Source organism: Cupressus sempervirens, chromosome 5 (assembly GCF_028749045.1).
Source record: "Cupressus sempervirens isolate cs-2001-9-10 chromosome 5, ASM2874904v1, whole genome shotgun sequence".
In the NCBI taxonomy this organism is placed as follows: Eukaryota; Viridiplantae; Streptophyta; class Pinopsida; order Cupressales; family Cupressaceae; genus Cupressus; species Cupressus sempervirens.
Genome location: NC_143122.1, coordinates 1,008,075,189 through 1,008,219,367, shown reverse-complemented (window position 1 = coordinate 1,008,219,367; position 144,179 = coordinate 1,008,075,189). Strand labels below are relative to the sequence as shown.

At 34.5% G+C, this 144,179-nt stretch overlaps 1 protein-coding gene across 1 annotated transcript; it reads left to right on the top strand.

Annotated features, from left to right (window-relative positions):
- The first annotated feature begins 79,286 nt into the window (after nt 1–79,286).
- On the top strand, nt 79,287–126,786 carry LOC149559346 (cysteine-tryptophan domain-containing zinc finger protein 5-like). Its single transcript, XM_089828396.1, has 12 exons — nt 79,287–79,593; nt 112,535–112,607; nt 113,904–114,037; nt 114,176–114,526; nt 114,640–115,979; nt 116,174–116,634; nt 119,204–119,314; nt 119,423–120,126; nt 120,267–120,430; nt 121,426–121,586; nt 126,260–126,417; nt 126,598–126,786. Exons 1-12 carry the CDS (start codon nt 79,411–79,413, stop codon nt 126,784–126,786), a joined length of 4,029 nt encoding a protein of 1,342 aa, XP_089684522.1. The 5' UTR covers nt 79,287–79,410.
- The last annotated feature ends 17,393 nt before the right edge of the window (nt 126,787–144,179 follow it).

Sequence of the window (144,179 nt, the reverse complement as noted above, 5' to 3'; positions counted from 1 at the left end):
TGAATCCTGTAAGATTGGAAACATGTGTCTCTTTCTTCAAAATATATCTAACCACAAATATTATCTTCTAAATTATCTCTATATGTGACAATGAGTAAAGTTGAATCAATGCCAACTTGTGCCTTATCTCTATATATTTATTCATGAGCTCATCTAACCTCTTTTGATTGAATGTTACGTCACAATAAGAGGATGAGCTTGAACTTGTGTTCTTGCCCAATGTAATAGCATTAGCTCTTATATCCACATTCAATAGCTCTAATGAGAGTGTAGTATCTGTTGTAAAGAAATATATGTCACACAATTTTAAATATAAAGAATTGATGGTCTTTGAAATTGTTTCCAACTGTGTAATATATGTAGAAAGCTCGACTTGTCTCTATACAAGTTCCTGCGAAACTTTTTGTAACACTATATGCTCCATTCTTCTCTTAGACCATTGTCATAACTTCACATTTGTCTCTATGTCATCTACCTAAATTCAGTCAACTACATACACTAGCTGATCCAAAATTGTATACTGATTGTTCACATCTGTAATTCTAAATGCATTTGTTAAAATATCTTTTATAGTATGAAGTACTTGTCTTCTCTTCTGCTCACTTCATAGCTATTCTTTTTTTCCTTACGGCTCAACAAGATTTGCAATTCTTTCATTTTCTCTAGTGTAAGATTATTCAAATCATATGTACTTAATGTAATTACCTCATTGAGTTTCACTAACTCATAATATTCCTCATCTGCATGAGTCACATCATAAGATCTGGATGGTGTATCACTTGGCAATGATAGTAGCAACTGCTTCTCCTTTTCACTTGATCTCACCTTTGGTTGCAAAACTGGTGTAGATATCACATGTTATATAGGTATCACTTATGTTCGTTCTCTAGCCTTTGCACTTGACAGTTGAATAAGAGCTTGAGCCTCTTGCTCTTTTTGTTTTATTTCATCTTCTATTGATTGAATGCAATAATCTTTCTCAAAGTTTACAATCTTTTGCAAAATTGGAATATAAGTTGGTGGCGTATATACAATTAATGCCTTACCAAGTTGTTCGCCACTTGGATCCTCTACAATTGATGTGATATTAACATCATCAATCCTCTTGACTTCAAGTTTATAATATGGTATTGGGGAAGGGGTCTTACATCCTCGCCCCTTGCATATTCCCTAACGTAAGATTATTCAAATCATATGTACTTAATGTAATTACCTCATTAAGTTTCACATTTGTCTCTATGTCATCTACTTGAATTCGGTCAACTACATACACTAGTTGATCCAAAATTGAATATTGATTGTTCACATCTGTGATTCCAAATGCATTTGTAAAAATATCTTTTATAGTATAAAGTACTTGTCTTCTCTTCTGCTCCCTTCATAACAATTCTTTTTTTCCTTACGGCTCAACAAGATTTGCAATTCTTGCATTTTCTCTAGTGTAAGATTATTCAAATCATATGTACTTAATGTAATTACCTCATTAAGTTTCACTAATTCATAATCTTCCTCATCTATATGAGTCACATCCTAAGATCTGGATGGTGTATCACTTGGTAGTGATAGTTGCAATTGCTTCTCCTTTTCACTTGATCTCACCTTTGGCTACAACACTGGTGTAGATATCACCTGTTGTATAGGTGTCACTTGTGTTCATTCTCTAGCCTTTGCACTAAAAATATCTTTTATAGTATGAAGTACCTAACTTCTCTCTTGCTCCCGTCATAGCTATTCTTTTTTTCCCTTATGGCTCAACAAGATTTGCAATTCTTGCATTTTCTCTTAGCGTAAGATTATTCAAATCATATGTACTTAATGTAATTACCTCATTAAGTTTCACTAACTCATAATCTTCCTCATCCGCATGAGTCACATCCTAATATCTAGATGGTGTATCACTTAGCAGTGGTAGTTGCAATTGCTTCTCCTTTTCACTTAATCTTACCTTTGGTTGCAGCACTGGTGTAGATATCACCTGTTGTATAGGTATCACTTGTGTTTGTTCTCTAGCCTTTGCACTCGATAGTTGAATAAGAGCTTGAGCATCTTGCCCTTTTTGTTTTATTCCATCTTCTATCGATTGAATGAAAGAATATTTCTCAAAGTTTGCAATCTTTTTCAAAATTGGAATATAAGTTGGTGGCATATATACAATTAATGGCTTACCAAGTTGCTCGATACTTGGATCCTCTACAACTAATGTGACATTAACATCATCAGTCTTCTTTACCTCAAGCTTTGGATATTCAACTATTTGTAGAAAAATTGGGTTAGTACAGAGTTTTCTTGAGTCTATCTTTAAACTTTGAATCTCTTCTTTTATCAGTATGTTTGGATTAGGTGGAGGGGTGTTAGTGTCATCTTCAATTGTTACAGAGTCTTTCTATTCATACTCACTGACAAGTTGTTGAATCTCCCCCATCAGCTTGACTATTTCTTGCTTGTATTCATCTTTGAATTGAATAGCATCTCAACCTTCCCTCACCTCCACAGATGGAGTAAACACTCCAAATGCTTCTTTCCATTCTCTAATGTTGTCCTACTCAACTTTATGAGCTTTATTCTTCAAAACTTTGTATGTCTTATCCCTTGGCATAAAATTCTTAACAAAATCTTTAAGGGCTATAGACATGTGTGTCCTCCCTAAATCTGGCATTACTTGCGCCAATGTTGTTTCTCTTATTTTCTTCTCAGTGGATAATGGCCATTTCCACTTAGCATCCACTCTTTTGTACAATCCCACTAGATAACCAATTCCTAATTCCAGGGGTGTGTGGTTGAACTTGATCATCATATCAATCATTGTGCCTTCAAGCTTAACTTGAGCATCATTATTCAAACAATCATATTAAATATCTTTGAAACCCAAGATGCTTTAAGATTCTACTAGTTTTACACATACCTGATCCACAGTCATTGGAGGGATTATGTTCACTACTTGAAGTTTGGTAGTCTCATCAAACTCAATATTTTCTTCATCTTCCTCCTCTTGTGCAACGATAAGAAAGAGTTTTACATGGAAGGGAGAGTTGGGAGTCATGTATCTCACATAGACCCTTTAGAATAAGGTGATAAGACTCACTCTTCATGGGGACTCTTTGTGAAAGTCGCCCATGAGTCCCCCTTGACCATATGAGCTGGTTTGACCATGCACTAGATTATAGGCAAGGTGGTATAGTCTTGGTTACATGAAGATAAGAGTCCATGGGACTAAGTCTTATGAAAAGAAGTGTCCATAGGAGTAAGTCACATGAAGACACATACCCTTCCTTGACCCCTTAAAAATAGGACTTGTGGGTGATGATAAATAGGGTTAGTTAATAATTAATTTAAGTTAATTATTGGAGCAAAGGGTGATGTCTCACATGACTAGGATAGATGAGGTGGGCTAGATTACTTAGTCAAAAGGTAAATATGTAATTAGTAATTGATTAAATCACTTAAATAAGACTAATTGGGAGACTTAAGAATAAGATGAATAGACTAAATGAATTAACCAAATAAATTAAATAATTTATTTAGCCAATACAGGAAATAAGCATTAATTAAATAATAAATATTTAATTAATTTACTAAGCCAGTTTTAAGTATGAACATTTTGCCTCTCCTTGAAATGATGTGCTTGTCACATTGTTTCAAATAATTTCTAGTGTGCACCTTGTTTCCTTGTTTCCCCTGCACTAGTCAAGAAGATCTTGAGCATGCCCCCTTGAGAGATTGATCAGCAAGTTATGATTTTTGGGCTTTAAATTTTATTTTGAGCATGCTCTTTCATGTTCCTGTCTTGATTAGGCATTTTTCCCAACTTCTATTCCGAACTCAGCTCCAACCCAAACCTTCCAATTTGCTCAAATAATGTTGTCAATAGTTGAGGGGGCGCACAACATCAGTAGAGTGCTTCAGCAACCCCACAATCCAACTTTCAGATAGACATAAGTTTTCAGTGTAAGCTTTATCCTCTATTCCTCTATTCAAATATTCTGAAATTATGTCAAATAATTTGATTTGTATTACAAGTATATCACTGTACTGGTGATAAAAAATGTTCGTCTTGCATGAGGTTCGCAGCTGGTTCCCACCTAAGGAGATTGCACAATGTTTCCAAACTGTCTGTTTTCACCGTACACATTACCGTGAAAAGTAGCTCTGCTGACCTGAGTTACTCTCAAACTCCAGGGCTCACAACTTCCTCCCTCCATCATGTGAGTAATTTTCCTATGCCTGCAACTACATCCAAGAGACATTTATTAACCTTCAAACTTATCACTTAGCCGCAACAATATTTTATCAACCTTTTGAAGAATATGCAGACTTAACAATTGCGAATTGACAGTATTGATTTCCCAAACTGCCAACTAGTAATTGCCCTATTTAAATCTTAATATATATTCCAAAATTACTGAAAGGGCCTCCCAGTTTTTCATTTTTGTGTAACAACAGCTTTGATTTAGTATAATTTCAAAGTAATTCTTAGAATTGAGAAATGACTTTCTGATATTGTTACTACCTCCTAGTGCTAGTACAACAGTCCGTAATCCACTACAGCCTTATACAATTAAGTTCTGCTATGTTTATGACTGTTGCAACACCCTCACAAAGAACACGAGCCTGTATAGTAGTTTCCAATCATGTACAACACCCCAGCTAGAAGTCCAATATGGTATGGCAATCCAACAAGTAGTTTTGGGCATGTAAAGAGGCCTTAGTTACACTGTGATGGCTTGAAATGCTCAACTCGCACAGCAGGTCAGACTTATTTGTTTCCACTTCAAACATCAAGCTCAAACTCTCAAATTGAAACTTTCCTGACAAACTACAATATTGAGAAATGAATTTCGTTGGGCAAATACGATATTTCCATAAGACTTATATAGCTCAATCAATACTTTTTTGCAGACTGTAATCTTCCTGAATCCCCATTCTATTCATAATCTTCATTCACACATTCTCTTAATTGTTTGCTATAACCTTTCTCACTTGCTCAGTCTCCCAGGTTGCTGAGTTTTATTATTTATGTTTCTAGCCAATTCTTAACTGTACTTCATACATTGCCTTAGCTGTTTTCTCAAGTTCGCCCATTGTTGGTTGTTTGATCAAACCGCATTTTATATTTTGGTGTAGTTGCTCACACTCTTCCTGTAAGCCTCTTCGATAACGTCCTCACCTTACTCTGGGTCCCACACTGCATACCAAAATGTTTACCAAATATTCCTACCCTTAGAGATGTTACGTTTCCATAATCATGCTGGTAAAGAGCCACAAATTCTCAATAACTCGTATACATGCTAAAGTTTCAATTTCTTAGAATCTATCTCTCACAAACCTGACTAATTTGTAATGGTGTGCGTTACTAAACTCTGTATCTGCTCGACACAGTTACAACAAACTTGAAATTGGGACAAAAACGGTGTAATGATCTCTGTTGCTTAAATCTTAACTCCTGACTTTTCGTCAAATAGTTGGCATGTAACTGGTGGATCTTTAGCATGAGTTAATTTACTATCACTTAGCTGCTCTCAAACTTGAATACCCGGGAATATTCACGTTAACAATGAAATGGAGACTTCAAAAATAAATATTACTAATGGTATAACAGCCCAAGGAGTAATATCGCTTATGGAGATAACAGCAATCAAAGTTCTGTATCTAATATTTCATTGGCAGAATACTAGTATGTGAGGGTTTACATAAACAAATATTATTGCACATATGATTTAGGGAAAATAGAACAGACCCGACTCCAAGGTGTTGCAGAATGACTAAGTTCGTTGATCAGACTACTTGAGCAGTTTAGCTTATTGTACAATTCTAATCTTAGACTTGAAAATTGAAAATGAGAACTAGGTTTTATAAACTCAATAACCTCACAGGATGGCAGGATGCACAGCTCTAATGCCACTAAAATATCTCGAACTGGATATTTACTAGACTTCTCATCAGAATAGCATTTAGATAGTAAAAAAATGAAAGCATATCATAAATAACTAGCAAGGTAAACCATAGGAAATAGTCTAACTAATAGTTGTCTAATTGTTTCCTCAAAATTGATATTTAGAACTTAAATCAAAGGCATATAAATTAAAAACAACAATAGAAAACCATTTGATTTTCCAATAAATATAAATGCGTCCTTTTTAGATTAATATTCAAGATTTCAAGCATGTAGAAATGTATTACAGACCCACAATGCTAAAACCAAAAAACTCTCATACAACTCCATAAACACATTATTGTATTATACAACAGCAATACAATAACCAGTCCAAAACTAAATCTTAAATACAGATTAACAGTCAGAATGGAATACTAGAATAAGAACCTTTAACTACAAATGAAACCCCTGAATTGATGTCTCCTGGACAATGGGTTTGCATCCACTGTCTGTTGGCACGAGGGGCTATGTCCTTATACTAGCTAAAAGCTGAAGCTTTCTGAATAACTCTCACAAGATAGAAAACTGAAACAGAATCATAAATTAAGCATGCCCAGCAATGAGCCTCTTTCCCTTTTTTATACACAAACTGAGACTCTTCGACTTACCGTTGGTTTTCGTCTTATTTTCCTGTGACTCTTCAACTTTCCTCTGGCTTTACGTCTTATCTCTCCTTGTCCTCTTTAGCCCACTTTGAATATTAAGTTGACCTTTTATAATTAAAGTCCACGCTTTCATAGTCAACTTTAATATTATATAGATGTGTCCTTTAATATTTCTAATGTCCCAAAAGGGGACATTACAGTGGTGAGTCCTTAGTCCTTTTTGGTCATGTTCTTTTGTTTTCTTACTGGCTCCTTTCGCCGTCATTGCTTGGTACTCCTGGTGCAGGCTGTTGCCGTGTTGTAGGTCTCCACTCCCTTAGACCCTAATGGTCTCTTGTTGGACATTAATAAATTTATCTATGTTATCTTATGCAAAATTCTATAATGCTATTCTCCTCATATGTTTGGATGTGGTCAAGGTGCATCCACATTGAATATTTGACTTTGTTTAACAAGTTTAATGCCTACCACATCTTCACAAATCCATTGAGCTAACATTATTTTATGACAAAATCATTATGATTGAATCATGATACAACTAAGAGAAGATGGAGAATAAAATTAAGAAAAAAACCTTGATAGAATGCTTGGTGAGGATGGCTATTTGAGACAACTAAACTATGACACCTTCTTATTTACAAAACATTAATTGTGTTGGCATGTTTTCTATTAGCTAGAATAGAAAGTTTCTATTCTTAGGATCGTTTTGTAAGGAAACATCGTTTCATTCTTTTGTATATATTGACCTCTCAGTCTCTGTTAATATCAAACAATTATTTTACCAATTACTTAATAATAATCAGGAGAAATATTGACTGTCTTGAATCACGCACACTACTAAAACAATATAGAACATAGCATTAAGTGACACTAGCTAATCCTTGTCAAACAATAGCAATGGGATTGAATTGAACTCCAAAACTGGAATTTTCTTGTAGTTTTATGATTATTCAATTATAGAATGTTTGTATCTCTCAGGAAAAAACAATGGCCATTCTATAAGTCTTCTGGAAGTGCAATCTTCACATATTGTGAAATTGATTGTATAAAGTTTGGTTGCCAAATTCACTTGTTTTGCATAATGATTGAAGACCTATTTGGCTTCCAGTCTAGGTCATGAAAGGTAGAGCTAAGGGAAAAGGTCATTTTCTAGGGCATTTCAAGCTAGATATCAATTCAAAAAATGAGACTCAATGGTTGAAATTCACAGAAGGTTTTTATTTTTTTCCATTGAACTTATAAATTCTTAAAAATTTGTATATCTAGGTTTAGACTATATTGACCTAGCTTCCAAGTAAATTCAAGTTTAGCAATCTCTACCAGGAGTAAGATTTACCAAATGAAAATCCATCCTTGAAGCTTGCTTTGAAGTCTTAAATTGTAGTTACCACAGTTTGTTCCTGAAATTTTCTCAAGTGACAGAAAATTGATTTAATATCTTTTGGTCACAAAATGCACTTTTTGTGTATGTGTTTGCAAGTTTCCCCATCAGAAAGAGGACTTGTAGCTCAGTGGTAGAGAACCCCAAATTGCGCATGGGAGGCCCTAGGTTCAGGTCCTTGCTGGTCCATGAAAAATAACATGGTTACAAAAAGCTCTGGTTACAAAAAGGACCGTTCACTTGGTTGTAGGGCACCCTAACATGCACATGAGAAGTCCTAGGGTCAATTACTAGTTGGTCTTTGAAAAGTAACATGTTAGTCCCCTTTTTCTATTAGCTATTATATATATGTGAGGTTACATAGTTTTAACAAAAAAATGTGTTTTTCAGAGTGAATGGACCAGCTAAACCTAAAAGCTTAAAAATTTAAGGACATTAAAGCTTCTTTGTAATGGAAGATTGCTTCAATGAGCTTTTCAAACTTGAAGTTCAGACTATTTTTGTTTCTACAGTATGTTAAAGGTCACTGAGGGTTTATATTTAATTATTCACTTCCTAATTCTTGACTACATTGCTTATAAAATATTCTCATTTGTTTTATAGGGATTGTGCTAAGGTGTATGAACGGAATGGAAAGTGGGCACCTGTTGCTCTAGCCTACCAATGCACAGGATTCGCATGCATGCATGTTGTGATGGCCAAGAATCTGTATTTAAGCAGACATAGACAAGAACTTAAATCAGCTGTTGTTATGCTTCCGACAGGTTAGTTTTTGTTTACACTTTTAAGAATTTAACATTGCATTCATTTGTAATTTTGTTGATTTAAAATTTTTTATTTGTAATTGCCATGGCTGAGAGGACCACATTGGGGATTTCTATGCTATGGAAGGGTGAACGCTTATTTGTTCTAGACATACTCTGTTATTGTGTCAGACGTTATCCATATTCAATGTTCTGCAACATAATAGAATTGACAGTCTAACCATAAAACATGAAGGTACAGGTGAAGGAAAGCATTGTCATCAAAATATAATTTCAGCTGATATACATTCATCTATAGGTATCTAATAAGAACTTCGTACTGTCTAGGTAGGGTTATTTAGTATTTTATATAGATTTTTTCATTCAAAATATATTTGAAGAGTTCAAGTTTTTAACACTTGTCTCCTGAAGCCCTTTTCTTAAGCTATCGTCAACCTAGGTTTTGGTTAAAAATCATTGATCTATAGTATAATAAGCGATCATTTCAGAGGGTTTAGTTGTAAGCATCTTCCATTCTTACACACTTGCCATACATATCAACTAAGGAATTTCCAACAAAGACATTTGTGTCCACCCTGGTTACTTTAATATAACCATGAAGACTCCTACCCATTTGCAGATCTCGATTGTTAGTCATTTCCTCGAGAAGAAAGAAAACATCAAAAAATAGAACTACATAAATGTTAAAATTAACAAAATTATGGAGTGCTATAGAAGTTCAAAAATGTAGATGTTTAAAAATAGAAAAAACTAGAAGTTCCAAAATAATGCCACTAAAAGAAAAGACATTATATCAGTATTTGATAGCCATCATTATTGTGTAAGCTGTTAAGTTTCAAATATTAGCCGCTGTAAATATCTGCTTGATTTTTTTGGATTTTGCTTGCGAGTTTAAGACCATCTGATAAACAGAATAGAAAGAGCTAATTTATATTGCAATAAATACAATACTTTGACAGCAAATATAAAGGAAATGCTTGCAATATTCACTTTTAAAATCAAGTTCAAATTGAAAGTACAATATAAAGACAAAAGTGAAGATATCCAGATGGATAAGTCTGATCATAAACACCAATACAACATACCCATTTGCTGGGAATGAACATAAATGACTGCAGTAATAATAATCAGCATGTATAAGCTCCATCAACCCTAGGTTCTTCACTAAAATGCTTCAAATGGTATGGTTGGGTCTAGATCTATCAAACAACAACTATGATCTTTAGTGAATGCAGGTATTGGCTCCTTAAACCCCAATGGTTGCTCTAGAATCTTCATGTTGACCCTCAAGAAGTGATATGGCTGGGTGGAAATGGTTTGGCCAGCAAGGAAGGAGTTACAACCAAAAAAATAGAAGTTTAATCCTTCTCAATCTTCTGCGAAGTTCTTAGCAAATTTGATATCCAATCAGCTTTGCAAATCTAAAAACCTAAATTCCAATACTACCCAAATGTGACCTTAAAATAAAATCATGAGATTATACTCCATATCGTATCTTTCAACAAGATGAAGAAAGTTGTGAACTAGGGTTTTTGGTCTGGCAAACCAACGACAAAGAAGTAATTTTCAATAAATAGAAGCAATATCAAAATCTTTTTTAACATCCCTGTAATATTCTCGTTCCTTGCGTAAGGATTTCTGCTCGTTTGACCAAATTACCAACTGATGGAGACGAATTGTAGTGGCCATATAATGCAAGAAGATGGTGTACAGTTTAAAACATGTATCACACTGAACTGGGAGGGGGAAAACAAAGGCCATACGGTATAATGGAGATGTTCGTACGATATCTTAGAGCTGACCATACGGATGGTATAGGGAAGGATGTATGGTATACAAAGGAAGGTTGTATGGTGGAGGTGTGGAGTCTGTACGATAGGAGTATGGAGATGTAGTCATACGGTGAAGGGGTGTGGAGCTGGCTGTGTTGTGCAAGGTTGTACGGTGTAGAGAGGAGGTCGTACAGTGCAGGAAGCAACTGTGCGGGATATGGAAAGAGGCTATGTGGTAATGTATGGTTTAGGCAAGGGTTATGGAAAGTGTATGGATGGTATAGTGTCGTGTGGGATGTAAGGTATTCCAAGTTGCGTCAATGATTTGGATTGTGCTCAGAGTTGGCGTATAAATGATTGCATTCGTCAGAGACACCAAACAATGCTAGTACAAGTATTGAAAACCAAATCATAGATTGATGCAGATATGAGTATTTGCAAATAAAGATAGTGCACATAGAGAAACAATATTAGCACTTCAGATTTGCCAAATACAATGATAGATAAAATGCCGCTCCGATTCGCCAGATCCAAGCAAAACCATACAAACAGAATAGGGTGAGGGCTGAATCCCACTTAATTTGGAAGAGCCGAGTAGAGAAGATCTTTCACTCTTGAAATGACGAACAACAAAGAAATCCCAACAGGAATTCGCTGTAGAGAAATAATAAACCAAATTGCATACCTACTACTACCTACATGTTGTGCTTAAATACTTGTCGGGGAAACCTTTCCAAGGGTGTACAAAGATAGCTGATGGCCACACCTACCTACAGACACAGTTAAATAAAAAATGGGTCCGAGATATAATAAATCAATCAGAAGCGCAAATACAAATATTATTAACTTGTGCCCCATATTAATAAATTAAAGTAACTAATTAAAGGTCCTTTTGTTATATTATTTAAATTTTTGGGACTAGTTAATTAATTAATTAAATTAAATTATTACATTCAAATTTTGGGACATGACAATCCCTAAATGAGAGTCCTATTCCTTCTTTTGTAGCTTTTCCGCTGCTTTTTCAAGAAAAGGAAACACTTTTTGCTTTTTTGCTATCTTTTTGAGAATATTTCTCATGCTTCTTCACTATTTTTCTTGGAATAGCTTTTCTTTTTCATTGTTTCAAAAAATAGCTTAATTTTTTCACTATTTTTTAGGAATATTTTGTTCGCTTTTATTTAATAAGAAGCACTTCCATTTCTAATCTCCCATTGTAGAAATAAATAATAAAGGACCATTCATTAAAATAAATCATCTTCAATTTAATGTTTGGCCTCTATAGTCCCTTCATTAAGTAAATAAATAAAAATAACGATAAATTTAATATATAATATTTAATTTAACTCCATTAACATATAATTTATCATCATTTAGTGTAAAATCCCTGGCCTATATCAAAGTTGGGATGATCATCAAAATTGGACCTACCATCAATACTAAAAATAGCAAGTATGCCAACTCTGTTGGAGCTGATAACTAACTTACTAAAAATAGTAGGCATGAGAGAGTTAACCCAAAAGGCTGTAGAAAGAAATGTTATGCTCATTCAAATGTCTAAATATGACATCCCACCTAATACTGCTTCCAATATTTCCTGATCCTAATCATTAGCGCTTGGGAATCGACTAAATAACCTAATGATGCCACCATGCTGAACTAGCTTAGGAAGGGGACATTACAACCACCTAGAAAATGCAGGTGGGAACTAGGATGGGAATGCCATTATTTAGAAGCATGATACTATGCCGTTCAAAGGTTAGGAATATTAATAATTATCAGTCAATCGATAATAGTTTACTGGACAAACATCTTATTCCTGATCATTAGTTTAGTTGGTGATCATTTTAGAGCATTTAAACAATCGTGTGTTTGGATGGTTACATCTAGTCATTCCATTGAGAACGAAGAAAATAATAAATATCAAAAAGTAAAACCAATTAAATGTTTAAATGATCAAAAAGTATGGAGTTCTATACAACCTAAAAAAATTAAAATTAAAAATAGAAAAAACTATAACTACTGATGAAAATTTCACTGAAAGCAAAGACATATTATATTGGTATTTGATAGTCATCATTATAATGCAAGCTGTTAAATTTTTAATAATAGCCACCTAGAAAAAGCTGATGAGAACCAGGATGAGAATGCCCTTATTAAAAAACATGATAAGGTGCCACTCACTGATTGGCAATATTAGAATCAATCAATAAAACTTCAGTGGAAAAACATCTTAGTCCTTTTTATTGTTTCTCTCCTTAATAATACCTTGCTAGGAGCTGAGAATATTTTATACTAGAAAAATTTGTACAATTAAATGCAAAACGTAAAAACAACCTCAAGTCCTATTGTATTTCTTTAGTGCTTTTAGCCCCTGCCAACAAAATATCGACAATTAGGAAGATAACCAATGTGATTTATACATAAAAGAATAAGAAACTTCTGTAGGAAGCTCTTGATTTCTAAGAGAGATTTGAAGAAACTTCATCTGAAGTCTCTTGACTTCTGGAGACATATTACTATGATACGGAGAAATTTCTTATGCTCCCATCCGTGTAACTCCCTCAGTTATGCCAACTATTTAACTACCCAAGTTTCCCAACAACAAATTCTAACTAATTAAAGAAGATACTGCAAAACTAGATTTTCGGTGAATTTTGTGGATTTTAGGCATCATAATTCTTGATTTGTCCATTATATGGTTGAAATTCCAAACTTTTTGTATGACAATTCTAAGATTAGTCTATCAACATGACAATACTAAGAAGATGAAATATCTGTGGTGAAAAAGGCTATCAATCTGAACTTTCATAATCTTGATGGACTGCTCAGTTTTGTAATCCCTCTCATGGAATCTGTATCTTTATGTTGACATCTATTATGGCTTCAACAACAATTTTTGCAGAAATAAGGAGGTAATAAAGATTATGGATCAATATGCATGCAATTATTTCTACCATTTACTTACATGAATAGGTTGTGTATGAGTTACGACAAGTGTAAATTATGTAAATTACTATTTTATCTTGCTTGAAGAATCAGAAATCTGCAAGTAGGTAGGATTTGAACTGTGAACGAAAAATGCATGTATCCTGAAGCTGTTTGTAAGAGATTTCATGTGATGTTCTTGATATAAAATATAAACATTACTTTTGAATTCCTTCCTGGATCTTCAGGTCAACTTCATATGAAGTGTTTTAGGAGTCTTATCATTTATGGAATGTACTGCAAATTCTGAAATATTTTCAATCAATATACATTTGACTACTAATTTTCATTCTCTCCTCTAAGGGGTATTTACATACTTCGAAAGACATCGATGGATTCAATTTGACTCATAATTCGTAGCTCTAGATTGTGACACTTTTTTTTTTGATACAGGTGCAAACATGCCCGAGTTACCCAATAATTCATGGCTGGTTATTATTCCTTAGTCACTGGTGGTTGGATAAGGCGCATTTTTTGGCTCTTCAAAGCATTTTAGTTTTTATATTATTCATGATTTGGTTAATAAATTGGGCATCATTTTGCATTGCAGGTCTTGTTTTAATGTCTCTGTTCTACAAGATTTCTTGCCAGTTTTATTTTAAGCCAATCTACAAATGCTAATATAGCTAACAGATTCACTTACAAATAAATATGAATATTAGGACACCTGGCAATTGATATTTTTGGTAAAATAAAATTATTTAACTGTACTTCCATGAGAGAACTCTGTAAGATCGGGATGGACATGAACAAGGTATCAGAGTTATGCAAAAATGCAAGTTTATACAATTTGTATTTTTCTCAAGTGTAAAATACTAGATAATATGTACTGATGCAATTTTGGTGACTGACTATTTTGTGAAGCTTTTCGCAGAAACTTACATACAATAAAAAAAAATTATAATATGAAGGAAAAAAACATTTTTGCAGTTTATTACCAGTTATCCATCTTTTGTTTGTCTGGGAATATCTGTTCCCCAGTTGCACTTTTTCTTGTTGGTAACTTAGCAAACACATATTAAAAGAGAAATTTATCCATCGGGTTCCAATTGTGGAGTGATAGATTAAGCTTTACAGATTGCTACTTTGCAAAATAAAACTGTATCTTAATTAAATACCATGTTTTCTTTTGGGGCCCTATCTTTGAAATTGTGAGGGTTTGTTTACAGGGTCCACATCTCATACATATCTTTGAAAGGACACTGCTTTAACTAGTGCGCTATCGTCAATGGATATTGCTGTAATTGCAGTTCATCCTGAGCAGATCCTTCTTGCCACCTCCAACTTCACTTTTGGGCCTAGCAGTTACATAATCTCCAATCTGTGCTCCAACTTGAATGCTTATTCTACCTGTTTTCTCCTCTTGCCAGGCATCTACTACAGCTCTCCTCCATCTCCCTTCCGCATCCATTTGGTGTGCTCTAGGTTAAAAACTTATACTTCAATGTACTCCAATAGTGCATCTACGTATTCCCCTCTCTCTTATATGCATTACTCAAGCATGCTTCACTGACATCATCTACAAGACTATTGCTCTTTATCAATTGATTAGGGATCCTCATTTTAGCATGCTTCCTAGTGCTAAGATGTTACTTAGGGAGATATGAAGGTTTTTGAACTTTTATATCCAATGTGAGAACCAAACAGCTCTAGCAAAAACTGTAGAAACATCTAGATTATCACTTATATTGCTGACAATGTTAAGTTGCATTGCCCCTATGTTTTGTCACGGCGGCATGTTGGTGTTTTGTTGAATGTAACCATTTGTATGAAAAGTTTGTAAACAATTGTCATGGAGGAAACCCGTAGGACTTTACAAATTAGATAGATCCTAAAGTAGTAATTTTTCTATAACAAGGACCAATCATATTGTTTACAATTATCAAGGTGATCTTACTGAAAGAAGCTCAATTTTTCTTTGTTTAAAGACAAATTGTGATGTAGACTGGAACATGATTTTAGAAGGCTCGGCAAGCACCAACTGTGTTCGTTTCAATTATCAAGGCCAATTTATTGAAACGGGCTCATTTTTTCTTTGTTTAGAGACAACGAAGCAAGATGGATGGTGATTAGAAGCGGATTATTTGTTTTGAATTTGAACAAAATGTTTTGACAAAAAATGTAAAGTATGATAAAGGAGGCATTAGGCTTTTGGAACCCCTTCATAGCTTTCATCCTCAAGTATTATATACTTAAAAATGCTATAGAGCTTTTGACCAATGTGGTACTGATCAATCCTCTTTCTTTGCCTTGGTTAACAAATTGGTGGACACAAAGGATAGCTTGAACTCTATCCTCAAGCTTTCATAGTGCCTTCCCTCTCCTCTCTCCTCAATTGAACTTGATAGGAATGTTGTGGATTTCTAACATTATTTTCCTTGCAAGGTTATAATCTCATTTTATATTTGCATATATTTTTGTTTCATGTGGTATTTAATAATGCTCATACACGTACATTTCTCGCATGATTACTTTAAACTTTGGTTACATGATTCTTTGCAGACCAATTGGAATTATTTCGTCTACATCCCCACATGTTCAACATTTTCATGCGCGTAAGCATAGGGAAGGCTTGTTTCTTAAGGCATAACCAAAGCTTTCTTCCTTGGGGTTTTAGTCATACTTTTACATAGACTTCTTTGTTGTAGGTCTTCTAAAGTATTGGTTTGATGGTTTTTTTTTTTTGGATTATCTAACTTTTAAGATTGTGTATAATGACTCTTTGTGAACCCTTTGGTAGGAATTGTGATCCCATTTTAAAGGGGATGCCTAATCTCTAAATCTCATCGAGATCATCTCGAACATGTCGAGTTTTAGAGACATTCCCGTGGAATGGTTTCTAATGTTTTGTTTGTGTTGGAGTCGACAGTGCCATTTAAGTTTCTTCCTAGCCTATAACTCTAGACATTAAAAAATTGTGGTCCAATGAACCAATAATTTGCATTATAAGGGGGATGAAAATGTTCTTCGCAAAAAAATCTAATGAGTGCAAATGAGAATGTGGATTCAACCTCACACACGGAAAACACTAATGTCTTGCAATGTGTCATCACATCAATATAATCAAACCAAGTAGCTTACCTCATTACAAAGACAAAGTGAAAAATTGAAAAAAAGTAGAAAAATTTTAATCAATCAATAGAAGGCATCGAAGGGTGGAGGACTCAAATAAGTACTAATTATGGGTATTTTGCAGTAGACTGCTTTGGAAAGATAAAATAATCAATGAAAATTGGAGAGAACAATTTTTTTTTTGGAATAACAACATAAGGTTATCCCCTAATAATGATGATAGGAGGAGGATTGATAGTCAAAATCACGGGCCACAACAAAAGCATTTTTTTGGTATTAATTTTTTTTTTTCTAATTTTTTGTGTGAATGTGTCTTCAAATTATAATTTGTCGAAGATATTTTGAAATGGAAAAGTCTCATTATATCAAATCGAATCACACACACTAAAGGGATTTGAATTTCTTTAAGGTCGATCAGTGTGCTAAGAGAGCCTTAGCATGATAACAATTCAAGTACAAAGTACAAAGATAATGCAAAGTCAATAAATGGAAATTTATTGTCAATCAGTGTATTCTACAATGAATATAGGTAATGAAGGTAAATCTTTAGTTTGTATATATATTTTGGTTAGTAGATGTATTAAAATTACAAAATATGAGGATTATTGTACACTAATACGATAGACTAAGGGTACTCTTTTAGATCTAATGCAAGATCATGGACTATTCATATACAACAAATTCTTTTGTTTTCTTCTTTGTTGAAGAAAATGAGTTTTCTTGTAGATTTGAACTGTCTATGTACTCCTGAATTTCTCGACCCTTGAATGATATGCTTATTGACTGAAATTTCCATCTTGCAAGTTGCAATCAAAATATGGATAATTATTATGTTTTTTAAATATAGAAATGACAAACAATATTATTCAATTATGTTTATTGTTTTAACAAATCTGAATATGATTGAATGATCAATCTCCAAGAGGATTTCACTAATTGATTTCAGTGTTCCTCTAGGTCCAATCGGATCTCATATAAGTATATGTTATTTTGATTGGAAGGGACATGCCTTTTGGATTAGTGTCATTTCACTTCTCAAACTAGTCCTAGACTACTTTTGGGGTTTACACATTGACTTGCAATTACAAACTGTGTGTTGATACCATAATCAATGATCTATACAGGTAATGATATTAGACTCGATTTGATTGGAATCTCTGCACTACTAATCATGGCTTGATTGGAATTATATGTGGAAAATGAAATAATAATCTGTAAGATTAAATGCACATCACCATTATACTTGGAACCGTTTATATATGATATTTTGATTTGGTGTATGAATGATAGCCAATTTCAAATATTAGATCAATACGATGATATAACTCCAAGAATTTAGATATGTGTGTGTATCGATATACACAATTTATATTGATATATATACATACATATATATTTATATCGTATTATTGATTAATATCATTCATATTTCTAACTGAAGCTATCATTTTTCAACACTCCCTCTTAGCTAGGGAAGATACAAGTTTAACAAGTATACAACTATATCACCTTACTCATGATATCAAAAGATATGGTATGTTTATGTAATATCCCTTTACTGATTTTTTATGATATTTCCAGCCTCAAATCAGAACTTTAAAATCAAACAACCAATATTACAAAGATCTGCCAATTTCCCAATAAAACTCAAATCGGGTATGTCCAAATTAGTGCCAAAAACTTCACAACTTCACAAATTATTAATAAATTTGAAAATGGAAATTTTTACAGAAATTTCAGCAGCATAACAGCCTAAAAAATGAAATTTTCAGATTTGTATAGCCTTTACACAACAGCTCACAAATGTAGGGCAAAACTATGCTCAATCGGGCTCCCGAAATTAACACAAAAATGCCCGAAAACACCACAAAACACTCATAAACTATCTCAGAAGTTTAATCATGACCCAATACATATATTCAGCTCTATTTTAACATCATAAAGTCTGAAATACAGCAGCAAACCAAACTGATATGAAACACTCAACTGAAAACTCAAACTCAAACCAAAAAAACAACCCCGAAAACACCCAAATCGGCACTATTCAGCACAAAGGCAAACTCTGTATGAGCATGCACATGGAATGGCTTCAAACTCCTGTCCTTAGCCTTCCTGGAAACTTACAAACTCTCATTCTTGGGTCTCCTTCTCCACAGGTTTGGCAGCCTCTGAAGAACAACAAGAAAATTAGCAAGAATCAAGATGTAGAATGAGCCCAAAATGCCTCCAAACTCCTTTTAAAGAGGGCATAACCCTAACTCACGTCCAAAAGGGGTTAATAAAATATAATTTAATAATAATTTTTATTTATTAGTCCATTGGTTTCCAAAGATTAACCCCTTTTTTCGAAATTTCACCTTTTTGGAGCTTGCCTGCCTTAACAAAGTTTATTTATTTTTTAATTATTTGAATAGGGGACATGACAAGTCCTCTCCTCCCAAATATTTCTTGTCCTCAAGCAATTAAGGTTGGAATTCTCAAGAATATTTTCTCCTTCCCAAGTTGCATCCTCTAGTGGTAATCCTTTCCATTTGACCAAATGCTCTATGATGCTCCTATTTCTCAACCTTTTCTCTCTTGTATCCAAAATCTCTTCTGGTATCAAAACTAATTTCCCTTCATCATCAAGAGGTGGTAATTCTGTAGATACTATGGTTTGCTGGCCTAGAACCTTCTTTAAGCAAGATACATGAAAAATATTATGTATTTTGCTGTTTGGTGGGAGCTCCAATTCATAAGCTACCTCTCCTACCTTCTTGATGATTTTATAAGGCCCATAGAACCTTGGCTTGAGTTTCTCTGCCCCACTTCTCTTCAAGGTGCTTTGCTTATATGGATGCAACCTAACAAATACCAAATCTCCCACCTCAAAAGATCTTTCAATCCTTTTCCTGTCAGCATATATCTTTTGTTGATTTTGTGCATGTTGTAGATTATCCTTGAGGGACCTTATTATGTCTTGGCTTTGCTTGATGAAATCACTTGCTGCGGGTACTCTGCTATCAGAAAGTATTAGATCAACAAAGGAAAGGGCATCATAACCATAAAGAGCACGAAAAGGAGGCATACCAATAGACATGTGATGAGATGTATTGTAACAATACTCCCCTAGGTGTAACCATTTCACCCAAGCATGTTGTTGATTTGAAACATAGTTCCTCAAATATCTTTCTATCCATTTATTAACTATCTCTGTTTGTCTATCTGTTTGAGGGTGATAGCTAGTACTGGGAGTGAGTTCAGTTCCTGCCAAATGAAAGAGCTCCTTCCAAAAAGAGCTGAGGAATCTACTGTCCCGGTCACTAACAATGTTTCTAGGCAAACCATGTAATCTAAAAATTTCCTTGAAGAACAATTCGGCCACTTGTGATGCCTTGAAATCAGATGTGATAGGAAAGAAATGTGCATACTTAGTTAGTCTATCTACCACCACATATATGCAATCCTTACCTTGAACCTTGGGCAACCCAGTGATGAAATCCATGGAAATAGTTTCCCATTTTTGTTCGGGAATAGGAAGTGGCTGCAACAACCCTGCAGGAAAATTTTGCTCACTCTTGCTTTGTTGGCATACCATACATTCCTTAATGTGTTTAAAGACATCCTCCTTCATACCCTTCCATGAAAACCGCTCTCAAATTTTCCTATATGTCTTGAAGTATCCCTGGTGTCCAGCCAAAGGTGTGTCATGAAAGGCCCTCAATATCCTCTCCTTAGTTTTTGACCCTGGCACTAAGAAGATCCTGTTCTTGTAATAAATCAATTCATCAACAACCTTGTACCTGTTATCATCCACTAACTTATCCAAAATCTTGGTGGCAAATGAATCTTTAGCATACTCTAAAATTATGGAGACTTTCCAATCAGCAGAGATAGATGATAAGGAACACAAAGTGGGCTTTCTTGAGAGAGCATCAACAACCACATTATTCTTTCCTTTCATGTATTCAATATCAAAATCATAAGCTTGCAATTTGCTTACCCATTTTTGTTGACGATCATTCAAATCCCTTTGGTTCAAGAAGAACCTGAGGCTATTATGGTCTGTCTTTACAATGAATCTCCCACATACCAAATATTGTCTAAACTTATGAAGTGCACGCATGATTGCCAACATTTCTTTATCATAGATGGAGTACCCTTTCTCTGATTGATTTAATTTTCGACTCTCAAATGCTATTGGATGTCCCCTTTGAGTTAGGACAGCCCCTATACCTTCTCCCGAAGCATCACATTCAACAACAAAAGGTAAAGAGAAATTTGGAATTGCAAGCACAGGGCATGAACTCATTACCTCCTTAAGCTTATCAAATATTTTTTGTGCCTCTTCTATCCAAACAAAAGCTCCTTTCTTTGTCAAATCAGTCAAGGGGGCAGCAAGCTGAGAAAATCCCTTGGAAAATCTCCTATAGTAGCTACACAACCCGAAGAAACCTCTCAACTGTGTAAGATTAGTGGGTGGAGGCCAATCCAAAATTGCCTGGATTTTTTGTTGATCAACCTGTACTCCTTTAGAGCTTATAATATGTCCCAAATATAGGATCTCTGTCAAACCAAACTCACATTTAGATAGCTTAGCATAGAAGGATTGCTGCTCCAAGATTCCCAAAACAGTGTCTATGTGCTTTAGATACTCTTCCCATGTTTTACTGTATATCAAGATATCATCAAAAAATACCAAAACAAATTTTCTAAGATGCTGACTGAATACCTTATTCATACAAGATTGGAATGTTGCAGGTGCATTAGTGAGTCCAAATGGCATAACAAGAAATTCAAAGTGCCCATAGTGACATCTGAAAGCAGTCTTTTCCACATCTTCACTCCTCATTCGGATTTGATGGTAGCCTGATCTTAAGTCAATTTTTGAGAAGTATACAACACCATGTAACTCATCAATGAGTTCATCTATGTGTGGTATGGGATACCTATTTTTTATGGTCTTCTTGTTTAGAGCCCTGTAGTCTATACACATTCTCATTGTACCATCCTTTTTCTTGACAAGTACCACAGATGATGCAAATGGACTAGAGCTAGGCCTTATGAATCCCATGTCCAGGAGTTCTTTAATAGTTTTTTCAATTTCTTCCTTATAACCTCTTGGATGGCGGTATGGGGTTGTTATAATTGGTTTGGCACCCTGTTCTAACTCTATAACATGCTCAAAACCTCTATCTGGTGGTAATCCTGGAGGCAAATCATTGAAAACTATACTATGCTTATCAAGAATATTTTGAATTTCAAAATAGAAATTACCTTGATTCTTTGGAGAGCTTGTTGGTTGGATTATGACTCCTGCTGCCCATGTTACTTGTCCTCTTCGAAAAGTCCTCTCCATCCTCTTTGCAGAGACCGCCTTAGGTGCTCCATTCGATAACCCTCTCAATATGACTTCTTTCCCATTGGAATGAAATTTAAACTCCATAGTTTGATGGTTCATGTAATAGCCTCCGATAGAGTGCAACCATTGAACACCCAATACAAGATCTGTCTCCCCAATACCAACCACATAGAAGTCATCACATAACTCATAATCTCCTAAGGTCATCTTGAGTTGTTTCACCACCCGTGTGCAAGGCATAGTGAATCCATCAGCTACAGTAACATTGAATCCCTCAAAATCTTCTGCTTTAAGCCCTCTTTTCATGACAAATCCCTCATCAATAAAATTGTGAGTTGCCCTACTATCAAGAAGAACAGTCAACCTTTGCCCTGCTAGTACCCCTCGAATTCGAAAGGGATGGTATCTTGGGACTCCTGATAATGCTGCTAAAGTGCCATCCTTGCTGATTTCTTTTACTTTCTCTTCTTCTACCTCCTCCTTAGTATCATGAAATTCCTCATGCTCATCTGAATCAGATTCTGAAGCAACTTCAATATAGTGCACTTGACCTTTCCCCAAACATCTGTGTCCTAGAACCCATGGTTCTCTACAAGTAAAACAAAGCTTTTTCCTTCGTAATTCACTCCTAGTCTCTTCATCTACCTTTTTTTTGCCACATTTGTCACATCTTTTGGTGGTAGTGTTGGGAAAGTCTTTTTCTGAAAATTTCCCTTATGTTGCCAAAGATTTGGGGGTTTTTGATTAGTGATTGATTTCATAGGCACGCAAGTTTCAAGTTGCAAGCTTCTTTTGATAGCTTTCTGTAAGGTTGAGGGTGAGAAAGCCTTAACCAAACCCTTAACAGAATCTTCTAAACCATCAAGAAAAAGATAAACGATCCTCTTTTCACTCATATCAGGTACCATAACAGCCACTTTTTGAAATTCTTCTATATACTCATTAACTGATTTGGTTTGCTTCAACTTTGACAATTCTTTAAAGTACTCTTCATCATCCTTGAGGTCAAATCTATCTATCAGCCTTTGACTGAAATCTTCAAATGTAGTTACCTGATCATGACCTTGAGTAGTCATTCCATGATACCACCAATTATAGGCTGCATCTTCCAAGTGTAGACTTGCAAATTGAATAGCATCACTCTCTTTCATGGGGTTAAGTGTGAAGAAAGTTTGTAATTTTTGTAGCCATGCTCTAGCTGAAATTTTATTTGTTCGATCAAAAGTAGGTGCTGTAAACTTGCTTATTTTATTTTTGAGCTCTCTTCCACTTGTGTCATACTCCCTCCTGTTCTCTTTCTTGGGCATCAAAGCGTTCATCATATCCACATATTCTTTAAAAGGAATTGAACTACGAAAGTCATCATCTAAGCCATTGTAAGTAGCTCTTAATGTAATCAAATTACCTGTAACCTCTTCCACTGGATTAATGGCTGGATTTGGTACCGGTGGCTCATCTGCAGGCAAGAAAATAGATTTGGTTGATTTAGATGGTGTGGATCTCCCATTTCTCGGCTCCTCTGAAGTGCTCCCTTTCTCATTAATAGATGCAATTCCTTGTAATTTTTCTGTCAATATTCGCAAAGCCTCTCTAGTTTCCGCCAAACCATCCACTGTTTGCTTCTGAGTATTTTGGATGTCTTGGAAGAATTTCTTTGCCATCTCATCTAGATCAGCCATACTTTTTTCTTCCTTGGATTTTGTACTTTTGCTTTCAACTGGGGGTTTGATCAAAATTTCTTTATTCTTTTCTAATTGTAAATATATTTTTTCTCTTTCACTTAGTTGCATGCAATCATAAAAAAAGACATGCAAGATCTAGGTAGTTATCAAAACTTGACATGCAAGATCTGGGTAGTTGTTAAAACTGACATGCAACTTCTACAAACCCTCAGGCTGGCAAGATCACGGCTCTGATATCACTATAATGTCCCTTTACTGATTTTTTATGATATTTCCAGCCTCAAATCAGAACTTTAAAATCAAACAACCAATATTACAAAGATCTGCAATTTCCCAATAAAACCCAAATCGGGTATGTCCAAATTAGTGCCAAAAACTTCACAACTTCACAAATTATTAATAAATCTAAAAATGGACATTTTTACAGAAATATCAGCAGCATAACAGCCTAAAAAATGAAATTTCTAGATTTGTATAGCCTTTACACAACAGCTCACAAATGTAGGGCAAAACTATGCTCAATCGGGCTCCCGAAATTAACACAAAAATGCCCGAAAACACCACAAAACACTCATAAACTATCTCAGAAGTTTAATCACGACCCAATACATATATTCAACTCTATTTTAACATCATAAAGTCTGAAATACAGCAGCAAACCAAACTGATATGAAACACTCAACTGAAAACCCAAACTCAAACAAAAAAAACAACCCCGAAAACACCCAAATCGGCACTATTCAGCACAAAGGCAAACTCTGTATGAGCATGCACATGGAATGGCTTCAAACTCCCATCCTTAGCCTTCTTGGAAACCTACAAAATCCCATTCTTGGGTCTCCTTCTCCACAGGTTTGGCAGCCTCTGAAGAACAACAAGAAAATTAGCAAGAATCAAGATGTAGAATGAGCCCAAAATGCCTCCAAACCCCTTTTAAAGAGGGCATAACCCAAACTCACATCCAAGAGGGGTTAATAAAATATAATTTAATAATAATTTTTATTTATTAGTCCATTGGTTTCCAAAGATTAACCCCTTTTTCTGAAATTTCACCTTTTTGGAGCTTGCCTGCCTTAACAAAGTTTATTTATTTTTTAATTATTTGAATAGGGGACATGAAAGTTTATGAATATGAATGATTGCATTATACTATCTTTTCCATAAATCTATTCTAATGCATATTGTCCTATGCAGATATAAACTTTGGCACAATTTATGTTAGGAACTGATGTAAGATAAGTCATTAAATATACATTTCCTTACATACCTTTCTTGATCAGTTTGAGAGAGTGTGATCACCTTCTCCTTAGGATAGGGTAATATTAGCTTGATTTAATCCATTGCTTCCAACTTCTACCTTTTTCTTCCAAGTTTGATTCATCTCCTTCTTATTTTCTTCTACATCCACTTTTCCTTTTACCTTGACGTGTTCATTGTTTAGTGCTTGTGTTCGGGTTCTGCAATTCTTGCTCACATGTCCAACCTTTTGACAACTAAAACAAACTATGTTTCCATTCAACCATTTCTTTTAATTGCCTATGAAATGCCATGTATTGTTATCTCAATTGTAAGAGTTACCTTTCTTAGGTACTTTGTCTTGGTTCTTGGTTGTCTTGATAGAATTTGCCTGTGATCTACATTTGTGTGCTCTATGTCCATATTTTTGGCAATTATAACAATATCCCTTAAATCTAGGTGCAGTAGGTGTATTGTTAACTTTTGATCTACATTCATGTGTTTGATGACCTTGCTTCTTGCAATTGAAATAGTAACCAAAAAACTTAGGTTTAGGGTTTTGCATACCATTTTTGATTCTGCAAATGTTTGTTGTATGTCCAAGTTTACCACAATGATAACAAGTAGGTTTTCCTTTTGACTTTGCATTTCTTTTCTCTTGACTCTTGGATGATTCTCTTTCTTCAATAGATGAATTGTGCTTGGATGTTCTAAACCAAAAGTGTCACTAGATGACCTAGCTGATCTCATCAGTTCTTCAAAATATCTAATTGCTTTGCTAGGCTTGTTCATCCTTTCCACAAGTTCTTCTTCATATCTTAGCTCATTCCTCAATTGATCACTTTGTGATCTTAGATTTTCCATCCCTGTGTCTTTCTTACTTAGTTCTTGATTTTCAAGTATCAATTGATTCATCATATCTATCTGAGTGCTTGTAAGATTTTGTACATCAAATGACCTTTCTTCAAGTCTTATAACCATTTTTCTCTTTTCGTCTTCACCCATACCTTTGTCTTCTTCAACTTTCTTCCTTTTTTTAGTCACTTCACATAGCCTTACTGAGTGAATTCCATGTTCTATTTTCAGTCCTTTGGCTTCTTCATTTAGAGTATTATTATTTTCCAGTAGGTCTGCAATGACTGCATCACTTTCAGTGGAACATCCTATTGGAATAAGTATATGGGAAACAAGATACTGAGGGCGGGGGGGTGAATCGGGATCTTAAACTTTTAGCTTCAAAACCAATATATAAATTCACACCTAATTCATCTCACAAATCTACCATTAAAACTAAAATGTTGTAACATAAATGAAATAAATCACACCCATAAATAGTTCAACACATAACACATTGACTTGGTAACCCAAAAACACTTCAAGATAAAGGTAAAACTGGGGTGGGGATGAAACCCTCAAATATTCATTATTGCAACAATAAAGTTAAACTGTTAGGGTTACAATGTTTGATCATAAATATGATCTACACTATGATGGATTTGCCCTATTATAATCTTAAGAGACTATTAGGTCTCACCTTGTTAAAGGATTTTACACTCACAATGAAGTAAGGACTTCGTTAGGAGATTTACATAGGCCTATTGGGACCACTTTGTTAAGAGATTTACCTTGTCTCAATTAACAATAACTTATTCAACACCTAACCCTCAGTATGCTATGCAAGCTGATATTGGGTCTCCTTCTTGTTGTATCACTGATTTGATTCTCCTAATCTGGTAACTTTGTTCAGTCCTTCATTGCTCTGATTTATCTCTGTTTTCTCTACTCTCAGACCTTTCCTACTTCATATGATCACAATCTCTCTTTCATATGATTTGAGGGTTATAATCCTCCTTAAATAGGCATTCTGTGAAAGTTTTAGAGCTTGATCGACATTTTACACTTCACAATCTTTTGTTGTTTACATCCTTTTTTCTAATTGGTTAAATCAGTCACCTAGGGATCATTACTTTCTACAATGACATGTAATCAACATCTTAGCTGGCTCTTCAAATATTAAATATCATAGAAAATTCAGCCCAAATGGTATACATATGAGTTTGTGCCATTACAAACTCTCATATCAAAACTGAACTACTCGGCACTTGAATGCTCCAATGCTTGGTCATGCATAAACCTCTATGTTGTTACTCAGCTTCTATATAATTTTTTTCTTGGCTCTTGATAACTTATCACTATAGTCATTCTTCATTATATTTCTTGGTTCATATCTCTATTTAGTCTCTACTGAATTCTTGACAATGACTATTATGCTCGGTATAAGTGTTGTATGCTCGGCCTTTACTAGATAACTCAATCATAGTTATGACCTTTTAATCTTTCCTAGTAAATGACTAATTGTTTGGACACTAATTGGTAGCATAGTCTTAGAGATAAACAATTTCACCCTTTGACATTAGTGGCAAAAACTCTTTGTCATGAAATCATTTCGTTCAAAAAGATGTATACTCCCCTTGAGACCATAATGTGATCCTATAAAATATGATATATGATCTTTGATCTGCAAATTGACTCTCCTTGTCTTGTTCTCTCATATCCTCACATATCATCTCCATTTCCCCCTTATTTTTTTCATTGATGGAACTTGGAGCTATTTGGGTTAGCTGATACTTATCAAAGAATTATTAATGACTTGCCACAGTATTGGCATAGCCTTTGTTCCATGTCTCATGTACTTGTTCCAAAATTTGAAATTAAATTTCTAGCTCAACAACTAGATCAATGAATCCTGTAAGATTGGAAACATGTGTCTCTTTCTTCAAAATATCTCTAACCACAAATATTACCTTCTAAATTATCTCTATATGCAACAATGAGTAAAGTTGAATCAATGCCAACTTGTGCCTTATCTCTATATATTTATTCATGAGCTCATCTAACCTCTTTTGATTGAATGTTAGGTCACAATAAGAGGATGAGCTTGAACTTGTGTTCTTGCCCAATGTAATAACATTAGCTCTTACATCCACATTCAATAGCTCTAATGAGAGTGTAGTATCTGTTGTAAAGAAATATATATCACACAATTTTAAATATAAAGAATTGATGGTCTTTGAAATTGTTTCCAACTGTGTAATATATGTAGAAATCTTGACTTGTCTCTATACAAGTTCCTATGAAACTTTTTGTAACACTATATGCTCCATTCTTCTCTTAGACCATTGTAATAACTTCACATTTGTCTCTATGTCATCTACCTGAATTCAGTCAACTACATACACTAGTTGATCCAAAATTGTATATTGATTGTTCACATCTATAATTCTAAATGTATTTGTTAAAATATCTTTTATAGTATGAAGTACTTGTCTTCTCTTCTGCTCTCTTCATAGCTATTCTTTTTTTCCTTACGGCTCAACAAGATTTGCAATTCTTGCATTTTCTCTAGTGTAAGATTATTCAAATCATATGTACTTAATGTAATTACCTCATTAAGTTTCACTAACTCATAATCTTCCTCATCCACATGAGTCACATCGTAAGATCTGGATGGTGTATCACTTGGAAATGATAGTAGCAACTGCTTCTCCTTTTCACTTGATCTCACCTTTGGTTGCAACACTGGTGTAGATATCACCTGTTATATAGGTATCACTTGTGTTCGTTCTCTAGCCTTTGCACTTGACAGTTGAATAAGAGCTTGAGCCTCTTTCTCTTTTTGTTTTATTTCATCTTCTACCGATTGAATGCAATAATCTTTCTCAAAGTTTACAATCTTTTGCAAAATTGGAATATAAGTTGGTGGCATATATACAATTAATGCCTTACCAAGTTGTTCGGCACTTGGATCCTCTACAACTGATGTGACATTAACATCATCAATCCTCTTGACTTCAAGTTTATAATATGGTATTGGGGAAGGGGTCTTACATCCTCCCCCCTTGCATTTTCTCTAACGTAAGATTATTCAAATCATATGTACTTAATGTAATTACCTCATTAAGTTTCACATTTGTCTCTATGTCATCTACTTGAATTCGGTCAACTACATAGACTAGTTGATCCAAATTTGTATATTGATTGTTCACATCTGTCATTCCAAATGCATTTGTAAAAATATCTTTTATAGTATAAAGTACTTGTCTTCTCTTCTGCTCCCTTCATAACAATTCTTTTTTTCCTTACGGCTCAACAAGATTTGCAATTCTTGCATTTTCTCTAGTGTAAGATTATTCTAATCATATGTACTAAATGTAATTACCTCATTAAGTTTCACTCATTCATAATCTTCCTCATCTGCATGAGTCACATCCTAAGATCTGGATGGTGTATCACTTGGCAGTGATAGTTGCAATTACTTCTCCTTTTCACTTGATCTCACCTTTGGTTGCAGCACTTGTGTGGATATCACCTATTGTATAGGTATCACTTATGTTTGTTCTCTAGCCTTTGCACTCAACAGTTGAATAAGAGCTAGAGCCTCTTGCTCTTTTTTTTATTTCATCTTCTGTCGATTTAATGCAAGAACCTTTCTCAAAGTTTGAAATCTTTTGGAAAATTGGAATATAAGTTGGTGGCGTATATACAATTAACACCTTACCAAGTTTCTCAACACTTGGATCATCTACAACTGATGTGACATTAACATCATTACCTCATTAAGTTTCACATTTGTCTCTATGTCATCTACCTGAATTCGGTCAACTACATACACTAGTTGATCCAAAATTGTATACTGATCATTCACATCTGTGATTCCAAATGCATTTGTAAAAATATCTTTTATAGTATGAAGTACCCGTCTTCTCTTCTGCTCCCTTTGTAGCTATTCTTTTTTTCCTTACGGCTGAACAAGATTTGCAATTCTTACATTTTCTCTAGCGTGAGATTATTCAAATCATATGTACTTAATGTAATTACCTCATTAAGTTTCACTAACTCATAATCTTCCTCATCTACATGAGTCACATCCTAAGATCTGGATGGTGTATCACTTGGTAGTGATAGTTGCAATTGCTTCTCCTTTTCACTTGATATCACCTTTGGCTACAACACTGGTGTAGATATCACCTGTTGTATAGGTGTCACTTGTGTTCATTCTCTAGCCTTTGCACTTAAAATATCTTTTATAGTATTAAGTACCTAACTTCTCTCTTTCTCCCTTCATAGCTATTCTTTTTTTCCCTTATGGCTCAACAAGATTTGCAATTCTTGCATTTTCTCTAGTGTAAGATTATTCAAATCATATGTACTTAATGTAATTACCTCATTAAGTTTCACTAACTCGTAATCTTCCTCATCTGCATGAGTCACATCCTAATATCTAGATGGTGTATCACTTAGCAGTGGTAGTTGCAATTGCTTTGCCTTTTCACTTAATCTCACCTTTGGTTGCAGCATTGGTGTAGATATCACCTGTTGTATAGGTATCACTTGTGTTTGTTCTCTAGGCTTTGCACTCGATAGTTGAATAAGAGCTTGAGCATCTTTCCCTTTTTGTTTTATTCCATCTTCTATCGATTGAATGCAAGAATCTTTCTCAAAGTTTGTAATCTTTTTCAAAATTGGAATATAAGTTGGTGGCATATATACAATTAATGGCTTACCAAGTTGCTCGGTACTTGGATCCTCTACAACTAATGTGACATTAACATCATCAGTCTTCTTTACCTCAAGCTTTGGATATTCAACTATTTGTAGAAAAATTGGGTTAGTACAGAGTTTTCTTGAGTCTATCTTTAAACTTTGAATCTCTTCTGTTATCAGTATGTTTGGATTAGGTGGAGGGGTGTTAGTGTCTTCTTCAATTGTTACAGAGTCTTTCTATTCATACTCACTGACAAGTTGTTGGATCTCCCCTATTAGCTTGACTATTTCTTGCTTGTAGTCATCTTTGAATTCAATAGCATCTCAACCTTCCCTCACCTCCACAGGTGGAGTAAACACTCCAAATGCTTCTTTCCATTCTCTAATGTTGTCCTGCTCAACTTTATGAGCTTTATTCTTCAAAACTTTTTATGTCTTATCCCTTGGCATAAACTTCTTAATAAAATCTTTAAGGGCTATAAACATGTGTGTCCTCCCTAAATCTGGCATTACTTGCGCCAATGTTGTTTCTCTTATTTTCTTCTCAGTGGATAATGGCCATTTCCACTTAGCATCCACTCTTTTGTACAATCCCACTGGATAACCAATTTCTAATTCCAGGGGTGTACGGTTGAACTTGATCATCATATCAATCATTGTGCCTTCAAGCTTAACTTGAGCATCATTATTCAAAAAATAGGAATCTAAAAGACGTTTTACCATCAATACCATGCAACAATCATGGATATTTTTGTAACTGCTAAGAATAGGAATCTGAAAGATGCTTTACCATCAATACCATGCAGCAATCATGGATATTCTTGTAACTGCTAAGAATAGGAATCTGAAAGATGCTTTACCATCAATACCATGCAGCAATCATGGATATTCTTGTAACTGCTAAGAATAGGAATCTGAAAGATGTTTTACCATCAATACCATGCAGCAATCATGGGTATTCTTGTAACTGCCTATTATCTGTCACCAGTGTTTGATGGAATTCTCTTTAATTATTTAGCACAACTAAGAATTAAAACAACTATTCTAATTTTAAAATCCACACACCTAGTCCTAGGTGGCTATATCTGGAGAGCTCATCGAATTGCTACTCTAGGTATGCCACCACATGTAGGACATTATTGAAAATATTTAAATTTAAAACACACACAAAATGTAAAACATTACTTATCATATTTTTCACTCTGCTACTGCAGCATACTCCCCTGTAGAAAGAATCTTAAGTCCACTTGAGATGAGATCTTGAACGGATGAACCATACTTGTTGATTTGTTTCTCATCCATCCAAATAGCCTTTGTCACTGGTTTGTTCTTCCATTTGACTAAATACTAAGTGTATTGTCATCTGCGAGTCTTCTTTATTTTTGTATCTAGGATTTTCTCCAATTGAGGTGGTGTTTGTTTAGGTACTTGTTGCAGATCTTTTGTTACTGAATCTTCATGTACGGCTTGTGTTTCAGAACCTTTGTATCGTGTGAGATCACAAACATTGAATATGGGTGAAATACCAATGTCTGTAGGTAACTGAATTTTGTATGCATTATGTCCATATTTTTCTAGAATTTGAAAAGGACCAACCTTCTTAGGTAATAACTTTGTATTCTTCGTTTGGGGTAACCTTTCTTTCTTCAAATATGCCCATACTAAATCACCAACTTCGAATTGTACTTCTCTTCTTTTCTGATCAGCAACTTCTTTGTACTGCTGATTTGAATTTTGTAGCTGCAACTTGACTTGATCTTGGACCTCTTTAATAGCTTCAAAAAATTCTTCAGCATGTGAACTACTTGGAAAAGTATTTGGAAGTTCCCTCAACTTGAGAATTCCTCTTGGATGTGTACCATACACAATCTGAAATGGAGATTTCCCTGTACTTCTATTCACTGTATCATTGTATGAGAATTCAGCCTGAGCAAGTACGGAATCCCACTTTTCTCCATGTTGTTTTGTAAGGCACCTTAATAAGTTTCCCAAAGATCTGTTGACAACTTCTGTTTGGCCATCGGTTTGTGGGTGATATGCAAATGAAAAAGACAAATTTGTGCCAAGTTTCTTCCAAAGGGTCCTCCAAAAATGACCCACAAATCTGCCATCTCTATCTGAAACAATATTCAGTGGTAATCCATGAATTTGCACTATCTCCTTGAAGAATAAATCTACAATGTATGATGCATCTTTGGTGGATTTACATGGTAAGAAATGTGACATTTTACTGAACCTATCCACAACAACAAAAATGCTATCAAACCCCTTCTGAGTTCTTGGTAATCCCATAACAAAATCCATACTAATACTTTCCCATGGTCTTGAAGGAATAGGTAAGGGCTGATACAATCTTATGTTGGTACTTTTACCTTTACTTTTCTGACAAATGGTGCATTCTTCCACAAATTTCCTCACATCCTTTTGTAACTTTGGCGAAAAATAGTTTCTACGAACTAGCTCTAAGGTCTTATCTAGTCCAAAATGGCCAGATAATGCCCCACTATGTTTCTCCTGTATGATATTATCTCTCATTGAACACTTTGGGATGCAAAGTTGTCCTCCCTTGAACAATAATCCTTCTTGAAGCATAAAATCAGAATATTCACTATTGTACCTCTCATCCAAATTAATACATGCCTGATAGATGTCCTTGAAATCAGCATCATCAACATACATACCTTTTAGATTTGAAATGCCTGTAGTTTCCAACTGAATTTGTGACGTAGTTAAAGTTCTCCTGCTTAATGCATCAGCAACCTTATTTGTTACTCCCTTCTTGTGCTTAATAGAAAACGTGAATGCTTGCAATGTCTCTACCCATTTCATGTGCCTATGATTCAATTTCTCTTGACTGTTTATGAAACTAATTTCTTGGTTATCTGTGTATACAATGAATTCCTTGGGTAGCAAATAGTGTCTCCATTTCTTCAGGGTTTGAACAAGGGCATACATTTCCAAATCGTATGATGAATATCTCTGTTTGGCTTCATTGAGCTTCTCACTGAAAAAGGCTACAGGTTTGTCCTCTTGACTAAGAACACCTCCTATGGCTATGTTTCTTGCATCACATTCTATCTGAAAGACTTTATTAAAATCAGGAAATGCAAGGACTAGTTGTTGGGCCACTTTTTTCTTAAGAAGTTCAAAGGCTTTATTGGCTTCAGCTGTCCAAACAAATTTACACTTCTGCCCTCCTTTTATATTATTCAAAATAGGTGCACAAATCAAACTGAAATTTTTGATAAACTTTCTATAGAAAGTGGCTAACCCATGAAAACTTCTAACTGCTGCAATAGTTCTAGGAGTTGGCCATGAAAGAATTGCACTTACCTTATCTTGATCCATCTTGAGTGTTCCTTTTGAGATCACAAAGCCAAGGTATGTTAGTTCCTCTAGCATAAAACTACATTTCTCCATATTGATCATTAACTTTTCCTCTTGTAACCTTCTCAACACCAAATCTATGTGTTTCAGATGCTCCTCTTTTGTTTCGTTGAAAACCAAAATGTCATCTAGATACACTATCACAAACTTTCCTGTAAAATCTTTCAAAACTTCATTCATCAGCCTCATAAACGTACTAGGAGCGTTAGACAATCCAAATGGCATTACCTTCCATTCATATAATCCCTCATTTGTCTTAAATTTTGTTTTCCATTCATCTCCTGGCCTAATTCTTATATGATGATACCCACTTTTTAAATCAATCTTTGAAAAATATCTTGCTTTCCCTAAACAATCTAGTAAATCTTCTATTCTAGGCATTGGAAATTTGTACCTTATAGTGATCTTGTTTAGTGCTCTTGAATCTGTGCATAGTCTCCATGTTCCTTCTTTCTTTAGTGCTAGGACTGCAGGTACTGCGCATGGGCTTAAACTTTTACCAATCAACCCAGCCTTGAGAAACTCTTCAATTTTTCTTGCCATTTCTTCATTTTGTTGTGGTGTTAGCTTATATGCCGCCTTGTTGGGTAATGTTGATCCTAGTATGAGATCAATACAATGACTGATTTCTCGCACTGGTGGGAGACTTCTTGGTATTCCATCAGCTATAATTTCTTTGTACTTGTCCAAAATTGGTTCCACTTCTTTAGGAACCTTTTCCTTCTTCTTTTCTGTCACTTCCACCTTCAAGTTTGAAGACTCCATCTCTGAATTTTCTTCCTCAGTCTGATTTTTAGCATCATTCTGTAATTTATTTTTGAGTACAAGAACCAGTGCAAAGAGTGGACACTTCTTTCCTTTCACCTCTTTTAGAAATTCTTTCTTACCCATCACCATAACTTTGGCTTCTGTGGCTTTTGATTCTTCTTGACTTGTCTCAACTAAAGGTATCAATTCAATGACCTTTCCATTTTTTGTAATGGTATACGTATTCTTCACTCCATCGTGATGTGCCTTGAGATCATATTGCCATGGTCTGCCAAAAAGTAAATGGCATGCATCCATATTAACAATATCAAACAATAATCTATCTTTATAGGCTCCAATCTGAAATTCCACCCAAGCTTGCTCTTCTACTATAGTCTGTTGTCCTTTATTTAACCAAGATACTTTGTAAGGATACGGGTGTTGTATTCTCGGTAGCTTTAAATTTTCCACCATTTCAAGAGACACAAAATTTTCTGTAGAACCAGAGTCTACCAGTACCTTACAAACTTTTCCTCTAGATTTATAGGTAGTTCCAAAAATGGACTTCCTTTGTGGTGGTTCTTCTTTGACAGGCATTTTCAACAGTGTTCTTCTCATCATAAGTGCTTCCCCCTTTTCTGGATAACCATAACTTTCTGAATCTTCTTGTAAATCTGCTTCTTGTGCCAACTGTATTCTATTTTTTCCATGAGTACTAGAGCTTGCTTTTGCTGGACATTTGTGTTCCATATGACCTTCCTGATTACAGTTGTAGCATCTTATTGGTCCATTTGTCCTTCCTGGTGATCTTCCTCTAAAATTTGGCCTTCTACCTCTGAAACTTCCTCTGAAATTATCAAACTTGTTAACTTCATTATGCAGCTCTGTTTGTGGTTGAAAATTTGGACTTCTTCCTCTAAATGTACCTCTTCCTCTGAATGGTTGCCTTCCTCTGCCTCTGTTGTTATTTTCTTGTCTCCTTTTGATTTTCTCTTCCACCTTCAAAGCTAGCTGATAGCACTTAGCTACGGTGTTAGGACTCAGCAACTACAACTCTTCTTGTATGTTCATCCTCAAACCATTTAGGTATCTTGCTACCTTGATACTCTCAGGTTCTGCAAATTTTGACCTTAGACTTAACTTATGAAATTCTTCTGTATAAGTACAGACATCCATATCCCTTTGTCTTAGATTCTGCCTCTTCTGATGCAACTGTACCTCATAGTCTTCAGGGAGATACGTCTCTCTTATCATTGACACCAACTTCTTCCATGAACAAATCTTCCTTTTATCCTCTTTTACCATTTCTTCTTGCACAAAATTCCACCATGTAAGGGCTGCTCCCTTCATTCTATATTTAGCTAATTTAACTTGCTATGATTCTGAAACTTTCTCACATTCAAAATGATTCTCCAGAGCTTCAATCCATTCCAATACTAATTCAGCATCCATCTTTCCTGTAAACATCGGTAACTCAACAGATTTTCCTCCTAAAGCCTTTAAAGCTTTAAAAAATGGCTTCTCGTTCTCAGATATTTCATCTTCTTCACTGTTGGGTATGTCTTCCTCTTCTTCCATTTCTTCTTTCATTTCTTTCTTCTCAACTACATTTTGCATATATTCCAACTTACTGGCTAATTCTGCCACTATCCCCTTCAACTCTCTATTCTCTTTCTGGAGAAGTTCTTCTTGCTCCTCGACTTTCTTCGCTCACTCTGCATTGCTCACCATCTTGTTTGACCCTATTGAAGAATCTTGATCAGGGGCGTTCAACATATAACTTCACAACCTGCAACTCTCAAGCTCTGATACCAAAAATGATGCAGAGCCACACCTTGGAAAACTCAGGAGAAATCAGTCACTCAACTGAGTTGCTTCAAGGGGCATCTACAACCTTCAGGATCACACACTAAAATCAGATTTAAAACAACACTTTGAAAATAAAATCCCCCAAAATATCTAGAGTGCCAAAGTTAGAGTGGAGGATATAGAAGCTAGAGATTTAGTTAGTCAATATGATCAAGGAGAGAGACATGACACTAGAGAGACTTAGAGAGGGTAATCTTCTTTTAGATAACCTAGAGATGACTTATAACTTGAGTCCAAATGTTGACAACTTGAGGATGATATTGAGAACCAATAGAAAGATTACCTACTAGAAGGATGCATACTGCTAGACAATTCTCAGATATCAATGGATAGGGAGCTTTAAAGAGATATCTTATGTAGGCAAGCCATCAATGCATCCTCAAACACAAGGTGGGAGCAAGTTTTTAGTATCTTGACCCCTAAGACTAGATACATGTGCAAGTGATGCAGAGGAGACGGGACCATTTATTGTTGAAGTTGATGAAAGATCAACCCCATAGCTCCTAAGAATCACTTGCATGCAAACACATATCACAAAAAGAGAAGTAAAAAGTTATGGAGGTTGGAATTTCCAGATCTATAGAAGAGATATTATTGATGAGCAAAAAGAGAAATTGTTATTATCAAAAGTGAATGAATAATTTACAAAGAGATCAATCCTTATAAAAGGAGATCAAAACCCTAACAGGAATCTAACCTAGGTTGCATGATAATAATTAATAAAAGAATTAATTATTGTATGCCTAAAGTTTAGCTAAAGTAAACTAAAGATAATAAGTGAGTTAATAATTAAATCAATATGATTTAATTAATAAGAAAATACTTTATTACTGTAATAGCCCCCCCTTAAGATAAACTTAGGGAGTAGCTAAAAACCTAGAAACTACTACTGAAAGGAATACCCAAGCACAACCAAATCTTTGAAAACAGGAGAAATAGAGAAAACCACAAGAGAAAAACCCTACTCCAAAAAGAGATGGACGTAATTTTCTAGAAGATAGGAACAAAAGGATGATCATGAAAAACACCACTGAAGCATGAAGTTGCAAACACTACCAAACTGTTGATCTGAAGAACCTCCACTGTATAGAACATGATCAGGTAGAGAAGAATAAGTCTAAAGAGATGATTAATTGAAGATGGAAGGTATCTTCATGGCCTCCAAAAATAGGAAAGAAAGAATGTCTATATGGTAAATGATCCATCTCACTAAAATGCATAGGTATCCAGCCATTGCAATCGCCTAGTACATAGGATCAAATATTGAATACATAACTCACTCTAGTGAACCAAGAAAGCAATAGAACCAACATAACCCCCCTATAATGCTGAGAGGTAAGACATGAACACTGAAATTGAATGCAATATCTACTACTGAAAGAAGAACCAGGAACATTGAGAGTGCAAAAGAAGTACAAACACCTATACTAGCACATGTCATCGACACATCATGAGGCTAATGTCATGGAAAGAACACTCACTTGACAAAGGAAGATGGAAAATATGGCCAACATATAAACCCCCAAGGCACTTTATAATGTAGTGCGAGTACAACAAAATACAAAGATATGCAAGATCCCAAAATGCAATTGAGTGACTTTATTTTAGGGCATTTGCAAAAATACTACAAAAGGATGTCAACAAAGATCAAAAGAGACATAAGGTTGATACAAAAAATAGTACAACCCATGACAAATCATCTAAATCAACAAAATTGATCTTCAGACCTGAAACAACCAAGATATCCACCATAATGCAAAAATACAAAAGACTGAATAGAATCTTCCTAGAGCATAATCTAGATAAAAAAACCATGATCATTGGAAAGAGATCTCAAAGACCTTTCCAACAATATAAAAAATTCCCAAATCAAAGATCAGAGCTCAAGATATGTTTCCCAGAGTGCAAAATAGAACTTTTGGCTTTGACTACATAAATAGGAAACCAAACAGCATCAAAAGTACAAATAACCTACACCCTCGTGATAATCTTGGAAAGAGATTTCTAATGATATACGAGTTGTCAAAAAATACTTTGTATGACCAAGATATGGCCAAAAAACCACATACAACTTTTTAGGACAAAATAAATCATAGAAGAGATAGTTTGAAGGTCATCAAATTTTGGCTCCAAATTTTCTGACGTCACACCTAAGGATGTTAGACCTACTACGTCAGTACTTTTCTAATGTTAGCACTGTGCAATGTCCTTTGCACTTTTGAATATTTTTTGAAAATAAAAAAAAACAAATGCTTTTTTGAAACTTTGATTTATTTTTTATAAACATGCCTTATTTTTTTGATTTTTTTCAATAAAGTTGAAAAAAAAAATCAATTTAGTTTTTTTTGGAAAAAATAAATCATTGCATTAGGAAGTGTGTCCAAATTTTGAGAGCAAAAATATTTGTCTTATTAGTCAACTGTGTCCAAAATGAACAAATTTTACATGAAAATAGGGGTTTTTGGGCACTCTGAGCTCAACGGTGATGTCAGTTTGGGCTCAAAGTGACCTGAAAATTAGTGACCCCCTAGATTCAATACAAAATGTCTCTAAAAAAAATGAAACCCTCTAAAAGAAAAAACACATGTATGAAAGCCATGCCAAAACCTCTCATAAACATAATAGGGGCATGGACATCTAAAGCTCTGATACCATGTTGAAGTTGATGAAGGATCAACCCCATAGCTCCCAAGAATCACCCACATGCAAACACCTGTCAACAGAAAGAGAAGCAAAAAGCTATGGAGGTTGAAATTTCCAAATCCATAGATGAGACATTCTTGATGAGCAAAAAGAGAAATTGCTATTATCAAAAGTGAATGAATAATTTACAAAGAGATCAATCCTTATAAAAGGAGATCAAAAACCTAATAGGAATCTAACCTAGGTTGCATGATAATAATTAATTATTATATGCCTAAAGTTTAGCTTAAGTAAAATAGAGATAATAAGTGCATTAATAATTAAATCAATATGATTTAATTAATAAAAGAATACTTTATTACTCTAACATCTATTCCATCTCATAGACATAGGCATACTTACTCAAGTGTCAGTGAAGTATAACATGTTGTAGAAGATCTTGATATGTATCATGGACATTATTTATTGTGGACTCAAATAGACACTTTGTTATAGTTTTGATATCGTTAGTTATTAGACATTGGACTTCTTATTATTAATTATGCATGGACACTATATGATGGAAATTTAGATTTATGTGTTTTTATCTAATTATGACACAATATGATATGTGTGTGTGTGTGTACACATACATATATACATACACACATATATATACATACATATATGTATATGTGTGTATATATACACATATACATACATATATGTATATGTGTGTATATATACACATATACATACATATATATGTATGTATGTATATGTATATATATACATATACATATATATATGTATGTATGTATATATATACATATAGATATATATATTTGTATGTATGTATATATATGTATGTCTATGTATATATATACATACACATATACATATATATGTATGTATGTACATATACATCTATATATATGTATCTATATATATATATATGTATATGTATATATATATGTATATGTATATATATACATACATACATACATATATATGTATACGTATACATACATATATATATATGTATGTATGTACATACATATATATATACATACATACATACATATATATATGTATGTATATACACAACCCAAGCACAGAATGGACACAACAGGAAAAGGAAAATTGTATTAACTGTGAAAATAAACTAGTACATTCAGTACAGAGAAAATTGACTTTAAAACATGCCCTAAGGGCTTACAATAGCATAAATCTGGAGATAATTTCTCTTTTTTGTACCTCCTCTCAAACTCCACTCCAAACTGCCTTTTACAATGCCAGAAATCTCTTTAAATAGACCCCAGAGGATTAAGGACTAAGAATACATTCTAGAAAGTACTAGTTGGCATCCACCAACCAAATAGAAGGCTCTAGAAGCTGCATTAGAAGTCAACACAAATCCAGAAGAATCCAAAAATGGTAACCGAACTTCTGGGAGGCATAACTTGATCTCTGATCTCGGTCAGTGTCTTCACATCGAGCTCTACAGACTTCAAAACTGAAGACCCTCCACCTCTATTTCTCAGCAGCCATGTTTTAAGCATGTCCCAAGTTGAGTTCCAATTGCAGAAGATTCCAATAGCACTATTTTGGCTCTTCAATTACAACCAACATTAAAGCCCTTTAGAAAGCATTGATCGAACAAAATAGAAAGACACACCACTCTAGAGCGGCCTACGTGGAAAAAGATTGTGTACTTGAAATGACAATCAAAGGGGCAGAAAACTACAAAACAAATGTATGCGGTTAGCAAAAAGGTTATTCACCAACATCTAATACATAACTACAGCTAAATGAAACAAGGTGGACCCACCGCTAAAAGGAGGACAAACACCCCACATGGAGGAGGACCCACTATTCGAGAGTTTATAGAAGTCACCAGTAATAGAGAGTATAACAAACCAATACCTGAAGGTGGTCTATGGAAGGTGTAAAATAGTCAAAGGCAATATAAGGTGAAAGAAAGTTATGTCAGCCACACTGGAGTAAGAAGAAAAGTACAGGGAAAGAGAAGGGACTTATTTTTTGGACACTTATCAGTAATCTTAAAAGACAAAATCCAAGTCAGCACTGGGTCTTAAATATATATGACATGATATGACTAGACCACTAAGAAAATGAATATGATCAGGTTGAATATTTATTATGAAGATTTGTTTTATTTGGAGCTCACAAGATTAAATTATATCATCAAGGCTTGGATTAGTTAACGGATTTTGTTAATAGAATGCAATTATGCGTAAAAAATAAAATTAAATAAGGTTTGGAATCACAGGGGAGAACTACATATTTGAATATAACAAATGCTTTAAAATTGATATGCCTGGATATGATATCTCACAATAATATTCAACATCTGCAGAAATCATCATATATATAGAAATGGCGTGTGGAATTGATAGTAGGGTTGGGTATGAGAATACATAGGGACACATCAGTGAACTTTGAATCAATGTCTCAGTAATCCAATCACCTCTCTGTATAGTGATGGCTCATTAGCTCTGGAAACATAATAGAACACATATGCCTACCAAACAACACATTATTAAGATTAGGATAGAAGATCACATCAAATGGAGTGGGTGAATCATTGGTGAAAGAGGACTTCAAGAAAACTATCGAGACCTTGCTAAGCACAGATAAGGAACCAACAAAGGGTTAAAGCAAATTGATAGAAGCTACATAGAACAGTCTGGGAACTATATGTGTTTTTTCCGTAGGAGTTAATGTTCAAAAATGCAATCTGATTTGGAGCCAGAAGGACCAAATTGAATTTTGGAAGAAAGACAAATACTCAAAAGAAAGATGTGGATTACATTCACAAGGATGATGTGTGGATGTGTAGGGTGCCATTAGCATATTTCATTTTGCTCTTTATTTATCCATCTCTTTTATTTTTTAATAACATGATTGCACTAGTCCTTCAAGGCTGATAGAATTGGATAAAGATATGGAGACGAATAAAAGATTTAGGACACCATGATACAATCCTTATGTGGAGGAGATTGATGAGTTTGAAAAATTTTCAGATGCATGCTTTCTCGGCACAAAGTTACAGGAGATAATGTTGCGAGCAATAAGGAAAGTTGAAGTTGCATATTAACAGGCTTATCATGAATGCAAATCTTGTAGTATATTCAAAGGATTCGATTTAACACAAATACATTTGGTATGATAACCATCACCATAAATTAACTCAAGATACGTAGATGAGATACAATAGTGAAGTGGATCTGATGGGTCAATGATATAAAAGTGAGAATTTTACATTGTGGGGGAGAATAATAATCAATGTTACATTCCCACTTGAACCATCTTTATAAAGGAGACATTTCATTCTCAAATCTCTATGGACCCTCATGTGTAGATAAGTATTCTTATCTTTTACATTTATCTACTCATTGTAGTCTCTCTCCTATTTGTAATCCTATACATATCATAAGAGTTATTTTCTTTGATCTTTTCCTTTATGTTTGAGAATGTCTTGCAAGAAAAGATGGTTGGTACTTAACTTTAGCTACCAAATATTGTGCAAACTCAATCTCTTTATCCTCCTACTCCTGAGAGTGATTTGTGATCCTAATCTAATTTTCTACTTCCTGAAGGAAAAACTGAGCATCATTCAATGCCTCATGTGTTTCCTTGAGCTCTCTATTGAGTTCCTTAATATCATTCCTTTCTTTATTCAGCTGATCAACATGTGTTTCAACAACCTTAAGAATGTTATCCCTATCGAAAAGCAAATACAAATATTTCTATTTCATAGTTTCAAGGCCTGTATTGATCACTTGCAAATCAGAAACAAGCCATTCTTCTTCCACTCCCTTTTGAACCTTCCTATAGAGATCCTCAACCACCTTATGAGTGCTATCATAACGTACCAAAGATGCCACAACCATTTTTTTGTTAAGCTTTAGCTGGCTTCTAAATGCATGCATTTCATTATCATGTTGATACAACTCATCGTCTTGTAGCGTCATCTTCGATTGTTCCTTTGAATTTCTATCATGGGTGTAGGTAATATATGGTTCATCACACAAAAATTCCAATCTGTTATTACTATTAAGATAATATCTTATACTTTCTATTATAGTCAACTACTTGTCTGTAGTCTGTCTTTCAGTCTAGATAGGAATGTTTCCTATCCCGTCTCTTTTTTCTTCAGTCCAGATAGGAATGTTTCCTATCCTGTCTCTAGTTTTGTTTCTAATTCCATCTTCAGTCTACGTTGTTTCTTTTAGAAAGAACGTCCTTGTAATTCTTTATAAGGAACACATTTGTTCCTCTGTTTATCAATGAATCATCCAGAAATCCGTTAATCTACCAACTCTTCTTGAATCTTGTAACATGGTATCAGAGCAAGGCTAGGGTTTGGGATGCAAAGAATCTGCAACTCAGGACTGGAAATCGCAACATCAGTTTGCAAAACGTGCATTTTTTTCATGCTTTTTCTTGTGCCTTTGAGTCTCTACCAACTGCAATTCAATGCCCTATTTTTTGCATCTTTTCAGGGGATCGTTCCATCTGCAAATCGTATTTTATTTTTTCAAGCTCGAATCTGCAAAAATGCGACTTCAGCTTTCTCGCGTCTGTTATGCATCCCTTTAGTGACCTCTAATATTTTGCATGTCTGTTATTGCTTGCGTAATTTTTCTCTTGCTCATTTTTGACTGGAAATCGTGAGCCGTGTTTTGCAGTCTTTTTTCCCTATATCTGCAACAAAAATGTGTCTGTAACACCATTTTTTGGTTCGAAATCCTCATCTCTACTGCCCTATCAGTCCATCAGTCCCTATTCTGAAAAGAAAAGTCTGATTTTTCATAGAAAATTGACATTTTTCTACAAATTCGACCTTCAAAGTCGTCGACTAGGGTTTTGCTCGAAACCCTAGTTTTTTACCTTGAAAAAATATTTTGTTTGTAAATTCTTGGTGGGTTTTTCGAGAGCTCAACTAGGTTGTCGTCCTTTTTTTTTAGGTGCCTTGATTTTTGTGCCTCAATTTTCAAGCCAATGGATCCAAAAAATGACAGCAGATTCCTTCTAGGTTTTTGAGCTCTCTTCTGGGTCATTCTCTGATTCTTCTAGGTCTTTCGTATTTTTGCTTCAAAAAATGTACCTTCACAGATTTTCACAGTTTTTCATTGAAAAATGTGTCATGGCATCTCTGACAAATATTCTGCTCGAACATAATTCCAAATTCAATGGTCGCAATTATGGAACCTGGAAGCAGTGCATCATCGCAATCTTCGAATATCAAAACACCGATCAACTTGTTCTGGGTGTTACGCATCGTTCGACTTCTCCGGGTCTTGATCAAGATACATGGGATCTGAACAATCGAGAGGTAGTAATGCTTCTCAAACTATCCGTAGCTGATGACCAGATTTCTCAGATTCCATCTGGCAAGACAGCTGCCGAAATCTGGACACATCTAAAAGGTCTTCATGAGACTTCCAACAAGAGCAGAGCCTTCTTTTTAAAAAGCACTCTGTTTTCTATTGTCATGGATGAGCGCACCTCACTCCAGGCACACCTAAATCGGATTCAGGAAATTCGTGATCAGTTACTTGCCATCGATCGCAAGATGGAGGAAGAGGATATTGTGGTAATCACTCTTCGTAGTTTACCAAAATCCTATAAGAATTTTATCGAGACCCTCAACATCACATCTACTGGTGTTGATCTAAAGTTCACTGATCTCTGCACCCTGCTGGTTCAACAAGATCGGTGGAAACAATAGTTTGGTAGCAGCTCTAGTTCCACCTCCACTGAGCAAGCCTTTGCTGCAAAATCTTTTCAATAGAACATTGGCAACCATCAGTCTTCTCAACCTTCCCAGCATCAACCTTTTGCTCAATCCTTGGATGGCTCTATGAAGCAAAATGTATAGTATAATTACTGTCACAAGTTTGGCCATATGAAATTTGAGTGCCAGAAACGTTTGGCTGCTCAAGCAAGGAAAAATGCTTTCTAGCCAACAACACAAGTTGTCGAGCTTCTTGATCAAGGCGAAGCTGCATTTTTCGCTTTCTGAATCTATTTCTGTTTATTCTGGGTTTGTTGATTTTCTCCTCAAAAATCATTTCAAGTTGTCTGTAATACGCAAGGTTGCATGAGATTCTGGATTTTACCATTTTTTCCACAAAAATGAAGTTTTGTAATTGCAACCTATTTTGAGTCATAGCACTCTTCTGGCAAAGCTTCTTGGTTTCAACATTCTGTAGATCCAGGGAGGGTCTAAATTATCCCAGAATGTTCCGACATTCATACGTTGACCATTAAGGGAGGGTATTAAGATAATATCTTATACTTTCTATAATATTCAACTACTTTTCTGTAGTCCGTCTTTCAGTCTAGATAGGAATGTTTCCTATCCCATCTCTTTTTTCTTCAGTCCAGATAGGAATGTTTCCTATCCTGTCTCTAGTTTTGTTTCTAATTTCGTCTTCAGTCTACGTTGTTTCTTTTAGAAACAACGTGCTTGTAATTCTTGATAAGGAACACGTTTGTTCCTCTATTTATCAATGAATCATTCGAAAATTCGTTAATCTGCCAACTCTTCTTGAATCTTGTAACAATTACCTCGTGTGCAACCATCCTCATCCGCCTGTTTGTCAACACTAACCTCCAATTCACCAACATAAAAACTTGTACCCTGGGTAACATCTTCTACATGATTGTTGGAAGGTTGTAAATCAATGGTAGTTGATTTTTCTTCTTTTCCAAGAACCTCTATTCGCTGATCATGATTTTCTGGATATTCCTCATACACATTTTTGCCTTCGACCCTTGCAAGAAGATCTTGAACCACTTCCAAATACTTTATTTTTTCCCTACCTGTCTTATTTTGCTGCTCTAGATGAAAATCTACATAATCACTAAATAGTAAATCATTTTGAATTCAGGTAGGAAGTTCTTTATACTCTCCATAAATGTCGAGAATTTTTGCTATTGGATTCAGGATTTTGGGCTGACTGTTGTTTATTTTGAGCACGCTCTTTCATGTTCTTGTCTTGATTAGGCATTTTTCCCAACTTCTATTCTGGACTTAGCTCCAACCCAAACCTTCCAATTTTCTCAAATAATGTTGTCAACAGTTGAGGGGGCACACAACATCAGTAGAGTGCTTCAGCAACCCCACAATCCAACTTTCAGATAGACATAAGTTTTCAGTGTAAGCTTTATCCTCTATTCCTCTATTCAAATATTCTGAAATTATGTCAAATAATTTGATTTGTATTACAAGTATATCACTGTACTGGTGATAAAAAATGTTCATCTTGCATGAGGTTCGCAGCTGGTTCCCACCTAAGGAGATTGCACAATGTTTCCAAACTGTCTATTTTCACCGTACACATTACCGTGAAAAGTAGCTCTGCTGACCTGAGTTACTCTCAAACTCCAGGGCTCACAACTTCCTCCCTCCATCATGTGAGTAATTTTCCTATGCCTGCAACTACTTCCAAGAGACATTTATTAACCTTCAAACTTATCACTTAGCCACAACAATATTTTATCAACCTTTTGAAGAATATGCAGACTTAACAATTGCGAATTGACAATATTGATTTCCCAAACTGCCAACTAGTAATTGCCCTGTTTAAATCTTAATATATATTCCAAAATTACTGAAAGGGCCTCCCATTTTTCGTTTTTGTATAACAATAGCTTTGATTTAGTATAATTTCAAAGTTATGCTCAGAATTGAGAAATGACTTTCTGATATTGTTACTACCTCCTAATGCTAGTACAACAGTCCGTAATCCACTACAGCCTTATACAATTAAGTTCTGCTATGTTTATGACTACTGCAACACCCTCACAAAGAACACGAGCCTGTATAGTAGTTTCCAATCATGTACAACACCCCAGCTAGAAGTCCAATATGGTATGGCAATCCAACAAGTAGTTTTGGGCATGTAAAGCCATGCCAAACCTCTCATAAACATAATAGGGGCATGGACATCTAAAGCTCTGATACCATGTCGAAGTTGATGAAGGATCAACCCCACAGCTCCCAAGAATCACCCACATGCAAACACCTGTCAATAGAAAGAGAAGCTAAAAGCTATGGAGGTTGAAATTGCCAAATCTATATATGAGACATTCTTGATGAGCAAAAAGAGAAATTGCTATTATCAAAAGTGAATGAATAATTTACAAAGAGATCAATCCTTATAAAAGGAGATCAAAAACCTAATAGGAATCTAACCTAGGTTGCATAATAATAATTAATTATTATATGCCTAAAGTTTAGCTTAAGTAAAATAGAGATAATAAGTGCATTAATAATTAAATCAATATGATTTAATTAATAAAAAAATACTTTATTACTCTAACATCTATTCCATCTCATAGACATAGGCATACTTACTCAAGTGTCAGTGACATATAACATGTTGTAGAAGATCTTGATATGTATGATGGACATTATTTATTGTGGACTCAAATAGACACTTTGTTATAGTTTTGATATCATTAGTTATTAGACTTTGGACTTTTTATTATTAATTATGCTTGGACACTATATGATGGAAATTTAGATTTATGTGTTTTTATCTAATTATGACACAATATGATGTGTGTGTGTGTGTGTTTGTGTGTGTGTGTGTGTGTGTGTGTGTGTGTGTGCGCGCGCGCACATACATATATACATACACACATATATATACATACATATATGTATATATATGTATATGTGTGTATATATACACATATACATACATATATAGATATATATATATATATATGTTATGTATATATATGCATACATACATATATAGATATATATATATATATATATGTTATGTATATATATGCATACATACATACATATATATATATGTATGTATGCATATATATACATACATATATATATATGTGTGTGTGTGTGTGTGTGTGTGTGTATATGTATATATATACATACACATATACATATATATGTATGTATGTACATATACATCTATATATATGTATGCATATATATATATGTATATGTATATGTATATTTATATGTATATGTATATGTATATATATACATACATACATACATATATATATGTATGTATGTACATACATATACATACATACATACATACATACATATATACATGTATACACATACATATATATACATATACATACATACATACATATATATGTATGTGTATACACAACCCAAGCACAGAATGGACACAACAGGAAAAGGAAAATTGTATTAACTGTGAAAATAAACTAGTACATTCAGTATAGAGAAAATTGACTTCAAAACATGTCCTAAGGGCTTACAATAGCATAAATCTGGAGATAATTTCTCCTTTTCGTACCTCCTCTCAAACTCCACTCCAAACTGCCTTTTACAATGCCAGAAATCTCTTTAAATAGACCCCAGAGGGTTAAGGACTAGGAATACATTCTAGAAAATACTAGTTGCCATCCACCAACTTAATAGAAGGCTCTAGAAGCTGCATTAGAAGTCGATGCAAATCCAAAAGAATCCAGAAATGATAACCGAACTTTTGGGAGGCATAACTTTTGAATTGTAGCTCCGATTGACGAACCGTTTACATTTTTGAAAAGCTCTCGAAGCGCTCTATGGCCCTATGGATGAGCTTAGCTCCTCCCCCATTTTTTGGCCCTTTTTGAGGTCATTTAATGCCCCTAACCTAACTTTGAAGCATTCTTAGGAGGTCTCCAAAACTTGAAAAACTATGATAACTTTCAAACCGTGAGGCCTTTTGACCCGACTCTTTTTTTGGAATGCTCTAAATTACAATTACATTCATCTGGCCAATTTAAACCTCCTAGTTCACCAAAATGATGGGTCAATTTCATACTCCTATTTTTTTGGCATTTACACGTATCCCAAGATGTTCAAATACTCTATCTTAGAACACTAATAGTGGAACTGTGAGAGTTGGAACCTTTATTTGACCCAAATGGGTATCCAAAAATGAAAACACATGAAATAGAAACTAAGTCTAAGTACATTTTTCGGGTGACACAAGATTGCCCTTATACCTTTGGATGCTCCTGCATCAGACACCTAGGATAGATTGAAAAGTGACTCTGTCACTTTATGAATGGTAGAGGAAATTCCAAATGGGAAACCTCAGCTACTGAAATCCAAGTTGAGTCCTCGATCGGTTGTCCTTTCCACTTGACCAAATACTCTTCATATTGCCTATTTCTAGTACTCCTACACACACGATGATCTAGAATGTCTTTTATCTCCTTCTTAGAAGCAGGAATTGGACATGGCTCTAACACCAGCTCCTCATCTGCACCATCATCATGATACTCTGTTAAGTCTGCAATGTTGAAAATAGGAGAAATGTGAATACCATCTGGCAGCTCCACCTCATATGCATTTCCTGAGTCATGTTTCTTCAGAATTTTACAGGGGCCAAATTTTTTCATTTTCAGCTTGTTGTAAGTACCGGTTGGAAATCTTTCTTTTTTTAAGTGTACCATGACTAAATCCCCTACTTGGAATTCCTTATGTCTTCTCCTTTGATCAGCCCTAGCTGTATACTCTTGATTCATCTTGGTAATGTGTGCTTGAACCTCTTCATGTAGACGCTCGATATGTTTAGCAAATTCTTCATCTTCAGCACTTGTCCTCTCCCCTTGCTCTATCTTCCTCAATTCTGGTGCAGTCCTTGGGCTACTTCCATATACAATTTGGAATGGTGATTTTCCAGTACTCCTATTTATAGAGTTATTGTAAGCAAACTCTGTCTGTGGTAGAATCAAATCCCACCCCTTGGGCTTATCCCCAACTAAACATCTCAGCAAATAGCCCAGACTTCTGTTTATCACTTCTGTTTGGCCGTCAGTCTGCGGGTGATGTGTGGAAATGAATTTCTAGTGATAACCACTCTTGAGATCTATCTTTGTGAAGTACTGAGCTCCACTCAAGCAGTCCATAAGATCATCCATTCTTGGCAAAGGAAATCGGTACTTGATAGTTATCCTATTTATAGCTCGAGGGTTTGTACACATCCTCCACTCTCCATCCTTCTTTGGTGCGAGTACTAAAGGTACTGCACATGGACTTAGGCTCTCTCGAATCAAGTCCTTCCTCAATAGTTGTTGAACCTGTTTGTTTAGCTCCTCAGTTTCAGTAGGAGTCATCCTGTGAGCAACCTTGTTAGTCAAACTAGCTCCTAGGATTAAATCTATCCGATGATTGATTTGCCTTACTGGTGGCAATCCTTCTGAAACATTATCAGAGATAATATCTCCAAACTCCCCTAGTAAATTTGAAACTTCAAGTGGTATTTCACTACTACCTTCTTTATCTTTCCTAGGAATCAAAGCATAGCACATACACTGATGTTTCATGCCATCTAAAAACTTTCTTCCATCAAAAAGAAAAATCCTAGCACTGCTACATACTTTTCACCTTCCTTTTTCATGGGCTTCAATTTGTGGCAAACTCCATCCTTTGTTAGAGAGTATGTGTTTGCATGTCCATCATGTACTGCATGTCTATCAAACTGCCACGGTCTACCCAACAATAGATGGAAAACATCCATCGAAATAACATCACAGAGAACTTCATCTTGGTAACTCCCAATTTTGAATTTTACTAAACACTGTTCACTTACCAGGACTTTATAATCATCTTTCACCTAAACAATCTGATAGGGCTAGGGATGTCTCTCCCTCTTGAGCTTCAGCTTAGAGACCATCTCCTCTGACACCAAGTTATCTGTGCTACCACCATGAATGATCACGTCACAACATTTATCCTGACACTTGCATCTGGTACGGAACAAAATCCTCATTTGTCCTGGTTCAATCTCACCACTTAGTAGGACCCTTTCATTTACCAAGGTCTCTCCTCTTTCTGCATCCTCTGAATGTGATGATTGTGCATCCTCATCCACATGAGCAACCCTAGCTTGTCCCTTAGCTCTTCTATCTACCTTTCCTTGTCATTGAGGGCATTCAAAGGCACAATGACCTTATTCATTACAATGGAAATAGGTACTACGGAAGCCTCCTCTTCCTTTTCCATGTCCTCTACCTCTTCCTCTCTAATTTCCAAAGTCTTGATCACGGGAGTGGTTGAAACCCTCATTCCTCTAGTTCCTGCTAGTACCCACATCTTCATTTTTCTTTTGAGTTTCATTTTGGCCTCTAGATGACCTACCGCTTCCCCTTCCTCCTTGTGCATCCCCTCTTTGTCTCCCTTCAAACCTTTTATTCAGCTTCTCTTCGACTCATAGGGAAAACTGGTATACCTCTTCAACGCTGGTCATTCTTACCAGGCTTAATTTCTCCTAGATGCTAGGTCGCAACCCACTGATATAACGAGAAACCTTCTCCTTATTTGCTTCTGCATCCCCTGCTCTAATCGAGAGTCCATAAAACTCCTTTGTATATTCTTGGACTGATCTTCCTGCTTGCTTTAACCCATGCATCTTCTTAAACAAATCAAGCTCGTAGTCAACAGGAATGAACTGCTTCTTCAATTTGTCCACCATGCGATCCCACCTTGTGATCTTCTCCTTTCCTCTTCTGTTTCTTTCCAATTGGACCTCTTGCCACCAAATTTTGGCATGGCCTTTCAGTTTGGCCTTTACAAACTTAACCCTATCTGGGTCCTTGATATCCTCATACTCAAAGTATTCTTCCAGTTCATTGATCTAATCGATCAACTCATCTGATTTCAGATTTCCTGAAAATACACCAACTTCAATTGTAGGTCTTTTTCCAAAATTAGTAATGGCCCTAAAAAGCCTTTCCTCTACCTGATTCAGAACTTCCCCATCAAATTCTCCTTCTGGTCCAATTTCTTCTTCTTCATTGTCATCCTCACTGTCGTCACCTGCGGAAACATTTGTTCCTCTATGGAGCTCCTCTTGTAATGCTTGTACCTGCCTTTGGAGGTCTCTAACCTCCTCAAGATTAATAGCTCTGGCCCTTTCGCCATGCTCTCTTCGTGGAGGCATCTTCTAACTTGAACCCACAACCACACAGTCTTGGTGCAAACTGCCTCATAGTCGGCGCTCGGTCTACACACTCAGGAAAACCTGCTCTGATACCACTTGATGGGGACACAACCCAAGCACAGAATGGACACAATAGGAAAAAAAAAATTGTATTAACTGTAAAAACAAAATAGTACATTCAGTACAGAAAAAATTGACTTCAAAACATGCCCTAAGGGCTTACAATAGCATAAATTTGGAGATAATTTCTCCTTTTTGTACCTCCTCTCAAACTCCACTCCGAACTGCCTTTTACAATGCTAGAAATCTCCTTAAATAGACTCTAGAGGGCTAAGGACTAGGGATACATTCTAGAAAGTACTAGTTGGCATCCACCGATCAAATAGAAAGCTCCAGAAGCTGCATTAGAAGTCGACACAAATCCAAAAGAATCCAAAAACGGTAACCGAACTTCTGGGAGGCATAACTTTTGAACCGTAGCTCCGATTGACGAACCGTTTACATTTTTGGAAAGATATCAAAGAAGTCTATGGCCCTATGGCCCATTTTTTTGTCCCTTTTTGAGGTCATTTGATGCCCCTAACCTAACTTTGAAGCATTCTTAGGAGGTCTCCAAAACTCGAAAAACTGCAATAACTTTCAAACCGTGGGGCCTTTTGACCTGATTCTTTTTCAGGAATGCTCTAAATTACAATTACATTCATCTGACCAATTTACACCTCCTAGTTCACCAAAATGATGGCTCAATTTTATACTCCTATTTTTTTGTCATTTACACGTATCCCAAGGTCTTCAAATACTCTATCCTAGAACACTGATAGTGGAACTGTGAGAGTTGGAACCTTTATTTGATCCAAATGGATATCCAGAAATCAAAACACATGAAATAGAAACTAAGTCTAATTACATTTTTTTGGGTGACACAGGATTGCCCTTATACCTCTGGATGCTCCTTCACCAATATATGTATGTATGTATGTATATACATATACGTACATATATATACATATATATGTAGATGTATATATACATACATATATTACATATACATATGTATCTACGTATACATATACATATGTATGTATGTATATGTATGTACATATACACACATATATGTGTGTGTATGCATATATATATGTATGTATATATATACATATACATATACATATATATATATATATATATATTATATATATATGTATATGTATATGTATATGTGTGTGTGTGTGTGTGATGGTTCTACATACTATGATATGATGTGTTGATTTACTTTAGGCATGCTTTATATTTCTATGATTTTATGTATGAATGATGATGTCAATGTACTTCTATGACATAAAATTAAAATTGATTAAATGCACGTGATCCTAGAATGATGATATTTATATATGTATGTATACATATACATACATATATATATATATATTTATGTATATGTATACATACATACATACATATGTGTGTGTGTGTGTGTACATATACATATACACATATATATATGTATGTATGTATATATATACATATACATATATGTATGTATATATGTATATACATATATACGTGTGTGTGTGTGTGTGTGTGTGTGTGTGTGTGTGTGTGATGGTTCTACATACTATAATATGATGTGTTGATTTACTTCAAGCATGCTTTATGTTTCTATGATTTTATGTATGAATGATGATGTCAATGTACTTCTATGACATAAAATTAAAATTGATTAAATGCACGTGATCCTAGAATGATGATATTATTACAATTATAATGATGTTCAATATGATTTTTTATGTACCTCCTCTCAAACTCCACTCCGAACTGCCTTTTACAATGCTAGAAATCTCCTTAAATAGACTCTAGAGGGATAAGGACTAGGAATACATTCTAGAAAGTACTAGTTGGCATCCACTGATCAAATAGAAAGCTCCAGAAGCTGCGTTAGAAGTCGACACAAATCCAAAAGAATCCAAAAACGGTAACCGAACTTCTGGGAGGCATAACTTTTGAACCGTAGCTCCGATTGACGAATCGTTTACATTTTTGGAAAGATATCAAAGAACTCTATGGCCCTATGGCCCATTTTTTGTCCCTTTTTGAGGTCATTTGATGCCCCTAACCTAACTTTGAAGCATTCTTAGGAGGTCTCCAAAACTCGAAAAACTGCAATAACTTTCAAACCGTGGGGCCTTTTGACCTGATTCTTTTTCAAGAATGCTCTAAATTACAATTACATTCATCTGACCAATTTACACCTCCTAGTTCACCAAAATGATGGCTCAATTTTATACTCCTATTTTTTTGTCATTTACACGTATCCCAAGTTCTTCAAATACTCTATCCTAGAACACTGATAGTGGAACTGTGAGAGTTGGAACCTTTATTTGACCCAAATGGATATCCAGAAATCAAAACACATGAAATAGAAACTAAGTCTAAGTACATTTTTTTGGGTGACACAGGATTGCCCTTATACCTCTGGATGCTCCTTCACCAATATATGTATGTATGTATGTATATACATATACATACATATATATACATATATATGTAGATGTATATATACATATACATATGTATGTATGTATATGTATGTACATATACACACATATATGTGTGTGTATGCATATATATATGTATATATATATATACATATACATATACATATATATGTATGTATATATGTATATACATATACATATATATATATGTATATGTATATGTATATGTGTGTGTGTGTGTGTGTGTGTGTGTGATGGTTCTACATACTATGATATGATGTGTTGATTTACTTTAGGCATGCTTTATATTTCTATGATTTTATGTATGAATGATGATGTCAATGTACTTCTATGACATAAAATTAAAATTGATTAAATGCACGTGATCCTAGAATGATGATATTTATATATGTATGTATACATATACATACATATGTGTGTGTGTGTGTGTGTGTGTGTGTGTGTGTGTGTGTGTGTGTGTGTACATATACATATACACATATATATATGTATGTATGTATATATATACATATACATATATGTATGTATATATGTATATACATATATACGTGTGTGTGTGTGTGTGTGTGTGTGATGGTTCTACATACTATAATATGATGTGTTGATTTACTTCAAGCATGCTTTATGTTTCTATGATTTTATGTATGAATGATGATGTCAATGTACTTCTATGACATAAAATTAAAATTGATTAAATGCACGTGATCCTAGAATGATGATATTATTACAATTATAATGATGTTCAATATGATTTTTTATGTACCTGATGGATAATCAATGTATGATGTAAAATTTGAAAATGTGATGGATAATGAAATGGTCTTAAAATGCATATGTATATTAAATGATGAAGATGTTTATGGATTCCTATATTGCTTATAAATGAACATGTATATGCACACATTGATATGGATGATGCAAATATGATTAATGTGTTACTGAAAATGAGATAATAAAACTAAAAATTACTTAATGCACATAAATATTGATGATAGCCAATAGTGATAATCATGATGAATATTGGATGAATTAATAATGATCAATAAGGCTATTAATAAGTGCAACTAAATGAAACATTATTATCATAGTGAACAACTAATGAAATTTCTATGAACATATGAAATATGACACCACTAAATGAAATGCATAATTTTTTTGATATGCTTCAATCTTATTAATAAGTATGTGGTAGGAAATGTGAATCAAGGATATAAAAGACTAACTTCATCACATACCTACACATACATAACAAAGAGAGAGAAGTCAAGGAGATAAGTCATTTTCAATCCCAATTCTAAAGAACTAGATCTAGAAAGATTAGTGCTAACCAAGTAAGACAGGAGCACCAATACAAACTAGGTCTAGGGAAGAATAGGGGAAAAGATAACAAATTGTTGGAAACCTTAGATGAGATGATATACTTGAGCTAGATATATGTAAACATGTTGAGAGAAAAAAGAAGGTGAAGGACACACCTTTAAAACCTGGTTTATGCTTGGTGTACTAATCAAAATGGATAAAAATTATCAAATCTAAGACAAGTGCACGAAAAACAAAACCTAGAACATTTTTCGATGATCTTTCAGGGCCAAACTAGATGATAAGGGCTGACCTAGTCATCTTTGAAGCATTAGGGGTGACCTAGTCAGCCCTGAAGGAATGAGTGTGACACTGATTTCAATTTCACGCTTTTGAAGAAAGCCAAAAAGTGTACTCAGATTTGCAACCTGTTCGTCGATCTGATATCTGCAACCTATAATAAAAAAGGGTTTTTGTTGTTGATGGGGGGTTTCCTTGGTCAAACTATAGCTTAGGAATTAAAGTTGAATTGAAATAATTGAAATTGCATTAATGTAAAGTAAATATATAACAATAGAAGGATATCTTGAATCAAATGCAATATGCTTACTTCACCAACTAATCTGGATCAAGAAGATGAAGATGGATGGATGTAGAAGATACAACAAAGGATATTAAGTGGATTAAAGGAGAAATTCAAGATGGCTCCCTCAATTTCTTGAATTCTTTAATCCTTGATCTCTAATGGAGGAATTTATTGAAGGATGCTCGAAGACTTGTAGGGTTGAAAACTCGAGTGCTTGAGTGTGAATACTTGTTCTTGTGAATGCTTGTAGGTGATAGATTATGGATGCTTGATGTGAAAATGAGAAAATAGAAGGGCTTATAAAGGGATCATAATTGACAAACTCTTGTAGGCCTACCATCCTATGAATTAACACCTCAAAGTTATCCAGACATGGGAGTTGAATAGAGGACCCCAAATAGGGCCCAATCAAGGACACATTGCATCCTTGATTGGCCCATTAGGGGTCACTATGTCCCTAATTGGTCAAGGTGCACTACATCTGCAACAATTAGGGCTCAAAACCTTTAGGATCCCAAAATAGGTCCTTGAGCCTAGAAATTAGGCATAGAGTTTGAAATATAGCCATTTCAGTGTGAAGAGAAGATTCCAAGTGATTAAATGAAGGTAAGGGAGACCCTAGGAGGATAGATTCTACTCAAGCTTTACACCATGAAAATAAGAGCTTTTAAAAAAGGATCTATTACGTTTTACCCCAATTCCACCTAGGAGAAAGGACAGGAAAGGGAGGAAAGGAGAGGTTCAAGGAGATTGATGATCTTGCATTAAATAGGTGTTAAACCTTCACTAAATTGGAGTTCTTCCAATTTAAGACAATACAATAACAAAGTGTTTGACACTAGAAGATGTGTTAGAAGACCATAGACTCAAAAGAATGAACCAAAAACCTATAAAAGGAACATCAAATGGACATGATCTAATAATGATTCAATATGACACTAACATGCAAAAATGAAAATGAACTAAGTACATATACTACACAACTTTGAAAGCATTTTAAATCATGTTTACATGATTTTTATCATCATTGAGCTCTTTATTATTGCAAGAAAATATAAGTATCATGGTATAATTAAACCATGATGACCCCAGTACCTCTTGCATAGATTTTAATGTAGCAAGCTTGACAGGAATCTAGGTATAATTGAACTGAGATGACCCGAGTTTTTCTTACATGATCAACAAACATGAAATATTTTCCCCTCCATTTAGGAATATATATTTAGAGTTGAGGTATGTGTGACAAGTCATAATCAAAGCATTTATATGATAACTTGTTTGTACAATTTTATGCTTATTAGATGTATAAAGGAATATATGCAAAATCATCCCTATTAACTATTCATTCAACTTTATTAGAAAATAACTCATAAACAATAATTGTAATACCCCAAAATTGGCACATTGCCATATTAACCAACTTTGGTTTATTCAACTATTCCTAAGTCCTATTTTACTAGGCAATTCTAATTCTAATAATCGCTACTTGACCTAGTTGTCAAATGCAGAAAACCATAATTTGCAATAATCACACTATTTATTTAATTCTTAAGTATTGACTCAAATTAGCTACATAAACATATTGATTTAATTTAATATAATTATAAGTGTTCTACTTTAATTAAATTAAAATCACCTCTTTAGCTAATGTACAAAGGAATTAAATACATTTAATTTAATAAGATACCTCCTCTTTTTAATTATTCAATTAATTAAAGTTATTCAATTATGAGGTCATATTCTATTTTATTAAATTAAATATTCTTGAAAATGGATTAACTCAAATTATCACTAAAAAAGGAACCAATTAACTCCTTTTATCACTCAAAAAGGACTCAGTTAACTCCTTTTATCACTCAAAAAGGACTCAGTTAACTCCTTTTATCACTCAAAGGCAACCAGTTAACTCCCTTTTCATGAGGAAGTTACCTTTATGACTGGCTCTCATCTTCAATCTTGATCATCCATTTCGGTTAATCTTGACCATCGATCACTTGTTGGATTCTATAAAAGAAGCTCTCCATTCCTCATTATAGAGGATGAATTTTGGAATTTGCATTGAATTTATGCCGAAATTCTTACTCACTTTTCTCACATTTGCATAGCTTTATTTCTTTCATTGTAATATCATTTAGATTTTAAATATGCATCCATTTAGCATACTATGCTTCTTCATTTCTTAGATTAATAATTGCATTTCTCATCTAGATTAATTGCACTTTCGTTTAGTTGCATAAATCCTTCGTTCTAGAGGTCTGGTTGCTTATTTCTCATTCTGAGAGCAAAGGCATAATCCTTCTAGTTAGAAGACAACAGGTCACTCTGTTAGAATTTTTGAATAAACAATATAGTGTTTATTTCAGGATGATCTCACAGGTAATGACCATGTTGAAGTGTATGTGAGGAACCGTTTACATTTTTGAAAAGCTCTCGAAGCGCTCTATGGCCCTATGGATGAGCTTAGCTCCTCCCCCATTTTTTGGCCCTTTTTGAGGTCATTTAATGCCCCTAACCTAACTTTGAAGCATTCTTAGGAGGTCTCCAAAACTTGAAAAACTATGATAACTTTCAAACCGTGAGGCCTTTTGACCCGACTCTTTTTTTGGAATGCTCTAAATTACAATTACATTCATCTGGCCAATTTAAACCTCCTAGTTCACCAAAATGATGGGTCAATTTCATACTCCTATTTTTTTGGCATTTACACGTATCCCAAGATGTTCAAATACTCTATCTTAGAACACTAATAGTGGAACTGTGAGAGTTGGAACCTTTATTTGACCCAAATGGGTATCCAAAAATGAAAACACATGAAATAGAAACTAAGTCTAAGTACATTTTTCGGGTGACACAAGATTGCCCTTATACCTTTGGATGCTCCTGCATCAGACACCTAGGATAGATTGAAAAGTGACTCTGTCACTTTATGAATGGTAGAGGAAATTCCAAATGGGAAACCTCAGCTGCTGAAATCCAAGTTGAGTCCTCGATCGGTTGTCCTTTCCACTTGACCAAATACTCTTCATATTGCCTATTTCTAGTACTCCTACACACACGATGATCTAGAATGTCTTTTATCTCCTTCTTAGAAGCAGGAATTGGACATGGCTCTAACACCAGCTCCTCATCTGCACCATCATCATGATACTCTGTTAAGTCTGCAATGTTGAAAATAGGAGAAATGTGAATACCATCTGGCAGCTCCACCTCATATGCATTTCCTGAGTCATGTTTCTTCAGAATTTTACAGGGGCCAAATTTTTTCATTTTCAGCTTGTTGTAAGTACCGGTTGGAAATCTTTCTTTTTTTAAGTGTACCATGACTAAATCCCCTACTTGGAATTCCTTATGTCTTCTCCTTTGATCAGCCCTAGCTGTATACTCTTGATTCATCTTGGTAATGTGTGCTTGAACCTCTTCATGTAGACGCTCGATATGTTTAGCAAATTCTTCATCTTCAGCACTTGTCCTCTCCCCTTGCTCTATCTTCCTCAATTCTGGTGCAGTCCTTGGGCTACTTCCATATACAATTTGGAATGGTGATTTTCCAGTACTCCTATTTATAGAGTTATTGTAAGCAAACTCTGTCTGTGGTAGAATCAAATCCCACCCCTTGGGCTTATCCCCAACTAAACATCTCAGCAAATAGCCCAGACTTCTGTTTATCACTTCTGTTTGGCCGTCAGTCTGCGGGTGATGTGTGGAAATGAATTTCTAGTGATAACCACTCTTGAGATCTATCTTTGTGAAGTACTGAGCTCCACTCAAGCAGTCCATAAGATCATCCATTCTTGGCAAAGGAAATCGGTACTTGATAGTTATCCTATTTATAGCTCGAGGGTTTGTACACATCCTCCACTCTCCATCCTTCTTTGGTGCGAGTACTAAAGGTACTGCACATGGACTTAGGCTCTCTCGAATCAAGTCCTTCCTCAATAGTTGTTGAACCTGTTTGTTTAGCTCCTCAGTTTCAGTAGGAGTCATCCTGTGAGCAACCTTGTTAGTCAAACTAGCTCCTAGGATTAAATCTATCCGATGATTGATTTGCCTTACTGGTGGCAATCCTTCTGAAACATTATCAGAGATAATATCTCCAAACTCCCCTAGTAAATTTGAAACTTCAAGTGGTATTTCACTACTACCTTCTTTATCTTTCCTAGGAATCAAAGCATAGCACATACACTGATGTTTCATGCCATCTAAAAACTTTCTTCCATCAAAAAGACAAATCCTAGCACTGCTACATACTTTTCACCTTCCTTTTTCATGGGCTTCAATTTGTGGCAAACTCCATCCTTTGTTAGAGAGTATGTGTTTGCATGTCCATCATGTACTGCATGTCTATCAAACTGCCACGGTCTACCCAACAATAGATGGAAAAAATCCATCGAAATAACATCACAGAGAACTTCATCTTGGTAACTCCCAATTTTGAATTTTACTAAACACTGTTCACTTACCAGGACTTTATAATCATCTTTCACCTAAACAATCTGATAGGGCTAGGGATGTCTCTCCCTCTTGAGCTTCAGCTTAGAGACCATCTCCTCTGACACCAAGTTATCTGTGCTACCACCATGAATGATCACGTCACAACATTTATCCTGACACTTGCATCTGGTACGGAACAAAATCCTCATTTGTCCTGGTTCAATCTCACCACTTAGTAGGACCCTTTCATTTACCAAGGTCTCTCCTCTTTCTGCATCCTCTGAATGTGATGATTGTGCATCCTCATCCACATGAGCAACCCTAGCTTGTCCCTTAGCTCTTCTATCTACCTTTCCTTGTCATTGAGGGCATTCAAAGGCACAATGACCTTATTCATTACAATGGAAATAGGTACTACGGAAGCCTCCTCTTCCTTTTCCATGTCCTCTACCTCTTCCTCTCTAATTTCCAAAGTCTTGATCACGGGAGTGGTTGAAACCCTCATTCCTCTAGTTCCTGCTAGTACCCACATCTTCATTTTTCTTTTGAGTTTCATTTTGGCCTCTAGATGACCTACCGCTTCCCCTTCCTCCTTGTGCATCCCCTCTTTGTCTCCCTTCAAACCTTTTATTCAGCTTCTCTTCGACTCATAGGGAAAACTGGTATACCTCTTCAACGCTGGTCATTCTTACCAGGCTTAATTTCTCCTAGATGCTAGGTCGCAACCCACTGATATAACGAGAAACCTTCTCCTTATTTGCTTCTGCATCCCCTGCTCTAATCGAGAGTCCATAAAACTCCTTTGTATATTCTTGGACTGATCTTCCTGCTTGCTTTAACCCATGCATCTTCTTAAACAAATCAAGCTCGTAGTCAACAGGAATGAACTGCTTCTTCAATTTGTCCACCATGCGATCCCACCTTGTGATCTTCTCCTTTCCTCTTCTGTTTCTTTCCAATTGGACCTCTTGCCACCAAATTTTGGCATGGCCTTTCAGTTTGGCCTTTACAAACTTAACCCTATCTGGGTCCTTGATATCCTCATACTCAAAGTATTCTTCCAGTTCATTGATCTAATCGATCAACTCATCTGATTTCAGATTTCCTGAAAATACACCAACTTCAATTGTAGGTCTTTTTCCAAAATTAGTAATGGCCCTAAAAAGCCTTTCCTCTACCTGATTCAGAACTTCCCCATCAAATTCTCCTTCTGGTCCAATTTCTTCTTCTTCATTGTCATCCTCACTGTCGTCACCTGCGGAAACATTTGTTCCTCTATGGAGCTCCTCTTGTAATGCTTGTACCTGCCTTTGGAGGTCTCTAACCTCCTCAAGATTAATAGCTCTGGCCCTTTCGCCATGCTCTCTTCGTGGAGGCATCTTCTAACTTGAACCCACAACCACACAGTCTTGGTGCAAACTGCCTCATAGTCGGCGCTCGGTCTACACACTCAGGAAAACCTGCTCTGATACCACTTGATGGGGACACAACCCAAGCACAGAATGGACACAATAGGAAAAAAAAAATTGTATTAACTGTAAAAATAAAATAGTACATTCAGTACAGAAAAAATTGACTTCAAAACATGCCCTAAGGGCTTACAATAGCATAAATTTGGAGATAATTTCTCCTTTTTGTACCTCCTCTCAAACTCCACTCCGAACTGCCTTTTACAATGCTAGAAATCTCCTTAAATAGACTCTAGAGGGCTAAGGACTAGGAATACATTCTAGAAAGTACTAGTTGGCATCCACCGATCAAATAGAAAGCTCCAGAAGCTGCATTAGAAGTCGACACAAATCCAAAAGAATCCAAAAACGGTAACCGAACTTCTGGGAGGCATAACTTTTGAACCGTAGCTCCGATTGACGAACCGTTTACATTTTTGGAAAGATATCAAAGAAGTCTATGGCCCTATGGCCCATTTTTTTGTCCCTTTTTGAGGTCATTTGATGCCCCTAACCTAACTTTGAAGCATTCTTAGGAGGTCTCCAAAACTCGAAAAACTGCAATAACTTTCAAACCGTGGGGCCTTTTGACCTGATTCTTTTTCAGGAATGCTCTAAATTACAATTACATTCATCTGACCAATTTACACCTCCTAGTTCACCAAAATGATGGCTCAATTTTATACTCCTATTTTTTTGTCATTTACACGTATCCCAAGGTCTTCAAATACTCTATCCTAGAACACTGATAGTGGAACTGTGAGAGTTGGAACCTTTATTTGATCCAAATGGATATCCAGAAATCAAAACACATGAAATAGAAACTAAGTCTAATTACATTTTTTTGGGTGACACAGGATTGCCCTTATACCTCTGGATGCTCCTTCACCAATATATGTATGTATGTATGTATATACATATACGTACATATATATACATATATATGTAGATGTATATATACATACATATATTACATATACATATGTATCTACGTATACATATACATATGTATGTATGTATATGTATGTACATATACACACATATATGTGTGTGTATGCATATATATATGTATGTATATATATACATATACATATACATATATATATATATATATATATTATATATATATGTATATGTATATGTATATGTGTGTGTGTGTGTGTGATGGTTCTACATACTATGATATGATGTGTTGATTTACTTTAGGCATGCTTTATATTTCTATGATTTTATGTATGAATGATGATGTCAATGTACTTCTATGACATAAAATTAAAATTGATTAAATGCACGTGATCCTAGAATGATGATATTTATATATGTATGTATACATATACATACATATATATATATATATTTATGTATATGTATACATACATACATACATATGTGTGTGTGTGTGTGTACATATACATATACACATATATATATGTATGTATGTATATATATACATATACATATATGTATGTATATATGTATATACATATATACGTGTGTGTGTGTGTGTGTGTGTGTGTGTGTGTGTGTGTGATGGTTCTACATACTATAATATGATGTGTTGATTTACTTCAAGCATGCTTTATGTTTCTATGATTTTATGTATGAATGATGATGTCAATGTACTTCTATGACATAAAATTAAAATTGATTAAATGCACGTGATCCTAGAATGATGATATTATTACAATTATAATGATGTTCAATATGATTTTTTATGTACCTCCTCTCAAACTCCACTCCGAACTGCCTTTTACAATGCTAGAAATCTCCTTAAATAGACTCTAGAGGGATAAGGACTAGGAATACATTCTAGAAAGTACTAGTTGGCATCCACTGATCAAATAGAAAGCTCCAGAAGCTGCGTTAGAAGTCGACACAAATCCAAAAGAATCCAAAAACGGTAACCGAACTTCTGGGAGGCATAACTTTTGAACCGTAGCTCCGATTGACGAATCGTTTACATTTTTGGAAAGATATCAAAGAACTCTATGGCCCTATGGCCCATTTTTTGTCCCTTTTTGAGGTCATTTGATGCCCCTAACCTAACTTTGAAGCATTCTTAGGAGGTCTCCAAAACTCGAAAAACTGCAATAACTTTCAAACCGTGGGGCCTTTTGACCTGATTCTTTTTCAAGAATGCTCTAAATTACAATTACATTCATCTGACCAATTTACACCTCCTAGTTCACCAAAATGATGGCTCAATTTTATACTCCTATTTTTTTGTCATTTACACGTATCCCAAGTTCTTCAAATACTCTATCCTAGAACACTGATAGTGGAACTGTGAGAGTTGGAACCTTTATTTGACCCAAATGGATATCCAGAAATCAAAACACATGAAATAGAAACTAAGTCTAAGTACATTTTTTTGGGTGACACAGGATTGCCCTTATACCTCTGGATGCTCCTTCACCAATATATGTATGTATGTATGTATATACATATACATACATATATATACATATATATGTAGATGTATATATACATATACATATGTATGTATGTATATGTATGTACATATACACACATATATGTGTGTGTATGCATATATATATGTATATATATATATACATATACATATACATATATATGTATGTATATATGTATATACATATACATATATATATATGTATATGTATATGTATATGTGTGTGTGTGTGTGTGTGTGTGTGTGATGGTTCTACATACTATGATATGATGTGTTGATTTACTTTAGGCATGCTTTATATTTCTATGATTTTATGTATGAATGATGATGTCAATGTACTTCTATGACATAAAATTAAAATTGATTAAATGCACGTGATCCTAGAATGATGATATTTATATATGTATGTATACATATACATACATATATATATTTATGTATATGTATACATACATATATGTGTGTGTGTGTGTGTGTGTGTGTATATGTATATATATGTATATATGTATGTATGTATGTACATATACATATACACATATATATGTGTGTATGTATATATGTATATACATATATACGTGTGTGTGTGTGTGTGTGTGTGTGTGTGTGCGTGAGTGATGGTTCTACATACTATAATATGATGTGTTGATTTACTTTAAACATGCTTTATGTTTCTATGATTTTATGTATGAATGATGATGTCAATGTACTTCTATGACATAAAATTAAAATTGATTAAATGAACGTGATCCTAGAATGATGATATTATTACAATTATAATGATGTTCAATATGATTTTTTATGTACCTGATGGATAATCAATGTATGATGTAAAATTTGAAAATGTGATGGATAATGAAATGGTCTTAAAATGCATATGTATATTAAATGATGAAGATGTTTATGGATTCCTATATTGCTTATAAATGAACATGTATATGAACACATTGATATGGATGATGCAAATATGATTAATGTGTTACTGAAAATGAGATAATAAAACTAAAAATTACTTAATGCACATAAATATTGATGATAGCCAATAGTGATAATCATGATGAATATTGGATGAATTAATAATGATCAATAAGGCTATTAATAAGTGCAACTAAATGAAACATGATTATCATAGTGAACAACTAATGAAATTTCTATGAACATATGAAATATGACACCACTAAATGAAATGCATAATTTTTTTGATATGCTTCAATCTTATTAATAAGTATGTGGTAGGAAATGTGAATCAAGGATATAAAAGACTAACTTCATCACATACCTACACATACATAACAAAGAGAGAGAAGTCAAGGAGATAAGTCATTTTCAATCCCAATTCTAAAGAACTAGATCTAGAAAGATTAGTGCTAACCAAGTAAGATAGGAGCACCAATACAAACTAGGTCTAGGGAAGAATAGGGGAAAAGATAACAAATTGTTGGAAACCTTAGATGAGATGATATACTTGAGCTAGATATATGTAAACATGTTGAGAGAAAAAAGAAGGTGAAGGACACACCTTTAAAACCTGGTTTATGCTTTTTGTACTAATCAAAATGGATAAAAATTATCAAATCTAAGACAAGTGCACGAAAAACAAAACCTAGAACATTGTTCGATGATCTTTCAGGGCCAAACTAGATGATAAGGGGTGACGTAGTCATCTTTGAAGCATTAGGGGTGACCTAGTCAACCCTGAAGGAATGAGTGTGACAATGATTCCAATTTCACAGTTTTGAAGAAAGCCAAAAAGTGTACTCAGATTTGCAAGCTGTTCGTCGATCTGATATCTGCAACCTATAATAAAAAAGGGTTTTTGTTGTTGATGGGGGTTTTCCTTGGTCAAACTATAGCTTAGGAATTAACCTTGAATTGAAATAATTGAAATTGCATGAATGTAAAGTAAATATATAACAATAGCAAGATATCTTGAATCAAATGCAATATGCTTACTTCACCAACTGATCTGGATCAAGAAGATGAAGATGGATGGATGTAGAAGATACAACAAAGGATATTAAGTGGATTAAAGGAGAAATTCAAGATGGCTCCCTCAATTTCTTAAATTCTTTAATCCTTGATCTTTAATGGAGGATTTTATTGAAGGATGCTCGAAGACTTGTAGGGTTGAAAACTCGAGTGCTTGAGTGTGAATACTTATTCTTGTGAATGCTTGTAGGTGATAGATTATGGATGCTTGATGTGAAAATTAGAAAATAGAAGGGCTTATAAAGGGATCATAATTGACAAACTCTTGTAGGCCTACCATCCTATGAATTAACACCTCAAAGTTATCCAGACATGGGAGTTGAATAGAGGACCCCAAATAGGGCCCAATCAAGGACACATTGCATCCTTGATTCGCTCATTAGGGGTCACTATGTCCCTAATTGGTCAAGGTGCACTACATCCGCAACAATTAGGGCTCAAAACCTTTAGGATCCCAAAATAGGTCCTTGAGCCTAGAAATTAGGCATAGAGTTTGAAATATAGCCATTTCAGTGTGAAGAGAAGATTCCAAGTGATTAAATGAAGGTAAGGGAGACCCTAGGAGGATAGATCCTACTCAAGCTTTACACCATGAAAATAAGAGCTTTAAAAAAAGGATCTATTAGGTTTTACCCCAATTCCACCTAGGAGAAAGGACAAGAAAGGGAGGAAAGGAGAGGTTCAAGGAGATTGATGATCTTGCATTAAATAGGTGTTGAACGTTCCCTAAATTGGAGTTCTTCCAATTTAAGACAATACAATAACAAAGTTTTTGACACTAGAAGATGTGTTAGAAGACCATAGACTCAAAAGAATGAACCAAAAACCTATAAAAGGAACATCAAATGGACATGATCTAATAATGATTCAATATGACACTAACATGCAAAAATGAAAATGAACTAAGTACATAGACTACACCACTTTGAAAGCATTTTAAATCATGTTTACATGATTTTATTCATCATTGAGCTCTTTATTATTGAAAGAAAATATAAGTATCATGGTATAATTAAACCATGATGACCCCAGTACCTCTTGCATAGATTTTAATGTAGCAAGCTTGACAGGAATCTAGGTATAATTGAACTGAGATGACCCGAGTTTTGCTTACATGATCAACAAACATGAAATATTTTCCCCTCCATTCAGGAATATATATTCAGAGTTGAGGTATGTGTGACAAGTCATAATCAAAGCATTTATATGATAACTTTTTTGTACAATTTTATGCTTATTAGATGTATAAAGGAATATATGCAAAATCATCTCTATTAACTATTCATTCAACTTTATTAGAAAATAACTCACAAACAATAATTGTAATACCCCAAAATTGGCACATTGCCATATTAACCAACTTTGGTTTATTCAACTATTCCTAAGTCCTATTTTACTAGGCAATTCTAATTCTAATAATCGTTACTTGACCTAGTTGTCAAATGCAAAAAACCATAATTTTCAATAATCACACTATTTATTTAATTCTTAAGTATTGACTCAAATTAGCTACATAAACATATTGATTTAATTTAATATAATTATAAGTGTTCTACTTTAATTAAATTAAAATCACCTCTTTAGCTAATGTACAAAGTAATTTAATACATTTAATTTAATAAGATACCTCCTCTTTTTAATTATTCAATTAATTAAAGTTATTCAATTATGAGGTCATATTCTATTTTATTAAATTAAATATTCTTGAAAAGGGATTAACTCAAATTATCACTAAAAAAGGAACCAATTAACTCCTTTTATCACTCAAAAAGGACTCAGTTAACTCCTTTTATCACTCAAAAAGGACTCAGTTAACTCCTTTTATCACTCAAAGGCAACTAGTTAACTCCCTTTTCATGAGGAAGTTACCTTTATGACTGGCTCTCCTCTTCAATCTTGATCGTCCATTTCGTTAATCTTGACCATCGATCACCTCTTGGATTCTATAAAAGAAGCTCTCCATTCCTCATTATAGAGGATGAATTTTGGAATTTGCATCGAATTTATGCCGAAATTCTTACTCACTTTTCTCACATTTGCATAGCTTTATTTCTTTCATTGCAATATCATTTAGATTTTAAATATGCATCCATTTAGCATACTATGCTTCTTCATTTCTTAGATTAATAATTGCAATTCTCATCTAGATTAATTGCACTTTCGTTTAATTGCATAAATCCTTCATTCTAGAGGTCTGGTTGCCTATTTCTCATTCTAAGAGCAAAGGCATAATCCTTCTAATTAGAAGACAATAGGTCACTCTGTTAGACTTTTTGAATAAACAATATAGTGATTATTTCAGGATGATCTCACAGGTAATGACCATGTTGAAGTGTATGTGAGGATTAGAGGCCCCCCAATTTTGCATATACAATAATAAAAATAAAATAGCATGCACCATCTTGGATATTCTAGTTGATGACATAAGGAAGTGATTAGCTCATGACAAAAGACATCCCATAATAGAATGAGAAACATGATAGCAATGGAAACAATATATGAATACACATTGTATAACAATCAATATAATTTACTTGACATAGATATAAATTTCTTGCCAAAATTTTGGTTTCGATTTTGTTTGTTGATTTTATTTTTTACAAGTTGAGTTTTTGATGTAGGGAATAGTTCTTGATTGATATGTCACAAGTTAGGATTCATCATTTTGATTTTATTGTAAAGTAAAGTTTGATTTTGTTTATCATATGAAGGTTGTTTAACATGATCCAATTTTATCCTCTTGAGTAATTTTTTTTAGAGATCCACTTCCAAAACTAGGTCAAGGACATGCCCTAGTTAGGTAACAAAGTGACTTATTATGAATGGAGAAAGACAAATGATTGAATATGGATTAAGAACAAGTGGAAGACCAAGCTATGATGGGATTTTATTAAAAGTATATACAATATGGAATGGATAGCTTAGGGTTTTATTATGAGTATCTATAGTTTGTAGGGTATATGGTAGGAGACTTATTATGGGTATATACAAATGATATGTGATACTAGATAAGTTCTTATAGATAAAGGAGTTATCTTTTCACAAATAGTGTCTGTTGCCAAGGTTTCACCACTTTCTTTTATTGTGCTTTTTCATTTTCTATTTTTTAAAAATATTTTTGATATTTTTGTATTTTTATATCCCTTGCAATAGACTTTTAAACATGAAACTTCTTAAGATACATTTTTATAATGGGTTCATCCAAGAAATCACTATATGATGTTGACAACTGATAAGCATTAGACATATGCACTAATAATCATAAAAGGACCTAACTAATTTGGTTCAATTTTTCCTTTCTTTCCACAATCCTATTAATTATTAAGACTTTCACTAAGAACTAGATCATCCACTTCGAATTACCTAGACTTAAATGTGTTTTTGTACTAATGGGACAATCTTTTTTGATAAGCTTTTAAATGATCATAGGCTCTTCGTCCTCTCTCATATAAAAATTCTAGTTATTGTAGTCTTAATACTCTATATTCTTCATTTGGAATAAGATCACATTATGACACTCAAATAGAGGATAATTCAATCTTGACAGGAAATATAGATTCCCCCCAAAAAGGAATATGGAGTAGCTCTAGTGGACATTCAAATGAAATTTCTATAAGCCTATAGTGTTGGATTGAGTTGGATAAGCATGTCACCATCATCGTTGACACCATTCTTAAGAATCTTAACAACAATTTTATTAGATGCCTTGGCTTGACTATTTCACCTAGGGTAACATTTTAACAAAGGGTAAGCATTTGTATAATATCCCTACAAACTACAAGTAATCAGTTGATCAAATTGTTGATTTTGAAATCTGGTTACTTATTCCTCTTTATCAATTCAGTCAAGTTAACAAAAGGTAAGCATTTTTATAATATCCCTACAAATTGCATGTCAATGTTTGAAATTTTTTCAAGGAAATATGAGGAAAGGAACAATAGAACAAAACACTATTTTGTTATCAAGAAAAGAAGCCTAGTAATGATTAGCACATTTGCAAAGACAAAAACAACTATAATATCAAATGATTTTTTTTGAAAGACTCCCAAATTGCTTGTTATATCAACAATAAATTAAATTTTTTATCTTCTCAAATTTGATCACAAGGATTAGTAGAGAAGAGTTTCATAGATTTACGATCTCCTATCACATATGTGCTTTGAACTCCAATTACTACTGTACTCTATCAATTTCCAATATTTTTTTAATGTAATTTATTATGGTATTTTTGTTGTTATTTGTAGCTAGACAAAAGAAAGACAGTCATGATATAGACCCATAATATCTACGCAATGTAAAAGAGATGAATCGACTATCAAATAAAAATATGTGAGTCATATCTAGCAAATTCCTTGTGTGTACAACATTAATTGGGGTGAAGGTGTTGAAAACATATTGATACAAGTATGATAAATGTGTTTCAATCATTGTTTTGTCATTGATGTCAAACCTACTACTTACTAGTAAGACAATTGCTGATACGATTTAAGTACTATAATTTCTTTGATTGATGAAGAAGATTTGATCAAATGAGGTAATAATAACACCCAGAGGAAAGGTTGAGTTATGATATGAAAAAAGTACAAGGATATATTAAGAAAATGATATTATAGTGAATTAATAATCTACTTAAGGTTGCAAAGATTGGTTACACTGATTAAGTTTAGAAGAACAAGTTAAACGAAATTTGTCTACCAAGCTTGATCGAGTGGACAAGTAGGTGCCAAGCACAGCTAGTGCAAGCCAAGCAGAAAATCAATTGGAGCTGAGAAAAGTCAATTTTAGTATAAGCCAAGTAAAGTTTAGTTGATGTTGAACATCAATAAACTTTAGTTTGTGTTAAGTGTTTTGATAGTGGATGTCGAGCAACATAGTATGTGTCGAGCATTAGAAGCCAATTAATTTAGAGTGTCAGCATTATGAGAAAGATCAAGAATTTGATGAATCTGAGCTAACAAGTTTGATTTCTTGGATTATGTGAACCATGTGGGAGTTAAGATTGATGAGCTGGTGGCACAAAATTCAAGATGAACCATTTTGAGGTGAATTCAAAGAGGATTGAAGGAGAAGTTTCTAGAAGGGAATAAAATGAAATGAGAGGTAGATTCATTGAATCCTACCTAATCTAACCTAACCTTAAAATTGACAATGGAGGTTGAACAAAAAAAATTCTTAATTCTCTATTTATAGAGATGGTTGGTTAGAAGAAAAGGTTGTCATGTGCGAGAACCTAAGGAAGACAAGAAGTCTAGGGTATTTGCTTCATTCAATGACCTAAGAGAAGAGACTGCATTGGCAAACAAAGCAAGAAGGCTTAAGGGTATGGATGCTTGAAGGGTGAACAAGCTATTAGAGTTGAAAAGTGTGAAAGCTAGGCAAAATAGAGGACTAAAACAGAGATCTATAATCTTCAAATGAAGTTGTAAGTTGTTGTCAGATCAAGCCTTATTGCTACTCTCTAATCATTGTATCAGTCTAGGGTAAATCCTTTGGATTAAGGTTGACCTACCACTCATTTGTAAATCCTTTAACAAGTGACATTCCAAGTGAATGTTCTAAAGTCCTCTAACAAGGCTCACTCCAAATAAGGTGATTGAAATCCTTTAACCATGTCACATTTAACAATGTGCATTGTAACCTTTAACATGGTTGGCCTTTCATAGGACATCACTTTAGAAGAGTGAGAATGAGTAGCGTGTTACTGTTGGTTTTTTTCCAAATTGAGTTTTTTTTGTCACAAAAGCTTGCACCCTTGTCCAAAGTTTTTACCTAAGCACAACCTTGTGAAACATGGAAACAACCTCCAAGTTGTGGGACTTGAACTATGAGGTTGAATCTCTGGAGAAGGTTGGCTTCCTTTGTTACCAGGGTGCACATAACTACACTTGGAGAGAAAAAGGGAGAAGGAATGCATGAAAGCAATCTACCTATTCTAACCTAAAGAAGTGATACACCAAAATAGATTGTTTGAACTCATCTCTGCACATGAATGCACAATCAACTAGTTCTAGCCTCAAAGAATATAGATTTAGACCTTGCTTAATTCAACAATTACATGTAAATCAGAAAACAAAAGAATGGTATAGGAAGAACTCCACTTAATATCATTCAAATGTCAAAGTAGATACAATCATTCAAATTACTAAACATAGACAAAACATTAATTAGAGGCAAAGAACCTTGCACAATGTGTTAATGGCTAAAAGAGACTTAGCAGAGGATTATAATGGTTCAGAGGCATGAGAAATTACAATAGTACACATGAAGCAATACTAGAGAATTCAGAAAAAAGATCAACAACTTACAAAGATTACAAAATTTGCCTTTATAGCTCAGGCATAACTAAGATTTTTTCTATCCTAAACTAAACTCAACCACTACCATTTAAGATTGTAGAGAACAATCATGCAGATCTAGAGAAAATCTAATCCTGGTATAGATTCAAATATAATGAAATCCAATATTTTACAAAACTAAGCCTTGAGAAGATAGAACCGATGCCATTAAATCACTCTAACCAAGTAGATGGATAAAACCAGAGATGATGGAGTGTTTTCCCTCATTCATTGGGCACAACATTCATTGGAGAGTGGTTGAAATCGATCATGAAGATTGAATCATGCAAGAAACCCTATCTTTCTCGCTTCTGGCTCGAACAATCAACAAAGTCAAAAAGTCAATTGAATTTTGCAATCAAGATGGGCCACGTGGGCCAATAATCCTATTTCATTTTTCTACCCCAGCAAAGTCTCAGCGTAGTTGACCATATCAACTTATCCACCTTAACACCCACCTGACACCCTTCAGAAGAGTGGACCCCACATGTTCTCAGCGTAAGATTAGAACCCGATGAAATTCCCTTTATGACCTTATGAAATTTGGCTTCATCGTAAGATATCATGTCTTCATCTTTGGCCTTATGATCTTATGACATCCTTGATGTTACGACATCTAGATCTGACAACATCCTTTGACCTCTGTAGCATTGAAGCTCAATCTTTTCTCTTCCACGATCCTATGACATCCTCCACTTTGTAACATCGTAACACTGATTTTTCTCCTTCCCGATGCTATGATAAAAGCATTTTCATAATATCAGAGATGACCCCTTTAGGGCTTCCAACCACTCGACTAGTGTTTAAGCTTTTCTATCTCCTTTTTTGATGCTACGACCCTCTGATCATATGACATCCCAACCTTACGAGCACGACGTAACATCAAAACCTTTGAAAATTTTCCCTATGATCTCCTAATCACATCATAGCATTGTGAACCTCTTAACTTTCCCTCCTGATGCTACACCATATCATATTATTAGAAGACCCTTGCTTTACTTTACAATATTACACCACATCATAATATCGTAAACCTTATGTTTTACTTTACCGATTCTACAATGACCTTGGCTATTATGATCTTACGATGGACTCCCTATCGTAGCATCTCATCTTCATAATTTGGACTCCCCAATCTTATGAACCTCTTCACTTTGTAGCATCGTAGGCCCATTGACTTCCAGCTTTTGACCATATGATATTATATTCCATGGTTTTCTTTTTAATATTAAAAGCACAAGAAGTGACCATTTATCTTTTGAATTCAAATGTAGTGATTTTGGCGAGAGGGCAAATTGACCAATAGTTTCCACATTAAATCATTGTGTCAAATGTGTTATTAAATCTATTATGTTTCATGTTTACATTTTTGAAAATTGATTTGACAGTAACCTACAAGTTTAAGTGATTGCATAATCTAATGGATGCATGCATGATGAAAATATTTTATGGATATGACAAGGCTCACTCCTAACAGGGTGATTGAAATCCTTTAATCAGGTCACATTTAACAGTGTACATTGTAACTTTTAATAGGGTTGGCCTTTCACAGGGCATCACTTTGGAAGAGTGAGAATGAGTAGCATGTTACTACTAGTTTTTTCCAAATTGGGTTTCCAAATTAAATCATTGTGTCAAATGTGTTATTGAATATGTTATGTTTCATGTTTACATTTCTGCAAATTGATTTGACAGTAAACTACAAGTTCAAGTGATTGCATAATCTAAAGAATTCCAACAAAAGGTACATTTCTCTTCATTTCTTCACCATTCAATGCAGCTAGAAAGGCCTATTTCAAGGTTGGATGAGTATGGTTTGTTTCCATAAATGGAAGACACAAAATGATGCAGGAGCATCTTAGGCTTGCTTGCAATCTTGCATGTTTGGAGGGATTTTGGTTAAGTATTGAGGAGCATTGAGCTTGGATTCTAATGAAGCTATGCTTTCATGATTTGGGATGTGTTGGAGACACATTGGAGAACCTTTCCTCATGATTTCATAGAGATTGGATGTATTGAGTTGAAGTTTGAACTGTTTTTACCTTGTTGCTGGAACTATGTTTTTTTGGTTCCTAGGTGCCTGTTGCAGGCCATATAACTAATTATCCTTAATGAATGAGAGGCTACACACTTCAATGATTGAAGAGGACATAGAGTAATATCTATGATCCAAGGCACAAGTTCTAATTCATTATAAGTTGGGAGATATGGAAATTCTCCTAAAGTATCAATTTTTGAAAGACTGTGTGACGGGTTTCTATGCATGACTTTCAAGATGGATACACACTTTTCCTTTGGGAATCAGCCTTTATGCATTTAAGGATTTTTAGAGGACCTAAAGTACTACCTATGATTCAAAGCATGAGTTCTAATTCAATAGGAGCTAGGAGATATCACAATTTTTCTTGGATACCAATTTTTGGACATTTAATTGTTGTTGCAAGCAAACTTGTGGCGATTTGTATTTAATTTGTGTTCTAGGCTGACTTGTGTCTTAGATAGGTATAAGAAAGGGGTCTTGTGGAGTCTTTCAGTCATTTAGTGGGGATGGAATGAAGGATAGATGAGAATTTGAAGAGCTAGAGCTGTGACTTAGGAACTAGAGGATCTCTTGGTGGACCTGCGGGTACAAGTGTGGATTCTTCTTGGTGCTCTTATCTAGTTGTGTATCTGGACTAGCTAAGATTAGTTTGTAAGTTAGATCTTGTTGGATCTTGTATAACTAATTTTGTAATTGTTATTTTTATTTGGCCCTAACTCGAAAGGCCTTACAGGCGGGCATATTGCATGTAATCAGTTATATTTTATGAACAAATTATTGTAATTTGGTATCAAATCTTGCATTGTTGCTTCTTGCTATTGTGTTTCCATTGTGTGGTTGTATTGATGGGGGATAAGACATCTCTTTGGGGATTCTCCTACCTTGCACTGCATTAGGTGGTATCAAAGTGAAGGTTGTTCTTGAGTGTGTTGACAAATCGCCAAGGCTGAGGCAGTTTACACAAGGATCTGCAAAGAAGGTTGATCTTGTGGCTAATTAACCTTTTAGATTAATGGATTTTTTGCTTAGGGTTTGCTAAAATTTTGGAAGATGTCTCCAATAAGATTGGACCCTAGGGAAATTGATGATCTTAGTGATGCTATAGAAGGACAAATCTCAAAGAAAGTTAAAGCAGATTTTGTATCTAAGATGGAGGAGGTTAAAGCCAGTTTCAGATCTTAGATAACTTTGATGAAGAGTGACGTGATTGCTAAAATTGTAAGTGCTTTAGGTGGTGTACCTAGGCATGTGGGTATTGAAAGTAGTTATGAAGAAGTTGTCGAAGACTTTGAAGTTGCTGGATCGAGTAGTGAGGACAGAAATGATCATGTGGAGAGACCTATTGGAATTAGGGCTGGTCAGTTTGCTCAACCTGGATCTCAATTGAAGCTGAAGCATAAGATGGAGGTTTCTAATTTCTTAGGTACTTTGAATCTTGAAGACCTGATTGATTAGATTGGTGAATTGGAAAACTACTTTGAGCTTTAGGATATTGAGGATCCACTCAGAGTAAGGTTAGCATAGACTAAGCTGAAGGGACATGCTACTCTTTGGTGGAAAGAACTACAAAGAGATAGAGCAGAGAAAGGTGAAATGAAGATCACTAGATGGAGGTTGATGGTGACTAAGTTGAAGGCTAATTCCATTCCTGCTAATTATGAACTTGAGTTGTTTAAGAAGTTGTTGAATTTGAAGCAGAAAGATATGACTGTGAAAGATTATACCGAGGAGTTCTACAAGTTGACTATTCGGTCTAGGCATAAAGAATTGTCAAAAGAGAAGGTAGCTCGGTATATTGATGGTTTGAGATTCAATATTTAGGATGAGGTTGGTATGCTGAATATTTCTTCAGTTGAGGATGCTTATTAGTATGCTTTGAGAGCAGAGGAGAAGCTAAAGTGGAAGAATCAAGGTAGTTCCTGAGGGAAGGAGAAGCAGGCCAACTCAACACAAGCTAAATTGAAAGTAGAAGATGAATCAGAACCTATTGAACAGAAAAGGAGGATAGGTGGAGGTGGGTTCAAAGGTAATTGTTTCAAGTATGGTCAAGAAGGGCATAAATCTTTTGAATGTCTGATTGGAAGGACAATTGTTGTTGTGAATGAGGTTGCAGTCCAAGATAGTCAACCTGAGCAAGGAGAGAGTTTTCTAGCTCGACAAGTATTGGTTGGTGAGAGGACATTGGATTCTTGTTAGAGGACTAGTTTGTTTAGGACTTGTTGTAGTCTAGTGGAAAAATTTGCAAGGTGATTATGGATGGTGTTAGTATTGATAACCTTGTTGCTAAAGAGATGGTTCAAAAACTTGGTTTGAAGAGAATAAGACATCCTTATCCTTATAGGATTGGCTAGTTACAAGGTGAGCATGCTTTGGAAGTGAGGGAGAAATGCCTTGTTGATCTACAGATTGGGTAGTATAAGGATCAAGTGTTGTGTGATATTGTAGATAGGAACAATTACTTGGTAGACCTTGGCAGTATGATTGCAGGGTTGTGCATGATTGTGTTAGGAATGTGTTTACTGTTGAGAAAGGATGTACACTTTTCCTTGGGGAATCAACCCTTGCACATTTAAGGGGTTGTAGAGGACCTAAAGTACTACCTACGGTTCAAAGCATGCATTCCAATTCAATCGAAGCTAGAAGATATCACAATTTTGTTCGAATATCAAATTTTGGACATTTAATTGTTGTTGTAGGCCGACTTGTGGCATTTAATTTATGTATATATATTTAATTTGTGTTTTGGGCTGACTTGTGGCTTAGATTGGTATAAGTAGGGGTCTTGTGGAGTCTTTTAGTCATTCAGTGGGGATGGAATGAAGGATAGATGTGAATTTGAAGAGCTAGAGCTGCAGCTTAGGAACTAGAGGATCTCTTGGTGGACCTGCGAGTACAAGTCTGGATTCTTCTTGGTGTTCTTATCCACTTGTGTATCTGGACTGGCTGAGATTGTTTTGTAAGTTGGATCTTGTCAGATCTTGCAGAACTAATTTTGTAATTGTTGTTTGTATTTGGCCCTAACCCGGAAGGCCTTACAATCGAGCATATTGCACGTAGTCAGTTATATTTTATGAACAAATTATTGTAAATTGGTATCAGATCTTACATTGTTGCTTCTTACTATTGTGTTTCCACTGTGTGGTTATATTGCTGGGGGCTAGGACATCTCCTTTGGGGATTCTCCTGCCTTGTGCTGCGTCACAAAAGAAAGAGGTCATTAGCAGATGAAAATTTGTATGACATGGAGGAATGCTATTCAACTAGTGCATCATGGTTGTATCGATATCAAGAAATCTTACTATCAATTATTTCCAATGTATACAACATTAATAATGAGATGATGTCTCATAAAGTTTTAAAGGATTTAATTATCGACCACCTCATTGCCTTGAACGATGTGGGATGGGACATTTAGAGGGAGGACACAACTAGTAAGGAATCACAATGAAATTACTTATGAATCTGCACAATGTAAAAATTAATGAACCAACTCTGCAAAGTCAAATCTGCACACCACTTGTTTGGGCAACGATAATTTGATAACTATTCAACATTTGCATTTTGTTCTATAATACATGATAGATGGCTAACAATGTCCCAATGTCAATCTTTAGCTTTCCAACTCTTGGAACCATTGATCACAATAAACATATGGAAGTATTTTAGATTAGAAATGCCTACATCATAATTATACACTATCATATTTTAATATTTCTTAATTCTTAATAATTTATAATATTAAATGCTACATCATAATTATACACTATCATATTTTAATATTATTTTTTAATTCTTAATAATTTATAATATTAAGTTTTTTAAAAATATAATATATAATAATAATAATAATTAATAATTCTTAATTCTTAATAATTTTAATAACCCAATGCAATATTGTAAACCCCAAAGTCTCTTAAGAAAATATCCGTTCTTCAAGGTGATGTAACGTCGTTATCGGAGGCATTCACGAACTTCATATTTGAATTTGAAAAACGTTTTTTCAAATTGTTTCTCCAGTTTTGGAACTGTTCATAGGAGAGTGGAGAAAGGATGCCCAATTGTCTGAATTGGGGTTTCTGATGGGTTTTCCAATTCACATTTTCTCCTTTTCTTGAAACCATTTGGTCCCCAATTCAAGTCGGTCTGATTTGATCTCCATCTTCCCCTTTATAGTTGGCGTTTTGCGATGATTTAATTCAGTACTGTCTATATTATTTCTTTTGATTTTTTTTCGGAAAGTTTCTGTCTCTTCAACGTCTTTCTTGGTGGGTAATTGAAATTTTATATTTTGTAGGCGAAAAATTTGGATGTCGATTTTGTTGCTGTCTTGGGCCTTTTAGTACCATGACAAGTCGAGTAATTTAGCCATATTAGGCAATGCGTGATTCTGGCTGAGAGGGTCTGCTAATCACGCAACGATGGAAGATGCTACATTGTCTCGGCAATACAATTCGCAGCAGCAACCACAGATGTACAATAATGGAAGGGGAAATGTTGATCAATGTGACAGGAATTATTCTCAGCGACAACAAGAACAAGAGGATTTGGCCAAAGACATTAATGATATCGAATTAGAACGTGCCTTTGATCTAAATGCTCTTGTAATTTTCTTATAGTTAATTCCGTGTTAAAGTTTCAGCATTTTTTATTGACATGTTCTGATTTAGCGTAATTATTTTCCTATTAAATTAGCCCTGTCAACAGAAATACTTGATAACCACAGTTGGGCATATCAATGTGATGTGCGATCGATTTATGAAGTTTGAAAAAGAGCATTTTTTTTACCCTCCTTGGTGATGCATCACTTGTTTTCGAGGCTTTTACCTGTAACTTTTGCAACTAGTCACTTCCAGACTATCATATTAGAGTCTTTTTTTAAAAGCTGATAACTAGTGATATTTTGTTATTTTGGATGATGCCGTAGTTACTTATATAGTGTAACAATGAATTTCTTTTTGCCAGTATCCGCTAGCTTGTCCAGGTATAGTTTTCGAGGCTATATGGGTTGGTGCATGCGTTCACTATTAGGCCTCTTGTATTAGATTATGTTTTCAAACAGTCAGGCATATGGTTATGATGAACAATCTCTTGGTTTTTATTCAATATAAGACCTAGTATTCTTGATTTTTCTCTGGAGGTGATTGAAGGGCGTTGGTTGACATTGCATGTACCCAGTTTTAAGGCCACCAGTATTGGGGTCTGAATTCATACAAATTAAAAAATCATTTTCGTTGGATGATGGTCTGTTGTAGGCTAGATTGATCTGATCTCAAATTATGAAGCTTTTATTGTACTCATGTGCATACAATCTACATTGTAAGCAATCATTGATCATGGACTTTTTAAGTTCTTACAGCCATTACAAACGAACAATTTGAATTTGCACCATACTGCAATTCGAAATATATTATAAGGATTTTTTCTGTATATATCCATATGCCTTTAGCATTGGGGTATGTGTTTATAGACGTACCCAGGTAAATGCCATCAGGAAGAGTGTCAATATTTAGACGTATACCCTGTTCAAGAACATTAGAATTAGAGTTATTGTTTTCTGAGTTGTGGTTTTATTCTCTTGGGCCTATTTTTCCAGTTGGATTGAAACTAATTTTGTGCATACCTTTGATACTGGTAACACATATTAAGAACACACGAAGTAATTGTAAATGGAGATTATTATTTGCCTTATTCAAGGCATATTATGTAAACTTGGACTCAACTTGTGCTCCAGGCCAAAATTTATTAACTTGGAAAAATCTGGCCAACTTAAATGTGATTTAGTTTTTCATTTTTTATTGTGGAATTTTTTTAGGCAAAATACAGCTACAAAATATATCAACCGAGTTTAGTGGGGAGTCCGGGGACAGCACCCCTTTTGGTGTTAAGGGGCAGCACTTCTAGTCGGGTATTTGAGGGAAATACTCTTAATGGGCGTATGAGCAGCTCTAGTGGGCTTTGGGGGTTTCACACCTAGCTAGTTGCCTGTTGTGATATATAGCAGGATCAAGGGGTGATGCCTCTGCCACCAAGCCCAAATGAAGACCTTCAAAACCACACAGAGCTTTATGGTGCACACCATTTACATAAATATTTAAATGGCAAAAAAAATGTCTGTCAAGCCAAAAGAAAACATTTTTGATTTGTAGCACGAGTTGCAGTGACAGGCTTTAGTACCTTGCAAGTATTTTCCACAAATTTTGGGCACACTCACCAGAAACTTGCTGACAGAAAGTCATGAGTTTACTCAGCAAAAACTTAGGGCACAAAACTAATGATGTGATCAAGTTTGCACACAATGTTTCAAGTCTGTGCACATAGAATCCAAATTTAGATTAGGGAGGATCGTGTGTCCAATTGGACTACCTACTAGAAGTACATGTAAAGTATTTGACAATTGCCAAAAAAAACACAGTTGTTGATAACCAGTAACAACTAATTTCTGACAACCATGCACAAGCTCAGAAGTGATTAATACATAGTTGGACACAAAAAGACTAAAACATAGTTGGACACAAAAAGACTAATAGACAGTTGGACACAAAAAGACTAACATGACATCAAATCAAGCTAGAGCGACATCATTCCCTTGAAAAAGAAAAGGCGGAATCTAAGTTGATAAAGAGAGAGTAATATTATTCAGATCATGTACATTAGGGAAGCTATCAATATTTTTCGGTGGCATTAACAACATAATCAAAGCCTAACTTTTTCTCAACAAAATACTAATGCAGATTCTTGGAATGCTAAACTTCTAATGTGTTACTTTGTTGGAAGTAGAAGGGAGAGCTTACTAATTACACATTGATGATCATCACATTGAGAATGTTGGTTAGGGTAGAGGGAAAATATTTTCCAGTGGCTATGCAACTTAATGAATTCCTGTGGATTGTAGATGGGGGTGAAACTAGAGTATTCCATGGCATGACTTCCAAAACAATTGATTGAAGTGCCTCTTCTTGCATGATTCTGAAGTTGATTGTGCTGTTGCAGCAATCTTTGTTCAATTCACAACCAGTTGTACACCAGAACTTTGTCTTTATACAAAAATAATTGCAACAGTGTAATGGTGCCATAAATGTCATTCGTGGCTTGTGTGTTCCTAGGACTAAAGGAGTGCAGAGTGGTAACAAGTGACTCAAACAATTCAAGAAAGTGAAATTTGAACAGGAGCATAGCAGTATATTGAATTCTAGTTGGAGGACTAGACCATACAATGTAAGAAGTGAGCTTCGGTTGAGTGTGGCATAGATATCTGTTAAAGAGCAAAACAATTTCCACCATATGAAGGGTGTATTCATAGTGGATTGCTTGGCCAAATGCTGAGGATCAGTTGGCTATCCACCAAAGCAACTATTAGATCTGATGATAGTGCTTTTCTTTTTGTGGTATACAATTGAGACTTTTTCAACAATTTTTAATACAAGAGCGGTGTAGGACATAAACTATAGTTCCTTCATATTCTATTGAATACAATATTCTAGACCTAGGGCCGGAAAATCACTTTCATACCTTTCAATGGGAGAACCTTTATTTATTTTCTTTTCAACCCATTGTAAAATCACATGTCCTCTACTTTTAAATTTTTCTTCACATGTGACTTGTGTTACACCATTGTACCATTGCAAATTGGGACCACCACTTTTCAATGTTAGTTATACGGTTTTGGCAGTAGAGTGTCAGTACTGAGCTTCAAAGAATGTTTTGAGTTTGATGAAGGATCTTTAAGTAGATATGTTTACACTATATCATCAATAACGGGTTACAATCAGGTTTTAAAGATTAAGACCTTTCACATACATTCGAAATCATCAATAACTGGTTACAATATAGGAAGTGGAAGTAGATAAATGGTGGTTGTTTTCATTCATTTTTGCAAACCAAGGATAAAATTTAAGTAAAATAAAATGTTACATAAACATGTTTTGTGAACCGTTTCAACATCTTCACATTTTGCCAATGCCTATGAAATTATAACTGCAACTCAAGAAATTGTAACACTGTCATTTTCTATTAGATGCATGTGCAAATTATTAAGTAGCCATCAAGATGTTTTTTGCGGCTAGTTAAGCTTAACCTACTGGCAGTTATGGCATTAACTTTACATTTGTGTATAGCTGCTATGAGTTATATTGGATTTTCATTGTATTTTATTTGAATGTTTATTAATGCATAGCTCTAGGAACACCCTCTCAAGTTTGAGTTGAGCTCAAAGAGTAGGAGAGATCCCTCACTCTCATAGTTAGCCTTTAACCACCCTAAGTGTAATATCCCTTGCCCAAATTGACTGATTTTAGCTCAAGGACTATTGTCAAACACTTGTATGCTGCCTTTCTCTTTTCTGATTTTTTGTGTTTTAGATTGTTTGATATAGTTTGAATGATGCTAAAAAATTTAGAATGCTCGCAAATGATATTACAATGCCTCTTACAATGAACTAATATGCAAGTGCAGTTCTTTTTGGTATTTTTTAAATGCATATACATGGAAACTAGATATGGAATGCATACCTACAGCCAACTGACATTTTGATAGACAATTGGCATACAACTATTATGCTGATCATATATACTATTAGATGGACATTTCATCAAACAAATGGTATGCAACATATATCTCCTTTATTGAATTCATTCCCATGTAAAATGTTGCTATGAGTTTGCCAAGACAAATGGGCTTACAAAAATGACTACCATAATGCCAAATCTGATTCTGAATTATCACTTACAACAACAAAATTATATGCCTAAAATTACAATGCTAACTACTAATAGCTGCAAGAGGAACCTAATAATAGTGATGCCCAAGGATGGAGATGAAAGTTGCAACCGGAATCAAGCATAAATATTGTAGCGCAACACTGCTCACGTGTACTGTAGCAGCCAACAATAAATGTATTCTCCAATTTAAACACAAATAGAACTCTAGAATGAATCTCTCTTGAATGCCAAATTCAGTGGATATTTCACCACCTCAAAAGGTTGCAACACTGAAGAATTGATGCTCTCCAATAGCTAACTGAAATTAGAAATCCTTAGTTTTTTCTCCCAAGTTTATATCAAATGCAATTGACAATAATCAGATGCCTAGCACTGAAGCTTTCGCCTCTATTTATTCTTTTCCCTCACCCTTCTAGAAGGAAATAAAATATTATTGAATTGCACTCTCTAGAAGCTTCCCCCTTTCCAAGGCAATAATTAGTTGTACTTTTAGAAAATGCACTCTCCAGAAGCTTCCCGCTTTCCAACACAGTAATTAGTCGTGCTTCTAGAAAATTAAATTAATTAAATATAAAGTCACCTTTTAATTTTTATTTATTTAATGACTTTATAAGAAATTAATTTAATCAATTTCTCTTTATTTCTCCACTTAACTTTCAGAGAATGTAAAGGCTAAGAACTCCATTGAGATGCTAAAAAGATGGGGACATTATAGTCCGCCCTTCTTGAAATTGCTTGTCCCTAAGCAATCTCAACTCTAGATGTTGCAAAATTTCTTCACTCTCCCAAGTGGCATCCTCGACTAGCAAGTCCTTCCACTTCACCAAGTACTCCCTGATAGTACATCTCCTCAAATTCCTCTTCTTAAACTCAATGATAGCCTTTGGTACTAAAACCAATTTCCCCTCATCGTCCAAGGGTGGAAACACTGTAGAAGGAACAATCTGACGCCCTAATGCCTTTTTGAGACGTGACACATGAAACATATTATGGACTGTGCTCTTTGCCAGCAAATCCAACTCGTAAGCCACCTCTCCCAACTCTCCTGATCACCCTAAAAGGCCTATAATAACATGACTTAATTTTTTCAGCACCACTCTTCTTGAGGGTGGACTGGCGGTAAGGTTATAGCATCAAATACACCATATCACCTACCTCAAAAGTCCACTTAGTCCGCTTCTGATCAGCATATTGCTTCTGTTGATTCTGTGCTTTAGTGATATTATCCTTAAGAGCCTTCACAATGTCCTAGCTTTCCTTTAATAAGTCTCCATCACTGGGTACTCTACTATCTCATAAAAACAAATCCATGAAACTGGGTGCCTCATATCCATATAATGCCATGAATGGTGACATCTAGATAGACATGTGATAAGTAGAATTATAACAGTATTCACATAGATATATCCACTTAACCCAAGCCTTATGTTGTCCTGCTATGTAATTCTTGAGGTATCCCTCCACCCATTTGTTCACTATGTCTATTTGACCATCTGTCTGGGGGTGCTAGCTAGTACTCGGAGTGAGTTCTGTCTCTCACAATTTGAACAACTCTTGCTAGAAGTGACTCATAAACCTGCTATCCCTATTGTTGACAATGCTCCGAGGTAAACCATGCAACCTAAATAACTCTTTGAAGAATAAATTTGCCACCTGTGTAGCAGTGTATGTAGTGTTGATTGGGAAGAAGTGGGAAAACTTTGTAAGCTGATCAACGACAACATATATACAGTCTCTACATTGGGCTCTCGGCAATCCTATGATGAAGTTCATGGATAAACATTCCTACTTCCTGTCAGGAACCGGAAGTGGCTTAAATAAGCCGGTTGGATAAGAGTGCTCTTGTTTATTATGCTGGCAAGGATTGCAACAGCTCGTCTTTAAGCCCTTTCCAAGAAAAATGCTCATGAATCTGCCGAGAGGTTTTGTAAAAACTTGGATGTCCTGCTATAGGTGAGTCAATATAAACTCTCAACACCATCCTCTTCACCTTTGACCCTGGCACCAAATAAATGCGCCCTTTGTAAATGATGATGTCATTCACAAGGGTGAAATCACTATTCTGGATCAATCCATCTATGAATCTCGATGCTCATGTACCCTTTGCATACTCTACAAGGATCAAATGTCTCCAATCCTTTGATATATCGGTCATCAAGCTCAAGTGGGGTCTTCGTGACAAGGCATCTGTTACTAAATTTTGTGTCCCCTTGAAATAGGCAATATTAAAATCATATGCTTGTAATTTACTTACCTGTTTTTGTTGCTTGTCGTTAAGATCTCACTGCCCCAGGAAATGTTTCAGGCTATTGTGGTCAGTTTTTATGTTGAATTTGCTACTCACTGAATACTGCCTGAATTTGGCCAAAGCATGCATTATGGCCAACATTTTCTTATCATAAATGCTGAAGCTCCTCTCAGACCCCCTGAGCTTCCTACTCTCATAAGCAATCGGGTGCTTCTCCTGTATAAGCACCGCTCCAACACCTTCACCAGATGCATCACGATGCAACTCAAAAGGTTTGCTAAAATCTGGTAATGCTAGCACTGGACAAGAAGTCATCAACTCCTTGAATTTATCAAAACACTCCTGTGCCTCAAGAGTCCATAAGAAAGCCCCCTTTCTCATCAAGTCCATCAAGGGTGCTGCATGCCTGGAATATCCACTAACAAACCTCTTGTAGAACCCACACAACCCCAAAAATCCTCTCAATTGTGTCAGGTTCACTAGAGTAGGTAACTTAATAATAGCACAAATCTTTTCAGGATCCATGCGTACTCCCTGAGCACTAATAATGTGACCCAAATATAATAACTTTGATAATCCCAAATCACATTTGGACTCCTTTACATACAAGGACTCCCTGCTCAGAATGCTCAACACAGTGTCTAAGTGCCACACATGCTCATCCCATGTCCTACTATACACCAAGATGTCATCAAAGAAGACTAACACAAATTTCTTTAGTTGATGCGAAAAAACCCTGTTCATTATGGACTGAAAAGTAGCTGGAGCATTAGTTAGCCCAAATGGCATAACTACAAACTCAAAATGGCCACAATAAAATCTAAATGTCATCTTCTCTATATCTTGCTCTCTGACTCGGATCTGATGATAGCCTAATCTCAAATCAATTTTGGAGAAGAAACATGCTCCATGTAACTCATCTAATAACTCATCAATTTGTGGGATGGGGTACCTATTTTTTATAGTCTTCTTGTTCAGGACCCTGTAATCTATGCACATCCTAAGAGTTCCATCCTCCTCCACCAAAACTACAGAAGAAGTGAAAGGTGACTTACTTGGTCTAATGTGCCCCATAGCCAGTAGTTCTTTGATGGTTTTCTCGATCTCATCCTTCAATCTCTTTGGATGCCTGTAGGGTGTGATCATGATGGGTTTAACACCCTCCTCTAACTCAATAATATGCTCAATACCTCTATCTGGAGGTCTATCTGGTGATATTTCACTGAAAACCTTGTAGTTCTTGATTCTCAGGTCCTATATGTCTGGGTGATATTCTGATTTTTGCTGCCCCTGTGATGGCATTAAAGTGCAACAGGCTGCCCACTCAACCTGGTCATGTCTCGACAAGCTCTCCATGTGTCTGCAAGACATCATCCTAAACTCATCGTCATGAATGGCCTTAAGTATATGGGTCTTCCCCTCTGACCGAAGCTTCATCTCCATATCTCTCAAATTGAGAGTGAACTCCCCTATGTCATGTAATCAAGTCATACCCAAGATCAAATTTGTATCACCCATGTTAACAACATAAAAATCTGCTTTAAAATCAAAATTGTTGATCTTTTGGGGTAGACCTATAATCTTCCTGTCACATTTGAGGATGTAGCCATCAGCTACCCTCACTCTCAAACCCTCAAATTGCTCTGTCTGTATCCCACGCCTCTCAATCAATTTGGAATCAACAAAATTGTGAGTAGCACCTGTATCAAGCAAAGTAATAACTCACTGACCAGCTAATACCCCTCTCATCTTGAATGATCCCTCTTGTTGTACGCTAGTGAGATGGGCCTCCTTAAGTCTACCCTCAGTCTTCTCATCAAATATATCATCTGTGCCTTCCTTTTCTTCAATTGATTCCTCATTTTCAGATTGCTGGACTAAATTTTCAGAATCAAAATCCTCATAATAAGTCCACATAACCTTGTTTGCTTTCCCCGTTGGCCTCAAAGGTCAGTCATGGTTCATGTCATAGGGTCCTTTACAATAAGCACATAGTTTTTCCTTCCTTAAATCATTCAATGTCTCTCTATCCAAAGGAGTAAATGATTTTCAGCTTTTGTTTCATTCCTCTTAGGTTTCTTGAAGAATGGTTTGTCTTTGCTAGACGATGCACCCTTTGACTGAAATTTATTTACCAGGGCTGCTTGTTCCATACTTCTAGCCTTCTTAATCGCTTCTTGCAAGTTGAATCGATTAAAGGCTTTTACCCAACCCTTTAGTGGTTTGGATAATCCCTCCGTGAACAAAACAACCAATCTCCTATCTGATATATCTAGCACCATAACAGATAGCCTCTGAAAGTCACTAATGAAATACTGCAATCTGCCTGTCTGTTTCAACTGTGCCAACACCCTGAAGTAGACTTCTGGATCCTTCTCATTAAACCTCTCTACCAACTTGTCCATGAAGTCCTGATATGAAGTCACTTGGTTATGCTGAAGGGTAACCATCCCATGGTATCACCAATCATGTGCAGCTCCCTCTAAATGTAGTGTGGCATATTTTATCGCCTCCATTTTTGTCATAGGCCTAGTGCTAAGAAGGTATCAAGGTTGTGAATCCAAGCTTGCACTATCATTTTGCTACTCCCATCAAATGTAGTCAAGGAAAGCTTCCCTGTAGCCTGCTTGAATTCATTATCCTTGTCACAAGGTCTCCTATTCTATCTGACTGCATGGAAGTGTTCTCTTCTTTGGTTCACAAACCTCTCAAAAGTCATTCTCTTCCGTACCTGCGATGCAAATAATTCGTATTCATCATTAGCGGCCATAAGGATATCTGCAAGTGTCTCATCCTCAGCTTCCTTTGTTGGCTCTTGTACTGGTTCCTCTCTGACAAAGGTAGGACGTGTGGGCCTGTCTGCTATTCTAGAAAGAGTTCTATGAGCTCTAGGTGATCCCACTGCACTCCTGTTATCCCCTTGTTCCTGATTTCGTCTGTCCTGTGGGTTCATGCGCTCAACCATGGTGGTGAGTGCTTGCAAAGCTTGAGCCATCCGCTCTTGTCCTATAATCATTGCTCTGAAAAAAATTCCCTTGTTTCCTAATCCTCATTCCTATTGTCTCTTGGTGGGCTACGCTGTTGCCTATCACCCATGTTGTCTGTTGGTCTATCAAAATCTTGTTCCCTGTTAATCAAAGCTCTCTTGCGAGTGTAAAATCTTTGAGAGCCAACCCCAGATGGTTGCATGTGATTGCTAAACCCTCAGGATGGCAAGATTTAACTCTGATACCAATGTAATATCCCTTGCCCAAACTGATTGATTTTAGCTCAAGGAATATTGTCAAACACTTGTATGCTGCCTTTCTCTTTTCTGATTTTTTGTGTTTTAGATTGTTTGATATAGTTTGAATGATGCTAAGAAATTTAAAATGTTCGCAAATGATATTACAATGCCTGTTACAATGAACTAATATGCAAGTGCAGTTCTTTTTAGTATTTTTTTAATGTATATACATGGAAACTAGATACATAATGCATACCTACGGCCAACTGACATTTTGACAAACAATTGGCATACAACTATTATGCCGATCATATATGCTATTAGATGGACATTTTGTCAAACAAATAGTATGCAACATATGTCTCCTTTATTGAATTCATCACCATGTACAATGTTGCTATGAGTTTGCCAAGACAAATGGGCTTACAATAATGAGTATAATAATGCCAAATCTGATTCTGAATAATCTGTAATGTCCTCTTTTTAGCATTCATAGCATGATGTTGTCGTTAGCCTATTTCTCCACAGTCTCGTAGGCTAACCAGGACATTAAAGGGGCTTAGAGGCCATTTGGCCTAGATAGTTTCAGTTGCAGGTCTTTCTGAGGGGTTTTGAGGCAACTTTGGGCGTACTTACTATTTATAGTAAGTCATCTTGGACATGGGCGGACATCCAATGGCAACGGTATGTCGATGGTAATTGTTTAAAATCGACAAGAAGACTTGTTTATCATTGATAAGATTTGTTATGCATTGATAAAGCTATTTTATAAAGTTAAATTTAAATATTTAACTTTATTAATGCATAGACTATAGTTTGTGGGAAATATTTAAATTAAAAGAGTCCCCTTTATTTTATAACACATTGGAGACATAAGTTACATAAAGGGAGTTATGTTTTATCTAACATTGAGAAAACGAAGGATGGAGCTCTTGTGAGAACACTATAAAAGAAATGGAAGAGCTTCTTTTATGCACGGTTGGAAATATCAAAGAAATTGAAAAATTTTCTGGAGATTATGTCTCAATAGTTTGAAGGACGAAATCCCTTCAAGCTGGAAATCTTGACGCCATTGAAAGATATGGTCATGAGATTCAACAGGGTAGCAGTCCGAAAAAGCAGATACGAAGAAACAGCCCGAAAAAGCAGGTGGAAAAAGCCATCCGTAAAAGTAGTTCAAAAAACAGATCCGAAAAAGCAATTCGAAAAGGCAAATCGGAAAAGCAAAGCAGAAGGGGCAGCATTGGAGAAAATTTATTACAGCCATCTACAACCAGGTTCCTTTATTAGTATTGCTTTCTTAGGTGTTATAAGTTTTAGCTGTAAGCGTGCATTATACCAGCATTATCATTTTGTAATCCATGTAAATGCCAAAAGTCTTGGCCATATTTCATGAGCTTTGTATTAGAAATTTCATTGCAAATTAAGAAGATAACAGTTGCTGGTGTCATTTAAGCAATTCAATATCATTATTTATCAGCTAGTTAGTTTGCATACCAACTGTTTGTAAAAATGCCAGTTGGCTGTAGGTGTTCATTTCTCATGCTTAGATCATATATATGCATTGAATACTGTCAAAATTAGTAGCACACTCACGTTAGGTCATTGTGTAGTCCATTTGGAGTCTTCTAGCACAAGATTCTCATTGATGCAAATTGAAAAAAGAGTAATTTAAAGCCAGCTGAAATACTATATCAGTCATAAGTCCCTTGGATGTGAATTGTTTGATGAAATTCCTTGAGCTTTCATTAGCAGTTTTTGAGAGCAGATTTGTGGAGGGCCATTACAGTGGTATCAGAGCTTGCTTGCAAAGTGTTTGACGAAATGTCAAACAACTGAAGTATAAAGATTTTTGGTGTTTGAAGAAGTTATAACCTATTGGGGTCATTACATTATCAATTACAATAGCAAAATTATATGCCTAAAATTACAATACTAACTACTAATAGTTGCAAGAGGAATCTGATAATAGTGATGCCCAAGGATGGAGATAAAAGTTGCAATCAGAATCAAGCATAAATACTGTAGCGCGACATTGTTCACGCATACTGTAGTAGCCAACGATAAATGTATTTTCCAATTTAAGCACAAATAGAACTCCAAAATGAAGCTCTCCTGAATGCCAAATTCAGTGGATATTTCACCACCTCAAAAGGTTGCAACACTAAAGAATTGACACTCTCCAATCGCTAATTTAATTCAGAAACTCTTAGTTTCTTCTCCCAAGTTTATATCAAATGCAATTGACAATAATTAGATGCCCAAAAATGAAGCTTTCGCCTCTATTTATTCTTTTCCCTCACCCTTTTAGAAGGAAATAAAATATTATTTAATTGCAGTATCTAGAAGCTTCCCCTTTTCCAAGGCAATAATTAGTTGTACTTCTATTAAATGCACTCTCTAGAAGCTTCCCCCTTTCCAATACAATAATTAGTTGTGCTTCTAGAAAATTAAATTAATTAAATATAAAGTCACCTTTTAATTTTTATTTATTTAATGACTTTATAAAAAATTAATTTAATCAGTTTCTCCTTATTTCTCCACTTAACCTTCGGAGAATGTAAAGGCTAAGAACTCCACTGAGATGTTAAAAAGATGGGGACATTACACTAAGTCTGTTGACGAGTATATATTTACATCTTAAGACGAATTCCCTAGCCTTGAAGGTGGAGAAAAGCTCTAGCATTTGGGAGAGTGGTTTTGGGACCTTACACAACTTTCCACATGCATTAGAGTATATTGAACACAATGTCTTATATTTTGCGAACTTAAGAATTTCAATTACAGCGTAGCTTTTTGCAACTCCAATGATCTGCAAACTTGTGGATTTAACAAGTAGAAATGCATGTATTTCCAAGATTGTGCATGAACTATGAATCTCGAGGCCGTTTACTTAGCATAAAGAGACAAGACCCAAGAAAAGACAAATTGACTTTTTGAACCATAACATAGGATTTTTTTATGAAAGGAAGGATTGAAATTTGTTAGGAATCAATGTTAATGCTCACATGTATTAAAATTATAGTGTCACAAATCACATGGCAATTATAGGTGTGTGAGAGTAATTAGTTGGGATTGTATTTGAGTTGTTAGAACAACTCATTATATGATTAGGGGTTCTTCCTATAATGTAGGATATTAAACTCCTATATATTTGTGGAATGTATTAGGTGCTGAAATACAATAAATTTTTTATATGCACTCCGAAATAGAGTCTTGAATCTCTCATAAAGAGGGTTTGAAATATGAGCTTCTTGAATCCTCTTGGTTGTAGGACTAGAATAGAATATGTGCATGGAGATTTCTGTTTTTTGTTAAAAGTTTGCAGAAATTATTTGGCAGATCAAATCCTCACATATATAAATTGAAGAGTCGTTAATGACTAATTCGAAGGTCTTGGAGTTGCCTGAATTGCCATTGCCAATTTTGTGAAGCCTCAAAGAGTAGACTGAGTTTGGTCCGGCTAAAGTAAATCATGGTGAAGCATAATACTGTTATGTCCAATGGGCATTTCGAGTGCAATGGAAGCCGTTGAAAATCTAGTACTTGTGGAGGCTACTGCCAATGAAGATCCATAGCATGTAAAATAAAAAATTTGAGATGCCAAATGAAAAGAAGCCTTACCTTATGGAGGGTTCAAAGTCCGCAGCTGTTCATCCTCTTTATGTGTAGATGATTACAGAAGCAACTACAATGCTCAAGGATCCCTATGCTCTATACCTCTTCATTTTTAGTGGTTATAGGTTTCAATAAATTATAAGACTAACAAGCCTCATTGGTCAAGATGGCTATCTTTACGTATGCATTGATGCAAAGGGCATGAGAAGGAATATAGACAAGACACTCACAACATTTTACAAGTGTAGAATCTATATATGGCACAAAATGAAGAAACTATAGACTGATGGAAGATATATGCAAGATATATGGTAATATTTGTGAATTGTATTGTATGTCAATTTCAATTTCTCATCAATCCATCAGTAAGATGATTGCGAGGAACGTAATATAGCTGAAGTAATAAATACATAGCCTAACAAGGAGAAGAAGATTGTGTCCAAGAAGAAAGCCCCCAACCCCAAGGATCTCATCCTAAACCCAAAGGATTGGTTGTTGAGCCCAAGTAGGCTGCTCCCTCAAAACATTAGAAAGCAGGTTGCCTTGTAAACATGGCTAAAAAGTGAAATTAGCTGACTTAATTTCTAATTATATTAGAAATCAAACTTAATATGATAGTTTGAGTCAAGAATCAAGATGTTTAGTATAGGGTCCATCACTAATTGTCATCTCAAAATGGCAGTGTTATTTTGTTTCATAAAAAGTAAAAATCTTCTTAGTTATAGTTGGAGCACATGATTGGTATTACCTGCCACTCTTGTAAGAAAATCATAAGAAAGGGCGACAAAATATTGTTTTCCTCACAATTGATCAAATGGGCATCAATGTATAAATTTGTGAAATAAGTAGCAATCTTTTTGGAGGCAGGAGGCAATTGAGGTTAGAGGACAATAACACCTCTTATCAAGCACTAACAACGAGCTCGCTTTTGGTATTAGTGGCATTTCCTTTCATTTCCATTTTTGTGTGATGAATCCTCTCGTGGCGATAAATATTATGGTGGAAAAAAAGCACTGGCATAATGTAGTTTGTGGATCTTGAAAAGGTTACTAATCCTGAAAACCATATGAGGAGAGTGGATGAGCCTGTTCTTGTTTATCTCTAGGTTTGTGCCTATGTGAAAACCCTGAAAGGTTGATGCAAGTTGTCTTTCATTTGAATCAAGATCATAAGCCATAAGAGCTGGGCTTACTGCAGTTGAAAGTGTTAAGAGTTTGAAAAGAGGAGAATGTAGACATTAGCAATATTGTAAATGGTTGTATAAGAAAGCAACTAGTTGCATAGATCCTCTCATTATCATACTTCTTCAAAGTTTGGTCAGTAAAATGATAGAAATATTTGATATCAAAGGAGCAAATGACTCCTAAAAATGAGAGATTAGCAAAGATGTTTCAAAAACAAATATGGTCAACAACTAAGAAGTTTTAATAATTGATACGATCAACAATTAAGAAAGCAAAATGAATTGAAAGAAAAAAAATGTTTCTTAATACCATCCTAAAGACATATTTGACCATTATACTAATAATAACAATATAATTTTGCCTTCCCTTAATGGTCTATCTACTAACTACACCAGTTTTGTCTTGAAATTTTACAAACTTATGTGGACTCAAGGACTTGGTAAGAATATTTTAACTCTTATCCTTCCTTGTAACATATTGGCACATCATTGATCGATCTTCTACGGGTGGCATATGAAATAAGAACAGAGCTCCACATGTTTTATATGTTCGTGAAAGACTAGTTTTTTTGCAAGCTTCAACACCCCTTGTCTGTGACAAAACAAGGATGATGGCATTGCTTGAGGCATTTTCATGTTATAAAGCACCCTCAAAGCTAGACTACCTTATATGCAGCTTTCATAGTTTCCCAATGTTATACTTCCATCAAGAATAGAGCTACTACTCATTGCTTCTTACTAGTCCAGGTGACTGCACTTGAACCAATGTTGAAAACATATCCAAAAGTAGACTTTCTATCATCAACAAAACCTGCCAATCTGAATTTGTGAACCCAACCACCCTAGGATCTTTGTGTTTGCTATATAGAACACCAAATTCATGTGTCCCTTTCATATATTTGGGTACCTAGGCAATAAAGAAGAAAGCCTGAGATTGTCATATCGAAAGTTTAACTCAAATTCCATTTGATTCACTCAAGCAAATGTGCCCCACTATTTGTAATGATAATATATCATCATTATAAATGACACGAATAATGATATCATTACCTATGGTTTTGACATATAAATTAGGATCTGAAGGACTTCTTTAAAACATTGCCCATTCACATACTCACTAATCTATACACATAATGCTCGGGTGTCTGTTTTATACCATAAAGAGCTTTCAGTAGTCTACATATCAGATACTTTTTTCCTGCAACTTGAAAACCCCAAGGCACTGTAATGTATACTCCTTCCGCCAAATATCGATTGTGGAAGGCACTCTTTACACTCATTTGATAGAGTTTGCATCCAAACTGTGCTTCCATGACTAGTATGAGACAAATGGTACTCATCTTTACTATAGGAGTTAAGGTCTCCTCATAGTCTATTTCTTCTCTTAATTGTTCCATCAGCTTTGTACTTTACTTTGTACATCCATTTTTAACAAATGGATTTCTTCCCTGGTAGAAGATCTAAAAGAACCCGAGTATTATTTTCCAAAAGGCTTTGATGTTTGGATTTATTAGCCGTTTCCCATTTAGGTTTACCTTTTGCCTTTGAATAATCTTGGGTCTCATAAACACTTTGAATGTTAGTCATAAGAGAAAAGTTCATTGTATTATGATTACTCTTACTGTTGGATGATGACCCCCAACCAATTCATCATCCTGAACATCACCAACAAATTTCTCACACCACTTTGGTTGCATTGTAGAAACACCTTCATCCAATTTAGTATGGTCACCGTGACTTGGGCTGCCTTGAACTATATCATCTGGATGCTAGTCCAGGTTGTCTTGTGTAAAATCTTCTAGCACTAGTACATTGCCTAAGAGATTCCAAAAGTTTTGAATCTTCACTAGAATCCCCTAATAGAAGTTGGACACCCAAATCTGAAGCCCTTAAAGGCGGCTGATCTTCAGGACCATTGATGTGAGAAAAGAGCTGAAAATGCCTACCTACTTCATCGGTGATTACATCATTACTGAAAGTTATTAGTGCCCACATCAAGTAGCCAGTATGCTTTATGATTGTCACTGTACTTTGTAAGCATTATCTTCTGGCTTTTGGAGTCAAGTTTGGTTCAATTGGATGCAGTTGAACCAAAAACCCAAAGATGGATGACTTATACTTTCCTCCCAAAGCATGCTTCTTTTGGGATCTTCTTCTTGACAACCTGCATTGAAGATTTGTTAAGAAGGTATACAACGCAAACTTCCTCAGCCCAAAACTTCTCGGGAACATTTTGATCCTCTGACATGCAGAGGGCAATTTCCATAATAGTACAGTTCCTACTCTCAACCACACCATTCATTTGAGGGGTATTGTGTGTGGTGAATTGACAATTATTTGTGTTCAGAACAGAAGTTAATGTATTTGTTGGAGCAAAATTCAACCCCATTGTCAGACCAAAGAGTGATGATTTGACATCCTGACTCTTTATGCTCATGATTGAAAAATTTTAAATTCACCCAACACATCTGATTTTGCTTTTAGGGAAAACAATTACACTTCCCTACTGAAATCATCTACAAACAAAAGAAAATACCTATCACTAGTGACCCGATGTAGTATTTATTGGTCCACAAATGAGCCAGTTGAAGGACTTTTGATGCTCTCCAAGCTTGTCTTTCGAAAACAGAGTCTATGCTGCTTCCCTGATTGGCAAGCTTCGCAAACACGTTTCTTCTGCTGGATCTTAGTTAAGCCTTTTAGATAGTATTTTGAGCCAATGAAGAGAGGTAAGATAGGTTAAGATGCCATACAGCTGATGCCAAAGAGTACTGATAGAAGACGAACTTTTTGTAGCCAATTCATGATCCTGAAACTCTTTAGTATCAACTAGTTGATATGACCCGTGATATTTGGTGCCAATTGTAATGGATTTCTTGGATATCTTGTCAGCAATATGTTCCGTGCATTGAAGATGATGTCCAGCTTGGGACTATGGCGTATTATTGAACACATTGAGAGAAAATTGAACTCCATGCTTGAAACAAATCATACATTGGAAAAAACAAGATCTCTCCCTGAAGAGGTTATCTGAACATTGCCTTTGCCAACAACTGTATACTCTTCACTACCAACGAAGATTACTAAACTAGAGCAAGCCTTATGCTTCATGAACCAATCTCACTTGTTTGTAAAATGATGAGATGCTCTTGAATCAAGATACCATTTAAAAGATTTTGCATCATTTGTTGGTTGTTTGGTCATGATTGCATATAAGGTTGACTCCTTTGAATGCTTTGTGACATGAGCATTTTGTTGGGACCCTCCGTGGGTGGATTTTTGATGAACCAACTTTTTGCAGTACTTCTTATGACCGAGTTTACCACAGTAGTAACATATAGTAGATTTTAGATTCTTTGAAGAATCAACAGGTCTGTCTTTTCCTTTCTATAGAGTGGTCTTGTCTTGCCTTTTTCCTTGGCTAATAAAGACCCATTCGACACTTATACCATTGCTCCTACCATATTGCTTCTTTATTTGTCTTGTTGTAAGATTTGTTGCTCAAATTATTGAACTTAAGGTCAAAATTGTTGCTTATTCAGTTTAGTGTCCCATTTTATTGTGGTGTGTCTTCTGGAGATCATTTAGGACACTCCGATTCAAACTTGCTATTTTTATTAAGTCACATGGATGTTTTGCTCATACTTACTATTTATAGTAAGTCACCATGCGATCAATTGGCATCATATTTGTTGTTACATCCCAAATTTTGACCCAATTTAAAATGTTCATATAGCCGTTGAGGTTTCACGTGAAGTCAGTTGACAGTTAAAATTTGTTACAATCATGTGAAATGGTAAGATGGTTAATTGTTATAATTTCATATGAAGATGAAATGCTAGTTAACTATTATGATAATATTTTAAAGCTATTTTTGGGAAGTTGATTATTTATCATGAATTCATGGGAATTGAAAAGGCGATTAGCTGTTATGATTATTTGTGATTAATAACTTGTTATGGTAAAATGATTTAACTATGGAGAATTTCCTTGTAGGGAGCACGTTAAAGGGGTGGAAGCATGTCAAAAAAGAATTGGGCACATGGGCACCATCATCATTGGGCAAATAGGTGTGAATCTTGAATCACCATGGCTAAGGGTAAACGACTAGGCAAACAAGAGTGTACGTTGGACAATACCATGAGCTACTTGGATAACATATAAAACATTTAAATATTTAAACATAATCAGAATTCGTACCTTTATTTTTGGTATAATTGCTACATCCAAAAATCTAGATGCAAGGTAGTTTCAAGGATTTCCAGTGTTATTTGTTCAATGCTTGACTGTGAAGTAAAATAAGTTTATCAAATAGTTCATTCGATCAAGCATACCAAGTTATCTAACCATGTTAAGTCTAAAATCGAATACATATGTCATGTTATGATTTCCTTCTCGAATCAACTTGTCTTTTAAATCTGAATTATAATCCTCTGAAATTTATTAAGAGAAGTCCGTGAGTCTTAAGGATGGCTTATGCTAGTACTAAAATATTATCTTCCATTAGCTGAGTTCAGCAAATGAATTGATATCCTTTATGAACAAACACCCAGGACTCCCCCCGGCTGGATGGCCAAGAGAGAGGGTGAAGAGGTGGAAAGGAAGTTTTGCAAAAACAAAGAACAGGAATCAAAATTGATATGATAACTTTATTTTTAAAGAACTATTCAATAAGCTCATGTTTGTCCAATATGTACCTTGTTGCCAAGTCGAGTGGTGGAATTAAGAACCAGAATGCTCAGTGGCTAGACAAGGTGTTCCATGTCTATTCCAGGTAGGGAGGGTCTTTCTCGAATGAGATTTGTGGGGATATTTTGATGGTTTGCGATTGGGAGGTTAAGCCCCTGACAATGTCTCCCCTTGCCACAAGATGCCAAGACATGCACCAGACAAAGATGAGTTATGCATTCAAAAATTTGTTGGTAACATGTATTTTTACTTTGATGATTTTTATACAAGTAGAAGATATGATGGATTGATTTATATCATCGATTTAGTTATTTCCTTTAATGAAAGTAGCTTTCCTTGTCAATGCAATTGGTAACCACTTAGATCGGTTGATCTTCCAACTGAACATGAAATATATCGATATGCAAGAGATAGGTTTATCTGATGGATTGGTATTTCAGTCTTTCATTTATGTGAATAATGAATATGAGCATATTTTCTAATTGAATGTTATTACCATAGTTAGCAATGGAAGTTGAAGGGATGATACGGTGGCATTTGATGCCTTAAATGATACAGTGGTATTTGATGTCCTACATGATACAGCGGTATTTGATGCCCTAAATGATACAATGGTATTTGATGACCTAAATGATACAGTGGTATTTGATGCCCTAATTGATATAACGGTAATGGTGTTTCAATAAAGTGGTATAGCTATTTGTTCCTAAGTGGCATATATGTGTTAACTTGGGTTTTGCAGAAGCATCCCTAGACGGATTTCTATTTTGAATTCTACGACATGTAGATTTTTCCCTTGTTAAGATCATTGATGGTGTTTTCAAATTGTTAGTTATGAAATTTTCTATTTAACTATTTTGTAACCATTAATCTCATTCACATGAACATAACTGTTATAACTATCTTCCTATGAATATGAAGTATTAACTGTATTTGTTTGATATGATGTGATGTTAGTTAAGACCCAGGAAAAGAGGATGTTACATCTATACTTGGAAAGGGGATGGATTATTGCCATGAGTCGACATTGGAAATTAGTAGGGGTTGAATAGTTTTAGTTAAACTATTATAGTAAAACAAGCTTAACTTGTATATTATTAATTATATTAAATGACTTTATGATATGAAACCTAAGTCATTCTAATAAAGCAACTTTGTGAAATGATAATATAAAGTTACTTTAACTAAATAAGCTCTCCAGCTTGTTCGAAAAGCTTCTTCATAAGGAGGAATTAGAAGTAAAGAATGATTTATCCCACATTGAGTGCGGAGGTTCACTTGGAGTATAAATGAACCTTGTCTTCCTTCAAGAGCAGGCTATGTGATTATCTTATCAATATTACTTCTCCATTGTTGCTGGAAATTAGTGACTGGTCATTCTAAGGAGGAAACTCTTTGGAATATGATGTTGGACGGAACCTTAATTTCCCATTGAGAGGCGAGTTCATTTCAGAACTCGCTATTGGACTTATTAGTGGAAGTTTGGATAAATAATGCTGTTATGAAGCGTGGGAATCGCTAATGAATGACTCCTTTGGGACATCGACTGCAATGAAGATTTAGAATGCACGAGCTGAGGAGTGGATTGGACAAAAGTGTAGTATTTGTTGAAGAAGAAAGCATTCAGGCTGTCTATGGTGAGATCACTTTCAGAACATTTCAAGTATGACTAGCTATATCTAAAATCTGCTGAAGAATAAAGAACTGAAGCATTTCTTCTGAGGAACATACATCAGTCATTCAAGAATTATCACTATGGATATTAACCTTTTGCACACACAGTATGCATTTGCAGTAAAGAACTACATATACATTTAGGCTGGAACACATTTTCTGAGAGAGAAATTACATCAGACCAATTCACTATGGCTGGAAACTTCATCACAACCTTATCTTTTTAATGATTGCGGCTTCAGTCCTTGAGACTCAATCTAGTATTCTTCATACTCATCATTGCAATTGTGATTCGTACCATTCAGAGGTTGGTGAAATGAACATTTAAAATTTTGTGATTCTGATTTCTGTAATAGCGGATTATAATCTTCATCTTTTTATTGTTTCCAGCACTCTTGAATGTTTGCCAACTGTTTGTTATAAGGCTGTTGCAAAAGTTTGATAATTGGAGGAGCCTTCTTGGAGGTTATGTCTTTGTGTTTTGCCTTTACAAGAGGAATACTTGATCTCTATTGTCATACAAATGTTTGATCGATTATCAATTTGACATTTATTGCTTGACTTGCACTTAGTGCAAAAGATGCTCTTCCTCCACTATAGTTCATTGTCTTCTATGGATGGTGAACATTTTGCACATGATCAAGTTTTATCAATGCTCTGGAATTCTGCTTTTTACTTGACTCTTCTCTTTGGCCTATACAAATAACACTCACTTCTTTGACTGACCTTGCTTTTGCCTGTTGTTTAAATGCTCATATGCTTAATGATAGCCATCCACATTTGCGGCAAGTTACTTAGAAGCCTCCTCTTCTTTAAGGCTTGAATTTTGCTCTTCAGTTGAGCTTTATGTAAAAGTCAGCTTTTCAATTTCCTTCTATATGTAGGTTTGTCTTCTTATACTTTCTTTACCTTCTGTGTCTTGTCTAGGATTTCTTTGCTTCAAGTGCTACTTGTTAGGTTTTTTCTATGGAATGCATATTTCAAAATCTATCTTGGACAGGAATTGAAATATACAACCCATCATGTTTGGAGACTTTTTCCTATTCATCATATTTGTGACTAGCTTGGATATTGAGTCTTTAAAATTCCTTTGCATATTCTTTTACATATGATTTGCATAGATTATGGGGCTTCTTGAACAAGGCTATTGTGAAGTTTCTACAATATGAATGTCCCCTTGAGCTTCTTGATCATGTTGAACTCGATTGCATGGGATCTTTTTTTTGGTCACAAAGTCGCACCACTATGCAACATGTGCTTTCATCTTTTACACATTTGTGGTTCTCAATTAATTCAAAGTAAAAATGTTTCTCCAACTATTGTTATTTACTCCACCAGTCCTTCTATATTTAGGTTACCTGAGTAGATCTTGAGACAAAACCTTGGTTTGTTTTCAACAACGTTCATGATGGCTCTAAAAAACTTATCTTCTATTTTGATTTATTCACCAAAGTTAAGGCCTAATTTTTGAGGGATAGTGCTATCTTCCCTCTTGTCCATATGAATGTCCTTCATTATTGCTCTTTTTGGCGTAGTCTCCATGATTTTGAGCTTCACCTAAATGATTCTCTACATGTCAGCAAGGTGTTTTCAACACACAAAACTCTTCCCACCCACTTTTTTCTACTCTTCTTCTTATCAGAGACAAGCTCGGACCCTTGGTCGCCCAGGGCCTTATCCTTCGATGCTGGATTTCTTTGTACCGAGAAAGGATATTTAGTCCTTCTCTTATTTTTTGTTGTTCCCTTTCTTGTTTGCTCTTTCTCGGACACCATTTGGTGTTCTTGTTGGGTTGTTTATCTTCCCTGTTGTATCTTCCAGCCCCTTAGACCCTTTGTTGGTCTCTTGTTGGACATTAATATTGTTATCTTATCTTATCTTATGTTGGCCATTGCTCTTTGTTGATTTGAAACACAAAATTGGTAAAACAATAATATAATTGTTTTGGTAATGATCATTGTTAGGATTTCTCCTTTTCGTAGTTAGTTCTTATTTAAAATGTTTGTTTTGCCTCTCATTTCTGTTTCGATTCTTTTGAAGACTCTGCGTTTAATCTCTATATAAGAGCTTTTGTCTCATTTGTTTAATATTGAATATCAATCAATTATCATCTCACAGTATCAGAGTAGAGGTTGGTTTTTTGGCAAGTTTCTCCAATAAAATTCGTGGTTTAACTACATAAATAAAATTCTTAAAAGTTTTTTGCTCAATTTTTTTAAAACAAAAGTTGTCTTTTGTCGGATTTTTTAATAGGATAATATTAGTGATTTTTCTTGAACATTTTGTAAGGAAATTTATAGAATTTTTTTGAAGACTTTTTTAATAGATTTTTTGCTTCAACAAAAATTGAGTATTTTTAGTACAGGGGTTTTCATTGTTTTTTACCTTATTCAAATTTGTGGTTTTTTGCTTTCATTTGTGATTTATCAAGAACAAAAATCTGGTTTTTGAAGATTTCTTTTTATACCAGTGAGGCTTTTTTTTTGCGATTTTTTCATGAAAAATGTGGGGTCTTGTTTTTTGTGTGAAGTTATGATTAGCGTGGTAGATGTTTTCTAGTCGCAAGGGTTTTTCATGTAATTTTTCCCAAACAGATTTTGTAGGTTTAACATGTTTTTTCTTATGCAATGTAACACCAGTACTGGGTACGTCAGGACAATGAGATGCCTGGACGAGTTTCCGGGATGGGAGGACAATGGGTCTCAATTTTGAGACGACGGGGGACGACAAAGAGGGAACGATAGGGCACGAAAGGGTGTTGTATACTATACATGTAGAACTTGAAATGCTAGTTATGAAATTTAGATTTTTTTAACATGAACAAGAACCATTGAACATTTGGCATAGTAACATAATACATACCTAATAGTAACCTTTAAAAATAGAAATTCAAGTACCCATCCTAGCGGCAACATGGTGTGGAATGACAAAGGTGGGGGTACTCTAAGCACTCGATTCGGGGACGTCTCGGTGATGAGTACTTCGAAGTTTGGAGGAGGGTGTGAGTCCCCTAGGTTCACTGTTCTTATGCAAAAGGGTTTTGCCCAATTTTTTCCTAAACATTGTGGGTTTGTCCCATTTTCTACCAAACAAAGATTTTTGACAAATTTTCACAAACTTGTGGCTCTATCTTTGAAAAAATATTTTGATGATTGTTTACAAAATTGTGGTTCCTTGCAAAGTGTTTCTAGTCTCACCTAGGGTTTCTAGGGTGAGTGAAGTTGTTGCAAATTTAGTGGAGTTTTTGATAGTTTTTCACAAAATTGTGTGCAATCTCGACGTTGCATTGAGGGTTTGATGATTTTTCCACTAAATCATGGTCCTAGTTTGCAATGGTTTCTTTTGATGATTTTTGACAAAATCACGATTCTAGAGCTTTTTGTCATTTTTTATCAACAAACATTAAATTTTTGAAGTTGAACTCGATTCTTGTGTTTGGGTAACAAGAGAGATGGCTTGGTTTGTAATGTTCCCAACTGGAACCTTCTTAATTTATTTCAATTTCTTGATTGCTGACGTGTTTTGGTATTTTCCTTTTATTTTTCTCCACAACTCTCCATGCTGAATGGTGATTTCTCAATGTTAAAACTCTCTATATATAGTTTTTAATTCTAGGCGTTGTGTCTTTTCATTTATTATATAATAATAATATGTAATATAATCATATTAATAATTAGGTTATAACATATTAATAATATATCAACTATATTTCTTTTAATATATTACTACATTGAGAAATAATATATTATTCTTAATAATATATTAACAATATATCATAGAGAAACTTTTATTATTTATTTAAAGAAATTAATATACAACTTTTGATTAAATAATGTTTCTATATTAAAATATATCTTAACCATAATATCATTATATTAGATTATCATTTCATACTTTAATATTGCTATTATAATACGGTATATGTATGATATTATTATATATGATTATAATATTATATTATTATTAACTTTATATTTTCATCTTAATACATTATCTAGTTATTACATAAGTCTCTTTCTTATTCAGATGTTGCATTTGATACTATGACATTAAATTTATGATCCTATATAATATTTATATGTACAATTATCATATATTATTATTAATAGATAATATAGTATTATTATTTCATTCGATATTACTATATTTATGTAGGTAACATATTATTATTTTTATGCCAAACTATATTATTTTATATTATAACTCTTTTATTTCACTATCATGATTAGGGGACATGACAATCCACCCTTCCTCAAATTGCTTGTCCTCGAGCAATAATCACTTACACCTATGTTTTCTTACAAAGTCAAAATATATGGTATATACTAGGATGCAAGAGTCCATAAGACATACATGAATTTTATATCTTAATGCATGAAAAAAATAAAGTGTTCTTGAGTTCTTGCAAACATGAAGTGTACATGAAGAAAGCACATAAATACATGAAAACACGAAGCATATGCGAAGAAGACACAAAGCATACACAATGCAAACAAATGAAGACACGATGTAGACACACAATACACATGTTATGCAATTCCTTGATTGTGAACCTGCAACCACAAAATCATTAGTACACATTCATATACCTATACCAAGGAGTACAAGTTGGTACATCTAAGTATACTTTCAAAGAAGCTAATAGTTTTAATTAGGAAAAATAGCTCCATTGTAATGTCCCTACTTGTAAGGGCTTATAATATTGTCCTATTTTTCAAAGGAATCAATCATTGCATTATTTAAACAAAATAATTCTTCATATATGTATATATACATATCCTATCGATTACATTGTATGTGTAGGCTAGGTCACCCGAGGATTGGACAAGGAAATCACATTAAAGGCTTGACAAGACCTTGGTCCTCGCCTTTCAAATGGATACCTTCCATCCCTCATCATGCCTAGATGCTATACCATACCACAGTCCTCGAACATTGTGGTGGGGTCCCATAGCTCGATAAAACTAAACCCAAGAATCAATATATACCCCTCTTACCTTAGGACTCAGCCCTACCCTCTTATCCACCTAGTTCTTACTGATTAACATAATCTTGTGATCATTTTAGAATCGGTACTTCTTAATGTTATACCTTACTAAGTCTAAGTCTAAATGACAATAGTCCATTCTTTATTAATCTCCTCATTCTATATAGTTTACTAACTTCTTTTCTTCCTAATAAAGAAAATATTTGAAATAATATTCCATAGGAATATCAGGCTTTGTTATATTAAATAATAATAATTATTAATTGAATGTATATAAGTATTATACTAACTTAAAAAGAAAAGGCATAATCATCATGCGTACCTTGGATGCCCTTCCTAAACATTATGGTGACTTTACTGATTGAATTATTAAAACCATTGAGATTACCCCTTATTTTTAGGATCATGGCCCCACCTGGGCATTACTCTTTTCTGAGGGTTTCAAACTATGATTCGGTTGTTGTCTCGTGCTATGTGGAATATTTTCATTGTTTCACCCATCTATTATGTAGGGTATGGCCCTTATTTATCCATTTTATAAATTTTATGGTCTGAATTTCTTGTGGATCCAATTTTTGTATCATTCAAGGATTTGGATATGTGATTGATCCTCATAATGATTGATATAATAAGGATTGCAGGTTTTCGATCTTCGCCAAATAGGAGGTTGATGGATGCTTATTGATGTGGCTACAATGTTTTATTGTTTTAGTGTCCCATTGAAATGAAGATCTCTATTGATAAGGTTGGTATTGAATATCTTCCTCTTGTCTTATTGATAACAATTATCATTGTAATTTAAGTGATTTGTTTGTTACAACTTCAATGTTCGGCGAAGTATTTCAGGGTTTTATCAATATGCTAGTAATTGACAAGTCGATGTCCATGCAACATTCTCTTTTCTTATTGATGCATAGTTTTCAATATAGCTTTGTGTCTCATGATATTGTGAGCTACATTAATAAAGAGGCCACTGATATATATATATATATATATTTTTTTTTTAATTTATTTATTTATTTATTTTGTCTTGTCGATATGTTTACTTGTGATATAAACCCTTTATCATTGTACTATGGTGAATTTACAAACTTATATAATTGGTAATGTTGAGGAATGTGCTCCCTTGTACCAATTGTAGAGATTCATAAATGAGAAGAATTAATTCCTTGTTTGTATCCTCATTACTATTTGTTCACTAGAATAGTGCATTTGTTTATTATGGGTTTCTTTCATCATTTTCCAAATTACTTTTCTTATTTTATCGTTTCCCTTCCTTTGAAATTCTTTGTCTCTTCTTCATTGATGTTTGTTGGCTATCTTTAATGTTCAAATTTCTCCATTTTATAAATGGTCATATTCAAGTCTTCTTTGAACGGTGATAATAGAAGTGCTCACAAGGGATATTGGTTTGAATTAGCAAGAACATGTCATGAGGGATCAATTGATGGATTTCAAACCTCAAGAATATGCAATGGTGATCCTTAATTTGATTACTAATTTCATGAATTCCAGCAACAACTAATATGATATCTAACTACCATTACTCTATTATTTGACCATAATTGTTTTCCCAAATTATAGTTTGAAGTTGTCGCCTTGTCAATATAATCATTGTGCGCTTGCCTGTAATGTTTGGGTGATAGTTTGATGTTATATAAAACATGATGCAATGTTTCAAATGCTGCTATCTAAAATTCATTTCAGCCATCTCTCCATCTCTATATTGAATAGTTGTGGACTATAGAATGCTCATGGGTTCATATTGAGGAATTTTATCCTACATAATCGAGTCTTAAATATTCTCTTTTTTTCTTGGTGGCATTCTATTGCTGAAAGTTTTTTCATCCAGTTGTTCGCCAACTTCAATGGCTATTCATAATTTATTTCAGATCACTGTCTGTTTATTGTCTTTCACATTTGGTATTTTTCTTTTTATTCAAGTCATCTCACTTCTCTTTTATGCATATACACTTTTAATTATTATTATATTTTATCTAGATACATTCTTCATGGGATGGTAGGAAATATTTCTCTGATACCATTGTAATGTTCCCAACTGGAACCTTCATTAATTTATTTCAATTTCCTGATTGCTGACTTGCTTTGGTATTTTCCTTTTATTTTTCTCCATAACTCTCCATGCTGAATGGTGATCTCTCAATGTTAAAACACTCTATATATAGTAATTAATTCTAGGCGTTGTGTCTTTCCATTTATTATATAATAATAATATGTAATATAATTATATTAATAATTAGGTTATAACATATTAATAATATATCAACTATATTTCTTTTAATATATTATTCTTAATAATATATTAACAATTTATAATAGAGAAACTTTTATTATTTATTTAAAGAAATTAATATACAACTTTTGATTAATAATGTTTCTATATTAAAATATATCTTAACCATAATGTCATTATATTAGATTATCATTTCATACTTTAATATTGCTATTATAATACGGTATATGTATGATATTATTATATATGATTGTAATCATATATTATTTATATTATATTATTATTAACTTTATATTTTCATCTTAACACATTATCTAGTTATTATATAAGTCTCTTTCTTATTCAGACATTGCATTTGATATTATGACATATTAAATTTATGATCCTGTATAATATTTATATGTTTAATTATCATATATTATTATTAATAGATAATATAGTATTATTATTTCATTCAATATTACTATATTTATCTAAGTAACATATTATTATTATGCCAAACTATATTATTTTATCTTAGAACTCCTCTATTTCACTATCATGATTAGGGGACATGACAAGTTGGAAGACACTCAATTTGTCCTTGAATTTTGTCAAGTCCAGAAGTTCTGTAGAAAATGGTTGGCTGATTAGAAGCCCAATGAGGGAGGGTCTCAGCAACAAGTTTATGTTGTAGAGAGTTTTGAAGAGGAGTTAGCCTCCTATGCATATGGGGCCAAATGACTCGTAGACCATATCAAGTCTTTTGTAGGGTAGTTAGTAGAATGACCATTAAGAGAAGGGAGTTAAAATAACTAGGTAAATTTTCTATAATGTTCATTCTATTAGGATCTTTCCTTTTTGTGGTTAGTTTTGATTTAGATTGTTTCTTTTATGTCATCCGTTTCTATTGAGAAACTTTGCATGTAATCTATATTTGAGGAGCCTTTGTATCCTTTGTTTAATATTGATACCAATTGATTAACATTTAAAAAATGCACAAATTACTTTGTTATGGAGCTAAACAACTCTCTCACAAGACTTGGCTTTTGCTATAATACAATTTTACACAAATAGAAAGCAAGTGAAATAAATAATTGAATAATAGTTGCCCAAAGTTACAAAATGGAAGCACAAGAAAATAGAAGAACAATAAACAACTAAGGAAAATTTGTAGGCATGTTGTACATTTTATGGACTCTAAAATAGATGAAAACCTAGTTGATCTATATGCCACCAGTTGGTGTGAGTTTTCTCATGAAATCAAATACTCAATATTTCGAATGAAATACCAAAAACTCAACTCTCTCTTGAATAAGGATGTTCATATGCTAAACAATATAAATGGATTGTGTGATCAAATGAGACAGCCTCAAGATTCCTTTTAATAGCGGACTTCCACTTAGTTTGGATGATGTGATACACTCAAAGGGACTTATGCTATTCATTCAATGGACACTAACTACTTCAACTTACTCTAACTGAATTAAACATAAGAGAAAGGGTTTAGAAAGCTAACTACTCCTAGAAGGCGAGAAATCGTGAATGTTTTTGTGACTCTACTAGACTTAGTTTAGCTATCGACATCAACCAAGCTAGTGCAATGTCCTATGGAAAAAATAAGATGTTCAAACTACTACCATTTCATTAACACCATCCATTGATGCATATCAATGTACAAGCAATGATCAAAGTTAAGTTCATAGATATGCCATTCGACCACACAAGACAAACTTACAGTCAACAAGCATCTAGTGGTTTGGTCTCAATGAGTTCACCAAAGGTGCATCCAAAATATCTTCCATTCAACTAAACACTACTTTTAACCAACATGAGATAAAATCCTATTCTAAGTAAATGTAGAAACCACGCAATATTCCAAAGCAACACAAGTAATCCCTCATGAATGTCAACAATGAATTAGCAATTACTTTGGTAGTAGTATGACAACAATTTCAGCAAGTCTTCTCCTACTCTCCTCTACCTCTAAGCTAATCTCCTTAATCCAATGAGTAACAAATGAGATGGCCATGGTCTTTTAGAGTTGTTCAATTACAATGAAGGGCCAAGATTATGCCAACATTACCCTAATCTACCCAATTGCTACAACCATTAAATGCTCATCAAATTACATGAAGACACCACTCTATGGGCATATAAGAAATTCGCAGTGCTTTTGAGAGCCAATGGGAAAATAGATTAGGTAGAGGCATGATGGACTTCACATGTTTACTTGGTATAATCTGATTGGCTGTGCTTGGACACGTGTAACTCGAGCCTTCTGATTGGTTGAAGATGAGTGTAACGACACCTAATCATGCTTGCCTTATAGACATGATACGTATTTTTTGATACTCAACATTATCAAGCCTCCAGTTGTGATGGCATAATCTCAAATTTCCTCCATCTTCTCAAATTGAAACTCTTCTCATTGCCATGATTTTGAATTTGTGATGGTACTCCATGCATTTGAATCTTGATCTTGGATTAGGAAATTTAGGTTGATGATAATTTCCTCATGTAGATTTATCTTTTTTCTTTCATAACTTGTTCTTAAAAATCCATTTTCTTAACCTGATCTTGAGATTGGATTGAGATTTCATTTTTGAACCATTCACTTGCTTTTGGAGTCCAAAGCTTAATCTTGCTACCACTCTAGGTTCTCCAAGCATCTCCTTTTGAAATTACCTTGCAAAACAAAAAAGGTGAATTGGATCAAATTTTTGAAATAGATACAAAATTCTTTTTAAATTCAGCATTTTTCACCTTCAAATTATTAGAGTTTTTCACCTTCAAACTATTAGAGTAAGTAGTTGAAAGCAACTTTGGAAATTTCTACTCTTAAAAGTTAATTTCAAACTATTTTTACATCTAAGTGCTCGAAAGTCCAAATTTGATAGCGGACAGCTTATTTTCAAGTGAGAATTGCCACTCTACAAGCTGGTGGAAATCAGAGGCATGATGCTCCAAGTGGGACATGTAGTAGGGGCATTTTGACCTCTTTGAGTCTCAATTCACTCTAACATTAATTCACTCTTTCAATCAAATTTGTAATTTGGTTTTTAACTTGGAATATGATGTTTGGGCAGATTCTTAGTTCAAGTTAGAATTTTGATCACTAATTTCTTGCTCCTTAACATCTCCGATCATACCCAAGTTTACTATTTTTTGCCCTGACTTGATTCAATTTTAAATAAAAACTTCATTTTGCCTATGAAACATTTAATTTTCACCTTGAAATGATTATTTCCCAATGCCACGATGCCCAAGGAGTTGATATTTTCACAAGAAATGAGGGCAAAAATATGAGGGTTGTAGAGATTGAGAATCCTGATAGGAGGTTGGATTCTGACCTAGTGTCAGATACCGACCCTATGTCAAGATTCAGCTCCTTTTACGCGCACTTTCATCTTATTCAATCTGTCAACTTTCTTGTTTCCAGCATTCACACCAATCAATTCACAATGCTAAGGCAGAGTTGTCGAGATTGAGAATCCTGACAAGTGGATGGATTCCGACTCTATGTCAGGATTAGTTCTGATTCTACTTTTGATTTCTCAATCTATCTTTTAGCCTTGTCATCCCTCATCACATGCATTCAAATTCTTTCTAAGGGTCTATCTTCATGGTTTTTCATTCTGATTTGCTTCCTTTATCAATTGAAACTACCCAACATCTAATTTCCATCCTTATTTATCTTTAAAGTCTGATCACCTATCTCCAAGATTTTGATTGATTTTCATCTTTCATCCTCAATTTCTCTTGTTTTTATCATCTTTAAGTTGAAATTTTGCATTGGATTGCCCCTAGACTTGGGCAGTATTTGACTAATTGTTAGGATTTCCCATTTAAAAAGGGCAGAATTTTCAAGTTTGTCAGAATTTTACATAGATAGGGTGGAATTTTGGGGTCCCTTGAGATTAAAAATCCTGAGAGGTGGTCAGATTCCGACCTCCTCTTGTGATTATCTCATCACATATTTTATTTTTTAACTGCCAAATCCCTTAGATTGAACCATCCCAACTTGATCTTCTTACTTTTGATTTTTATATTAATGATCCTCTCACTTTTTCAAATTTCCAAAATCCATTTGTATTCAATGGTAGATTCTGGCTTTGACTCTCTGTAATTTTTTGGCATCAATTTTCTAGAAGACTCCATGATCCATCATCAAGATGAGAGAGAATGCTGGAGATGAAAATTTGTAAGATGATGGATATTATTCATCGTTATGATGGATATCATCTGAATGCTATATGTTGTTCTTCCACAATCTTAGAACTTCTCATCTCCAGCACTCTCATCCTGATGATGGATCATGGAGTGTGATCCAAAATGTTGATGCCATAAAATTAGATATGTTCATTTCCAAAGCTACTATTGAATATTCAACCTATTTGTAGAGACTCTCTGCTGTACTCTTTAACCCTGTTTACAAACATAGTTGTGCCTAAGAATCACTTTTTTCTCATTGTCAGCTCCAAATCTGACACCTCATTCTCTCTATCTGTTTGTAGTCTTAGACTCTCAAACACACATGACCAAGATTACACACAACATAAACTTCAAAACATAACACAACAATATGGAGCACTTTTTAGATATGCAACATTGCTCAATCCCTATCATGCTGTTGCACCGTTTTGTTTTGGTAACCCTTGCTTTATTGTCCTCTTCTCAGTTGACACAAATTCACAGTACTAACACAAATAACAAAACTATGGCTCTTATTGGTTGGCAGGGTAAATAGAGCAGATCCTGGTTGTCTTTATGTTTTCCTATGTTTCTTTTTTCTCACGTGCATAAATATTTCGTATTGTCTTTTTTGAAGAATGATATTACAATCTGGTGGGTTGAAATTGCCTACCGCTGTCATTTCTTATTTTTGGGAGTTCATATATTGTCCAAGGAAGCTGAAGTTGCAAATTTGTAGAAAACTAACCATGGTTTCTTCCTTATGATGACAGGAACGTAGACTTAGTTATTGTTTTGGGCAAATGCGAAGTCACTTTGAAGGGGAATACCTTTGTGAAAAGCGAGGTATGCTTTTTCTCTTATGTTTCACTTAAGCATTTGAAGTTTACAACTGGTCGGTATATGTTTTTAGACTAGTGATTCTTAGTATGTAATCTGATTTTGGAGCTCCTTTTAATGTTTTTGCTTTTGGACTTTATACCATGCCATTATAACTTGATATTCTTGGTTAGTTTCTTTGGCCATTTAGCAATATAATTTGTTTCTGATTAGAGTTTCAATTTTGCTCTGATTCTTATTTTCTTTTGTAAGGATGCTATCCAAGACTTTGCATAGTACAAATGTATTGTAGAATTTGAATAGTCTGGCATCTCTTTTAATATGGTTAAATGTTTTCTTACATGGCAAATGTCGAAGATGTCTCCTTTGTTATCACTGTATATAGGTTCTTAATCATTCCAATGATGCTTGCAATCATTAGTGCATGCATGTAAATTATGTCTTTCAGTTATTGATGAAGGCATTAAGGTCCGGGACATTTGTTTTTATTTCATGGGTCACAACTTTGCTACAAAATTGATTTGTCATTTAGGCCAATTAGAACTAATTCAGTCACGATAATGATCAGACTTCCTAATCTTGTAACTAGTGCATATAACTTTATTGTCTCTGACAAACAACATTACCCTGACAACAAACAAAGAATTATGTTTTGCCCATTGCATATCCATTTCTCATGTTAGTATTTGATTACTTTAAATATGTATGCTTAATTTGTATACAGGTACAGATACCCTTTGGGGATCAGGTGTAAACATCAGATGTAGAAACTGCCTTCTGAACTGATTACTGATAATATTTGTGCTGAATTTTGTATGAATTTTTTTGTCATACCTTTCACCTTGAAAATGCAATGCTAAATGTAATGTTGTTTGGGTACATTTAACTATGTTCACATCCCTTTGACAATCTTTGTTTTTGTTATATAGTTTTTGATTTCCTTAAGGATAAGATTATGGTCAAACAAAATTCGCGTATTATTTCTTAATGGCAGAAAGTCTGGATATCATTTTGTCTCCTATGTATTGCTCTGATTTGTAACTCAAAATGCAATTAAATTTGTGATTTCTTATAGTTATTTTAATTTGTACTACTGAATTAGTTTTAAATCCTGTTGGTGGACTTTGTGGAAGAGGAGTATAATAATGTTGTTCTTTGATATGCATAATACACATTGTGTCAACAGATGTAATACATCAGCAAATATGTTGTTCTGTAGTGGCCTTAGGTTAATAACTTAATAATAAGAAAGTAAAATTGTTTCTGTTTTAGGATTAACCTTCCATTGTGTGAATTGTACAGGGCCAAAGTTTGGAAATTATGGCTCCTTTTTACCAGTACAAGAACATAATTCTGAAACACCTAAAGAACAAAATAGTGCTGGGCTAGTGCACAATTACAATTACCAAACAACTGCAAGCGAGGGTGCTGTGGAGGTACATTCTATATTTGTTGTTGAAGATTGTTTCTAAAGCTATTGTAAATACTGAAAGACTGGTGGAAAAGCATTGTATTAATATAGTTTTTGTCTCTAGTTCGACTTAAAATGTTTTCTTATGATGTGTATGTTGCAGAAATCTTCAAGGTTGGCAATCACTGATGGAGCCTGGAGAAGAGATTCAATTGTTTGCATAAATTCATCTCATAATGATACCACATTACATGGATCTACAGAGGAAACTTTGGCTATACATGATGCTAAGGTTGATGGAAAGCTCCCTGTGGAGAACAAACCTACAAATGGTGTCAAATTGCATTTCAAGTTTGGTTCTGATATCATTTCCCACCAAACAAATACAGTGATTTCCACTGGCTTGGGCCTTAAAAAATCATCTTCAACATCACTAGAAAGTCTTGATAAACGTCAGATGGTTACTACCAGGGTGGAAAGCCCTCCTGATATGAGTCCCTTATCAATTATTCAAGTAAGAAACTATAATTCAATCTTTATTTGCTTTTCTTCTAAATAAAGTCTCATTTTGGATTTTTGTGTAGATTTGCAATGTGTTATTGATTGGTTCTGGTTAATTGGGGGCAGCTTATGACATCATATGAGGTGCCTGGTGGTTCTCTCCTTTCGCCTCTTCCAAAGATATTAATGGAAGGACGGGGAAAGGAAAGCATGTTTTCCAATGTTATTAAAAGAGCAGGGAAATCACATGTTAAAAAAGCTTGCCAAGCAAACAGTATTGGCTTTGAATGTGGGAAAGTAATTCAAGCTCCGACACCAAGAAAAGAGACCACTGCCAGCATTTCTGAATCAGAAAAAGAGCAATATTCTGAATTCAGATGTGATAAACTGAAGAAAGTAAAGACAGATATGGGAACAAAGTTCAGAGTATCTAAAGCATCTTTGGTGTCAAAGGATTCATCAAAATTTTCAATGAAGGAAATGCATCAAAGAAAGCCAGATATGGGAATTGCTCATAATGCGAAGACAAATATTCAAAGCATAACGAGTCTATCGCTTGAAGAACCAAATGTTTTAGCTAATGGAAAGAATTTCAGTGTTTCTCTATCAAAAAGTGAAAATTTGGAGATTACTGCTGCTCCTCAACATCCTTGTATGCCATCTAAGACAGTAAAGGGATCAATGCTAGGTGGGGCAGATGGGCCAGAAACAGCAATCAGAAAGGAGAAAGGCCATAAGCACGTTGTTAATGTAAGAAAGATTGATAAGTCACTCAATGAAGTGAGTAAGTTAGGTTTTTCAGGAGCTAGTACTTACAAGGAAAAGAATGTGCTGGATGTTGAAAATAAAGGAATTCCAAAAGAAAATGTTCTCAGATGTGTAGCCACTCATGAATTTGTCAGTACAGAAGATGTAAAGGGCGTGGACATGGAAAATAAAAAAACAAATGGCATTAATGTTAATAAAAAAACAATGAAGCAAGAGAGCAAGGTAGTTTCAAAAGGAAAATTTAAGAAATCATTAATTGAAAAATCAGTTTTTATCAAAGGGCAGAAGAAGCAATCAAAAAACAATAGCAGGGAGGACATACATGGAAACATTGCGAATTGTACGAATGAACAATTTGTCCACAAGAAAGAAATCAGCATGGCTTTTCGCAAAGAGAATACAAAACAAGCAAAGAACAAATATTTTGCTAGAGAAATTTCAATTGGTATTGAGAGGGGAAAGAGAAGGGATGTTGCCAATGAACATGACCTGAAAAAAATAGAGCATGCATCTACTATCAAAGCTCACGATACTAAGTTGTTGTCAGAACAAGCTGCAACTCAGAATACAACAACCGACGCTTCTGGATTAGATGATTGGGTGTGTTGTGATGCATGTGGGAAATGGCGCTTATGCCCAATTGGACTAAAGATTCCCCTTCAACAAGAAAATTGGCTTTGCGACATGATGTTTTGGCTGTAAGTCCTTTTGGTTTTCATTGATACTGGGTTAAATGCTAGTTTAAATATGTATATCTGTTCTCAGAGGGAGAAATTACTCTCTGATTGGAAATTGTGCATTTGTTTTCTCTTTAAGAAATAAAATCAATATAGCTTTGCATAAATAGTCATGGGAAATTTGACTGCCTTAGTTTGTTTTTTTGTCTGACCAGGCCTGGGATGAATCACTGTAATGTCCCAGAAGAGGAAACAACAGAGGCGGTAGAGCGTCAAAATGCAATTTCACAAGCACGGATACCTTCAGAAACAACTCAGGGAGAGGATCAACTTCCAGCTTCTCTCTCAACAGCTATGCTTGATCCTAAATCATCAAACCAGATATGGCCAAGGTCTTTACAGTCAAGTATAAAGATTGTCAGTAATAAGAAAGGTTCAGTTCAGAGAAGTATGCCAAATGTTTCAGGAACTGTTAAGTTCTCAAATTCTTTTTCTGGGAAGGACTATTACTTACCTGTAAAAAATAGAATTGACCAATACAAGAGTTTTATGGAGCAAGAAGAAAGTGCTGTAAGTTTTTCACAGTCTAAAGATGGAGGGAAGTCAAATGGTGTAATCAAGCAGAGAAATAAAATTAAAGATACGGCGATACTAAAAGAGACATCTGGAGGTGAAGGTAATGTTCTTTTTAGCTCCTGTTCAAATGAACTATGTTGTCTTTACAGATTTAAAATATCTGTTGTTTATGAATGGTAATGGAACTAATATCAAGCTTTAAATATGCGAGGCACAATAAGCCAATGCATATTTCTTGACCAGTGCAGGATGCAGCTAACTCTCATAATGCATCATATAGATTCTTTGCATTTGTCATTATTATATTTTGTTCTAGACATTGAAAGAAAATTCCCGAGACTATTATAAAAATTATAGATTGACATTTAAGACCTGCACAGGTAACTTCAAGAAGAAGTTAATAACGCTTTCAATGTTTTAATTGTTTCTTTCTTCTTTGAGGTTAGCATGTTACCTCCATTACATAATTTCCTGTAACATTTTACTTTTGTATCGAATTTGAAGTCAATATGCATAGTGTTCTGGAATGAGGATGTCTGTGCTGAAATTTTATTTTTAGTTGTAAATGGTTATGTTGCTTACTCAATCTTATTCCAATTAATTTAATGTTAACTTGAGACTATCTGAGACTATCTGAAACAGATATACACCTCAATTAAATCTAATAGCAAAGTTTGAGAAGGCAGAAGAAAACAGTTGCATAACCATTATGAACAGTATTGTACCCTAGGATGAGATTTCCAGTGATTGTATCTAACAGAAGAAATATTTGCATGTAGAACCCAAATTTGAAATAGCAAACAAGAACTTACAACAATAAGTGATTTGTGACACAGAGATGCATTGTACATTGGAAGCCAAGGGCAAAGGATAGCCTGTAATAGTCTTGTCCGATGAGGTGCATACACATTTATTTACTTAAAGAAGGCTAGTACAAATAAAAAGCTTTATTAAATAAAAAGTGACTTTTACATTGTAGTGCTTGAATATTTGTGAATTTTTCATGTAAATTTTTAAGATAAAATTTGGAGGGGTTCTATACCTAGTCTCACCCAAGCAAACACAAAAATGGAGTGTCCCCTTTTGGGTTTTTCCTAAATCTTGCTCTGAAATCTTAAGTTCATTTAAAACAAGAAACTTATCCATAGTTAAGATTATACCTCTACCAATAAAATGTCATTATCAAGTCTGGTTTAGATCTTGCAATCATGTTATACAATGTTTAAAATATAATTCATAAGGCAAGTTATTTCTATAAGGGTTAGGTATCCGATAAACATAAGTGCATATATATCAATAATTATCTTAACCTATTTAGATAAATTGTGCCTGAGCTTTTAAATTTTGGAACCAAGCCATCAGTTGTTCCAACTCCCATAAATAATCATGGTAGGTTTTGGAGAGCAAATCCACAAACAGTGCCTGGAAACTTATTCAACCAAATTAAGCCTAAGGGCATGCAACATCCAACTAAGAAAAATTATCCCTTGGTCCTGTTAAGGTTCAATTGGGCTTGAATACAGTTCATAATTGCTACAGAGTACCATAGTTTCTACAACAGTGAAATTTGGGAACACTTCATTGTTTCCCTTGGCTTCCCCAAACCTGCTTAATAGGCTCAAATTGAAAAATATTAAATTGGAGATCTGTGTTTCTAAAGCTAGCCAGAGAAATTTTTCAATTAAGTGAAAGTGTTATTATTATGAGGTATTCAGACTTGAAGATTCTATTTAATCCAATGCTCTACATGTAATTATAGAATTAGACTTTGTGTGTGTGTGTGTGTCTATATATATTGTCATTATAAAATATAGAAAAAATTGATCATGTATGTCAGTGCGCATATAAAATATCAATGTAGGGATGGGCATGCTCTGAAGACTATAATTATACCTGCAATTTTGCCTTTCAATTATCATCCATGTAACTACTATCTTGTAGTGGTGTGTGATAGGACATAGATGTTAGTAAATCACTGCTGAAGTAACTTGGCATATTTGACAGTCGCAACTAACAAAAACTGTGAAATGCATATATCATTAGTTTGTTATAAAATCCTGGCGGTTGTTTGATATAGCTAAAGTATCAAGTCTTTTCAATCAGAATGCTTCACAGGCACCTCTTATATGAATGTTTGCCTCTATTATCTTCAGATCTTCTCTGGCTTATCAATCATTTTATGGTTAAACCATGTTTGAATTTTAGTAGGTTAATTGCATAAATTATAACTTTGGTCCTTGCACCACCTGGGTTATAGATTGTTCAAGTTAGATTTGTAGATGGAAGGTGTACACTTCTGCATGGCACATGTTGCTGCAAGTTACTGAATGTAATAATTGTTTTGAAAGCCAATCTTCAAACACCAAAAACAATTCTTACAGATGGGACGTATATAGGGTGAAACTAACTTACTATGTCAATGTTTCTGCAAGAAATGATACTGTGTTATCATGATCTGTTTTTACAGATAATTATGAGTTTGAAACTTTGATATGAATCTGCATTTATTGGCATGAAATAAAAATAATTGTTTTCCAACAGTTTTAGAATATAGATGGTTATTTTCATATAGTGTTTTTCCTTTTGTAGATAGATCATTTAGTGATTAGTGAGTTTCTTGTCGTTGTTTTTGGATGTAATTGTTTCAGTTTTTGGTTGCCTCGTGACAGCCCATGAGCCTGAAGTAAATCGTGCACACACTTTAAATGTTAAGCGTAAGATGGATAGCGAATTAAAGGAGTGCAAGTCTGCAAAAAAAATGAAGGCGAAAAACCATCCAGGTAACAGCTGCAAATTCTTTGAAAGCATCATCCAATAATTGTCATGTATTGGAAAATATTTTTCTAGTAGAAAAGATTACATAACCTTTTTTTGTTATTCCATGGCAGTGCATGATGCCAAAGGGGTTGATTTTTTGCCTCTGAAATCAAAGAAAACAGGTAACAGATTCAAAATTGTAACAAATGCTGCATTAACCAAAGAAAATGGTGTAGAAAGTTTGAATGGAGAAAGTAAAGTTGAGGATCAGCAGCAGGTAACCAAGAAAAGGAAACTCATGGAGCAGAAGAAAGGAAAGGCAACCCATCAAGGGGTGGTAGAAACAAATTGCATGGTGGATTTTGAAATAGGGAAGGAGGAAGGCCAACCTAAGCGAAAAAAAGTAAAACCTTTAAAGACAGAATCTATTCAGCCTCATGCAAGCAAAGGAAATAAAGATGAACAAGAGCAAAAAGTGAAAACTGTTTCATCAAATGTAGAATGCATTCTTCATGAGATAGCAGAACATAGCAACCAACAGTCAAAGGAGCATGGATTAATGCAGATGTTTTCTGATCATAATAAACCTTTGAAAAAGGAATCATCTTGTTGGCCTCCATTTGTATCTTCTACATCCAATTCATCTAAGCTTTCATGCTATACTAAATCTCTTCGCACTAGACCTGAAAGACAAGGATCTTCAGAGTGGAAAGGATTTGTAGAAAGGGATGTTGAGGGAGCACTTGTAAGTTCAAATAGGGAACATAAGTCATATATGGCAAATGCAGCTTTAGAAGAAGGCAAGGATTTGGAACAGAAAGCAGATAGGATTAAGGTTTGTTTTTGTTTCATGTAAATTACCCATACACTTCATTCTTTGGATTTGACCAAAATTCGTTAGGATTTTTGTGTGATCTGTGATGTGTGAATTAAAGTCTTTTTGGTTGGTTAATTCTTTGTTATTGTATGATCCAGAGCAATGGAGGCGATGAACTTGAAGCTGTTGGTTTCTATTTCCGTGCATCTTTAAAATTTCTACAAAGTGCTTCAATTTTAGAACCGCCTTTGAGTTCTGATAGTGTGAGGCACTGGGGAAATAAATCTATGCCTTTGTTCACATACTCTGCTAGGCTTTCTGAGTAAGTTCCTTTTAGTTGCATTTAAATTTTAATGGTTGGAGTTGATCGAGCAAATTCACAGATTATATGCATTCTAAAATTGTAAATTTTAAAAAAATGGTTTGGGCTAATTGTTTAGTTAAATGGACAGAGCTTCTAAACAGAGAACCTTTGATATCTGATAAGTTGTCTTCAACTGTAGTAGGAAGACCTTTGATACCAATTCAGAAAATGAGACTCAATGGTTGAAATTCACAGAAGGTTTTTATTTTTTTCCATTGAACTTATAAATTCTTAAAAATTTGTATATCTAGGTTTAGACTATATTGACCAAGCTTCCAAGTAAATTCAAGTTTAGCAATCTCTACCAGGAGTAAGATTTACCAAATGAAAATCCATCCTTGAAGCTTGCTTTGAAGTCTTAAATTGTAGTTACCACAGTTTGTTCCTGAAATTTTCTCAAGTGACAAAAAATTGATTTAATATCTTTTGGTCAAAAAATGCACTTTTTTTGTATGTGTCTTCAAGTTTCCCCATCAGAAAGAGGACTTGTAGCTCAGTGGTAGAGAACCCCAAATTGCGCATGGGAGGCCCTAGGTTCAGGTCCTTGCTGGTCCATGAAAAATAACATGGTTACAAAAAGGACCGTTCACTTGGTTGTAGGGCACCCTAACATGCACATGAGAAGTCCTAGGGTCAATTACTAGTTGGTCTTTGAAAAGTAACATGTTAGTCCCCTTTTTCTATTAGCTATTATATATATGTGAGGTTACATAGTTTTAACAACAAAATGTGTTTTTCAGAGTGAATGGACCAGCTAAACCTAAAAGCTTAAAAATTTAAGGACATTAAAGCTTCTTTGTAATGGAAGATTGCTTCAATGAGCTTTTTAAACTTGAAGTTCAGACTATTTTTGTTTCTACAGTATGTTAAAGGTCACTGAGGGTTTATATTTAATTATTCACTTCCTAATTCTTGACTACATTGATTATAAAATATTCTCATTTTTTTTATAGGGATTGTGCTAAGGTGTATGAACGGAATGGAAAGTGGGCAGCTGCTGCTCTAGCCTACCAATGCACAGGATTCGCATGCATGCATGTTGTGATGGCCAAGAATCTGTATTTAAGCAGACATAGACAAGAACTTAAATCAGCTACTGTTATGTTTCCGACAGGTTAGTTTTTGTTTACACTTTTAAGAATTTAACATTGTATTCATTTGTAATTTTGTTGATTTAAATTTTTTTATTTGTAATTGCCATGGCTGAGAGGACCACATTGGGGATTTCTATGCTATGGAAGGGTGAACGCTTATTTGTTCTAGACATACTCTGTTATTGTGTCAGACGTTACCCATATTCAATGTTCTGCAAGATAATGGAATTGACAGTCTAACCGTAAAACATGAAGGTACAGGTGAAGGAAAGCATTGTCATCATAATATAATTTCAGCTGATATGCATTTATCTATAGTTATCTACTAAGAACTTCGTACTGTCTAGGTAGGGTTATTTAGTATTTTATATAGATTTTTCATTCAAAATATATTTGAAGAGTTCAAGTTTTTAACACTTGTCTCTTGAAGCCCTTTTCTTAAGCTGTCCTCAACCTAGGTTTTGGTTAAAAATCATTGATCTATAGTATAATAAGCGATCATTTCAGAGGGTTTAGTTGTAAGCATCTTCCATTCTTACACACTTGCCATACATATCAACCAAGGAATTTCCAACAAAGACATTTGTGTCCACCCTGGTTACTATAATATAACCATGAAGACTCCTACCCATTTGCAGATCTCGATCGTTAGTCATTTCCTCGAGAAGAAAGCAAACATCGAAAAATAGAACTACATAAATGTTAAAATTAACAAAATTATGGAGTGCTATAGAAGTTCAGAAATGTAGATGTTTAATAATAGAAAAAACTAGAAGTTCCAAAATAATGCCACTAAAAGAAAAGACACTATATCAGTATTTGATAGCCATCATCATTGTGTAAGCTGTTAAGTTTCAAATATTAGCCGCTGTAAATATCTGCTTAATTTTTTTGAATTTTGCCTGCGAGTTTAAGACCATCTGATAAACAGAATAGAAAGAGCTGATTTATATTGCAATAAATACAATACTTTGACAGCAAATATAAAGGAAATGCTTGCAATATTCACTTTTAAAATCAAGTTCAAATTGAAAGTGCAATATAAAGACAAAAGTGAAGATATCCAGATGGATAAGTCTGATCATAAACACAAATACAACATACCCATTTGCTGGGAATGAACATAAATGACTGCAGTAATAATAATCAGCATGTATAAGCTCCATCAACCCTAGGTTCTTCACTAAAATGCTTCAAATGGTATGGTTGGGTCTAGATCTGTCAAACAACAACTATGATCTTTAGTGAATGCAGATATTGGCTCCTTAAACCCCAATGGCTGCTCTAGAATCTTCATGTTGACCCTCAAGAAGTGATATGGCTGGGTGGAAACGGTTTGGCCAGCAAGGAAGGAGTTACAACCAGAAAAATAGAAGTTTAATCCTTCTCAGTCTTCTGCGAAGTTCTTAGCGAATTTGATATCCAATAAGCTTTGCAAATCTAAAAACCTAAATTCCAATACTACCCAAATGTGACCTTAAAATAAAATCATGAGATTATACTCCATATCGTATCTTTCAACAAGATGAAGAATGTTGCGAACTAGGGTTTTTGGTCTGGCAAACCAACGACAAAGAAGTAATTTTCAGTAAATAGAAGCAATATCAAAATCTTTTTTAACATCCCTGTAATATTCTCGTTCCTTGCGTAAGGATTTCCTCTCGTTTGACCAAATTACCAATTGATGGAGACGAATTGTAGTGGTCATATAATGCAAGAAGATGGTGTACGGTTGAAAACATGTATCACACCGAATTGGGAGGGGAAAACAAAGACCATACGGTATAATGGAGCTGGCCGTACAATATCTTGGAGCTGACCATACGGATGGTATAGGGAAGGATGTATGATATGCAAAGGCAGGTTGTATGGTGGAGGTGTGGAGTCCGTACGATAGGAGTATGGAGATGTAGTCATATAGTGAAGGGGTGTGGAGCTGGCTGTGTTGTGCAAGGCCGTACGGTGTAGGGAGGAGGTCGTACGGTGTAGGAAGCAACTGTGCGGGATATGGAAAGAGGCTATGTGGTGATGTATGGTGGAGGCAAGGGTTATGGAAAGTGTACGGATGGTATAGTGTCGTGTGGGATGTAAGGTATTACAAGTTGTGCCAATGATTGAGATTGTGCTCAGAGTTGGCGTACAAATGATTGCATTCGTCAGAGACACCAAACAATGCTAGTACAAGTATTGAAAACCAAATCATAGATTGATGCAGATATGAGTATTTGCAAATAAAGATAGTGCACATAGAGAAACAATATTAGCACTTCAGATTTGCCAAATACAATGATAGATAAAATGCCGCTCTGATTCGCCAGATCCAAGAAAAACCATACAAACAGAATAGGGTGAGGGCTGAATCCCACTTAAGTCGGAAGAGCCAAGTAGAGAAGATCTTTCACTCTTGAAATGACGAACAACAAAGAAATCCCAATAGGAATTCGCTGTAGAGAAATAATAAACCAAATCGCATACCTACTACTACCTACATGTTGTGCTTAAATACTTGTCGGGGAAACCTTTCCGAGGGTGTACAAAGATAGCTGACGGCCACACCTACCTACAGACACAATTAAATAAAAAATGGGTCCGAGATATACTAAATCAATCGGAAGCACAAATACAAATATTATTAACTTGTGCCCCATATTAATAAATTAAAGTAACTAATTAAAGGTCCTTTTGTTATATTATTTAAATTTTTGGGACCAGTTAATTAATTAATTAAATTAAATTATTACATTCAAATTTGGGGACATGACAATCCCTAAATGAGAGTCCTATTCCTTCTTTTGTAGCTTTTTCGCTGCTTTTTCAGGAAAAGGAAACACTTTTTGCTTTTTTGCTATCTTTTTGAGAATATTTCTCATGCTTCTTCACTATTTTTCTTGGAATAGCTTTTCTTTTTCATTGTTTTAAAAAATAGCTTAATTTTTTCACTATTTTTCAGGAATATTTTGTTCGCTTTTATTTAATAAGAAGCACTTCCATTTCCAATCTCCCATTGTAGCAATAAATAATAAAGGCCCATTCATTAAAATAAATCATCTTCAATTTAATGTTTGGCCTCTATAGTCCCTTCATTAAGTAAATAAATAAAAATAACGATAAATTTAATATATAATATTTAATTTAACTCTATTAACATATAATTTATCATCATTTAGTGTAAAATCCCTGGCCTATATCAAAGTTGGGATGATCATCAAAATTGGACCTACCATCAATACTAAAAATAGCAAGTATGCCAACTCTGTTGGAGCTGATAACTAACTTACTAAAAATAGTAGGCATGAGAGAGTTAACCCAAAAGGCTGTAGAAAGAAATGTTATGCTCATTCAAATGTCTAAATATGACATCCCACCTGATACTGCTTCCAAGATTTCCTGATCCTAATCATTAGCGCTTGGGAATCGGCTAAATAACCTAATGATGCCACCATGCTGAACTAGCTTAGGAAGGGGACATTACAGCCACCTAGAAAATGCAGGTGGGAACTAGGATGGGAATGCCATTATTTAGAAGCATGATACTATGCCGTTCAAAGGTTAGGAATATTAATAATTATCAGTCAATCGATAATAGTTTACTGGACAAACATCTTACTCCTGATCATTAGTTTAGTTGATCATTTTAGAGCATTTAAACAATCATGTGTTTTGATGGTTACATCTAGTCATTCCATTGAGAACAAAGAAAATAATAAATATCAAAAAGTAAAACCAGTTAAATGTTTAAATGAACAAAAAGTATGGAGTTCTATACAACCTAAAAAATTTAAAATTAAAAATAGAAAAAACTATAACTACTGATGAAAATTTCACTGAAAGCAAAGACATATTATATTGGTATTTGATAGTCATCATTATAGTGCAAGCTGTTAAATTTTTAATAATAGCCACCTAGAAAAAGCTGATGAGAACCAGGATGAGAATGCCCTTATTTAAAAACATGATAAGGTGCCACTCAGTGATTGGCAATATTAGAATCAATCAATAAAACTTCAGTGGAAAAACATCTTAGTCCTTTTTATTGTTTCTCTCCTTACTAATACCTTGCTGGGAGCTGAGAATATTTTATACTAGAAAAATCTGTACAATTAAATGCAAAACGTAAAAACAACCTCAAGTCCTATTGTATTTCTTTAGTGCTTTTAGCCTCTGCCAACAAAATATCGACAGTTAGGAAGATAACCAATGTGATTTATACATAAAAGAATAAGAAACTTCTGTAGGAAGCTCTTGATTTCTAAGAGAGATTTGAAGAAACTTCATCTGAAGTCTCTTGACTTCTGGAGACATATTACTGTGATACGGAGAAATTTCTTATGCTCCCATCCGTGTAACTCCCTCAAGTATGCCAACTGTTTAACTACCCAAGTTTCCCAACAACAAATTCTAACTAATTAAAGAAGATACTGCGAAACTAGATTTTCAGTGAATTTTTTGGATTTTAGGCATCAGAATTCTTGATTTGTCCATTATATGGTTGAAATTCCAAAATTTTTGTATGACAATTCTAAGATTAGTCTTTTCTGTAATGGATAGTATGTGCAGACGGAGAGACATCTAATGCCCAGGGTAGTTGTTGATTGTCATTGTAGTAAAATGTAGTAATGTATACTGAGTTGTGTGAACTTATTATGATTTATAATTAGCATATTTACTAGTATTTAAACTTTTGTTTGTGCAGGTGAATCTCCTTGTTCATTAGCGTCTGATGTTGACAACTTGAATCGCCATGCATTAAAAGTAGTGAATCAACAAAAACGAGTTCCATCTCTAAATGCATCAGGAAATTATGTGATTGATACACAACACTGTCAACACTATAACCATTTGTTACAATTTGTAAGTTGAAAATTGCCTTGGGGCATTTGGTAGATGATACATGTTTTTCTAGAATATGAAATTGCACTGTGATATTGATCCATGTAATTTAGCTTTGTTTTATCCTCTGAACAATTTTTTGTACTTATTTCTCAGTCTCTATTAGTTAAAGCATGTAAGAGAATATTTTTATACTTGCAGGTTGATGATGCTAGTGCATCATTTGCAGCTTTTGCAAAAGCAGGTAGTGCTTTGGATGCTGCTAGTGATTCAAGTTATAGAGAACATGAAATATCTGTGGTGAAAAAGGCTATCAATCTGAACTTTCATAATCTTGATGGACTGCTCAGTCTTGTAATCCCTCTCATGGAATCTGCATCTTTATGTTGACATCTATTATGGATTCAACAACAATTTTTGCAGAAATAAGGAGGTAATAAGGATTATGGAGCAATATGCATGCAATTATTTCTACCATTTACTTACATGAGTAGGTTGTGTATGAGTTACGACTAGTGTAAATTATGTAAATTACTATGTTATCTTGCTTGAAGAATCAGAAATGTGCAAGTAGGCAGGATTTGAACTGTGAACGAAAAATGCATGTATCCTGAAGCTGTTTGTAAGAGATTTCATGTGATGTTCTTGATATAAAATATAAACATTACTTTTGAATTCCTTCCTGGATCTTCAGGTCAACTTCATATGAAGTGTTTTAGGAGTCTTATCGTTTATGGAATGTACTGCAAATTCTGAAATATTTTCAATCAATATACATTTGACTACTAATTTTCATTCTCTCCTCTAAGGGGAGTTTACATACTTTGAAAGACATCGATGGATTCAATTTGACTCATAATTCGTAGCTCTAGATTGTGACACTTTTTTTTTTGATACAGGGGCAAACATGCCCGAGTTACCCAATAATTCATGGCTGGTTATTATTCCTCAGTCATTGGTGGTTGGATAAGGTGTATTTTTTGGCTCTTCAAAGCATTTTAATTTTTATATTATTCATGATTTGGTTAATAAATTGGGCATCATTTTGCATTGCAGGTCTTGTTTTAATGTCTCTGTTCTACAAGATTTCTTGCCAGTTTTATTTTAAGCCAATCTACAAATGCTAATACAGCTAACAGATTCACTTACAAATAAATGTGAATATTAGGGCACCTAGCAATTGATATTTTTTGTAAAATAAAATTATTTAACTGTACTTCCGTGAGAGAACTCTGTAAGATCCGGATGGACATGAACAAGGTATCAGAGTTGTGCAAAAATGCAAGTTTATACAATTTGTAATTTTCTCGAGTGTAAAATACTAGATAATATGTATTGATGCAATTTTGGTGACTGACTATTTTGTGAAGCTTTCCGCAGAAACTTACATACAATAAAATAAAATTATAATATGAAGGAAGAAAAACATTTTTGCAATTTAATACCAGTTATCCAGCTTTTGTTTGTCTGGGAATATCTGTTCCCCATTTGCACTTTTTCTTGTTGGTAACTTAGCAAACACATATTAAAAGAGCAATTTATCCATCGGGTTCCAATTGTGGAGTGATAGATTAACCTTTACAGATTGCTACTTTGTAGAATAAAACTGTATCTTAATTAAATACCAGGTTTTCTTTTGGGGCCCTATCTTTGAAATTGTGAGGGTTTGTTTACAGGGTCCACATCTCATACATATCTTTGAAAGGACACTGCTTTAACTAGTGCCCTATCAGCAATGGATATTGCTGTAATTGCAGTTCATCCTGAGTAGATCCTTCTTGCCACCTCCAACTTCACTTTTGGGCCTAGCAGTTATACAATCTCCAATCTGTGCTCCAACTTGAATGCTTATTCTACCTGCTTTCTCCTCTGGCCAGGCATCTACTACAGCTCTCTTCCATCTCCCTTCCGCATCCATTTGGTGTGCTCTAGGTTAAAAACTTATACTTCAATGTACTCCAATAGTGCATCTACGTATTCCCCTCTCTCTTATATGCATTACTCAAGCATGCTTCATTGACATCATCTACAAGACTATTGCTCTTTATCAATTGATTAGGGATCCTCATTTTAGCATGCTTCCTAGTGCTAAGATGTTACTTAGGGAGATATGAAGGTTTTTGAACTTTTATATCCAATGTGAGAACCAAACAGCTCTAGCAAAAACTGTAGAAACATCTAGATTATCACTTATATTGTTGACAATGTTAAGTTGCATTGCCCCTATGTTTTGTCACGGGGGCATGTTGGTGTTTGGTTGAATGTAACCATTTGTATGAAAAGTTTGTAAACAATTGTCATGGAGGAAACCCGTAGGACTTTACAAATTAGATAGATCCTAAAGTAGTAATCTTTCTATAACAAGGACCAATCATATTGTTTACAATTATCAAGGTGATCTTATTGAAAGAAGCTCAATTTTTCTTTGTTTAAAGACAATTCGTGATGTAGACTGGAACATGATTTTAGAAGGCTCGGCAAGCACCAACTGTGTTCGTTTCAATTATCAAGGCCAGTTTATTGAAAGGGGCTCATTTTTTCTTTGTTTAGAGACAACGGAGGAGGATGGATGGTGATTAGAAGTGGATTATTTGTTTTGAATTTGAACAAAATGTTTTGACAAAAAATGTAAAGTATGATAGAGGAGGCATTAGGCTTTTGGAACCCCTTCATAGCTTTCATCCTCAAGTATTATATACTTAAAAATGCTATAGAGCTTTTGACCAATGTGGTACTGATCAATCCTCTTTCTTAGCCTTGGTTAACAAATGGGTGGACACAAAGGATAGCTTAAACTCTATCGTCAAGCTTTCATAGTGCCTTCCCTCTCCTCTCTCCTCAATTGACCTTGATAGGAATGTTGTGGATTTCTAACATTATTTTCCTTGCAAGGTTATAATCTCATTTTATATTTGCATATATTTTTGTTTCATGTGGTATTTAATAATGCTCATACACGTACATTTCTCGCATGATTACTTTAAACTTTGGTTACATGATTCTTTGCAGACCAATTGGAAGGCTTGTTTCTTAAGGCATAACCAAAGCTTTCTTCCTTGGGGTTTTAGTCATACTTTTACATAGACTTCTTTGTTGTAGGTCTTCTGAATTATTGGTTTGATGGTTTTTTTTTTTTTTTGGATTATCTAACTTTTAAGATTGTGTATAATGACTCTTTGTGAACCCTTTGGTAGGAATTGTGATCCCATTTTAAAGGGGATGCCTAATCTCTAAATCTCATCGAGATCATTTCAAACATGTCGAGTTTTGGAGACATTCCCGTGGAATGGTTTCTAATGTTTTGTTTGTGTTGGAGTCGACAGTGCCTTTAAGTTTCTTCCTAGCCTATAACTCTAGACATTAAAAATGGTGGTCCAATGAACCAATAATTTGCATTATAAGGGGGATGAAAATGTTCTTCGCAAAAAAATCTAATGAGTGCAAATGAGAATGTGGATTCAACCTCACACACGGAAAACACTAATGTCTTGCAATGTGTCATCACATCAATATAATCAAACCAAGTAGCTTACCTCATTACAAAGACAAAGTGAAAAATTGAAAATAAGTAGAAAAAATTTAATCAGTCAATAGAAGGCATCGAAGGGTGGAGGACTCAAATAAGTATGAATTATGGGTATTTTGCAGTAGACTGCTTTGGAAAGATAAAATAATCAATGAAACTTGGAGAGAATGATTTGTTTTTTGGAATAATAACATAAGGTTATCCCCTAATAATGATGTTAGGAGGAGGATTGCTAGTCAAAATCACGGGCCACAGCAAAAGCATTTTTTGGGTATTAATTTTTTTTTTCCAATTTTTTGTGTGGATGTGTCTTCAAATTATAATTTGTCAAAGATATTTTGAAATGGAAAAGTCTCATTATGTCAAATCGAATCACACACACTAAATGGATTTGAATTTCTTTAAGGTCAATCAGTGTGCTAAGAGAGCCTTAGCATGATAACAATTGAAGTACAAAGTACAAAGATAATGCAAAGTCAATAAATGGAAATTTATTGTCAATCAGTGTATTCTACAATGGATATAGGTAATGAAGGTAAATCTTTAGTTTGTATATATATTTTGGTTAGTAGATGTATTAAAATTACAAAATATGAGGATTATTGTACACTAATACGATAGACTGAGGGTACTCTTTTAGATCTAATGCAAGATCGTGGACTATTCATATACAACAAATTCTTTGGTTTTCTTCTTTGTTGAAGAAAATGAGTTTTCTTGTAGATTTGAACTGTTTATGTACTCCTCAATTTCTCGACCCTTGAATGATATGCTTATTGACTGAAATTTCCATCTTGCAAGTTGCAATCAAAATATGGATAATTATTATGTTTTTTAAATATGGAAATGACAAACAATATTATTAAATTCTGTTTATTGTTTTAACAAATCTGAATATGATTGAATGATCAATCTCCAAGAGGATTTCACTAATTGATTTCAGTGTTCCTCTAGGTCCAATCGGATCTCATAAGTATATGTTATTTTGATTGGAAGGGACATTCCTTTTGGATTAGTGTCATTTCACTTCTCAAACTAGTCCTAGACTACTTTTGGGGTTTACACATTGACTTGCAATTACAAACTGTGTGTTGATACCATAATCAATGATCTACAGAGGTAATGATATTAGACTCGATTTGATTGGAATCTCTGCACTACTAATCATGGCTTGATTGGAATTATATGTGGAACATGAAATAATAATCTGTAAGATTAAATGCACGTCACCATTATACTTGGAACCGCTTATATATGATATTTTGATTTGGTGTATGAATGATAGCCAATTTCAAATATTAGATCAATACGATGATATAATTCCAAGAATTTAGATATGTGTGTGTATCGATATACACAATGTATATTGATACACACACACACACACACACACACATATATATATATAGACATACATATATATTTATATCATATTATTGATTAATATCATTCATATGTCTAACTGAAGCTATCATTTTTCAACACTCCCTCTTAGCTAGGGAAGATACAAGTTTAACAAGTATACAACTATATCACCTTACTCATGATATCAAAAGATATAATATGTTTAAGAATATGAAGTCATGTGACATTCTTCGTAACACAAATATCCATATTATGGTATGTGTAATGACATCGAATCTCATGATGTCTACCATGATAAATCATTGTATATCCATGATACATTGTCCACTACCATTATCTCTTAAGGATCATAATTGTCTCTAGATGATATCAAGTCTCATGATATCTATTAGAATGTTGAAGAGATACTAACTATCATGTCATTGTATATCCATGGATATCAAGTCACGTGATATCCATCACAATAGTGAAACAAATCATTGTAAAGTTGTCACCTTATAATGTCAAATACAAGTGTTCATTGTCTGAAAGATTGTCACCTTTCAATAATGTCCACAGGGGCCCATAAATTCATGGAGTCACACACATGATGACAAAAGAGTTTACACATTATAAATATTTTATATAAGCCTTGTCGCATTCTATATCCCTATCCACTAGCTAATTATTTTGAACCAGGGAAATGAGAGAATTTTATCGCTTGGTGCGTTGATTCAATCAATCAAGAAGCAGATGCTTTTGCCCCCATCTCACTCACCTCTATTAAAAAGTTCTAAATTGTTAACGATACTACAAACTAACTACCCTCCATACAACAAAAACATGGTGTGCTAACCCTTAGAGGCGAAGGGTATCCCCTACCATTCTATAGATGACGTGGGCCCCAAATAGATTATCGCATGGTGTTAGAAGACCTTCCTTTTTAAGCTTGTTTACCTTGATAGATGGCATAGGCATTGATAGGGATAGCGGAATAGACAAAGATAGTAGTAGCAAGCCAAAGAGATTGTGATCATTCCAAATATTGTGCAAGCCCCTACAACATAATTGTTAGGGGTTTGCTAGAAGGGTCCCAAAATTCAAGTGCAAAGACATGGGCAACTTTGGTATAGGCATTGCCCACATAGGCAATGGTTGCCAATGGGAATCCCACTACTACTAGTAATCATATATAATGGATGACAAGTTTGTATTGATTATATTCTGGATTGAGACCCCCCTATACTAGTAGTTGAGTTGATTCAATTGTGGGTTGGAAGATATAGTAGAGGATAAATTAATTTGTGGGTGGCTGAGAAGGGGCAATCATGCATTAGAAGACTCGATCCCCACATCTGACCAAAATTTATGGGTTGCCCTACTAGAACTACTAACAATAATAATTTTGAGACTCAATCTCAAATTTGACTTACATTTTCAACCATACTAAGTTTGTTTTGAGTGTTCAACTTTTACCTTGGATATAGGCTTGGTGAAAATGTCTCTTGTTTGATCACTTGAACTAATATACTCCAACAAATTCACATTCCTTGCTACCATGTCTCTCATATAGTGATAAGGAATCTCTATGTCTTTTGATCTATCATTTAACATTGGATTCACGAAAAGCTTGATACAATTCTGATTAACTCACCAAATAATTGTAGGATTCAAGGGCTCACCAAATTATCCCTCAAACAATCTACAGAGCCATACTGCTTCTCTTGCTCCCTTAGAGGTTGCAATGTATTAGGCTTCTGTAGAGCTTTATGCAATTGATGATTGTTTCATGTTGATCGATGAGATCATTGCCAATCCTAAATTGAAACAACAACTTGATGTTCTTTTTCAATTGGTAACACTTTCAGCCCAATCTAAATTAGAGTATCCATGTAGATCTAGGTCAATATTTTTGTATGTAAGACCATACCCAATTGTACCTTTAGGGTATCTCAAAATATGTTTTGCAACAACAAGATGTATCTCCTTTTTTTCACACATAAACCATCATAGAGCATTCATTGCATAACATGTATTTGGTCTTGTGTTGACCAAATATGTCAATGATCCAATTATCTATCTATAGAGTGGGATTTGCAAATTTTGATTCTTCTATTGTTTCCTTCAAATGACAAATTGGTTTCCATAGGTGTAGACATGGGTCTATAGTCTAACATTCCAAACCTTTTTAGAATGTCAATGGTATACTTTCCTTGATTAAGAATGATGCAATTTATTTCCTACCACACTTCCAATCCAAGGAAGTAATGTAAAATGCCCATGTCCCTCATGTCAAAATTTGAAGCTAGGTCCTTATATTGAGAGATTAGGAAATCTTCTCTTATGATTAGCTGGTCATCAACATATAAGATAAGTATTAGCATATCACCATTAATTACCTTAAAATAGAGGTTTGGATCTGCACCATTCTTGAAAAATCCTAGTCCTACAAGGTAGCGATCAATCCTCTCATACCAAGTTCTAGGGACATGTTTAAGTCCATATAAAGCCTTCTTTAATTTGCACACATGTGATTCAACATTATGTATTACAAAGCCTTCTAGTTTCTCAAAAAAAAATTCTTCAATTGTCCCATTCAAGAAAGTTGTCTTCACATCCACTTGATGGATCTTCCAGCCTTCAGATGCCACAAGATCTATTATTGCATTGTTTGAGGTGTAACATGTAACAAGTACACAGTATTTTAATAGTCAATACCCTCTTTATGTGAGAAACCTATGGCAACAAAATTAGCTTTGTGTTTCTCTGTATTGTCATCTACAACATTGTTGATTTTGAAGGGCCATTTGGAAGAGACAACAAATTTCCCTTTTGGCCTTGGTACTATATCTCACACATCATTCTTTACAATGGATTGATACTCTTTTATCATAACATATTTCTGTACGTGATGTTTGAGAGCTTCGTACAAGTTGGTTATGATTTAATGATCTCACTCACCAAGGCAACATATCTAGAGAATCTCTAGGGTCCCGTACTATCTCTAAAAGTTCCTTTGGGTGTCGCATAATTTTTAGCTTCTTCAATCATCTTTCTACCCCAAAGTGGTCTCTTTTTGTTTTGTTAGGTTCATCTACTAGAGTCCTTTGATTTTAATGTATAGTTTGTCCGTAAGACTCCCTCTGAACCTCAGGAGCATGATTCTCCTCCATGTCTTTAGGAGGATCTTGAATTTCTATCTCACAAGAGCTCTTGGATCTCTTGAATGCAATGTCTTCCTCAAAAATGACATCTATGTTGAGTTCAATAAATTTGTGTTCAGGTATGTATATTCTATAGGCTTTTTATTTTTCACTATAACCCACAAATATCCCTTTCTTTTTAGTGGGTTCTAACTTAGACCTCTTTTCTTTAGGCACATGAATGTAGATAGGACAATCAAAAAACCTTAGGTGACTTAAGTTAGGTTTTACAATGGTGAATGCTTCTTCAAGAGTTTTTTTAAATCTAGGTGTGAGTGTGGGCATCTATTTTAAATGTAGACGACTATCTATAGGCTTCGGTCCAAAATGAATTTTCTATGTTTTCATCGTACAACATGGCTCTGGTAGCTTTTATAATTTTTGTATTCTCTCTCTCTCTCTCTCTCTCTCTCTCTCTCAAATTCCATTTTGTTGTGGATTATAAGGCACAATAAACTCCCTCTTATTACTAACATTCACACAAAATTCTTTGAATTTTTTGAAAGTGTACTCTTTTCCATATCTGTGCTCAGTACTTTGAGTTTCTTCCCAAAAATGTTTCCTGTAAGAGCTTTGAATTCCTTGAACCTTATAAGGATTTCATCGGATTCTTTACATTTAAGAAACTATATCCAAGTCTTTCTAGAGAAATCGTATACAAAGATTATATAATATAAGAATTCTCCCATTAAGGGTACAGACATGGGTCCACATAAATTAGAATGAATTAATTTGAATACATTTTCAGTTTTACCAATACAGTTTAGGAAATTCCCCTTTGTATTCTTTCCTAGGGCACACCTTTTGCATGCTTCTTTATGGGATTGATTAGTCTGGGCAACCCAGTTACCATTTTTTCCAGTGAAGACAGAACACAAAAATGAAGATGTCCTAGTCTTCAGTGCCAAATTCACTTGAGTCATATTTCTTATGAATTAGTGCAAAATTTGTAAAGACGTCCTTTTCTTATTCCTATAGTTTGTGTTTTCTTTATGGTGGAGTTCTTTGGCCATGCCAAAAATTCTCTATCTATAAAGGTAACTCTATTCCCTTTGTCTTCAAGAGCAAAAATAGAGACTAAGTTTCTTTTAATCCCTAGTACATATAGTACTCCAATGAGTTGAAGGGACATGTCTGACTTCAAATTTATGATGCAAGTTCTAATCCCCTTTACTTGACAATCTGAATCATCCCCAATAGTCACTTTGTTGGATGTCTTATTGGGAAATTGAGATATTGATGGGTGGGGGGTGAATTAGGATCACAAAAACTTTAGCCTTAAAAACAACATGACTGTATTCACCACATTATCCATCTCATATCTGGATTATGCATAACATAACTTAAAACTTCAAATGCTGAAATAGATCTAAGTATCGCATCCATGAAAATGTAAACACATACACAAGAGATTTTGGTTACCCAAAAACCCTCCAAGGCAAATGTAAAACTAGGGTGGGGATGACACCCACAAATTTTCACTGCTGCAGTAACAAAGTTAGCCTATTAGGACTACAAGTTTGATCACTTCTGATGATCTACCCTATGAGGGGTCTGCCCTGTTAGGAGCTTTATAAAGACTGTTAAGTCTACCTTGATTAAATGATTTAACACTTAGAATGAAGTAAGGAATCTATTAAGAGATTTGCATAGATCTATTAGAAACACTTTGTTAAGAGATTTACATAGATCTTTTAGAACCACTATGTTAAGAGATTTACCTTGACTCAATCTACAAAAATTGATTTAGTACCTAATTCTTTAGTCTGCACTTACAATGTTGATTACATGTCTTGTATTTGCAATCAGTGGCCTGCTCTTTTATTTGATTTATCTTTAATTTGTCCTCCATTTCTTCACTAGGTCGCTAACTTTGTTGCCTCACAACTCTCGGTTGCAACCTTTAAAACCTAACTCCTTTGCATAATACTTCGCTTCCTTTCTCTTTCCATATTACAAATAGGGTTTGGATCTACCCTCTTAAAGACATTTGTAGAGTCTTTTAGAATAAGATCAACGATCCAGATGTTTCCTTTTGCCTCTTCATTTGATTGGTTGTCCTACCTTCATAGGGATCGATGATCCACATCAAACACATAACATCCTCTGTAACAAACTCTACGATCATTAAATGTTATTTACATGTTGGCTCAAAATGGTTTACCTCAAAGTTTGTACGATTTCAAATATTTTTGTTCACTCCGTATTACTTGACACATACTGTCTATGATGCTCAGTCGTAATGGTTCTTCCTAGCGTTATTCGACCTTAACTCACTCGGCTCCTTCTATATGACACAACATCCATATGCTCTATTTTTTTGGCATTTACTGAAATCGTCTTGTATAGAAATACTTGGTGACCAAAGACTTGCTCGGCTCCTATAGAGGTCGACATATACAAGATTATTTACAAGTCTTTACAAATACATGACTCGACCTATATAGAGTAACTTAGTTGCAGTGATGATCAACCAACTCTACCTTGCATATGACTAAGTGTTTGACACTAATAGACAACAAAACTTAGAGAGATCAACAATCTCCCTCTTTGACATTAGTGGAAAAAACACTTTTTCATGATTAAACCATTAGAGTACAATTCAAAAATGATAGTACTCCCCCTATGCTTATGACTTAGTCCTTATATGACTTCAAAACCTTCTTTTACAACACAATATACAATACATAGTTTACATTACTCAAATAGTCTGATGTAGCTTGTCATACATTTGGTCTAAATTTTGTTTTTTGTCTAAGCTCTGCATCTTTGGTTGTATCATTTTTATCCAATATATTCATTTGATCCCCCTTGATTTCTTCATTTCTTTCTTATCTACCCCCCTTGATTTTGTCACTTATGTCTGTTGTTGGGGTTGAGAGGATGAAATTGTCAATGGATGGTTTATTAGTTTGAATGATCATGGAAAGAGCATGATCCCATTTGGTTCTTACTAATTCTAAAACATGAATCTTTATCTCCAAATTTCCAGCTAATTCAATTAAGTTTTCAACAATAGAAAGATTATGATGTTTTTGAACTAGATCCTTTGTTGAAGCCAACTCCTGTTGCATAACCTCCAAATGAGGTATCAACATGGATTGGATGGAGATAAGCTTGACCCTCACTCTGCTATCTACTATATGTAGCTCGACCAACCTCCCTTGCGCAAACAATAATCTATTATAGTGCATTGAGCTTGATCCAACTGACTGAGAGATAGAGTTTCCTGATAATTTCATATGAGTCTGAATCTTCTGAATGCTGGTTTGAAACCCATTTGTAAATCTGGGCACATCACAAAGAATATTGTATAGATCTTGTATTTTCTTCACAAGTTCTTCTAGATTTTGTACAAGAGCCAATAGTTCAACCTTCCTCACTGCAATCACCATAGAAACTTTCTACAATACCTTCTTCTCAAAAAAATTCTCTGACGAGGCCATTAATTTTTCATTTGCTTCTATATCCTCAGTGTTGACTTTCTCAACAATTTGCACTAACTGAGAGATAATAGGGGCTTTCTCATCAATGTTTTGAATATCGAAAACATCAGCAAATATATCTTTGATATCATGCAACACTTACCTTTGTTGTTGCTATCTTCTCATCTCTTCTTCTTGTTTCTTTCTTGCCAAAATGTCTTGCAAGATTACAGTATGTTCAAATGTGAGATTCTTCAAATCCCAATCTGATATTTCAATAACTTCATCCAAGGTAATAGTAGTACCTGGAGAACTGGCCTTCTTCTTCCCTTTACCCTTCTTAGGAGTGTTGTTGCTTGACACAACTAGGGCCAGAGTAGGTGAAGGGGTTTCACCACTCGGTCTAACTTGGGTATCAGTGCTAGAGACAATAATAGTAGCACTCAATGTGGCTTTTTTGGTAGGGGCTTGCACATCTGTGCAAATGTGGGATTTGACATTATTGGGAGTGGAGTGTGAACTTGAACACTCATCTTTGTCTGTGAACCTTCGTTCTTATCTTCTTCTTTGTCCTTTTCCTTTTCTTTCTATAATTTCTGTATATTTCCCTCATCTAGAGCTCTTGAGACACATGGTCCTTCTTGACCTATACTAGATTGGTCTATAGTTGATTCCTTGTCTTGCTCCTTTTGTTGTGTCTCCTTTTCTGGCTCCTCCACTTCTATTACCAATTTTTTGGTCTGTGAGGCTTGTTAGAGTTATTGCTCAATCTAATTTACTTGTTTATTAAAATCAACAACTTGCATTTGTATTTCCCCTATCTTGGGATAGTCCATTATTTGTTGAATCATAGGAGTGTCATGTGTGGTGGAATGAATAGGGGACATATTGCCTTGTGGACTCAACACACGTGTATCTTCTTCATTACTATGATCATCCTCAATAGTTACAATATCTTTTTATTTCTCCTATTCAACTCCTTTATTCTTGTTAGTGTCTCATGCAGTTAGTCCAAAAATACTCTTCCACAAGAGTTCATTTTGTTGTACAACAACCTCAAATTTATTTTGTAATATCATAAATGCTCTATATTTAGGAACAAATCTATTCCTATACTTCTCCAAAAATGTTGTCTTTTGTTTAGTTGTTAGCTTAGGCATAATTTTAGGTAATGTCCCTTTTCTTATTTGCTTTTCAATTGTTGTTGCCTATTACCACTTGTCATCAATTCTATTATACAATTCAGTAGGAATCTTGCTTCCTATCTATAGGTGTTAGTTTGAAATTTTCCATCATCTCTAATATAGCCTCTTCTACCTTAGTTTTGTCAAAAACACTTAATATTCCATACTTGTTAAATTTAAAACCTGATAAGCTTGTAGAGTTCCTAATATTGTCACATACCTCATTAATAGTATTAGGCTTAGTATGCACAATGACTCAGTGGTAACATGGTTCATGAGATTTGGTCCTCTTTGCATCTTCCTCTTTAAAATCTTATTGTGCTTTCAATTTTCTCATGTTTATCTTATCTTTGGTGGCTAACAATTTTCCTTTTACTGCACTTGTGCCACTAGGTTTGGTAATCTTCACAACACCCTTTTTCAACGGTGGCTCGGTGCTAGTTGTTGTTGCTGCCCTAGTTCTCAATCTTAGTGGTACAGGAGAAGAGAGGGGCTTGGATGTTACCTTCTTTACATTATTCCTCACCTTCGCTCAATGATTTTGATTGTTTTATCCTTCTTTTCTTGTGAGGTGACAAGTGATAGGGCTTTACCTTGTTTCTCTTCACTTTCTTCCTCTTCCTCTACATCACCTTCACCATCTTAGTCCTCTCCAAGACCTTGTGTAATCATTAAAGGTCCTCCGCCTTTAGTTTGTCTTCCTAGCTTCCCTTTTAGGTCTTCAATCATTTTCTTTCTCTTCTTTTTAGTAGAAGAAATCTTAATATCCATAGTTATTCTTTTTGTTTCTTCTTCATATTTTCCAAAGGGCTTGGCCTTTGCATCAATTACTTTAGTAAGTAGTGTAGTAATTGCTGCACTCACATCATTAATATCAATTTCATATCCAAAAGGTTTAAGCTAGGCTATCCTCGACTTAACTTCCTGTACATATGTGTAGTCAGTATCAACTAGAAAACACACATCACTGTAGTACTTTTCAACTAAGGATGTGGGAATCCTTGTTCTTTTCCTCATTATCTATTTGAACTTGTCAAAATATCCATCTAATACATCTTGTACATATGTGTAGTTAGTGTCAACTACAAAACACACATCACTGTAGTACTTTTCAACTAAGGATGCAAAAATCCTTGTTCTTTTCCTCATTTTTTGTTTGAACTCATCAAAATATCCATCTAATACATTCTAAAAATTCTCTCCCAAATTGGCAATATACTCACTTATCTGCCTTGTAGTAGGTTTGCCTTGTTCCCATACAATATTTCTAATAATAGGAAAGTAACTCTGAGAATAAAAGAAAATACACATGATCAACGATCCAAACTTACTCATAGAATTCTTTGCTTTTCTGATTGATACTAGGTTCTCTACCAGTTGAAAGCATTGGAGCTTGACAAGATCATAGTCATGATCTTTCATTGCAATCTTCTAAGCCCAATCTACCACCATACACGATACATTGTTCAGTAGGCTTGATTGATAAAATTTATGTGTTATTACTCTCACTACAAATTCAATCAATGGATCAATCATGGGTGAAATAGACATGCCACATCCATTCCACTCAGCCTTGGTGTTTGCTTAGCTTGTGTAACAAATGATTTTTCATATAAAAAACAAAGACGATTTAAACAAAGAATTTCCAACATTCTTAAATATACAATTGAAATCCTTTTCAAATGACATTAACTATTTTTAACAATTAATTAAAATAACCATAACCATATCAATGTTCATCTAAAAATAACTAGTTTAACGATTAACTAAAGATAACTGTATCTGTGATCATCTAAAATAACTAGATTAATGATTAACTAAACATAAATATATTCATGATCAACTGAAATAACTAATTTAACAATCAACTGAAAATAAATGTCTTTATGATTAATTGAAATAACTAGATTAACAATCAATTGAAAATAACTGTATTTATGATCAACTGAAAGTAACTAGATTAATGATCATTTGATAATAATTGAACTATCCTTTCTACATACAAGTAAAGTAGATGCTTATCAAGAAAAGAAGGAAAGAAACATACAAGTATCAACTGGAGGATCTTTAGTTGATTGTGCAAGCCTTGACTTGGTGAGAGGAGAAGCATTAGCATAGGTATAACCTCCCAACCTCGGAACATACTTATCCCCACACATTCCATTAAATTAGAAAGACTCTCCCTACCTCAGGATCAGATTTGGGATGTTCTTAGTCTAGCCACCTGAGCATTCTGATGTTTAGAATGTCTGCACAGTTATGAAATGGACATGCTTGCATAATTGGCACCGCTGACATCAAGTGATCATTAGATGGCAAACATGCATATAAACTACCTAGGCCAATAATTTTTGACGGGCTCAATGACCTGATCACCACCGCTTGATTTCATTATAGGGATGAGCATGAGCTATTAAGTAAGATTTATTTATTTTATTTTTAAAAATATCAAGTTTGATTTTATTCTCTTTATCCTTGTGGGATTTCATCTCACCTCTTCACCTTTTCCATCGCTAAACAGCCAGTGAGTCCTAGGTGTTTCAGATTCTTAGAGCAATCAGCTCTATTAATTTATGGTAAATGGTTGCTTCTAGCGTTTCACATTCTGTGATTAAAGACTTACAAAAACTCTCTATATTTTAACTTCCATTGGCTAAATATTTTATGATTCCATGACTTGGTACTTTACTATGATTCATAACAACTTTTTCCTTTGATTATTCAAGATCGAATATAATTTGCAAACTATTGTTATAGAATTGGAAAGCTTTACTGATTATGAAAGAAATATATTTAGCAACATGGAAAGACTGATTATTCAGATGACTTGGTATATTATCTGAAGTTGGCTGAGCTTTGTTGGACACTAGATTTCTTCCCTTCTTCAATCAATCCCTCAGAATATAAAGGCAACTTCAACTTCAGAAGAAAGAAATATGTACGGCAACATGTACAAAGACGTCAACAATTATATTTGCAGAAGGTTCTGAGTTGACATAGGTTTGAGGTTTATGAAACCAAAACTAAGAACATGGAAATTATATAATAGAATGAGGAAGGAGTCGGGTTTAACAGATGGAGCTGATTTGAGTATGGCAATCGGGTGGAAAGTTGAAATGTTATTACTGAATGTACCATGTCACAACAAGGCAGTCGGGTGTAATTTAAAGGATGTTCATCTACCATACATGGCTTCAGCTTAAAGGAAAGAATCATGCCTTCTTGGCTTTTGTAACATAAAAGATTATTTGTCAATTCAAATTTCCAAGTGTTAAATCGGTTGAAAAGAAAGGAAAAATAAAAGGGTGGAAGAAAGAGTTGGAAAAATTATAATTCATTTTATTTTTATAATATATATTTACATATGTTCATGTAAATATCTCAATGGGGTGACATCATTTTATTAATTTATTATAATATAATGGTGCCATTATATATATATATATATGAAAGATCAATTAAAATCCCTTGAGGTATGTTTTATATTTTAATTAGATTATTTTATGTTTTCTTAGATTATTTTCTTAATAGCTCATGTGGGTCCCAGAAATGTATCTTGTGTTCAAGTTGTTGGGTCTTTACCAAAGAAGTTTAAGGTCATACTTGGTAATCTTGATGACTAAACTAAGCGAGCATCCCATTCCGATGATCTTGTTTAGCAATGCTTCCCCCCCTTCATCTTCTCCTGCAATCACCCATGAAAACACTTCCACCATAATAACAATTTTATAATAATTTCATATAAACATTTCAAAAGACTTTAAATTATTAATCTTTATTTCAAAATTAAGCAATTACTAACATCAAATAACAGTTGATGGTTAACAACCATCTTCATTAATAGTTAATACATTGTATATAATTAACTACCTATTTCACATGATCATGAAAGAATAATCCGTTAACTCCAACGGTCATGAGAAAGTTTAAAATTAGGTCAAAATTTTGGGATGTAACAACTTGCTTCTTTACTTTGACATCACATGGTCTTCTTTTTGTCAAATGTTGGGTATCCTATGATAGCATGATTAATCTTCTTTATGAGCTTGATCGACCCATTCTCTAGCCATAACTCCATATCGTGAATTCAACTTAGTGTAACCTTAACCCATTCAATTTTAAAATTTCTTAGAAAATCTAGGGCACACGTTAACCCTTTCTTCTCAACAATCTTGAATTCGTCCTTAAGTACTCCTTCATCACACAAGTTCTGATATGCTATATGAATTTCATAGTCTCCCACTTCACCAATTTTGCACATATAATAGCTCTATACATCGTGAATCATAATAACTTTAGGTTGTATTGATGATAACGCACACATTGAATCTCCTTTCATAGAAATTCTAGGAATACACAATATTTAAGTGGAGGACAAGTGTCACTCTTCACCAATTGAATATTGCTTACCTCTTCTCCTTGATTCTTTGCCGCTAATGATGATGGTGATTCTATTTTCACATTAAGGTTTTCATTTTGCTTTCTAAACAACTTAGCACAACTTAAGATCAATACTTGATCACACTTCAACAACAAACTCGCTTTCAATTGCCTTAAAAATTGCTTCACAATTTGCCCAAATCGCTCTGGACTCTTGAAATCTAAATGCAAGGTGTATAAAATGCCTTCAAATTTTTTATATATACCTTCATTCATTCATTCAAATTAAGGATCTCATAAATGTTGTGTACTTAGGTGGAATCCAACTGTCTTGGTCATTGTTAAACTTTTAACTAGGTCTCCATTATACAGCTCAACCAATACCATCTAACTTGGCCTATAAATTAGTTTGGTCATTTAGATGCTCGGTCCACATTGCAATGCTCAGTCAATATAGACAAAAATTACTGATGATCGCCACTCAATAATGTGAATGATTCCATTATACTGTCTTTTCCATAAATCTATTCTAATGCATATTGTCCTATACAGATATAAACTTTGGCACAATTTATGTTAGGAACTGATGTAAGATAAGTCATTAAATATACATTTCCTTACATACCTTTCTTGATCAGTTTGAGAGAGTGTGATCACCTTCTCCTTAGGATTGGGTAATATTAGCTTGATTTAATCCATTGCTTCCAACTTCTACCTTTTT

Bases quoted from the DNA above. Each gene is read 5' to 3' on its own strand.
- LOC149559346 (XM_089828396.1), top strand. From the start codon at position 79,411: ATGGAAGATGCTACATTGTCTCGGCAATACAATTCGCAGCAGCAACCA. The intron at 79,594-112,534 runs GTAATTTTCTTA...TTATGATGACAG, and splicing joins CCTTTGATCTAAATGCTCTT to GAACGTAGACTTAGTTATTG. The intron at 120,431-121,425 runs GTAAGTTCCTTT...TTTTTTTTATAG, and splicing joins TACTCTGCTAGGCTTTCTGA to GGATTGTGCTAAGGTGTATG.